The sequence below is a fragment of the Hetaerina americana genome, unplaced genomic scaffold (genome assembly GCF_022747635.1).
Source record: "Hetaerina americana unplaced genomic scaffold, ioHetAmer1.1.p SCAF_2, whole genome shotgun sequence".
NCBI lineage: Eukaryota > Metazoa > Arthropoda > Insecta > Odonata > Calopterygidae > Hetaerina > Hetaerina americana.
In genome coordinates this window covers 74,468,563-74,612,741 of record NW_027286763.1, presented here as the reverse complement: position 1 = coordinate 74,612,741, position 144,179 = coordinate 74,468,563, and the positions used below count along the sequence as shown (strand labels likewise).

Sequence of the window (144,179 nt, the reverse complement as noted above, 5' to 3'; positions counted from 1 at the left end):
CCTTCCGCGGACATCATTCCCCACCCTCTTCGTCTCTCTCCAGACAGCGAGAAGAGAATGGTCTCAACGTGGTCGACAGATGATGTTGGTATCGAAAGGACGACTGTGGGAGAGAACTCAAGAGGACATGGAAGTATGTGGAGGAATTCTGCATCGCGGAGATGTTTAAAAAAATACAACTCTTCAGCTTGGGTTAAGAATGGAAGGATCTGCGTTGTGCATTTTATTTGCGGTTAAAGCAGCAAGGCATGCACTATGCCATCCAGTAGAATTTGCCAAGAGTGCCCCATGTTACGGAGATAAGTAAAATGGCGCCCTAAACACGAATTAGGCTACAAGTACTTCATTCTTACACACCATTGAAAGGAGTTGACGAAAAAAATAATCAATGATAGCGGAAATCATCGCAACGTTCATCCCGGTCCACTAAACATGGCCGAGCAATGGTGCCATGAAATAATATTTTATGGCATTTGAATTAATTACTCCCGTTTCGAAGCATATGCACGTTCAAACTGAACATCGTCTATACTCATCTATGGAGTAGTCTCCTAGAGGCATAAAACATAAGCTCAGTCCTTTATTTTCCCGCCCAAACAGAGAACGGACGTTCACTACTGAAGGAATAGTTTTTAAGTTACTCATTTGATTTTTATCAATGCAAACGTTTCCATCCAGAAGTAAAACTTGACGGCTTAAGTAACAACAATGATTACAGTACAGAGCGAGAGGATAAATTCACCCCAACATGTATGGCTCGAAATGTACCAAAATAGCACAAATCAATAGCACAAGCGTTATACTCGACTTAAAATCTATTGTTCCGTATTGGAACGCGGCCTTCAACAAAAATCGCCGGCGGATCTGACCTCTGATTCGTTGACAGGAAATAGTGTCATTTCGCTAACGAGAAATCATAATTAGTCCAAGACGTAATACCAATCTAACCATCCCCCAACTATTACGCCAGTTCATGCATAAGACATGTGTCGCAAAATGACAGGAAGACGTCCATTTTTCGATGAAAATGCTTCTAAGTATGATCTAGTATTGTTAAGACATTTTAATGTTTGCATATAGTAATGATAATACTTGGAAGAGTTACTTTTGCTCGTTAACCGTAGCCTAGCTGATGAATATTGCCTATTAAAACAGTATGTTATATATTGCTAGGCCATTTTCAAATACAACAAATGTCTTCTACAATATATTGGCAATAATATCTTCTACAATAATATTGGCAAATGAATACTTAACAATTTCAACCACCATCAAAGTAATGAATAATAATCAGTTTCTTTCAATTGTATCAGTAGGAACCTTTGAAATGAAAATCAAATTTTATTTGATTAAATTCATAATCAAATTCCTTAGGAGGAAACAAGTATAACGGAACTACTCCTTGAATCGTTTTTGCTTCTATCGATAAGCTCAGCAAATTAAACAAAAAACATTCCTCCATTCAATTCATTACAAAAATTAAAAGGAATAATTCTTTTAGTCGTCCCTAAAATCCTCGTGCACTGTGCTTTGCCAAAGCCGAGACCTAGTTAAACCCCTTTCTTGCACCAGAAATGCAAGTTCATCTCCCCATTTCAAAAAAATCCGAAGGCCCGTTTTTATTATACAAAAATTATTCACTTTACAGAACAGGGAACTTTATTATTCATAACTTACTACTTCATTTTGTTTTTTTTTTCACAAAAAATAATTTTTTTGCGTTTCCAATTCCATTATGACCACGTTTTTCTAACTTAAATAAACATTCGAATATCCGCTCTTTCCTAAACCAAGAGACAAAACACGAACATTAAAAACTCTTTAAAAGGGGCATAAAACATACGAAAAGGAACATAAAACATACGAAAAATAGGAGAGGATTCATATGAAGCGAACTGTACTGAAGGCGGTCCTTATTCCGATTCCGTACCCATGATGATTTTTTTACGTTCATTTTGATGCAGCTTAGGTCTCCAGAAGAATTTCACCAAAAGTAATACTTAGCTCAATAAATTCATTACACTTAAATACTTACGTTCCGAAAGTTCACGAATATCCTTTGAGCATCTATCGTCAAAAATTTTACGCACCCTCAATTACTCCTCTTTCGGTTGAGAAAATTTTCCCAAGATACGACCTGGCTCAATGAAATTCTCATATCCATATATATATCTGAAGATAAGGAGCTTTATGAGATCATTTAGAGCCTTCTCCGTATATATTACATTGGTTAAATTAGGCAAGATGCACTCAAAAAAGCGCATTTTTCCACTGGAAACGAAAGTGGCCAGTCTTTAGAAACATGCCCGTAAAAAATAATACCATAGAGGTACCATGCCATACATGATTCAACTAATATCCCGAGGAGAAATTCGCGGATACGTTCTGAGCACTTACGGATGTGCTCCGCAACTTGAAAATCTTTTTCTCTGCCTCCAGGTTAGCAAAATATAATTAAGAATTCATTCGGAACACTCCTTGGTTAAGTAATGACGAATAAAGAGATAAACAAAACTTTATGAAATAGCACTCAATTAAACCGTGACAATCAACCAGAGGCCTCATCACTTTGCATTTATACACATAGATTACTAATGAATTTACAAAAGACATTTAACTTACCGAAGGCATCACTGCATAGGAACCTTTAAGGCGATATTACAAACAAGAAAAATCATGAATGTTTGAAGATGTAAGAGCGACTAATGTGTCAACATTAGTGAAGAACATGAGAATTGGCCAGGAATCCACAACACATGCATGTGAGAATTTCAAGTCAACAATTATAATTTTAATATGGAAACTGCCTCTAATTTACTTTTAACAGACGACTTTGAGTTGACTTATAATGGCTTCTCGAATTTAATATCTCCTCAGGGACACACTATCAACGCCAGGTGTCGGAAAAATTTAAAGTTATTTCACGTTTGAGCGCGAGTTACGTGAAGTGAATCATGGTAGAACAGATCGCGGAGGTCTGACTGACCAGGTGGGGTGATGTAGCTCGATTTCTCAATGGCTCAATTGCTAAGCCCCCGTGGACGAGTGCTGGGACTGGGAACATACAATAGAACTAATCTCATTGAGAAAAAGCCATGCGTCAAACGATAGCTATAAACAAAGGAATTACCTATATGATGGAGATAAAAATGTTAACCGGGGAAGATGAGAGCTGAATATACGCGAGGTACGAGTACCATGCCTCTGGCGTGAATCCTATGATGATTAGTGGAAAATTACATAAGCAATTCACGCTGAATTCATATCACCAAAAAATGGAGTCTTATTTAAATTAAGTGACGAGAAAATATCAGATATTCTCCGAAGTCACGAAAATAGCACTGCATATCAAAAGGCAAAAAATGTTCAACTGGACCGGAAACCGAACCACGAACTTTCACCGGATGAAAGTTAACGCGATTCAAAATGGAATGTTAGTAGCTAAACGTTAGGTTCACATTGCATGGCATCCCGCAAATTTTACGCTGGACGCCAAAAGGAAGCGAACGGCGAGGGTTACGACCGGTCGCAGCAGCAGAACTCAAAATACATAATCAAATATCCATCTGGATTGAATGCGAAATGAAATCGCGAAATGAAATCGAAGCGAAGATCGATAGTTCAAGCGATTGGAGTCGTAAGTCCTCTTTTGTTTCCAAGTGATGAATATTTCACCAATTCTACCAAATATTCCCAATTAAAATTATACGCCCCATACTGCACGAGTTTGTTAAAGAAGTTTCGTCAATATTTCACACGAATCGTTAACTTCCCACAACGCATCTTCTTATAAGAGACTGGATGTTTGACTTTAATTGGAAATCTTTAAAGTATGACGTCTAGAGTCAATAGTCAGGAACACAAGCAACATCATTCGGTAAAATTGTACACACAGAAACCGCGCAGAATATTCTGCGATAATGCCACTTTGCAAGGATGATACGCATTTCTCGGCATCAGCATGACACCGCCATACATGTACGTTCTGCATGCATTATGCTCTGTTATTATACTGCAATATAATTTTATATCTTCAGGTGATTGAAAGGACAATAGTTATCTGCTTCAGTGGTACCGCAATATTTCAAACAAATGTTCAGAGTAAAATATTTGTTATAAAAGTATAATGGTCCAAACAGAAAAAATTACGATGGTAAAATTCCATGCAAAAACTCGATGCTCTTATTCGAAATTGAGCTATTTCCACACCTGACACCCGAGACAGCTTGATAAACAATCATCCATTACGCATGAACTTCGATAACCTATGGTCATCAATCATTGCTGTCAATATGTGCTACTATATCCTTTCTATGGTGAGATTTAAGATTCCACTAACTGTAAGATATTAAATGAGGAGCTAACGCACCCATCTTCAAACTCGCTAAGAGGATTCACAGTCTAGCCTCCGGATGATGAACGACGTGTCAATTAATGCTAAGTCAGCCTTTATATACCCTAATGAATAATCAAACATAGGCTTATGAGGATCTCGGTGGACAAAAGGGTCACCAGCAGTGTCCGGAAACAAAAAAAAATCATAACAGAAATCTACCAAAGCCGGAAGAGGTCTGCCCTATCATCAGGCTACGCCACGCACAGGTTCTTCGGTAATTAAAAAAACAGAGGATATAATAATTTTAAATACCCTTCATCGCTAAAGAATATACGAGCTAGAAATCCAGCGGTTTTCCAGCATCGCCGCCAAAAGAAGCGGTAGTGACAAAAGGCATCGCGCATTGCGAGCTTCACGCATGGCGCGTTTCACGAGCGCACCTCCCTCCCACTTCGATTCTCGCAGTTTTTTTTATCATTCATCACTTTTTTCGAGAAACAGGCTTCCCCGTCTGCAGCAGCACCGAAGGTTCGAGGTTTTCTGGCTGCGTCCCCGCGAAAACATCCCACTTATACTCTTTCCCTCCACACTTTTCAACGGGGAGGGGAATTTTTCCTGGTTAATGACAGTCGTAAAAGTTCGACGCGGAAACGCTGTGTTATAAAAGCCATGGCACCGGAGATTTGTCACGGATGGAAGCTATATTCCCGCGGTGTGTTCGGAGGGAGACCTTCCATAAATAGTTCCACGGGTCGCAATCGGCTGTCTCTCTGCAGGGTTTTAAAAAAAAAAAAATGCAGAACGTTCGAGTACATGCCTGTGAAGCGAGCGAACAAGGCGTAGAGGAACTGCACACCGAGTGAAGGCGGCTACCGATAAGATATCGGTATCGGGACTCGAGACAGCTGCATCAGCTAGGTGGTAAAAATCAAAATTAAAGCCGTACACGGGACGCACTCTATCAAAGCGCATCGGCCTTTAGGGTTAGGGAAAAGTTACATGGCAACCATAGAATTCAATCACAAATCATCATCCTTGATATTGATTCCTTATGAAACAGGTTTTCTCTCATTATCCACTACCATCTCATCCGTAATAGATTATCATCCATATTTTATGATTTTTTTTAAACATTTCAAACATACTTAAAATCCAAGTGATTTTATGGATGAAAATACATGTTGGTAAATAAAAATTGAAGGGACGAGGACAATCTTAAATAGACCCAAAATTAATCTTAGCTACTAAGACACGCAGGCATCTAGGACGATAAGGTGCTATTTTACATTAAATAGACCACATCACCATGGATATTAGTATAGAACCCGTCGATGAGGTGGTTACTTCTTGAATGAGACAAAAGAGAGGAAGTCTAGCATTCGCACAGGAAGTTTTCCTGTAACATTCAAAATGTACTATGAAGGCGCAATAAGTGTCAAAAAATTACTAGAAACCATAGGATGAGCATTCCCGAACAAAAAATTGCAAACCGGACAAAACTAATCAGAAATATTCTAGGCCTTCCGAGTTTGCATTCGAAAAATCATAGATGATTCATAAGACATTAATTCGAGAAAATAGCTAACATTCGCAGCAATAAGACTGAAAAGCATACGGATACAGAGACTTTTTCCCAAAAATAAGTCGGTACAAGACAAATAGCACGAATTGGAAATGTAATACTCAAATTTCACCTCCATTATTTAATACCTGGGGGTTACGAAGGATAAAAACATGCTGGAAAATACATAAAAACGGAATACTATTTCCCTATAGCAACTTAATATATTACCCTTGCCATTCTCTGAAGCTCCTGAAGATCTACGAGAAGGTAGGTAGGTATCTTTTTACGCGAACTCAAAATCGTCAGTTAAGTGCCACGACAACATTTTGTACTTTCAACGGAGAAAAGCCATTGTCATAAACTTGAAGAGGAACGAATTGTAGTGGTGAACAGGGTAATTTATTTCCTCGCCAAGAGTCTCGGTTTGAATCCTGGCTGGGGCAAATACCAAATGGAATTCTGGATCCTATGTGCTTGCCGTGAGGAGAGCACTCCAAGTGCACAACTCCTTCCGACATATGGGCCATTAAACTGTATCTACTTGGGCGCCTTTAGTTTAGAGTACGTTAATGCTGACGCCAGGATGGGATGGCGTTCTTCCTCAAAACCCAAAAATTCCCAGCCCCAATAAATAACCCCGAAAAGGCCCAAATTATCTCAACTGCCGATCGTCTCCCCTTGTATACGCTAGAGCTAGGAGAAAAACAAAACCGTGAACTACAATTACCTCCAGAACTATCGCGAAACATTCTCCATGCTACTTAAACTGCAAACACGATAAATCGACTACGCCCTTTGACTGGCGATAGAGAGTTGGAAAGGTCGGGTGGGCATCAACTGTCGCGAAGGTCGCCGTTATAGGTACTATTGGCCGTATCCGAAACGCCTGCCACCTTTCTAATTGCTCTCACGTGGAGCATGGCGCCTAGCGTTCTTCTCCATACCCCAAGCACCGCCGGGGGAGTGGGGAACTCACTCCCACGCATCAAAACGGGAGAGCCGAACACATAGAGGCGTTCGAGGAGGAGCACGCAAATAGCCGCTGGGTCTGGCTCTTATTTTGGCTGTCGTCTTGGAAACCACCGCTAGACAAGTGGGATGAAGGGGCGTGCCCTCACATCAGCTACCTATTCCCACAACAATAAATCTTGAATTCTGGGCTGAAGTCCACCTGATGGACAATTTCAATTGCTGATTTTAATTTCCTGATTGCTTGTACACGTGCTGCGATATTTGTTATCTTCTTAATATAAAATACGTAAATAGTGAGTTTTAGATGCCAACCAAAACAGAAATGTTTCTGAAAAAATAATAAGTGTTTCATTTCCGCAGAAAATGTAGGACAATGGACTTATGGCCTAATACTTGGGGTCCGGAATGTCCTCCATTCTCCAAGTCTAAGAGATTTCATGCTTTAAAATACACTGTCCACATACCGCATTAATCCGACTACAATAAGGGACAACAAGTCCACGGCGTACAATTTCTCGCCAAGGTTTAGCGAAAGCAAGCTACGGTTGACTGGGTTCTTAAAAATATTCACTATGGGGTACAGAATGTTTACTGATCTCATTTCATATTTAACACCTTATCTCCATCCTCACAGCATAAAAATGTGATAGATTATTATTACACTCAGGGAACTAAGTGCGCTTAAATTACGAGAATCGTATTACCATAAGTGTCACTTTCAAAAGGATGAAATAAATGACCAAGAAGAAAGTAAAGAATCAAGGAGAGACGAAACATTTTCATAAGGAACTTAGCTTTGAAATGGTCGGAAATTTTATTTCCAGGAAAGAAGAGATGAGTGTAATCGGATGACTTTCTCAAGCGGGTTCGAAGGATTGGGGAAATAAACTAGATAGAGAGTAAGTCAAACGAAGACCAGCTAGATAAGGTGAGGGAAGATAGGAAGAACTCAAATGGAGTAAATTTAAAGAAGCTATTAAAAGTAGATGGAGAAGATAATATTGGGAGGAAGCAGAATGTTTGAAATCTGCTTCAGAAACGAGAATTTCAGGGAAGGGGAAAGGAGAGAGGGAAACAAAGGCATTTCGAGGTCAAAGAACCAAGAGAGACTACTTTAACAACCGGATATTCGATAGGCAGATGGCTCGGCGAAATAATCTTAATGAAACTTCTCCTTCCACGGCCATATATATTAGTTAGATATCATTAACTGTTTTCCTAAAAAACAAAAATACACCGACTTTAGGTTAGATTCTCAGGAAGAAGTAAAGAGTAGGAAGTCCACAGAAAAAATAAAGTCGGTGTTAAGTCACAAATTTCAGGTAGAGCAGTTATCGATACCCTGTCGCACGAAGTTTTCTTCGGGATTTCGTTTTTCAAAAATCGTCTTTCCCCTGCAGAAAATAACACCTTTCTGTTCATATATTTGACATTAAAAAAGATAGAAAAAATAATATAAAAGTCATTTGATTCAGTCACAAAAAGCAACAATTTGATCAAATATTCGAATATATTTATAGTCTAATGGATCAAAATTCCTATTAACTTAACTCCATTTAATCCAAATGTATCGCTTTTCCGTGAAGTCACAATTGCTATGCAGCTGCATTTAAATCATTGTAGAACCGACTAATATTTGAAAAATTTTACAATTGTAGCCCAGGCGGGGGTAGATAAAGAGGAGAGGTGATAGATTGATGAGATCGTTGCACACCCACCCTCCGTCGGATCGCCCACGTTCGTCTGGGATTTTCCGTAAATTTCAGAGACAGAGAAAGATGAAAAAAATAAACCATTTGAAATAAGCATCCAAGCTCTGTAACTACAAAATGCCTTATCAAAGGAAACTAGAGAATTAAGAGATTTGGAGGCATATGACAGGACGCCCTCTTCAATGTAGTCATTCCCTCTCTCACGCTATACATCTTGCTGCGCCTGCATGATGCACGTCCATTACGTGTCTTGAAATAGGGACCTTGGTAAGCAAATTAAGCAAATGCACCAATAAAATGCCCCGGTCTAAGGCAGATCGAGAAGACCGAAGGAATCTATTGAGCGAGGTCAGAAATGTGAACTTCGTAATCGATCTTCATCACGATCGATTCGAAATAGCCCTCCTCTCGAACAACAACCAATAAAAACTAAACTTTACTGAGGCACCAAGCATTTTTACGGCTCCCCTCCAAGGTCGAGCGAAATGTCACTCTCCTCTCTCTCTCTCTCTCCGTCTCTTTTGACGCCGGGCCCCTCGGCTAAGCTATGCAGACGGCTGAGTGGATTGCCATGTTCGACTACTCTCTTTGGGTCTGGGAACGGTACTGCATGGCCAGATGTGATGGAGGGAATTGAAGGAGTGTCACTCGCCCCATGTTCTATGTATGCCCCCTTCGGACAATTCCCTCACTTGAACAAAAGGTGAAAGAGGGAACCGACGTCACTCGATAACAGCAGAAGAAAGTGAGGGGAAAAAATCAAATCGATAAGCATGACGAAAAATCCAGGAACGTCATTTACATCACTATCCAGATGATAAGGATAGCGTTGACATCTGATGTAAATTATTATTCGAGCCATCGACGTAAAATATTAATTATAAATAAGCAGTGGACGCAAATAACACAAGAGAAAATCAGTTGACATACTCTTGTTTTTGTGAATAAAAATATAGTAAGAAGCAGTACTACTGCACACACACAAGAGCATATCTAAACAAATTGTGATAAAACAAATAATGCCCATTCATTCGTTTTTACCAATAATTATAAACGTATGACCCCCCCCACTGTGGAAAGGGTAAGAGAAATATTAAAAACAAGAAGAAATAATACAGAACGCATGATTCTGCATAAATTTGAAAAAAAATTCCCCAATGTTAAACACTCATAGCACAATCCAAGAGGTATCAAAATATTATATTTTTAACTTATTTTCATGGTCGTACATCTTACAATTCTAATTCCAATGATATACTATGAGTGATGGTCACTAAATTCCGCATTACACTAGAAGTAGGCCTACCACTGATGAGTATAAAATACCCCTATCTTTCGCAATGGCATCTTGAATTTTACGGGCATAAGCATTTAATTTTTTAATTAATTTGCGACATTTATAGGTTTTTGAAGAACTGAACGCATAATTTTGAAAGAAAATATTTTCAAAATTACCACCGACGAGTCAAACAAATTCCATTTCCTCATACTCCATTGCAAAGTCAGCAAATACATCGTTATTATAATCTAGGTAACAGGATCATGCTCATAAAAACACTACTCGTTCAAATAAAAATATAAAAACATCATTATTTTAATATGGTTACAGGATCATGCTCATAAAAACACTACTCGTATCCAATAAAAACGGCATGGAGTATATTTATGCGATCATGCATGAAGAATCGTCAGACAAAAATATTCTTTTGAAAAACAACAAACTCATTCACCGGATCCGTTGGAATTCCACGAAAAAGATGTGTTATCTATGTATCATTTTTAGATCTGCAAAAATCCAGGAAAAGCAAACATCGTAAAATATGCAATACTTTCTCCTACAAAGGATCCCGAGAGCGAGCATACGGCACTGTGTCACTCCCGCGTGACACAGCCTGCTTTGAAGGGCAGCTTGTGCTCGCATGCATGCATACGTACAACCTCTTTGCATTCTTCTCCATGAATAGGTATGCTCTCTCTAGCAGCTATATTTAATCTGCTTTACCTCCCGTGTTTCGGGATATTAAATCACTTCTGCTAGCACCCTTCTCCACAATAAGCACAGGCACACTTTTCATTCGTGGCATCTCCTTGAAAACATTCTCCTTTCTCCACTCTAAACGACGTCACTTTGCCATGGACATCTTGACGTGGATGGCACGGACGGGGTCACTATTTTCTCCCTAGAAGCGGTGTTCGTGGGGCAGGTCGAGGAAACCCCAGGGGAATTGCTATAAATTTTCCTGCCGCGCACGCAGAGACTACTGGTACAAGGTATTTTCTTGACACCGTCGAGTTTTTAATTTTGATTAGTCAGGTGCGAGCCTATGAGGTAGAAGATAGCCTCGCTTCCTCATATGCTTCGTAGTTCGACAAAATGGGCTATTTAGCGGGTCTTTACGTTGCAAAACTTCATGCCGTCATGCTATAATGAAACATTGCTTCTATCATCACGCTGTACTCTTTCACCTCTTAGAAATATTCATATTTTGTAGGCAAATGATATTGTATTCAAATTTCCCATATTGTAGACAAATGATCCTCTACTTCCACCACTTTCGACGATTCTAGATCCACCACTTAATTCTGGTATGTCACAGATTGAAAATTATTTTATAATAATTAAAATTTTAGAACTTCTAGACTATAGCTATATATGTGTCTCCACGGCGCTCTTTCTCGTTCCCTCACATGCTAAAAGTTATGGTACATCTAAATATGACAATAAGCTGCGTGTAGTAAAATTATAGAAAGAAGAGAGTATGAAATTTTATTTTAATCACGAACTTAGTCAACAAGAACTCGTAGGAAGCGGTAAAGGATTACTTGAGATGAAATTTCAAAAATGAAAGTTCATCTTAAGTAATCAGGACCATTTCTACCTTGATTTATGCGTAAAAGTTCAATGCCGTACACAAACTATCGGGCGCGCTTGATAACGTGCGGTTGATACCATGCGAAAACTCAGGCCAGGAAATTTCTTCCTGGCTCCGCTGTAAGTACAAACTAAGTCACTGCGAAAGTGAAACGAAAATGATCAATGACCTCTGCATTTCTGGCCAACCTGATTTCTATGACAAGATCTCCAGGCGATACTATAACTTACGTTCATACATCTTGATATCAATAATTAGAAATGAGAAGATAATACTTCAATAACTTGCAACCATATCTCCGGCTCCAAAAATTCTTCTGTAAAACACTGATTATATTGCACGATTCAGGGCGACGAAAATACATTACTGCAACCACATGGTGAATTCTACGATGAATCGCAAAAATAGTGATGCAATCAAGAAGGGAAAAATCATTTCTGAGTTCGAGGAATATTTCTTCATCACATGGTTTTGATGAATAATTGAAGGTTCTTCATCACATGGTTTGATGAATTGGCAAACTTTGCTTTGTCATTTTTTGGTATTTTTGCAGAACCTATTTTGAATTTTACTTGACGATATAACGCAAAACACAAGTAAGCATTTTTCCAGGCGAAGGAAAACGAGTAAAATGCGATGGACAAACTTACCTAAACCAACCAAAAATAAGTTACTGAGAAGAAATGCGTAACCACTCTGCCAAGTATAATTGAATACTTGATATTTTTTTAATAAAATCTGTGTAAAACTGGGTTTTAAGCATTTCACAGTAAAAGATTTTTCCTATCCACCTCGTCAACAGGCTATGTTTCAAAAAACTCTCAAGAGTGCAAGGTATGCCATCCACCATGGAATATCAAATATTAATAAACCCACCCTCCGAAAAAAATTCTTAGGCGCAATAAGGACCAATTTTAAGGCCATTTCTGTGCGGCCTTTCATTTGCCCTCTCTCCAATTTCCATAAAATAGTCTAGACGATTAAGTGCATTAGGATCCTCCTCTCTGCTTTATGGGAAGCGGAAACCCATAGCAGGGGAAATAAAACCTCTCCCGCGACACAAGTCACTTGAGAAAGGGAAAAATAATCATTCGACTAGTTCATATCCGAGCTTTATGTCTACCTAGGTATACTCCTTACCACCACCAAACCATTCCTTTCATTCACGTCCCCGTGCAACCCTCATCTTCGGCGTGCGCGTGTATCATTCGTTTCCTGCCGTTCAACCAGCAGCCTTTCGCGTGGCCTCGTACACGGACCCCGTGCTCGATTCAATTTCCACGACTTACACGTGAATATCATCAGTCAATAAGATGCGCAAAATCCGCAATTACTCAACACAAACCGACGCCGGCAATTACTCAACACAAACCGACGCCGGAGTAGCAGGGAGTTGCTTTAATTTCGCGTCTAGAGCACTCTCTATTCGTGCTCGTGGCTTTATTCCCGGTGGAATATAGATTCTTCGGTGGTGTTCTGATCCATACAAGACAATGAGGACACCTTGAGTACCATCTGGTGCTTAACTTCGACGTCCACCTCCGATTATTATTTTCTCCAATTTTCTCCTCAACCTTACAGTCATATCTTAATTAATATCCCAAATGAATTATTAGTCAGTCTCATTATGTTTTCTTAGCACGGAGTACTATAAATGTGAAGTCAAAAACATTAATTCAAATAACTAAACATCACCGTTGGAAGGATTATATTGCGAATGTCCTTGCGTAAAATTTTATGAACATCCTTTGGAAAAATATGTATTCTTAAACTTGACCAATCAATCAGAAAAGATATTTTAAGGATATTCACATAATAATAGAAAATGCTCAGGCTAATATGGATAGGCATTAGAATGAATTGATAACAATATCCGAACGATTTTCTGAAAATAATAATATTAAAAATTAATTCATGTCTATAATTTCTATCAATGGTCGCCTCACTTATCTGGGTAAATTTTAGCTGTTTTTGTTAATATTAGTCTAGGTACCAATTTCTTCTTCTTTCCTGTATTTAGCGCACTGCACTAATTTAAGGATTATGATGGATTGGCTTGGTTTACATCGAATATTTGGTGTATATTTTTCGAAATTTCAAATACCGTTCATCATGCTAGTTGATTATTTTTTGTTCACAAGTTTCTCCACAACTTGAGTCCTGGAAGCTAAAAATTTAATTTCGGAATTCAGAATGAATTTACGTGGCGCAGTGGAAAAATGCAAACGACATAAAAATCCACCTTAAATATTTGCAAAGTCTTGAAAGGCCAGCGATTGCTAACCCACTTTTAAAATGAAATTAAATCATAACCTCGTTCATAGCAGCTCTAATCAAATCGCACGTAAAGAAGCACGCAGGTGTCTCAATCCCACGTTGTTTTTGACTTTTGCGGCAGTTTTTCCACGTTACTACTCATTTTTCCTCAAATCGATAGCAAGTTCTGCCGCGCATGCGTCGGGAAAAATTCCCTGAGACTTTTTAATCCCTTGCTCTCTCACCCTTACTTCCCTTCGCGGACTCATTTTTTTCCCCAGGAATCCGGGCGCCGTTGAATGGGTTGGTTGACGGAAGTCCTGAATAGCCTCAGACGGATGACTTGAGGAGCACTCCGCAACAAGAGGGTTTAATTAGAACCTCTGCTAATTACTCGATACAGCCAGCCACCTAAGTCCCATTCTCTCGGCTGGAGGTGGAAACCAGAAAAAATTAATCCGCGGGGTGGTATCATCATTGCCATACGATGCAATTTTTTCGCAACACGTAGTAATTTTACCTCGGAACCGATCCCAGTGTATTTTCGCGGAAGCCGTAAAATGGTGAACACACTCCGAGAGATTGAAAATCAACTGTCCATGAGTGATTTACAGCAAGCAAAAGATCTTTACTAAAATGACACTAGTGCAAAGAAGTGATCAAAATTTAGCCCAAATTACCAATCGAAGGGGGTTGAAATGAAATTTCAGAGAAAAAGCCTCAAAAATTTAATCTTATTAAAAATGATCAGTGCCCACGGATGAATGAAAGGCTCTCTCGGCAACAGGACAAAGCCACCTGCTCAGACAAGTTTTGTAGGTACACTGACATTCCACACCCGAACATTTCAAACAAAGGTAAATATCGACACAGAGCCCGGTGAATTCTGTAAGAATTTAATCCCTCCTTTGACTACCTAAAGGCCAGCTTAATAAAAATATAGCGGAATAAATGCATGAGAGGGTGCCATATCTCACAGCATCATGGCGATGTATGTGATGCAATGAACAATTTAAAGATCCATGTATGTTAACGGTAAAAAAGAGCATACATTTCTTGGCTAACACAAGTTAGCCAGGAAGCTCCTAGTGCATGCCATTTAGTAGTTAGTTACTTATCGCTTTTGCGGCCAGTTTTTCGCTTGTGAAACTGCTGTATTTAAATGGTATCAAATTCAAATGCATCAGTGAGCAACGCTTCGTTAAACTAGTAACGTTACTACAATCTCACCAGTGAAATACCAAAGAAATAATGCGAAAACAAGCGATGACATAGATGTTAAACCACTACAATTATTATCTATCCCAATAACAATCAACACCAATTGCGACGAACTGGACTATAATATTTTTGGATTTCAAATAAAGACCTGGAATAGGCGTCAGCGCACGTTATTTTTTCATCGTGAACACCTTAAAGTCGTTACGCCAATGCAGATTTCATGTCTCATGTCCATTTTATCCTGAAAATATTACACAACCCGCGATTAGGGAGAGAAACCGTCATGATATAAACTCTGGAAGGCTTGATCGGGCATAAAGATAACGCCACGCAACGATGGTCAAATTGGCAGATAGATTGAAAAATATGGCTCGGAGAATGCCGGCAAAAACCGGACCTTTCACACATGCCGAGTTCTCAAAGTAAAGAAAAGTTCCCTTCCATCCCCTTGCTCACTTGTCATTTCGAGTTCCTACCCTTCGATTTCCCCTCCACTACAAATCCACCCCCTCACCCCGTAAAAAAAACGCCTGTGAATCCCTCCATGGTCCAAAACATTCGGGCAGATGTTTGTCAAATCCAGATGGCACCTCTAAACGTGTGGATGTGAGGGGAATATTCGGACCCTTCCTCTCTCACAGGGGAATCTATATAAATCGAAATAAACATGATTCCGGAGCCATTTTTACTCCTGCGATGGGTCAAATACGAATCCCCTCATCAAAGGTGCTCCTGCAAAGAAAAAGAAGTGCGGGCCCCGTTTCCCACTACGGCGGGAGAGCTAGGGTCGGAAAATCATAACCCAAACTAGACTTACTCGTACTAATTAAATGTGTCCCCAAGAACCAGCCAAACCACAACCCGAGGGCATAATACGTATTATTTACGAGAATTCTTAAATCTTTCCTTCAATGAGCGATTACCTAATGTCGGGAGGAAGTTTATTTTTCCTTTGGCGTTACATTTCAGATAATTACAGCAATAAATAGAAGACAAATTACAAGCAACAGTGTTCGGCAAATTACTATATGTTTAATCTAAATTTCTAGAATCGTAGGAAGTCAAACCTCTTTTACATTTCAGATTTGGAAATTTTAGATAGTGGAAAGATCTAAGACAAACATCGACCCTTCTTAAGAAAATTATGGGTGTCTTCTGAGGCCACCAACGGTGAAGCGGAGGGAGTAGGCCTCTCCCTCTTGCATTTTTCCTTTTCTCCTCCAACTTCAATGGTCCTTGATAACAACTATAATTAAATTTATTCCTTTCGGCAAAGCCCCCGAGGTCCTATTCAGACAGTACCCTCTTCCTTTTCCCTGAAATTTGGTTTGGGAAAATATGAAGAAGCAATTTTTACGTGCTCATCTCATAAGATCAACCCACACTCAAAGGTTATCATAATGATACATCACTATTCAAAAAAGGAAAATTATGGATGAAATCCTACACTAATAAAGTATTCTACTTTCAATCTGGAGTAAAATTTTAATTAAAACAGCAGCGATTAAAGAAATTGAGAATGACAGTTTCCGAAATACATTTCTCGTGCAAATCCGTACCATAAATTGTCCCGGACCAAATCCTGTCTACTTGAAAAGACAATTCTGGAGAACAAAACCAAGGGATTTTGGCGAAATCTCCAAGAGACAGTTTTGTACAACCTATTTGGCTGAAAACGCATTTATATACAACTTCCAAAGGAATCTTTACCGGACAGTCGGAACCCATTCTTCTACTCCAACGATCGATGGCGACAACCTCCCATAAAATAGGCTCCCGTTCCCTCTCTCCTCCTCCCCCACGGATCCCCACTTCCTTCCTTCCACTTGTCATCAATAACGTTCCCTCTCATTCCGTCTCCTCCTCGCCTCTTTCCCTCTCTCGAACGACCAACGGCAAAAAGAGAACACTAAGCAAAAGCAATGAAATATAAAGAGTTTCCGCGGACATCGCATAAAAAAGCTATTAACTGCTGTAACCTCGACCATTTCTTCGCCTATCGGTTATCGTTCAATTTATGGACGACTGACTGCATCGTTAAATGGTCGCAGATCGCCCGAGAGCTTGATTATGTACTCGGGGAATATTTCTAAAGTATAATAATCCCGCCTTTTTGGGGATGGGATGGGAAATCGCAGAAGGGACGACAGTGCTAATTAAATTTATCCCAGACACTGATCAGTAAGAATACGATGGGAAACCCGTTCAACGGCAGCACGCCATATTTACATTAGACCAAAAGAAAGCACTAAGCCGAGACAATAATTATTTACAAATAGGAAAAAAAGACAACCAGGAAAATATACGCAATAATAATCAATAACAGAAAACAGCGACACGGTTCCCCATGAATTATACGAGCCTTTGAATTTATTAAGAATAGCTGAATTTAATTCAGCAGCTTGAGGTAAACGTAACATTTTCTATAAGCTGAGAGTTTCCTCAAAACCTCTCCCCGATGGCTCCACCACAAGTCGATATATACCGTAACCTATATCAAATTCTACCTCTTCCTTCTTCACATAGCCTTAACATCTTTAATGGTCGGACTTCTGGATATCGCGGACGTGGAATTTTTATGATCCGAATATTCCACTATGATTACCACGCAGTCTTGCGTGCGGTCACGGTCCACACAACCACAACGCGGTCGGTATCCCTAGAGCAAATACTCAGTCCCACTGAAGTTTTGAAAGAATATCACTAAGGAGCACCACAGAAAAATGTGCGCAACATCCAAGGGCAAAATGAATGCTTACCTAACAAATTTAACAAAGTCATCAACCCGAGCTTCAATTCAATTAGTGAGAGCAGAACTCCGTACTACGTTCCATGCCGCTAATTGTATATAGCTCACTGTTTCAGTAATCACCACACCTATATGATGACGGGGCTCGACCAAGGTAATCTAAATACCAGAGCAACACGCCAAGTATCGTTAGAATTTTGGAGCGCTACCTGTGGAAACGCGAAAATGCCGCACATAGATGGCGCATTGCAAACATTGAAAAATACGATATAAAAGCAAAAATTTAGCAGAGCAACGGATATAGTAACACCGACAGAACTAGCCATCACGCCAAATATCCGCAACATTCGTGGCCTACGAGTCGAATGCCGACTCTTTTTCCTTTGAAACGTCGCCCCTTTTCCTTTGAAACTGATCCACCGCTACCGTCAGGGAATTTCACAATCAAACTGAAATCTTTATTTTTATACGGCACGACGTCTCACATCGTTCCGTCCGGGAAGAGGATCAATCCGAACGCATAACATCCAAAAAACCTGGAGAAATACCCTCCCCGCCAGAGTGACGGCGAGGGAAACGAGAGATGAACTTACGATACCCACGACCACCACCCTCTCCTACCCGGCAGAAAGGCATGGAAGCATTCCGAGGCTGTGGCGGCGGCCGTCCCCTCCTCTCTACCTCCCGTACACTACCACAGCCCAACACTTTCCAGAGGCAGTGGTCTTTTTTCCTCCCATCTCGCGCAGAAATAACAGGTTTCGCTTCACACACACACTCACGGAGAGTCGGGCATCCCCCTCCCCTCCCTTCCCTCTCCAGCCCTTCCAGTCCAACCTCCTTCCATGAGGACCTTACAAGAGAGAGCCTTCCTTCGCCCGGCAACCTCAACCTCGCCCAACTCCTCCCGCCGACCCTCTCCTTCCCCTCCATTCGCCCGCCATACACGGACGGCTCTTGCCCCGTGGGCCAACCGGAGAGGCCTAGCTCCTCGTGAGACCTTTCTCTTCCTAATCGCTTTTCGGGTGCCCCCAGGGCGGCCGTCCAAAGGGGGAAGAAGACGAACTCAAGTCGAAATCCAGGCTCAATCACCATCAAAATCCACTCCCGCGTAAATCTTGGCCCTCATGTGGTTGGCGGATGAGTCCTTAAACGAATATAGTAATTCAACGATTAAAACTATACATCGTCTTCCCCATTGGAATATATGGAAGAATGAGGATTTTCGAGTCCATGGACTTTTATGAAGAACATACATCAAAAACAAGCTGACAAGGAATACTTGCAAATTCAGTCGGCGGAAACAATACGAGAGGAGATGAAATTAAAATGGGTCAGTTGTCAGTAACATCACGACGTGCATGTGAAGTGAATCGCTTGAGGATATTCGGAGCACAAGTCATTTTAGCATTGAAGTTATCCCTATACGAATTATTTTCAGTACTCTAGTATTTTTTAGTGCCTTGTAAGCCACAGCTAGGGGGGGGGGGGGGTGGCGCCCATTACTAGCCTCTAGAGTCAGCAACACAAAGGCCACTGTGTCTTTCTCGTCACATCTTTTGGGAAAACCAGCACTGCCATCTGCTTCTTCGATATCATACAACAAAATATCAGCCACTGATTTCTCTGTTCTATGAAAAATTGTTGGTATTGAAAAATATTCGACTTCGATCTGGAGGGTCACGCTTTATGGATTCGAAACTAGGTCTTTGAGACAAGAAAATAAACGCAGATAGGAGGAATTTGAGATGCATAAATAGAGGACGGATAAAAGGAACTGGATACAGACCTATTCTTTTTAAATACGGAGAAAGAAGTAAGTAAGCTGTCAGGTGAAATACGAAGCGGAACAGTCCGTGGATGTGGTACACACTGAGAGCTAGCAGAATGCCGAAGGCCGTATTGGAAGAAGGATTATCTTGTATGAGGGGAAAATGAATGGAAAGGATACGCTTTATAGACGGCATGAACATAGGCAGAAAACCCGAATGAGGCAAAAGTGAAGGCCAAACAAAGCGAAGTCCACGCGATAGTTATAAATGACCTTCCAAAGTCAATGTTTAATAGGTAGATTCCGATAATGAGAACAATGAATATTTCTACTCCCCCACACTCCCACCCCCATCTCGTACGTTTTTTCGACCGACACTTCTCGCAAAACGCTGCATCCCGCGCTTTCAGAGTCCCGAGGGAGGGAAGATGAAGGGTTTGCCAGGTGGGGGAGCTGTGGCGGGCGGGGAGAAAGGAGACAGGTAGAAAAGGCGGGCAGCACGTGGAAGCGGGAATGCCGCGGGAGGGAGGGCGTGCGAGTGTGACTCACCGAAAGGGAGAGAGGGAGCCGGGTGGAGGGTGAGGCGAAAGGGACGGAGGGAGAGAAATGAGATGGTGACGAGAGAGTAGTGAACTTGGGAGGCGGGGATGTAGGAGGGAAAGACACGCCGGCTGGAGTGAGCAGGATCGCCAATCGGACGGGAGAAGGTTGGAGCGTATCGCAGACGTAATTATTTGCAAACCCTTGCAAAACAAAATGAGCTAATACGTGGGTACAGGTGCAGGTCCTCGCACCCTCCTTTTAGTCCTTCAGAGTTGGCACGTGACTGAGAGCGTATGGGGCCAGAAAGTGAAAAAAATGAAATATTACCCGTTCGGAAATACGCAGTTGGGAACAGGCTAGCAGGGGTTTAATTATCCTCGGAATGGACCGCTTCGGCTCATGACTTGGAGATACCTCCGGTATGAAAGAGAATGTGCGCCAAATGCGTCCATCAGAGCTCTCGATGAACGCGATCGTTGAGTTATTTGCGTCACCCTTGTTTTTTTCGATTATCTCCGTTCCTGATTCCCCGCATTTATCATACACATACAGCACCTGTACGTATTTGTCCGAGGAAAAAAATCTCAACCGCGGGAGAATGGAGCCTTACGAAACGAAAAAATGCTTCAATATTTCTGGAAAATATATACTATATCCTGCAAAATCTGAAATAATCTGAACTCCCTGGCTGGAGGACCGAAAAGTGTACTCTAACTTTCCCTCCATAGTAAATCCACCAGACCAGACCATGATACTCATTAGGTCCCGGGTTGGGTTTAATTGAAAAGCACAGGGTGTATTTCGTGAACACCTAAATTTGCATTTGATTCCATTACACCTACATTCATTTCACCTCCCTGTTCTCAGCAACGGGCAACGCAAGATAAAATGCGAATAGGGGACTCGAGATGACAGCTGCTCCAACTTCAATTAGGATGAAGACGAAAATTGGGTACCATACTAATATTAATTGATTAATCCGTGAATGAAACCCTTGGAACTTTCGGCTACCGTGCATTTCGTTTGCTTCGCAGGCTTCCTGCAATGATGAGCATTAGAAAATATGCAATTAAATTTGCTCCTTCCTTTTCCTTCCTGAACTTATGTATGACCAATACTAGTAGTCTCAAAGCCAACATTCCACTTATCGGGTAAGTCTCCAGGTACTCCGCCTTCACCTAAGCCACTCATTAACTCACATCATTGACGAAATCGATGAGAGTACACATTACGAAAAGAGGGTATACATTTTGAAGATCCTTGGGTACTTCTGCAGGGCACTCTACCTCCTTTCCAATTCATATCGTCCAATAGAAAGAAATTAAAATAAATTCCGCAACAGTGACTCTAATAGAGCCGCATGATGATGAACACATACAGATCCGGGTTCGAATCCCAGTCTAGACTTATGTTGTTTCTAACGTGCAGTTTTTGGAAATGCATATTCCTGTAGCATTCAGTACAGATATGGAATCCACATTACTTATGAATGCACATGTACATGGACGACGGCGCAAAATATCTCGATTTATTCCATTTCAAAAATTGAACTATGAGACGACTAAATGTTGAAATATTTTCAATACCGGAAGTTGCACTTGACGCAATAACATTCATTATCGGTGACATTAACCTGAGGTACGTGAACACACAAATAAATTGCCAAGAGTAGTAGGAAATAATACATGGAATGATCAAGTTCCATCGTCTTCCAAAGCATGTTATGTGTCTTAATACATACATTTGGATCAGCGGGATATAAAGGCTTTTTTTAATTAACACCGTGTCATGTTTTGTGAGTAATTCATCGGCGGGAAGTGTAAACGCCATGTACCAACTAATCACCCAGGATTTGGTCTCGTTTTTATGAATGAATGATTCTCGAGTCCTGCAGCGTGTATCGGTATCATTTACCAAGACATCTGCTTTCGAAAGAAATAATCCCCAGGCACATATGGTCCGAAGTCGCAAATTAAATACACCTGTCTCTAAACACCATCACAATTTGTTTACGTGCCCTCCGAATCCAGCAATAAATCGCAAACCGGACATTTACGCTAACATAAATCGGAATTCACAGCGTATTATTCCTCGCGTACTTGTATGATGAAATACCTTCCGAAATTGAGAATTTTACCAACCTGTTTCCTCGCCAGATGTTTTTTTCATCCCCCTACTCTTAAATTATCTAATATATAGCCATTTTTCGATAATTAAGGGAAAGTTTTGTTATTATTCACAGAAATATTATTCATCAAAATATTTTCACAGCATTAAGATATTACACAACAGTGTTAAGATGTTTCCTTATCATTCGTTACGCAGAAATATGTGTTTACTGTTCACTTCCCAGCCTCTTAATAAAATATACTATAATCTCGCCTGTAATCAGTCTATAAAGTCATTCTAGACCACTTCCATCAACTGTAAACTTAACCTATAAATTGATCCATGTTGAAGACAATTCTCTGCTAAATTTTAAAGAGACGGGCGTTGCAGTTATTTCTATGAAAAATACGATCAAACGGAAACTCAACCTCCGGAGAGGTAATAGGGCAAAATCTATTAACTCGACCTGGTCGGTGCATTTCGTCAGAGGAATGCATGTTGCCTGACCATTCGAGAGAATATGACGTAACCGAAGATGGCGAGTTCGCAAAATATTAGAAAAACCCGACACAAACGTAGCTAACATTCTGGAATACAAATAAAGTTGAAATCGAAGCTTGCAAAAAATATATGACCGGGAATTGATTAATGGTATTTAAGGAATGACACTTCAACCAGACAGATCAACATACATACGGTGTTTCATTTTCCAACCACGTCGCGCTCCTCCAAATATGAATTCGATGTTGTATGGGATACTTGTAAAAAATTACATAATAACTAGACAGTAAGTATGTACGGCCAATATGGAGTACAAGATATTTCTACATGTATTTTCCAACATTTTTCCAGGGCTTCCTAGATCCGCTACTACCTCGGCCTATTTCCCGATTATCAAACGAGGGGTTTACACAAACCGTGCTACCATCCGGGAAGGTACCGCATTCATCACCAATTACTTCACCACCCAGCTGACGCGACCGAATTCCCTTGAGTCCAATCAAATGTTCCGGGCAGCGATCCCGGCACTCTCCAATCGTTTCGACCTTAAAAACGACAGCCGGATGCCGTTCCAGCCGTTCGCCTGCCGGCCTTCATTCAGTACAACTCTTATTACCACCGCAAACCAGTGCGAAGATAGGCATTGTTCCGAATCTTTTTTTCTGTTAATAAAAAAAAGAACAAAATCCCTCACTTAAATGAGAGCTTTCCGCAGGGCAACCCTGGACCTTTATCGAGAGAACGGATCTCGCGGAAAGAACCTAAATAAATGAAGGGAAATCTTTCCGTCACTAAGGACTGTTATTGATGTGAGCTTGGGAAGTAACCTTACACTCTAAACCAAGGCCTTTGATGGAGGCGTATTGGGGCAGAATTGGCGCTGTAAAAAAGATATTGTTCTTAAAGTCGTCCCTGCTCCATATCTATTTCTCTAGGACGAAGAGCGCCGTGCATTCCACCAAGGTCAAGCGAGAATCAGCATAATCAACGTAACCTCCACTCAATAAAAAGCGAAAATTCTACGTAAATTGAAATAATTATGTTTATTTAATATCTTTATAATTCAGAATGAGCCTGTTAGGCATGTTAACGTTGGAACAGTAGTATTTTAGGTTGTAAAGATAAATCACTTGGTAGCTGTACATAATTAGGTAGCGGATTTTCACATTATCCTAACATCATCAGAGGAATTGAATAGTTCAATAAATAGAGAGAGTTTATTTTTAAGAAAAATTAAGCTACTTAAGATGGAAAACAATAATATATGTAATTTACTTTAAACACAGTGGGAATATATTACCCACAACTCGTTATTAAAACGCTAACTTTTTAATACGTTTCCGGGATAGGTTTAAGGCGGTTATTCAAGATCTTCGTAATATACTTTCAATGTTTGAATAAGTCATAGTAGTTTAAATACCTATAATTTCAATAAGGCATTAGCACCGCGTTAAAACACATTTTCAAAATGGCTAAATTCCACAATAATACCATTTGTTTTACTGCCCTACTAAAATATTAAATGTATAATAACCACATAGCAACCAACATTTTGTTAATGAATTTTAAATTGCCAAATGTTTGTTGGTTCCATAGAATTTTCACAAATCCGAAATTATTCCAAAATGGTCCTTTATGTATCATTTTTCATGAGGGTTTACTCAAAGTTACCTTGAACGATAAGTAATACAAGGTATAATCGCGTTGTTCTAAGAATTCTCTAACAGCGTTTCACTGACGTGACAACAGGCTCATAAAACTTACACCTACGTGTTCTTAGACCAACTGTCATTACGTGCGGGCGAGATTCTAAAAGAGGCACACCAGAAATGCGATCACACCGAATACAACATACCCTTAAAATGTCTTTCCTCTGACCCGAATCCTACGTTCAGAAAAAAATGTTGCCAGTTACCTCGAGTTACAGGCTAAAACATATAGAGAAGAGAGTTCAAAACATCTCGCGCAAATCGAGTTCAAAAGGACTATAATTGCGGTGCGCTTCGCGCGGCAGTGGAAGTAAGCCAGAGCGCTTGGGCCGTTTTCTCTCACTCGGTCACAATATTTTCAGGCTTAAAACGACAATATACGAGTATGCCTGAAAATGATTATATTAAGGAACGGAAAAGGATTATTTTAAGAAACTGCTATGCAGGCTATCATATGCCTGCATAGCAGTTTCTTAAAATAATATTTCGACGGTTTTTACATTTGCATTGATATCAACACATCCGAACGATCCGTATAAAATTCACACTGCCTTGACTAACAAAAATCGCTCCAAGACTTTTAGGATAACCATATCTCAAACGCATGAGTCATAGGCCCTAGGAATTCCGAAGAAAAATTAAAAAATGGAAAATTTAGGGAAAATACGGGGTGATGCCCCTTTCTCCTCGCTAGAGAAAATATCTGATTACCTAAGGTCAGATTATTCGGTGGCCTGAAAACGACGAAGAGTTGAGGAGGCTGTGAGTTAATGGCATTGAATAGTATCTTTCTCACCGAAGTTACTACACTGACAACAAAAACGTGACAAGACGTGATAAGGCGTGAAGAGAAATCAATTTTCGTAAACCATCATCAGCCTGAGGTAAACGCCTCCTTTTTCATTAAATCTCACACTTACAGCTAGCGGCATTATGCAAGCCTAAGTAATTGAAAATGCAGATTGATATTAACCTCTGCGAATATTTTGCATGTCAAGGCTAGTTAGTTAATGCCGTTTCACTGAAAGGTCATCCGAAAAACGGTACCAATAGTCTTTGGTTACATCACTACTTTCCCAAACTTATCTTCCACGGCCCCCGACCGCTTATATCGACCCAGGAAAAGGAAAACAGACACATTTCAAGAGCTTTCTTTGGGGAATAAAAAGATCAAAAGCAGTTTCATACTGTCTATTGTCTCAGTTCCTGAAAATCGAAACAGCTGACTCAATTTTGGATTCCATCTCGTGTATTACACATTTAATTACTCCGAAGTAGTACAATAAATGACTACTAAGCTTTTAGGAAATAATCATAGATACCGAAATGGAGTCTTGAATGACACGGTAAAACATTCATCAATGACCTTGCCTCATAAAACGATACTGTTTAAGTGAATCGGAAATATGTACACTGTTTACGTCAGTTAGTGCTGTATATACGAGTATGTATAGTAGAGTGGCATACATAAAAAATATGATTTATCTTTGGGCATTCACCCTCAACATACTAATAAAACAAAAACACACAGTTATCAAACCGAAGATAGGTTATGGGTGAATTTGATAGGTGAGGGTACAAAAAATTAAGAATGAAGTACATTGTGAAAAACTAATTTCACTGTTTTAAACAGCTAGATGTAGGAGAGGACATAATCGTCATATCTTCGTGGTTGAAAAAGTCATTATTGCCACTTTCATCAACAAAGAGACACGGCAAGAAAGTTGCCCCAGGTTAGCATTACCCGGGGCCACGCCACAGGTCGACGCAGACAACTTGGCAATGACAACAACACGACGTCCCCTGGACGCACTCCGCAATGTAAAAACACCAAGTCCCTCCCCCGCCGACGTTTGTAACGGAGTCTCCGACCTCGACAGAGCATGCCCGGCCAGAAGGGCTGTCGGACCGAGCACGCGTCCCTTTTAAGAAGAGAAGAGCGACCGGCTGCTAGCCCAAAGAGCGGGAAAAGCCGGGTGATTTGTTCCGAGGGAGTCTCTCAGAAGGGGGAGGGAGGGATAAGGGAACCGTGACCGTTGCTCGAGGCAACAAAAAGAGGAACAGTCGGATAGGGGGAGGGGCAAAGCCAGAGCGGTCAATTCATTCAGACTATAAGGGTATGAGGAGAAGATAAGTACGAGGATAATATGAGGAGAGTACGAGCAGGGGTGAGATGTGGGAGCGGCTAGATAGGGTTATTGGGGGGCAGGTCAGTGGTGCAGAGAGAGTACATATAATCAATCATAATCGATGGTGGGGGACCGAATGAGAGTGAAACATGCAGCGAATATTACCCGGTCCCCATTCGTGAAAGTTAGACCGTCCAAGCTCTTAGGCCGTAAGGGTTTCTAATGGGCAGGAGAGTGGCAACGATGATCCGTGTGAACCAGAGAAAAGATTTGGCACGAGGAGCAGAAAAAATCAAACTGAAGGAGACTTAAAGTTCAGAGGGTATTCGATAAGACATTATATTTGGGAAGTGACCTGACCGATTACTGAACCGATAATGCACTCCACAGCTGAACAAAGGATCCTAAAATCACACATCGGTTAGCCCAGTAAAACTAAATACTTATTGTAAACGTGCTTGTTCTGCGCACATGATCGATCCGCGAAGTCATAGGACTCGTCAAGAAGATAGGAAGTCTCTCTTATAAATAAAACCATATTTCAGGTGATGCGGATCTAATTAAGTGGTGACCTCTACCCGCTCATACCCAAAAAATTATACATTAAAAGAGCATGATACATATAATCAATCATAGATTTGGCAAAAATCACGCAAAGTGCGAAATGAGAACTTTCACAAATAACAAAATTTAGAGTAATATCAAGTGATTTTAATTGCAGCGTTCCTCTTCGTGGTTTCTCAATGTCTAGTGTTAATGGTGAGACCATAAGATGCAGGTGTTCTGTCCGCAATAACAAAATGAACAAACTAGTACCGCTTGACGTCCCAAGGGAAGCCTAGCTGATGTCCGAAATTGATTACAGTTGGGTTCAAGCATCCCCAAGCATGGTAAGTGTTAACGACTCGCTTTAAGCGAACCGAAAGATTTCAGTCCAAATGAGAAAGTATCTCCAGAATAATGGCTCCTTCGAGCGTTACTTTCTGAAAATTAATCGGGCATCACTTATTATCGTGATTAATAGATGACAGTAATTAAACCATGAAATGAACACTAGCCTAACATGACCTACGAGGGTGGTTCACTAACACAACTTGATGTCCTTCCATTTGTCACGATTACGAATGACTGATGAGACACCAGGCGATCCATTTCTGCGCGTTGGCAAACGTTTTAAATCGAGAGAGAAGCGAAAACTAACTGCGGTCTGCCGTTTTAGCAAGGGAACATCAAAGGATGAAAATCCAATGAATATCCTTGCTAAGCACATAATCGGCTGCTAACATCTCCTCTTTTCCCATATGCTTTCTATCCTCCTAACCTTTCAAACTTGGCTACAAACCGTTAAAAGGACTTGAACAAAGCTGGAAGGCTGGATTATAGGATTTCTCCGTGTTGCCATCTTCTGACGGCGACGTTTCACATACTATCCTGCCGTCTTCCTCTCAACCTGACTTGAGGAGGCAGGCGGCCGAGCACGGGAAACGTTGCCATAAGAAAGGACCAAAGCAGGGTAATTCCAACATACAGGCTAACACACCGGGACGCAGACAGAACCTTAGTAAAAGGTGTCTTTAAATCTCAAAAAAAACATTTAATGTGTTGATTCTGGAAAGCCACTAACAATATCCGAGTATATTTCCTAAAATTCCAAACGATATTTACCATTTTGGCCCATGAACTAAAGAGTACTTTCAACAACTAATTAAAGGAACGATATTTTAATACATTAACGGATTGATAATGATGTGACATGAATTGGTGCGGGCCATTTGAATGGTCTATATTCAAATTACCAAGACTTGGATGATGCAGGAATACCTGTTCACATTAAAAATCCCCAATCTCAGTCAATTAGGAGAGGAAATGGGAGTTTAACTACGTAGCCGCTATTCCCTTCTGCCCTCGAAGAAACTGATTATTGAACGCCAAACTTCTACACGTCCATCAGCCCAATCCCCCCTTCAGCCTCGAAATCCTGCTACAATAACTCACCTGGAAGATAGACTCCAAACGAACACATGAGCCGAACGCTTGCGAACATAAAGGGAAACCAGGTTTCATCAAAGAGAGCACATTCAATCCGCAACATTAAAATAACCCATCTGCAGAGAGATCAAACAACCTGGCGCGGCGAATGTATGACGTCCCCATTCTGTTCTATCCGGGCATATGCACAAGGGGAGTGAAGAGGGCCGGTCGGCGCCTGGAATAAAAGTAGAAAAGCGAGGTGGGAACTGGATGTGGGAGAAATAAGAGGGAGAGTTCGCGGGGGGGGGATTGGTAGGGGAGGGGGAATGAGAAGGGGAACTGGGTCTGCGGCTCGCTTACGTCATCCGCAAGGGAGGCACATGAGAGATAATCTACATCGGCTGGGGATGGAAAGGTGAGGAGAGGGGGAGGAGATGGCGGGGGAGGAACGCCGAGGGACTGGGGAGGGCAAACAGAAGGAGAGGGGAGGCAGGGAGGGAACTCTGGCCTTAGGGAGGGCAGTGGAGAGAACAGCTGGTCTCAAGAGGGGCGGCGGGGCCGGGGGAGAATGAGAGATGATGGAAAGGGCAGAGACCCGCCAGCCCGGGGATGCATTTTGTGTTGAAACGGCTGAGATTGAGAAGAATCCCCTCCTCTCGGGAAACCCAACCAAAACGCTTGCCCATCTTCTATTTCCTATATGATGGAGGGGGCGTGAGGGGCGGCGCTACGGAAAGGAGGGAAGGGAGATGGGAATGGCACACACTCGACGTAGCCAAATACATTCATCTCTCTCGTGATAACCCAGCGACCAAAAGCTTACGCCCCACCTAGTGTGTATATCAGATCAAACGGAAAAGTATACCCGACCTAAAGGGCATAATTGTCACATGGAAAGGCTTCGGGGAGCGCTTGCAGAAACAATTCCCTGTAAATATCACTGCTGTCACTTATCTCTCTCTTTATGTATCGATGGAGCGGAAGCCAACCTCGTGGTCCATTTATTTGTCACATTTTCCTAAACCACCAAGGAGACTCGTGCGATGCTTTACATGCTACCTACACTTTAGACATTCTCGAAATCCACCCGTCTCATTTTTGCCACCCATGAACATGCCAGCTCGGAGCCCTACAGCTGCGAAAACCATTGAAGAAACCCAGTATCTCTTCTAAGTTTCGCACCCGCACTGAAAGATGACACCTTGAAATTATTTTGATTACAGAAGACAAGTGAATGGAAAAATCTACCAGTACCCAAACACTTTCCAGAAAACAATTATTTTCGTTATTTTAACGCTTATTTGGCCAATTGAAAAACTTGAATACCAACATTCACATGAATTTCGACCACAACTGCATGCGTGCATAACAAGTTTCACGAATTTTCACTTCCAAGCATTTCGATACATGATTTTCGGATTTTGATACGGAACGAATAATAACATTCATTCGCTTATTATAGATCCTATTAATAGAGAAAGTAACAGAGGAACGCTTGATTTTTGATAATCGAAACCACAAAATAATTTGTCAACAGTTCTGACCTAGTGACGCTGAAACGGGCATTGAAAAGAAGAACGCAGGAAAGTTAAAGGTGGCAAAGAGCTTGGCCCCGTGACTTTCTATATAGGGTTATGTAGCGAATGAATACGCTGGCCTAACCCCTACTGAGAAAATGCCAAGGAGAATTAACAACCGCAAACACTGAGCCAGTAGATACAATAGGTAAGTGGGGCAAGGAGAATGCTATTGGGGGCTAAGGAAGTCACACCGTCCAAGGCAGAGGGAACAAAAGAATAAACAAAGCATAAGGTGAGTTGAGGCGACTGATTTGCTACAGAATGACAGATCCATTGAACTTTATTCGTCATCGTATGAGCTGCTGGTTGCGACCAATAAACTCGTGCTCTATGCGGCGTCAGTTAAATCTATACAAGTATTTTTAAGGAACTGAGATTCCATGGTCGGCGTACATACGTACATACATCACCTTAACTGATATATTTAAGGTTCTTAGAACGAAAGGAAGAATACGGAAACGTTCATGCAAAACTCCTAATAATACTAATGCAGAGGAATCCGTTTCATCCCTAAGGAAAAAACTGAGGTGGACGGTAAAGCAATCGTAGTAAGTCTTCCACATGTTCTTTCTTCATCATTAATACAGGGCTTCCTACCTGCTTCATCGTTCCGTGATAGGTACAAATTTTTTAATGGCACACCATATATGGTCACATTTATTGATGGGTCATTCCGACAAGTGAATACATCATTTAGCGCCGCATCTGCGCAAGCAATGAAATATTTCGAATGCAAACATCCTGCATTTGAATATATACATGCAGTACGCCACCTGCTATTAAAAATTAGGAGAGGCTACTTTTCAGGCATGCTCTTCTCAAGAGACATTTGGGCCAACTGCCAACTCCAAATAAACAAGAAAAGATAATTCTCCATATAAAATGGAGACGCTCATATTTTCAAAATGTATACCCTCGTAAATATTCTGTAAGCCAACTGCCAGGTGCCTTAGGGATGTCAACTAAAAATATCTATGGCAAAGTAGCCGTGGCAAATGTGTTAAAGTGTCGTGGGTCCATCCTGAAAATCTTATTTCACTCGACTGAATACACAAGAGCACAACAAGGAAATCGACGCACTTTCACGGGCGTACGAAAACTTCATTTCAAAATTGAATGTGTAATAACTCCCTTGTTTTGTTACTGTGGTCGTCGTTCGGTATTGACGTCAGTGGCGAAACTAGGCCGTGGTAGCCAGGGCAATGGCCCGGAGTCTGGGCCCCAGGTGGGGCTCGTGCTCTAGTGGCGATAGCCAATACCAACCTAGGTTCTAGCAGAGAGCAGACCTATTCCTCGAATCAGGGAAATAGATAGCACGTTATCATTTCGACCCTGTTCATTAGAACTATGAATGACAATACAGACGAATGGAACGCCATAAAAGCTGATTCTACATCACAACGCCAATCGCCACGCCCCATCGATTAGAAGCGTCTGAATACATGTCTGAGAATAAAAAGAAACAAATTACATAGAACAAAAATGTAACCCTCTCAGTAACAGCGTCGTTTTTCCAACGAATAGAGCCCCAGTATTTCCACAAGACCTCATTGATCACTCACCCAGTCATGGATCCGCGTTTTTTTTTGCCTTTCAATGTAGAGGATAGAATGGTAGGAAGTTAGTTGGAGAAAGAGTGATGCAACAGGTACCAAAATGCTCATTACGATGAAAATACTTGTCTCGTTGTCAGAGAAATGCAAGAGGGTTACTAGGCGGACGGAGACTTAACATGAGCCATTTATTTATTTAATGACTTCATTGGGGCGAGATTGAGACTTCAAAGTTCCTACTTCCACCTAATCCTTGTACATTACATTGAAAACAATTCCGGAGGGATTGGTGCAAGAAATGACAGGAGTGCTAAGTTATAAGTAGTTCTTGATTTTAGCCCTCTTCGCACAACCGGAGGACATCTGAGCCTCGAGGGCGAAGGTATAAGGATGTACTAAAGTGAGGAGAACGAGAATAAGTACTAGTGGAAGTTAGCAAATGTATAGAAACGTAGAGACGTTGGTATTAAATGTGGTGCCATGAAGGTGCCGGCACAGAAATTATTTGCTCTCCTGTCTCATGATTTTAAATCGTTTCAGTACATCATCCGAACTTTCGATCAAGCAGTGGGCGACGGGCGATTAAGGGCCAATTTATCCCCATGTGCTGGTGTTTTTACATTCAATGCCCAGGACTTGGAGAAAATGGTTATCGCTCATTAGACACATTTTAAATATTTAGTTCAAAATTTACGTAGTTAACTTCTTATGGTGTTGTTAGAGCGTGATATCCTTCAGATACGTAGTCCTGTTCTCTGAAGGCATATGTATGCAGAAAAATTGTTCGATGGGAAACTCATTCCCGTTGTATCCGACCTATATTCAAACACTTTGGAGGATAAATTCAATCTCTCTTAATTATGAGCAGACTAAAAATTTCAGACTTAGAATTAAACTGTTCGCCATTTTCTTGGCACGCATAGACTAATAATCATAGTGCAATAAGGAAGGCTGCAATCTCGCTATAGGGTACATATCTACCCGTAATTAATATATTTGTAATTACGACAACGCATTCGGACACAAGCAGCCAGAGAGCATCTTGACATTTTGAATCACCTATGAGTTTTATCCCCTCTTTTAGTGTTAGTATTAATAAAAAGCCAACTTGCAATTTAACTATACAAAACCTACCATGATTTAAAATATCCTGCAAATGCCAAAGAAAAAATGAAAAAGATCTAGGGGTTAAAAATGAAATATATATAATTATGTGCCTCAAAAAATATATAAATAAAAACAAATATTCAGAAGGAAATACACAAATAAGTTTAAGAAGAGCAATGAAAGGCAAAGAAAATGAATACTCAAAAGTATGCATTGCCAATTCAGTTATTTGCGCGTAAGGTTCTTCTCACACACAGCAAAACAAGATGACCCAATTTTGTAACATACATGCTACTTCAAAGTTACCAATTAGCGGTTGAAGTGAAGTGCACTTAAATATTAACTATTCATCGGCGCATCCGGCTCGTATAGTCAACCCGGTTGTGTGGATGGAAGAATTAATGACGGCAACATCAAAAATTTACAAGTTAATTATTTCCTATACATCAGGCCACCAGAAGTCATCGTGATCGCTGCTCTACTTAACATAATCATATTCCTCTAAAATCCTGAATTCCCGGTCAAGGGGAATGATTTTTACACCTTGAAATTGTTGCATTGAAATGCACATTAGCGGATGACTCCGTTAAAAGCTAATGTTGCGGCATCTCCCGCAGTTTCTTGGAATTAATCATAGTCCTTTGCCCTTTCCATTGCCCCTGCTACCGAACTAGAACACGCATTTATTTTTTTTCATTGCTGACCCTTGGGATTCCCTCGTTTAGAACACTCCTGTCTAAAAAAAAGCCGACAGGGGAGTTTCTGAGCTGCACGTTCCCATCGCCGACACATATACATGCCCAGACTCAAGCGTGGCCAAGCCGTGACGAGATCATAAAACCGAGATGAAAGCGCCGATCAGTCGGTGTCTTTGGAGGACGGTCAAGTTGGTCACGCTCAAAATCTAACTGCGACACTAACGAAAGGACGACAGTACTCAAAACGTAACACGAATGAGGAATTAATGTACACAGAGATAAAAATCAGAAAATAATAACATGATGCCGGAGAAGTGCGTGCGTGAATTCAAAATTCAACGCACGGGCGGTGTCCCGAGTTTGATATCACAAGGGAACGCCAAGGGACAACACGTCAAATTATTCTTAATCTTATCGGGCGTAATGCACATAAATCAATCGATAAGAGATTACAGAGCTTTCAGAGCGGTGAAATAAAAGCCCAAGCACGTCGAGAGCAATAGAATTTTAAAGGCAATCTGGAAAGGTCTCGACCAAAGCTCCGACCAAGTCCAGAAAATGGATAATAGCGTAAACAAGGAGCAAAAATCAAAGATGAGAAAACTTTTGGAACCAGTTTACCATACCAACGAAATCTAAAGTAATAAACTGAGAAATGAGGTAGTGAATGTCTCCGGATGTATGCACAAAAATTTAACCCTAATGGTATGATCTACTGTAGTTGGAGAATGTAGTCCTGCCACATTACGAGTAGAAAACGCCTTAAAGCGAGTAGAAAATTGAGATGGAAATTTAATGATCTTAAATTGCCAATACGTTCCTCTTGGTGACCATAGAAATGAGAAGATATAGGGGGAAAATTAATAAAATAATGGCTATATATAAAACCATTATAAATATAAACATATATATTTGTGGGTCGCGGTAGTTCAGGGGGTTGAGCGTTGGACTACTGACCGGAGGGTCTCGGGTTCGATTCCCGGGCAAGGCACTCTGGGCACCTGCAGCTCCACCCAAGCTTTGTGATTTTTCGGGTGCCAGATCTTCCTGCACCATAACCGGCACAGGGAAAGGAACTGGCCCCCCTACCCTGATGTTGGAATTTCACACGCCGTCGGGCTTAGTACTGGGTGAACTCTACCATCTCCTACCAAACCGACCTTCGGGTTGATTACCGTGTTTATGGTTTATATATATATATATATATATATATATATATATATATATATATATATATATACATATATACCTGATCAGTAGGCCCACCCTCTACCTCTGGACTACCGCGACCCACACACACATCTATGTATATCTATATATCGCATATACTCGGATATATATTCAGAGTTATTTATTTTTTTATTATTTTAAAAACCATAAACACAGCAACCAACCATAAGATCGGTTTGGTAGATGGTACTAAGCCCGACGGCGTGGGCGTGTGAAATTCACACGTAAGGGTAGGGGTGCCAGTTCAGTTCCTTTCCACTGGACTATTGCGACCCACATATATATATATTAATATATATCTGTATATATAATATTATATTAAGAGGGCCCGGGTTCAAATCCCGGCGGTGTTGAATATTTTTCAGTGGTATCTCGATCCCTACTTAAAGTGCTTCGTGGAGGGCACTTGAGTGTGTACGAGTGAGTACGCCGTCCGTCGGATGGGACGTTAAGCTGTGGACCGTTAGGTGCCTTTCGTAAAGAGTACGAGTAGGTTAATGCCGACGCCGGGTTTCTCTCCACCCTTCCTCCTTTCCTGTCCCTGATATTGCAAACGACCTCAGCTGTCGGTCGCCTCCCCTAAATACTACTACTACTAAGTTATATATACATATATATATATATATATATATATACATATATATATATATATACATATATATATATATGTTTCTGTATATATGAGTGTTTATTCGCCGTTTGGCGGGATTTCGTGTTTGAATATATATATATATATATATATATATATATATATATATATATATATATATACATATACATATAGGTGTGTGTATTTCTCTCTAGCACAGTCATTTGCAGTTATTCTCATCTTAGCAGATCCCTGCACGGTGATGCCGCGGGATATCGAGTGTGGTGTACGCTGTACGCCACTGATGGGTGGATTTACACTTGACCACGTCGAGGGAGATTTTACCCACTCAACGGGCAACGAATATTTCCTTGCCGAACGACAATCTGAACTATGTCATGCTGTTTTTTTTCAATGGCCAATATTTCAATGTATTCCTCTCGATCCCTCAACACCTTCCGTACCCACTCCATCAACATCGTCATCCCCGCCTCCTTCCTTCCATACGCATCCGTTTTCGCTGAAAATTTTGACCAGCTGTCCATCAAATAATCGCGAAGGGCTCGCGGTCGGAAAAACAGAAGCGGCCCGACCTATGGTTTCCAGCCATTCCGTGTAGGCATTTTGAACGTCTTTAATCTACATACAGTTAATATCCATAGTTTTCCCAAACTTCCTTCCACAACAAGGATCATTTTGTAGGAAGAACCTGCCTAGCTACCCGACTGTCGAGGAAATAACATTCGCAAAAGCATCTCGTCAATTGGTACTCGAAATATGGATAGAATATGATGGGAAAATAGCAGATATGAATGACCGGTTTTATGTGGTGATCCTTACTAATGTCCTGGTTTCCCACGTCAAGTGTCCGGGTTCGAATACTGGGATTGACGTAATACTGGGAACACTAATTCAGTGATATTTTGGCCTCTGTTGTCTGCTAGGTGGATGCGTTCAGAGGGCGCATGTTGTAAAATCGTGAAAACTTAATGGAAGGGACCAAGATAAACGCCCTTGCTCAGATCCCATAATCTTAGTTCCATCAAAATACTTAGCCCCCAATAGTGCCAATGACCTCAGTAGTAGGAAGCCTTTCTGATGACCACAATCAATACGATTACAACTTATTTATTCCAGCTATTATGATGGTAAGTATTTATAATTCTTGGAATCAAAATACAGCCTATACTTAAAGGAAACAATGAAAGAGCTGAGCATCTATATTTTCAATGATTAAGGAACTGTTGTACATTCATATGTATCTTGCTAAGCAAAACTTACCTCCTTGTTACATAGGCTACCAATCCTCGAATCCGCTAACATTCCCTATCAGTAAGTAGTCACTATCGTTATTGATCTTTTCAGACCTCCCCATTCATCGATTCTAAGCTTGATCGTAGAATGTAAAATTCAATCAATTATCAGAGTTGATGTTAAGTGGCGGAAAGCTATTGATGAATTTGATGGCTGGAGGAACCATGGTCTTAAATTCCCTGTGCGCACATTACACATTTTCTAACAAATTATTGCCAGAAGGGCTCGGGAATCTCATTTTAATGCAATAAAAACAACATCAAACTTACCCTCGAATAGATCCCATGAAAACCAATACAAAATAACGTAAAGATCTAACAAATGACAAGTCACATTAAAACCATCATCATAAGAACGATTTTTCGACGCGCTAAGGCGACCGAGGTAACAAGGCCTGCCAAAAAATTAGCCTGAAGAACACAAACTCTCTTCCTGCCAAAAGTCATAAACATATGCTTTTTCTTGTAATTTTTCTCCAATACTAATTTTCGACCTTGCACCCATATTAAGCGTGGGATTACGGATTTCAAAGACTGGAACCCTTACAGTGAACAATGGAGCAATGGTAACTCTTTTCATAGAATCAGCTCATGTCATCCGAAGGCAAGGAAGGCGTGAGAGTCATTGGTTTGCACATGTTGAAAGAAGTATAACCAAAGAACTAATATTAATAAATGGAAAAAAGTATGAGAAGGTGGTTAATGCCAATCACGATGTATAATATCAGATTTTTCCCTGACACTATGATGGAACGTTTCGTCTTCATGCAACTACTCAATATTATAACAACTAACCACTTTTCTCAACGAAAAAATAGACTTCGTGCAACTGTAAAAGGAAGGGATAGCTTATATGTTTCCCTTGCTCATTAAGCTTTAAATCATCTATAAACGTTAGAACTGATGCAAATGGTGGACACAATTTCTTGTTTCACGGTTAACGTTCATTGACACTTATTTCGGCTCCAAATTTGAAAATATCGTAAAATTATCAATTTCATTGCAAATAGTAGCAGGTAAACAATCAACCAAACAACAATAACAGTAGAATTATCAATGTAATACACCATTAATTTGATAATGGACGAATTCTTCAATGCATAAATGCGAAGGCTTCAGAGGATATAGCTTAATTGGCATATTTTAGCACTGTAAATTACAACCTAATATTTACATACATTAAAACTAACCAATTTTACACCAACTGAAAATATTGAACCTTGAATAATCAACAAAATCAGATTATAAAAATCGGTCTTTGTGATAGGTAGATTAACACTATGCCAAAGCAACGGTTTACCAGGATTCACAATTTTCAACGAAATGGGAATTGTTTTAGAAAAAATTCCCGAAAGGCACAAAAGCTCATCAGAAGTTTCAATAGTACAACTGAGACCACATCCTAAACCTCAACATATTTAAGTGCCGGTTGAGTCCTACTCCCTATTTTAAATGATTATTAGACTTACCTTGTCAAAGATGCTAAACTTTTCCTAGCTCATGAAGACGAAATCCGGTTCCTACTCATTTGGATTACCTCGCCTCATTTCACCAGGGCAGTCAGCTGGCTGCTGCTCACAAATTCACAAATTTCACGTTGACGACAAAGAACACAGCTAAGTGAAAACTCTTACCTAGAGTTATACACTTTATACATGCAAGCGATAAACACAACACAATATTCGCCCAAATTTTCAAAGTTACCGGATTAAACCGGAAAATATATTAGGCCGACCACCAAAACAACAAACGGTTAGCGGTCAGTATAAATTCTCGGCGGATGAGTAAACAAAAAAAAGAATACTTAAAATGCGTCGACTCCCGCTCAAACCACCAGCAGAAAGTGTCCAGATATGTCAATAAACCGAGTGAGAAACTCTCTTGTAATGGATAATTTGATACCACACTAACAGGAGTTGACGATAGTTGTGGTCTGAGCGAGTATGAAATTTTAATATCGTTTGATAAACCAAATAATGAAAACTGAATTGAAATACCACACTCTATGCCCACTTCATACTATCATTGCACTTTTCCTTCCCGATAAAATCGCACCTGTAACATCCACAGGCTATCGGAAGGAATAAACTGATTTTTCTTTATCCAATGTAATCACGAAGTGCAGCATCCATCCTAGATATCCTCAGTTATCATCATTCCTCAGGGGAACATGAGTTTAGTAAACAGGGTCCACGTAAAAATTGTGAAAACGTAAACGATACGTTAACCCTCGAAGCACACAAAAAGAATAACATCCTAAGAAAACTTGAATATATGACTTCTTCTTCTGAGAGAATAACAACACCTCTAGTTGAGCAATAGTCTGTAGCTATGCCTCTCCAAGTTTCACGACACAGTATTTTCCCTTACATGAGATATACTGTAAGGAATTAAAAAAACAACACTCAATCCACGGAAACATGAGCAGTACGCTCCCACATACGACCCAACCAGACGACTCCCTCCGACTGACAAGCTTGCCCGGAGAGGAAAACGAAGCGCGGAGGGAGGCAGCAGACGGAGGCGGTGGGTCCGAGCACTTAGTGCGACGTTGATACCATAGAGGTCAGGGTATGTTGTAGCATTTCGTCCGGCCATCTTGTTCCCATATTGGCGGTAAACATTAAATTGCAATTTTGTGATGATGTTCATACAATGTTGTGTAAATTTTATTATGTACCCAATTTATATGGATTTTTTAAAGATTAGCTCTATGGCTTTAATCTATATCCACTGAAAGAGGTCATTTCCAGCAACAAGAATTATATATATATAATCCATGCTATTGATTATCCGTTTTTACACAGCCACGATTAACATAAAATCGCTAACAATTTACCAAAATTCAATACAAATACTACAAATCCAAACCTAAATTCTTTAATACGCAATCTGTTTAGCTTATATGTCCTAGTTGGTTTGGAATAAGATCATAACAGCTTGACAATCTTTCCCTTTATTAGATTGTTAATAATTAAATACGTTGATTATTAAAGATGTTAATATGATTGACTTTTTAAGATCTATACCAAAGTTTACCTTTTTCTTCGATCACATTTTTAAAAAGAAGTTTAGGTTCACCTATCAATAATTTTCATTCTTGAATTCGCGATTCCGAAACAATGGAGAGGCCCATTAGCCCCTATTGGATATCACGTACAGGAAACTGAAGAGAGACATTCACCACATCAGACCCATATGCCCATTGAAATAGACAGCATTCCTGAAAACAGATTCCGAAGTAGAACTGAAGCATTCCCAGATAAACTAAATAAAGTCATTAAATTTTAGTCACGGACTAAAATGATTGAGGATATGTTTGGAAGAAGAAATGAAATCAACGAAAACTTCAAGCCATATTTTACTGTCTCTTCAGCCACATTCACCCATGACTCTCTGTCTACCCTTTATATCTTCCGTTCTTTTCAGGTCTGGTGAATTGGCTCTCGTGGATTTTATTGACATAACCAAGCGAGAGCAGCACACTTCTTTTACATCAGTCTATTACCGGTCTTTTTAAAACACATACTTTCATGATACTCTTCCGATCGAAACTCCATCATGCTCAATGCATTTATACGAAACTCCAATCTAATCTACCTTTTCATGATCAATGTCAATTCTATATGAGAATGTGGGGAGATACTTAAATACTGCCATTTTTGCTGATCAGGGAAAGTATTAACTTTATCTATAATTCAATTCAATTTATTCATTCACCATAAGCATAGAATTATGCATGGCTTTGTCAATACATGTTTTACACTTCATATCAATAAAAAATACACCACATAATACCCAAAATCCTTCTTCGGCATTCGTAAAAACTAAACTTTCCGAATCTCAATCTACTGCATGAATTTGGTTAATTGATTCAAATTATGATAACAGTTGTGCTGTAGCACAAAATTTAAAAGGGTTCACACAAGGCTAAAAATATGAAGAACATACACATTTTTACCCCTAACCTGTAATGGAAACATGCCGGACTTAAACAAATTTTGATTCTGAGGGGTGCAAAGTTATTCCCTATCATAAACTAATCGCTTTATCATTGATATCATTCACAGTTTCTGACACTCATAAAAAATGATGCTTCAGATCACGCCGCAACTTGTCCTCAAATAATTAGATTTACAGGTATGTCTTCCCTCATCTGATTCCTAAACAGCTTTTCAGGAGTACATTGCCATTTAGACATATAATTGGCATAACCCTTCAAACTGTGCGACTACTTAAAATCTTCTCCTTCGCCTTAAAAAAAACTGCTTCTGCTATCTTCCCGATATATTCCAACGCGATTGTGACGGCACCTGCTGTTTTTCACTGTGATAATATTGCGTAAAGCCTATTTATAGCGCGATCTTCTTTCCATTTTTAAATAGAGGAATATAATTAAATCATTGACAAAAAATTTCACTGTGTGTGTTTCAGTGACTGATATCTACACAAATGATCGATATTCCACTGTTATACGATCTTTCTATAATAATCTTTCGTGCCGCAATCTGACAACAGAAATTGAATTATTGCTGCATAGGTTCCTTTTCCATTGCACGTCCAGCAATGGTATTCTTACTTCTCCAAAATAAGTATGTATACTTGCCAATGGTAAAAAATAGTGTCACCAGGGAACATGAATCATAAATAAACAATACTTTCACTAGGACGAACAGCGGGCATCTTTTAATTCTTTGCAGGGTAAGAATAACAATAGAAAATGGCAGTTGTGAATTAACGTCAGAGCATGAAAATCATGTCCCTTTACTATTTCTAGTATAAATAAAAACATAATGGCAAAATGAGTGATATAAAGGAAGGCGAGTCAGAAAACGCGGCAACCCGTCGTTTATTAAGAGGGACATCAGAAAATGAAGACATGTACGACCGAAATGGCGAATATATTTCAAACAGCGAATATGACACTGATACTGCATCTGACTCTTCGATCCCTTATTCGGAAGTTGATCACATCCCAACAAATCAATCCTATCAGAAGAGTTCAAGCTACTTCAATCTCTGGGAAATTTTAAGAGAAGACATGGCCGACCTGCGGAGGGAAGGTTTGTTAAGAGAAGAAGGTGCCTTATTCAAGATGTCTAAAAAGCTGGAATCAATCCGAAATGAAGTCGTATGGAGGAGTTTAACGACGGAAGGTTTATCGCTTCACGCGAATACGAGTTCTGATAGTGACATTGAAACGAGTGAAAAAATACTTGACGCGCTATCCTTTCTTGACGAAGCAGAGACTGGCGTTGCTGGCTATGAGGCACGTTTCATATATGATCGAGCAAAGTTTCCATGCGCCAGAAGCGATTTAGGCAATATTTCTGGAGAGAGACGACCAAAAGTTAGTACACCTATCCAATTAGTAATTAAGACGAACGACAACACCATGGGTGGATTAAAAGAGGGAGGAGAAGTGAACGAAGAAGTTAACCAACTAGTGTACGGTAGTGCCGACGCCGCTGGTCGAGTAATTCCGCACGCTATTAATATGCCAGAAAGACCAATTCCCGTGGGCACAAAAGGAGAAGAAACACTGGTCGATGCAATGCAATCAATTGAATGCGAGAGCGACGATTACAATGAAACAAACTGTTCAGAAGGACAGGCACATCAGTATATACATAGACAGACCAGCCATGCCTCTGAAACCAGTGATTTGGAAGGCTGTTCTTCAGATCCCTCCACAAGATTAAATAATTATATGGAGAAGGCGAAAGGAAATATAAACGAAAGGGGAGAGAATTGGCTACCAAGGGTGGACGAAATTAGTGCCTATAACTGCCACGAAGAAGAAAAAAATTCAAACTCATGTAATGCACACTTGGAATTGCGAGACACCGACAGGAGTTTTCAAGACGAAAATGGCCCACTCTTGGCAGCGAGAAGGGCATATCTACAGGATACGTGGTATTACGATGAAATGAAAGATGAAGAAGATTTCAAAATATTCAATTTCCAAGAGGAAAAGGAGTCAGTGATAAGATATCCTTTAACAGAGCAGAATAAAATGGAAAGAAGCTACAAAATACGCAAAGAAAAAGCTTGGCAGAAGTGGCTTATGGAGAAGGATAAACAAAAGCGCCTAAAAGCTCTGCTTGATATACAGGTATGACCAAAAATTTCTTAAGCACTCTCTCATGAGAGCATCGAAAAGAATACATTTTTTTAACAATACTGACAACAAACTCCAAAGAATAAGTTGAAATCATTGGCCCTCATAGAAGAGAAAAAAATTCAATAGTAAAGTCATTCTACCCGTTTGCAAAAGTTGTTTGCATAGGTACTTACCGATTTCAAACCAGTTTTTTGAATTATCAAAATTAATCCTCCATTGAAGACAAGATTATGAAAACAAAGGTGAGATTCACTGCCAATCAAATTAAGCATGGACTTCATTTTGCACATTGACTTAATTAATATTTGTCACATACGAGGTCTTGTAGTTTAGGCAAGGATATGAGTGAGTTTGAGGTCATGGGTTTGCACATCTCCTCAATAATGTGGTCTAAGGAAGAAATTTTTTTTATGAATAAGAAGTTGTGGTACAAAGAATTCTAGATTTACAATTAAAAATAAATTCAACACAATAGTCCCACTTCCTATTCTACACCATTAATACTCTGTGGTGAGCTGACATGTACTGGCGATTGTCTTCATTAACATAAAATATTAAAATTGAAATGGTCCCTCTTGAGACTGGATCTCTATCAAGAATTAGGAGAAAATAGGAAATGTAAACAAAGACAAAAATGGAATTACAATCAGAGGAAAAGAATCGCTAAAAAATGAATTAACTACTGTAAGTATCAATAAAAGATACATGGAGCTGGAAGGAGGGATTACCTCCAAACTTAGCAAACCCTGGATCACTATGAGCAGTACTTTGGGATAACTAGTAATTGGTCTAATGTGATCAAGTTTTGAATGCTATTTTTACTGACACAGTTGGAAAGAAATTGAAAAAGGAATAGCTGGTAGGCCTGTAGCCAAGTCTTCAGAACACATTCAAATCTCAATAGCTATTCATTTAAATTCAAATCATTCAAAGTCTGAGAGTTTTTCATTGGATTTCTTTCAATTCCTCCATGTCTTAGACAAACTCAAAAATTTCAGTCATTTTATTCAGCTTAAGTTCACCGGTATAAATGGACGACGGGGGAGGGGGCATTAATCTGCATACTTTTGCTGTAGTGGCTGGGGAAGTGGCTGAAAATCCAAGGGGGTATTGAAGGCTAAATAAACATTATATTAAATTTTGCTATCCATAGTTTCAATACGGATGAAATGCCATTCACCATTTTTCCTTTGTATAACTTTTGTCGTACACCAACAAAGTCTTTCACAAAATGTTTGCCTAAAAATTATCTTTATTTCATACATTGATCATGTTGGTACAATTGATCACCTCATGTGCATCTTAATTCATCATGCATTTTCCAGAGAATGTTGGTTGGTATATAATTATTATTCAACACACACTTCACCACAAGTAAATGAATCTATTGGAAATGAATCCTTTGAGAATGCACATACAAGACCAATGAAGAATACATTAATTCATTATTATTTCATTCTCAGAGTGTGATGGTCACACAGAAGATCATGAAAAATAATACTAAAAAATGCTTAGCTGCTTCAGAGATAGCAAAGAAAGTAGAAAAGGAGAAAATGCTAGCCCATCTACAAAGAGAAAAAGATATTATTGAAAAGCTGGCTCTGGAGGATCTGTGGTGGAAGAAGAAGTGGCTGGAAGAGAGGAAACGAAGGTCATCAGAGGCAACTAGGCCAATATTTGTCACTCAACCTGTTCCAAACGCTAAGTGCAATCTAATTCCTCAAAGTAAATATTACATTTAATATAGCCCAAAAATCTACACGAATTGAATACTTATTTTATGCTACAAAAATAATGGAATGTATCAAAGACCTACATTCAATTTTTGGAGAGAGAAAGTATTTTTAAAGGTAGGATAGTCCCTAATTAGCATTATTTAAGGAAAACTCTTCCAGTAAGATGACAACCTCTGGTCTAGGCCTGTGGATGATGGAATTCCTGGAATCTTCTGTAATAATTGCATGGTACAACTGAGCTAATAACAGGATTCTCTGCACCATCTTTTGTCCTCCTTAGCTTGTAACCAATATACGAGGGTCATCCGGAAAGTGGTACCCGTTCGTGAAATAAAGACACAAAAGTAAATATTAACAAACATAAAAAATTTTATTTGAAAGAGGATACTTTAAACTACTTCTCAACATAATCTCCAAGCAAATTAAGGCATTTGTCATAACGTGTGACAAGTTTCTGTATTCCTGCTGCATAGTCCTTCGCCGCCAGCTCATTGAGATACGCGAGGGACCCATCTTGCACAAATTTTTGCATAATGCAGATGGTGTTTAACAATTTCATGAACAATTGTTCGAGAAACATTGGGAAAATGCTCACAGATGTCATCAATTGTGACGCGCCGATCGTTCCTCACGAATTCGTCAACTGAGCTCACCAGTTGGTCTGTAATGACAGACGGTCTCTCCGAACGCTCATCGTCGTGTGTGTTCCCCCTCCCCATGTTGAAGTTGCGACACCACCGCCGAACAGACGACTCGTCCATTACATTGTCTCCATACACCTCCTTTAATTGGCGATGAATATCACATGGGCGAACGTTTCTTGCATTGAGGAATTTAATCACTGCCCTCACTTCACAACTGGCGGCGTTCTCAATTTTTTTAAACATTGTAAACAATCACAGAAACAACACAGGCAATGCTAGCGTCACGCAACTTGGCTCAGAGAAGGCAGACAAGCCACTGAAGCTATCTGACCTCGTCCAGCGGCTACTCGCGTCGTCAGCACTTCATGCGGCACGAACGGGTACTACTTTCCGGATGACCCTCGTACATTAGTTACCCATTTATCCTGAATAGCACAAACGACTCATCTCTCATACACCCTTCATGAAACTATACATTATTAGCATAACAGCTGTTACAATGAATGCCATAAAATGTTTAGCTGCTTCAAAGCAGATGGGTATGAGGGAAGAAAGGAGGATGTTTGACATTGGCTATTCCAATTTCCTTCAGCTAAGATGTACTTGTTCCCTCTTTTTCTGATTCATAGATCCAATTAGATACACTATTGTAATAACCACAACATCATATGCATAGGGTTTTGAATTTCTAATGATAGAGTTCTTAACTGCAAGTGATTTTAATTGTTTTTAATTTACCATGTAATAGTATTCCTAACCACACAAATGTTTCAGGCAATATGTGTCTGCATGATTTTTGGCAAAATTTACCGTTGTTTAAGTTTCTCTTGTCATTTTGAAAGTCTTGATATGTACTTCCATTTTCATTTATACCACTAAAAAGCCTTTTAAATATGAAGCCCAAATGGAAGTTCAACATTAAATTAATGTGTCAGTACTTATCACTGTGATGGAAACTCTTACTCTCTCCCACATTTATGAAGATACCATTAATGTATTATTTCAAATATTGAAAAATGGTAACACTAGAGATTTATTAGGGAAAATAATTAATAAATATTAGGAAATTGGAGGTTGGAAAAGAGAGATCTGGACCTTCAGTGATGGAATTAAACGGTAAGGAAGTCAGTTTAAATAAAATTGTAATGTTATCGTTAAAAGGTGCAGCTGTGAAGCAAAAGAATACCTATTGCAATATTTTCATCAAATATTTAATTAATTTGATATTTTAAAACTTTTTCTTTAAATATTGAATCAGTGATATTTTACTGCATTGAACTGATTATTGCATCTTCCTCAATGTAACTAATATTTTTGGTGAAAATTACTAAAATGCACCACTAGAAAAGGAATCACAAAAAGAAGCTCCAAATCACAAGATTTATGAGAGCCCATCAAGAGATATGCAAGCAGTGAGTCAACTACCAAATATGTTTCAAACGACTGAGGTGAGTTACACAATCAGTATTTTCATAGATGGAAAATGAATGTGTGATACAGATACTGAAATTACTATGCCTATCCTACTTTTAAAAATTAGGACAAAATATATTATATTTAGATTGAATTTGAACCTCTGATGTGATTTAATACTGTGATCAACTCCCAACTTTATTTTAAACTACACAAATTCACTACAGTGTGATGCAAAACAGGTTATCAAATTTGAATGTACTGGGAGACTTCAATTATATCACAGTATTTCCCCATGACTACTTGCTTGAATACTTGCTTAAACCGTGCCATGGACTATAACCTTGATGTGGTGGAAGAACCTGTGCATTCCAATGACCCCTAGAGCTGTGCTGGCTGGAGCAAAGATAATTGCTTCTTGTAGGGTCACCCATGCCAGATAGTTCAAAAAGGTTAGGAGCTAGATGAAAGGTCCACGTAGCATCTGTTCCTCAGTGAGGCGGCTGCAAAGGCATCTGACCCCAGTGGGGCGGCGATTGAGTGAATGTGTCAAATTAAAAACACTATTGAGGAAGGTAACGGAAACCACCACAATTATTATTCCCAAGAATATATTGATGGACAATATAGAGAATATGAGTCCTGGCAACTACGGGACTCGGCCCAATCAGCCATGTCATGTATCGGGAAGTAAGAAGGGAAGATCTGTGTTGACAGCTAGAGATAAGTCAGGTAAGATCCAAGTTGAGTTAACACGAAAGTTAAGTTGACACGAAAAGGATCCAAGAGAGATGGAAGGAATGTATTGAAGAACTGTTTGGTGAATAACTTAGGCCAACAAGATTAGACATAAAAAAGGAACAGGACATATATGAAGGTAGCTTAGGTCAAGACATACTCGACAATGAGATAGAAAGGGCATTAAGGGTGATGAAACAAAATAAGGCCATGGGGGTAGATAACATTCCTGTGGAACTACTGAAATGTTTAGGAAAATATGGGAGGAAGACTCTATGTGGACTGATTCGTAGTATCTATGAGGAATGAGTCTGACCGGAAGACTTAATGAGATCAGTGTTAGTTACTATTCCAAAAAAGATACAGGCTACATCATGTGAGGACTAATGAACAATAAGTTTGATTTCCCATGCAACTAAAGTGGTTCTCAGGATCATAAACAAAATGATAGAGAGTAGGGCAAATGTTTACTTAGGGGATGATCAGTTTGGGTTTAGGAAGGGGAGAGGTACTGTTGATGCCATTGCAGTAATTAGATCACTAATCAAGAGGAATATAGAATGCAATCAGGAAGTATTTGCCTGTTTCCTAGATTTTGAAAAGGCGTTTGATGCAGTGAATTGGGAAAAACTAATGAGTATGTCGCAGAAGATAGGAATAGATTGGAGGGATAGGAGGCTAATCTGCAGCCTGGACATGTCTCAGACTGCTCAGGTGCGACAGGGGAATGGAGAGTTTGGATGGGCAGTGTTAGGAAGAGGTGAAGGGCAGGGTTGCCCATTATCACCGGTGCTGTTCAACAAGTATGTGGGGGAAATGATTAAAGAGGCATGGGCAGACCTGGAGGTAGGAATGAAAGTCGGTGGGGAATTTGTAAAATCAGTTAGATTTGCTGATGACCAAGCTTTAGTTTATCAGTCAGCCAAGGGGTTGCAAGCATTGCTGAGTGAACTGGAAATTCAGTGCGACAAATATGGGATGAGAATCAGTATTAATAAAACAAAGGTAATGCAATTCTTTAGAAAGAAAAAGGCTAAGCTAAATATTAAAATAGCAGGGAAAAAAACAGAGCAGGTAGAAGAGTTTACATTTCTCGGAAGTGTTTTGGACCAACACGGTCAAAGTAGTAGGGACATAAGGAGAAGAATTGCCCTAGACAAAGAGGCTTTCACAAGGAGGAGGAAATTGAGGCCACAGACGTTGAGCAAGGATATTAAGAAAAGACTCATCAAAACTTTGATAAGGAGCATTGCTATGTATGGCGCAGAAATGTGGTCACTGAAGCAGGAGAATACGTAGACATAGATTGGAGGCCTTTGAAATGTGGGTGTGAAGAAGAATGGAGAAGGTGAAATGGACCGAAAGGGAAACAAATGAGGAAGTACTAGGTAGGGTGGGTGAGGAGAGGGGTTTGTTAGCAGAAATCCTAAGGAGGCCGGAAAAATGGATGGAGGGCATATTGATCAGCAGTGGGATGCTGAAAACTGTGATAGAGGGGAAAATGTTAGGCAAACAAGGAAAGGGCAGGAACAGAATTGGGATGTTGGACAGGATGAAGGGAGGAAGGAAGTATACAGAGATGAAGAAGGACCTAACGCTGAGTAGGTGGCTGGATTGTGTTTTTTTAGGAGTCACAAAATATTTGGTAGTTGTGTCCATCCAAAACCTACCTTAACTGGTAGATTACTTAAATATACTTTCTTATATCACATCTTTACCAGCAGTTGTCAATGAGGAATCTATTTTTTAATTAAAAAGATATGAAAGTATCTTAAGTTTTCTTTGTAAATAAGACGTTAAGAGCCTCAAGGTAGTGGTGAGGAGACAGGCAGCTGGAATTATTTAAATTGTGAACCTCTACCCAAGGAAACTGTAAGGGAGATTGTTTTAATTGAGAGAATTTTATGTCTGGTTGATAAAGGGGTATTACAAATCACTTGCCATAGAAAAGGGTAGCTGGTCTGATAGGGTCAGAATCAATCTATTTCTACAAAAGAATGAGGCCTAATGTCATTTATTGAAACAATTTTTTCAATGGGTCGCCTAAGACTTCTAAGAATGTAATGGCACCAGTGAAAAGACATAAAAATCAAAAATATACAGGTGGTCTAAAAATAAAAGCAGATGGCATCTACCCTAATACTGAAGTCAAAGAATATTATGAGGACTATAGAAGAGATAGAAATAAAAAGCACGGTGAGGAATTATAAATAAACACTAAATATTTCATGTAGATTCCTTGAATTACTTTTCATAAATTTATAAAATGAAACATATTTTATTTAATATTAATCCTTCAATTACAGATATTGGTGAAATATATATTATGAATGAAAAATTATGTGAGAAAGAAATGATCTACGGTAAATTCCAAGTAACACCTGAAATCCTCATTTTTAAGGTAGGCACCTACCTACATGTATGAAGCAGTTTTAAAATACCTTCCTGATTTACATAGTTAATTCACTAAAAAAATCCAACTGCCAAAATTGAAGACTATACACATTCATACATTCACCATGTGAGTTCTTTCCTTGAAACCTAACATTTCAAGATAATTTTTTATATTATTAATACATGATGAAATGCTCATAACCCTGAAAAATAAGGCAGATAAGTGTGAAAAATATACAACAATTATGCTCATGATACATACATGAAATATTGTGACAAATTATCTACAGATATTCTCCTGTTTCTCTTTTGCTCAACCCCCACTCTCTGGCCAACAACAACTGCCTTTACATATTAGTCTCAAATTTCATTAGTGAGTGTTTGCAAACTCCACTCTACTTCTTCCACTTCCACATTTCCATCCATTAAGCTGAGCATTCGCAGCATAAGCAAAGTGGGTGTAATGTTAAACCTATGGTCACTTCACCTGCATCCTTCTTCTCCTACCTCATTCCGCAATCATCCTTGCTTGGGAAAATGTAGGAGATACAGGAAGGCAATCAGGAAGCAGGGATGGGGGATCACATGGGGGACTAGCTTGGAGGGATTCCTAGGGAAAGACTCTAGAGAGAGAGTTGGGAGTCGAGGGATGAACTTGCACACTTATTAATTAAGTTGGCCATCTTATCAGTGAGTTTCTTTTTCCCCAAAATCTCTACTGAATCAAATATAAGACCCAAAGGCAGCCTGGCTTTATTTAACTTGCCTATGCCTGGTCTTAAATGAGCATTTAAAATTAAAGAAAAAAGGGTGACTAATAAGTGAAGCTGTTTTGAGAAGCATTATCAAACATACATGTTGCTTATTAGCTTGGGGTTGAAGACCCTTGACCATCCTCTGAACACTATGGGCCTTACACCAAATGCTTATTACTTTTCTCTTCACCATGGATGCTTTCAGCTGGCAAAAGGTTGGAAAGTGAACAAAAAGCTAAAGGAATTGAGGAAAAATGAATAAGAGGTTGGTAGTAAATTTCTATGAAAACAACATAGAAAATCCAGTAGCATGACTGTCTAAATTTGATAGGAGATTATATGGAGATATAAGTAATTAGGTGGCTACCAAAATAATTTTAATTTAAAAATTCTTTTAATAACCCTTAGGTTCCCACTTTCTGGCCAAATGCTGTAAATGTATGAACTCTCATGAAGAGGATCGAGAGTACAAGTTGGCCTTAAGATACAACATTAATTGTTGATAAAAGTTTCAGTTATGAATATGTATTGCTTAATGGCTGTAGATTAGACTTCAAAGTTCTAACCACAATTTTCCAACCATTTAGTGATAAAATTGAAGATGATTTCCTAGAATTCTTGAGAGCATCCCCTCTAGTTAGTTTTCCAGCAGTAAGATGATAATTTATTATATTAACTTAGTATAATAAAACTATCATAAAATGTTTGTACCCTTAGTACTGAGTGAATTTTTTCAACAGAAAAAACAGCATAGATTTAAATAAATGATGAAAAACTTCAATTTTCCAACTATGAACACAGTACTCAGCTGAAAAAATGCATGGTAATGCATTATTCACTGCAACCACTCCTCAGCAGTTAAAATAATGAAAAATTCTCAATGTAATGGACAAGATTTCACTCAAACCCATACATTATGAGCCAGAATATACACTAGCAGATGAGACTCAGAAAAGAGAGTAGGTATGGGAATAGATTATACTAAAGTTCAAACTAAATTACTTAATAATTTTTGGTAAGAAGTTGCTGGCAAGAATGCTAATGTATCTAAGTCCGAAACTAGGGGCATGGTCATGGATGAGCTTTCTTATGTTATCACTATTGCTCTCCCAAGCAGAATTATCTTTAATAGCACAGCTGATGATCTTACTACCGAGGTGCACTGATTAGTGGTAGTGTCAAGAATGTAACAAACAAAATCTCACTCAAATTACAAGGGTAGTCACTTTTTCAGCTGTTAAAAATTTGATAACAGCGTGCTGTTCAACTAGGGTTGACATAGCACTACAGCACATCTCCATAATTCCCCTAGGGCTAGTATAATGGATAAATGATTAGCTTAAGTATAAAATAAACTTCAAATACAGACCCAAATAGAAAAAAATAACAATAAAAGTTACTTATTCACCCAATTGTTACTGCAAGGCAATTTTTCTTAATTTCCAATTCTAACAGGACTTCATTCCAAAACAAACCTATCATCAAAAGATAACTGTCCACAATTTGGAGACGAAGCCCAGACAGCTATGCATAGTTGGCTTATGGTACTGTCACAATTCTTTGATAAATCAGGGAATACTAGAGGTAAGTATATAAGCAACTTGTAGTGTAATAATTGAGAAATTTCAATAGACAATCAAAAAATAAATATTTATCATTAAGAGCTTGCATTTCACACAAGGCATGCGTGTAGATTTTTTTTGTTGGTGGGTATTTTGATATCAAAAAAATGGGGAAGAATAAGTACGTACAAGTAAGTTTGTAAGTAGTGAGAACTTCGGTCTTTCCTCTTCTCCTCCATGTTTTTTTCACAGTCATGGTCATTTTTAATTAAAGTAATAAAACAAAATATGGATTCATGTTAAGGAACTATACTAGTTGGGTACATGTAAGAAAAAGATTATATCCCAAACAAAACATGGAGTTCAAGAGAAGTATTGAAAGAAAAACATTTTCATACATTATATTTTTATGCTTAATTAAAGTAAATTCATAAAAAAATACATAACATACATACATACATTTAACATAAATGTCAAAGATTATTTTGCTACCTGGCAAGTCTGTCTGTGAGAACTATTATTTGCTCAAAACACTTTGAAATAATATTCCAAATTGTGCTATTTGGCCATGAAAATAATGTGTTTGCTTGGAAAGTATTACTTTTGGTATAGTAACTTTTTCAACACAAATGACTATAATTATATTTTAATAATTAACTTGATGATGGCTTATTTATTTCCCTAGTTTGACAAAATCATTGAAACTACACCTAAAATTGTTCGCATCAACCCTGGGCTAAAATATGACATCTGGTTGGTTTTTAAGCCTCGCTCTGTGGCTGACTCAACGGCAGTGTCCGCACAAGTAGTACTTTGGACTGGTCAGGGTCAGCTATCCACCAGGAAGAAAAATTGGGCAGAGAATAACAGGGCAAAAATTCCAAAAGAGATAAAAGGTAATGAAAATTCATTTCTATAAAGTTTATGGATTATATTTGCATGATCAAGGGTATTTCAGGCAAAACAAAAGTTTATGGTAACATTTTCAAACAGATTTCAACTGGCAAGAATTGTGCATGTAACCTAGAAGCATTTGTTTGCTTCATGGACTTTACAAGATCATGGGTCAGGGTAAATTATGTATGTTTTATTGATGAACTTGTTACAGAAAAGAGGAGTGTGGAAGAATAAGGAAGTTATCTTAAACCTGTTCATGTTTCAAACTGAATGGTTTCAAATAGTGGAAGGAGAGTAGGGATGGGCAGTATAAGGGGTAAGGAAGGGCTGTCCACTATCACCCATGCTTCTAAGTGTGTTCATGGAGGAAATAACTACAGGGGCATCGGATGATCATACCATTATATTTTTTTGTTAATTTATATTTGATGGATGTTTGAATAAAAAATATGATTGGCATATGGAATTTTTGTCAGAGACAGTAAAAATTTCAATTAGCTTTCCTATGTTTTTAGGGTAATTGTTTAGCAAATCTTACTGGCCTTTAGTCCTTGGGTTCATCAAAATCCTACCATAATCAGTAGCTCTATGTAACTAAAAATTTCTTTGGATATGTTGAACTCCATATTAGCCATCAAAGCTCTGAATATGCACTCTGAAAATTTTGAAAGGGATTTCTATTCTTTATATAATTACACTATATTTCTAAAATATATATGGCAATCATCTAATTATGTAAGCAAAATGCACTAATAAAACAATATAGGTATCCTTATTTTACAGATTATGGTTTTGTCTTGGTAACTGTTCTTTGCAAACAGGCACAAGTTGAACCTCATTTGAATTCTAAAAAAGTTATATTGGATGTATATCCCCAGATAGATGGAAGGGTAAGTTAATTATTACTTACAACTTCTCGTTTACATTCCTCAATTCACAATTCATTTTATGATGTGAACAAGTTTGTATATCTTACTGCCAACTCAGTTGAAATCAGACCATATCTTGAAATTCAAGAATAGGGTATATATCATGTTACTTGCAAACCTACTTGATCAAATTGATGAATTTTTTATGATAATCTTAACCAAATTTAATACTTTAAGTTTATATATTAATTACTACTTACCTTGTTGATATTTAATTTGATTGTATGATTTCTCAAAATGAATAGTGTATTAAATATATTATTATGATCACTATGGTTCCTAATTAATTAATTTTTCACTTATAAATATGTCAATGGCATGCTTGAGATAGAATTTCAGTTCAGCCTTTTCAAAGTTAATGAAAATGTTAATTGATCTTATCATTTTTTTCTTAGTTCAGAACATCAAACAAAGAAATTACAGTTGAAAACACAGGAGCACTACATGGTTACTTTGAAATCACCAAAGTACCAAGAGAGGTAAGACACAATGCACAAACTTATAATTTCACTTTTAGCTACTTATTTTATTGTAAATACTTATACTAAAACTTTTCACTCAAAAATAAACTGCAAATCATCAATGAACAGGCTAAAGAAAGCTTCTTAACTATAACACAAAATCAAAAAATCTTTCAGATACTATCCCAGCAAAGTAATTAAAAGCCTATATTTATAATTTATTTTTAATTTACCTCCATTAGTTTATGTGAAACATTATCATGTTGAAATAATGTGTCCATATAAATATAGTAAGGGTAGGCTCAGTATGAGAATTTATAGAAAATTTTAGTTAAAAACCAATGAATCCAAATCGATACCAGTAATTGACATATTAATGAAGACTAAGACCAAAATCTACCCCTATGAAGTTGCACTTATCGCTGGCAAATAAAAAATATCAATGATTAATTAAATATTCATGCATCAACATTGACAGTAATAAGGTTTTCATTATTTTTTATTTCATATTTATACAATGATATAATATCAGATTATGGGAGATTCAAGATCTCAAAAAGGATATCACTCAAACACTGGTACTCTAGGTAGGCATCTGTATAAAAATTTGCCTAGCTCAGAGACTACATCACAGAAATTATTGTATCCAAAAAGAGACCTTACAAAGAGGTGGGTAAGAGCTTTCAGGTATGATGAAATTAAAATCTTTATGGCAGAAATTGTCATCAGTACCCCATTAACAGTGTACTAAATTATTAAATTTATTCATGTACATCATGACTGATGTACACAATACAGCAATCATATTGATTGAGGAAGAAATCAGTAAGATTATGTCACCATGAAAGTTAAATTCAATTTCCTTTTCTTATTCAATGATTCTTTGATGCCAAATCAAAATCATCTCTTGCATGAATATATTTTTTCAATTTCTGGATGTTATATATAAATAGAGTTAGCTAACCACTGTGAAAACGGTTATGTAGTGATTTATAATGAAGGAGGTTCAGTCATACCTATTCATGGCTGGTGTTTTAGAATTATTCTAATTCCAGTTGAATGCCAATTAATATACCTGCAGTGTTGAAATATACAAAAGTCATCATTTTCACCATTCACTCTGGCTGTGCTTTGGAGATCAAGATACCTTTTATTTCTTCCAATGCTGAACCTTGGTATTTCTCCAATCTTCTTGTATGTCCTGGAAATAACAAATAGTTGATTGAAAGCAAAAGTTGAACTCAACACGTAACCTATAAGATTTATAATATTTAGTTATTTATTTAGTTATAAATAAATTTTGTTAAAGCTTTATTTTAGTGAATTTTATTCCAGTGTCATAGGATTATGTTTTGGGGGTTTTCCACTTCTTGTATATTAAAATTTAATGTTTAAAAAAAATCATGGCCTTTCAACATTGTATTTCATCTTCTAAACCAATTATTATTATTATTATTACTTTTTATTTGCCCAGAGATCACAATACAAAAATACCAGGTGGGTGAAGTATGTACATGATATAAGGCACGTCAATGAGGAGCAAAGACACAGGCTCAGTTAAGATACATAAAAGAATAGATGCTCATAGTTACATAAGTGTTTGGTACAAACCCATGAACATCGGCTGTAACATGCACATACAATATCAAATTCAGAAAAATCATTGATCACAAACATGAATCAGACCATTACCATTGCTAGAAACTAAAAGTATGAACTTACTGGTCGGGAATATTGTTGAGATATTCATCAACCGAGTAAAACATATTGCGTTGTAGATATCTTTTTAGTTTATGCCTGAATACGGCAGTTCCCTGTGTATCCTTGATACTTTTGGGTAGTTTGTTAAATAATCTGATGCCCATTTCATTGGGTCCTAATTTCAATGCTTTAGTTCTTATATTCCCATAATGGAAGTCATTCCTGCCTCTGGTGTAATGATGATGATAGGCAGAGTTAAGAGAATAGTTGCCGATGTTATTTTTTATATATAGAATTAAAAACATAATGTAGATGCATGGGAGTGGTAGCAAATTTAATTCATGGAAAATAGGCCTTGATGGAGCATTGTAAGGTTTCCTGGCGATGATTCTAATAGCTTTCTTTTGCATTTTAAAGATGTTTTGAGAAATAGCAGCTGATCCCCATAATATTATACTGTAGGTTATATTTGAGTAAATTTCCCCATAGTACAAATTGAGTAGTACAGTTTTACTTGTAGTTTCATACAGGTGTCTTAATAAGTAGCAAGTTGAACTGAGCTTGTGTTGGAGGGCTTTTACATGAGTATCCCAAGAAATATTTGCACATAGAGAAATACCTAGAAATTTGCATTCTGTCACACGCTCAATTGATAGGTCATTGATTTTTACCAGCAGATCATCTGATATGTTCTTATTGTGTGTAAAGTTTACTATTTTACTTTTATTTACATTTAAGTCTAGAAGGTTGTCTGTACACCACTTGTTTATAGTAAGTGTGACAGACTTAGCTTTTTCCACAAGGCTGGGATATGTTTGTGTTGATATTATTATATTAGTGTCGTCAGCGTACAACACTGGTATTATTCCATCATTATTTGGTAAGCAGTTAGGTAGGTCATTGATGTAAATCAGAAAGAGGAGTGGCCCAAGGGTTGAGCCTTGTGGAACACCTTTGTTAACTTGGTATGCTTCGGATGAATATTTTGACCCATCAACTGATAACACTACTTTTTGAGTGCGATTATGAATAAAGGACTTCAACCAGTTTAAAGGACTTCCTCTAATTCCTATTCTATTGAGTTTAATTAGTAGTCTATTGTGGTTTACATTATCAAAAGCCTTTGACAAGTCAAAAAACATTCCAAGAGTTTTGCGTTTAGCATCTAATGAATTAAGTATGCTGTCGATTGCCTGACATATGGCAGTTGTGGTAGACCTTTCCGATCTAAATCCATGCTGAGAATTAGAAAGTAGGAAGTTTTTTTCGAGATAAGATGCTATTTGCATATACATGGCTTTTTCGAATATTTTAGCAAATGTATTTTGGACGGCTATTGGTCTGTAGTTATTCAAATCATTTACACAGCCATGGTTTTTATAAATGGGCACTACTTTTGATTCTTTTAATTGGGATGGGAAAATCCCTTGTATCAAAGATTCATTAATTAAAAATAAAAGGGGTGCTTTTATGGCTTCAAAACAATGATGAACAACTTTACCAGGAATTTCATCTGGGCCAGTACTGGATTTGTTTCTGAGTGAGGAGACAATAGTTTTTAGATTGGTTTCAGAACAGGGCTTGGCAAACATTGACGATGGTGCATTTGCTAAAAGCACATTGGCTGGAGAAGTAGTTAGGCAAGGAGCTGATACGTAGTATTTGTTAAATTTATTAGCTAGAGATGAATAGCTAATGGCAGTGTTATTTTCAGGGACCAATGTTCTTTCTTACAAAAATCCTCCCTTTTCATCGTATATATACATATGTTATCACTTTTATCAAAGGCTAACATGAGTGGATTTTTTCCCTTAATTCAGATCATCATCCTCATTTCAGAAAAAAACCAATTATTACTTGCATTTTATGTAAGTTAAGAGTAAAAAGATGGAAAGTGGGTCCTCATGAGATAGATATACATGGTTTGTAATAAAGGTATTGGGAAAGGTTTCGAAACTATAGATTTATTTCAAATATTACTACAGTGCCTCAAAATTCTTCCAAGTACATCCTTTGAGCATCAACACACTTTTGCCTGTAGTTTTTCCACGACTCAAAGGCTCCTGGTAGGTGAACTACGGAAGGTCCTTACGGGTACAAATGCAAACTTCTTTGATGGCACTTAAGGTCACATGGTGGTTCCTTTGAGTGAGGATTTCACTTTTGAGAATAGAAAATAGCCTGCTGGTGCCAAGTCAGGACTAAAAGGGGGTTGGACAATCATTGTTGGATTGGGTCTTTGCAGAAGGCCTTCACAAGCAGACAGTCAACTCTGCTCCTAGTCGTCCGCCAAGACCTTTGCGACGAGTCTAACACAGATCTTTCGAATCTCCAAATTTACAGTGACAGTGGAGTGCACTGTCATCTCATAAATACCAACGCGATCTGCAATCATGCGTACACTTAACCAATGGTCTAAATTCAGTACTTCACCCACACATCAAGAAAAAATTATTACCAATACTATTAATACAAACCTTGTATAACAGACACACTGTTCATCTCTTATATTCTGAGGACATTTATTTTTTTAACTGAAACATTTAAAAAATAAAAATGCATTATTCTATTGAAGAAATAGACAAGAAGTCCATTATTTTCAATTCATGAATCATATCAATTATGCCTTAGCTCATATTTTTATTGCATGAACTTAAGTATCTTATATTTTGTATAATACCATTGTATTTGATTTCTTGGGGAAAAAAATATTATTCATCCCTTCCTTTTAACCGTATTGGGGTTATAGCTTTTTTTTGGAGAGCAATTCTATTAAATTAGTCTAAAGGCTTTGTATAGCCTCAATAATCCTTAATAATTGACCACTAAAGGTTAGCAAGGAAGGCTAATAATTTATTGCAAGGAAAAAATTGGGCAATACTGCCATGTAGTGAATGAAGGCATTTATAAGAACAGGTGAAAATTGACTGCTTTTTGATTATCTTGTTATCCCACATAGCACTGCACCTAGCATAGTCTGTCAAGTTGGTGTGAACGAACAGGTTTTGGTCCAATCAAATCTCATCTTGAGAGAATCATTTAGCAATATTTCTCAGAATGCAGTCTGTCAGTGTATAAAAAAGCTAAAAAACATTTACAGGGTGAATAATATTGTAGGAGAAGTGGTGGAAAATGTGTTTGAAGTAGTCACATCTTGTTTTGAATTGAATCCACAATATTGGGGCACGTTTCCTGCCCGTTCTTCAAAAAAAATCCAAATTAAATTAAAAAGAACAGCCCTTAGAAGTGATACAAACTGTTTCTTTGAAGAATACATATTGCATTTTAGTGGAGATTCAGGAACTCCTGAGGTAAGAACATCCATAATACAAGAAAATTATACCAAAAAGCAGGATAGATTTATGTTTTAAAAATAAATTAAATATTATATGGGATCCCATTACATCAAGTAAATAAATATGAATTACAAGGAAAACTGAGCAGGGTCTAGTTTTTGACGACAGGAATCCTGTCACTCTAATATCAGCTCTCTAAATGTTAAACAAAGCAATTCATAATCCTTCATAAACTTATGTGCATGCAATGCAATGTTACTTATCACTTTTTACAATTTTTATCTGTTGGCATTTCAAAGAGTTACTCTTACCTTGGAACAACAACAGGCATAATAGTTTGAAATGTCTATTGATAATAGCAATTCGCTCTTCCTCCATCTGCATATAGCCTTGAATTGAAGGGTGTGAATGCCTATATTAGTCATTACAATGATGACAGCGGGAAATTTTGAAATATATGTTCCTACCTGGATTTTTTAACCAGGAAAATTAATGTCTAGTAGTGTAATTCTAATACCTATCTCAACATTTTAAGATTACAGTTTGGATTGGATTCAGATATCACAATCCAGTTGAAGCACTAACAGTAAACAAAAAGCACCTTGATTTTGGAATTTGCAGAGCTGGAGGAAAATATCAAGATTTTTTGGAAGTTTACAATAAAAGTGGAGTGGCCAAAGGACTTCTATTAAATTTGAGTGATGTACCTTCGAAGGCATATTTTGAAAAATTACATATTCCACTTCATGGACAACATTTTCATGCCTATACCCTTGATGTATACCCAAGGGGACTGACATATGTGCAACCACATTCTAAAGTCTCTTTTGCTGTGAGGCTACATGTAGGGTATGTTTATTTCAAAAACATCTTGTGAATTTCAACTATAATAAGGCATGTTTTATTAAACTAACAATAGTAAGAAGACAATGAAACTGTAACAATTGACATTTTGGTGATATTTTGCCTCCCTTGTGATTCATTGCCAACTAATGAGAAGGTATATAGGCAAAATCATCAAATAAAAGTAGGTATAGTGAATCCTTATTCCTAATGGTAGAACTGTTAAGTTGCCTGAACCCATTGGCAATCAGCTCCTACGAAGTCATTTATGTATCTAACCGAGCATTTCCCAGCAAGAATCATTGATGATTGGCTAGGAATCACATCCCCAAAATGATTTTTTAGGAAAGCCAATGATTAAGTACTGGAGCTGGATTAATTAATGACTAGGATCAAGATATTTATGGAAACACAGTAAAAATGGGATACTAATGATAGTATTGCCCTACATAACACTAAATATCATCATAAGGTTACGGTAAAAAAATAATTATGATTGCCCAGGTGAGGATAAAATTTAAAAAATATTTTAATAGACAAGGTAATAGCTGACAGTTCTCAATGTCTGGAAAAGGACATCATATAAGAGACTATCTGAAGTTTTTCCTTTTTTTTCCTTAATATTTTCATTTGATGAAATTCAATTTTTTGTTTTCAGTCATGCTATATTTGGTAACTTTTTCCTCATGATAAATTTTCAAAACACCCACCTTCAGTTATAATGCATAATGATGCATACAAAGGAAACTAGTTTGTAGTACATATTTGAGGAATATTCTGATCAGAGAAAAACCTAGAGTCCAGACATATATAAACATTTTATTAGCTCACTTTACATCTTCTGGAAATGTTCACTGCATATAATCATGTCGTGTATACCTGCTGATACAGGTGCATACAACAGATCCGATTTTCACATGCATATAATTTCATCTATAAAGAGATAAAATAAACTCTCATATATTGCTTTCAGTTATTATACACAGAGCTAAACACATATGTACTCAAAGAGTTAATTCTACAGATACTTACAATACACATCATTTTATTAACTTATCCTATCTGAGGTGGATACATAGGTAGTCAAATAAAATTTATGATTTTAAATCATTAAAAAATGGCAATATTACAGCAAATTTAAATTAGGTATTCATGTATCCTCTATGTAATGGCAAATTATGAAACCAATCGACAAGGACTTTAAATTATAATGACAAAAGAAGGTTAAGCACTCCCTTATTGCTAGGCACAAAACATTTGATTTTAATGTATATTCAGCTACAAAAGGCTGAAATTATATTTTCATAGTACCATTAATAAATTTAAAAATAACAATGATATGTTATACCATTTTCACATATTAATGAGCAGATCATAACCATTTTATTAATATTACTATAGGAAACCTGAACCAGGATCTGAAAAATCTTGTGATTACGAGGTCCACCAAACTAAAAATAATGTGGAAGACCACCTGAATATCAAACTCGAACTATCAATACTAACTCAGGAAACTAATATGGCAGACAATGAAAGGAATTCAATGAGGAAGCTAATCCAACAAATAAGTGTAGGAGCTGTCTTTTCAGACTTGGCAGAAGATTCTGAGTGTTTGCCACTGAAATTAAACCCAATCATTCTTAATCTTGGAAGATGTGTCACAACTGAGACAGTCAGTGCAAATATCAACATAATCAGCCAATCAAAACTCACAATGAGATATGGCTTTCTTGGTCTCCCAAAGGTATGCATTTTCTAAAACTAATTGCTAGCAAATCATTAAAATTGACAGAAAACATTAAGTAGAATGATAAGTCACTAAATAATAAGAGTTTGGAAGCTATTTAAATTAGAGGTCAAAGAATGTCAAATCAAGTGCAAAGATTTCTTGGGGAAGGTAACATTTTCATCACTTAAAATTGAGCTATTGCGACAAAGAGAGAATCTAGTTATGCATTGTTTTGTTTTTGTCCATCAAATAAATACCCCATATGCACAACTAATTAAACTTTTAAGTGGGTATTCCAAAGATAATTTTGAATAAAGGTAAAATTACAAAAATGTGTAAATACACTTTGAAAATTTTTACACAAGCTTAAAATACCCCTCATTCATTGAAGGTGCTGTGTAACAGAATCAGAAAATTCTGGAGAAGTAAAATGATATTTCTGAGGAAAATAGACATTTAATCAGGCTTAATAAGCTGCCACATGCTCTGCATAGGAGTAATCCTAGATCACAAGAATAGTTACACATTATTACCAACTTCATTATGGTGGTAGAACAAACTTTTCTTCTATTTTCAAACGATAAAATGGTCTCTTTTCGTCAGCAATCTACTGTTTGCTCTGAAAGTATGAATATCTTATGAGTACTGCCCCAATTGCCCATCATTAATCCTTTACTTTGCAGAATTCTACTTTAGTCAAAAATGTGCACAAAGAGGTACCCATATTAAATTCTCTGAAATTTTTTGTTTTCTCTATAGGTTCATTTCCTATCCAGTACAGAGCATAAATCGGTGAAAATGATTTGAATTAATTTTCTCTGCATGAAAAACTTCAGTTTTTACTATCATAATTCCGAAACCAATTTGTATCATTATATTTTTATACCATATGAATCTCTGAAAAGAGCATTTAACTATTTGCTTATATTAATTGTCAGTAGGTTTTGAGCAGATGATCATTTATTCTCAATATTTCGTTATTAATTTAAATTTTGATCATGGTCTATATGAATACAAAGCCAATATTCAATAGTATTAAAAGCATAAGCACATCATCACATTTTAAAAATCTATTTCATAATACAAAATGATCAGTACAGGAACTTAAGAAATCCACTTAACTGAACAAGTTGGCTTCACTTCTAATTTCTTACAATACAAGTCTGGCAAAAATGTAAAATATACTGATAAACTTCCAGAGAAACATATCTTATTAAATTACGCATGGCAATTTTGCTGATTTCATTTTCCAGACCAATCATATTTTTGGGAATTGAACAAGATAACTTAACAAAATTTTATTTTTGAACTGTAACAGATAAGCAAACAATTTAACGTTTAGTATGAATTTTTCAAAAAGATTATCTTTCGAACTTAGCTAGTATAATGTTGACACATGTATTCTTAACTTTGAATAAAATTTATTTTTTTTACAGTATGTCAGTCTGCAACCAGGGTATGGCTATGGACAAATATTGCCAGGAGAGACACTACCATTAAAATTGATGTACAGTCCACTGCCAGAGCATGGATCTCCGTCACCAGGAAAAGAGTTCACATTTCAACTGACATGCCATAATGTGTTTGATGAAGCCAGACCCAATATAGCCATACCTGCAAAAATGACCATCTCAGCAACAGTTGTTCATATACCAAATTTCCATTTATCATGCTCCACTTTAGGTTTCCCTGCTACTCCCTGTGGATCTTTTTCCATTGCTTCTTTCACCATCTCTTCAAATGAAGGTTAATTATGATACAAATGTGAACGGTCGTCACATTACGTAGCTAATTACTTCAGACATAAATGTTTTACAGTAAATGCCTTTCAAACACCAAAGGAATATTTTTAAGATAAGAAATAAGTAACTCAGGAGGGCTATTCAAAAACTTGTGAGAGTAATTCTTAACTGCTCTACATTGTCTTCAATGATTTCCCCATCAGCTAGGCGATTCTGTTTCCACCAGTGTCTCAGCTAGATTCTCAGGTAGTATGTAACTATGAGAACTTTCAGAACACACCTACACAAAATTTCCAACCCAATGAGAGGTATTAGGTAAATGAGGTAACAGACATCTATAATGATGGGGTGAATGAAGGGTATGGCATTTTGAATGCAAAGGCATTTCAAAATTATAGTTCTGCAATAGTTTAATATGTGAAATCAATGGAATTGACAATAGGAGGTCATAGCCTGCCCCATAATTGATAATGAGCGCCTTTATTTCCCATAAATTTGTATTTTATTTCTCTGGTAATTTACCATTTAAGGCATTTTTGGATGGACACAAAATTAACAACCCTAAATATTTTTTACCCTGCCCTAAAGTCAATTTGAACACACACTACAATAAACCAATCTTCAATTCCACATACATTCTAACTCCCTTCATTCTGTCAAACATAACTACCCTTCCTTTTCCTCCCTCTACCTCGCTTTCCCGAGGCTCCATTCTATCACAATTTTAATATGATATAATCAGCTTTTACAAATTAACTAAAAGTCCAAAAATAGTAAATAGGAGATTCATGACAGATTTATTATATCAAGTATTTCAATTTGTAGCCTATATGGGAAGAATGGTTAATGCTTCTATTTGGACACAGAGATAAATCATTCTCCCATCAGATGATCATACAGTATATTGATGGTTAAAATCCAAAGGGAATAACTGATGATTGAAATAAAATACAAAGAGGCAGGCTATCCGTTACAAATTAAGGTAATTGGCTTGATAATGAACTATGGTCATTTTTTCCCAAAAAAACTGCAGACGTTATATAGATGGATGCGATTGGCCCAGTTTGCCTGCTACCATTTCTTATTCGCGAAGGTGGCAGTGAATGGTTACCAAATATGGAAACTTTGAAAGAAGAAAATGAAGCTACTTTAAATGAAAGTACGCCACACAACATATGAATAGTTACCGATTTAATTTTATCTGATAATAGTTCACTCCTATAGGATCATAGGGCAGAGATTTTAGATTTTTCATTCAGTGCGATGTGCTCAAATATGCATATTTCTAATACTACCACAACACACCCTTCTTCAAATCTGCATACTTCTTATCTTCATTCATTCCATTCTATATGCCTATCCTTTTCCTGCCCCTACCTCACTTGCCTTATGTAATCCCTTCCATCAGTCTCCAACATCCCATCACTAATCAAAATGCTCTACATCCACCCTTCCTGCCTCCTTAGTATTTCTGCCAGCAATCATCTGCCCTCCCCCAAGATGCCTAGTACTTCTTTGTTTGTTTTTGTTTCCAACCATTTTACCTTCTCAACCCTTCTCCACATCCACATCTCAAAAGCCTCCCATCTACATCAATCAGCTTGCTTCAATGACTAAGTTTCTATGCCGTACACATTCCACACTCCATATTAAAATTTTTACTAATTTTTTCTTAACATCCTTATTCAGCATTCCTTTTATCAACTCCCTCCTACTAGCAAAACTTTCTTTGTCAAGAGAAATTCTTCTGATGCTTCTACTACTTTGACTAACTTGGTCCTGCTCTAGTTTTGACCCTCCTATTTAAATATTCATTGTAGCCTTTCTCTTCCACAAAAACCTTGTAACCTCTGTTTTGTTCGCATTAATTATCATCCTATAACCTATCAAGCTAATTTTCTAATGCACTTAGCAATTACTGTACCCTCCTGACCAAATTTTGATCATCCACCAACTTAATTGATTTTGAATACCCCTTTGATTTTCATTCCTATCTCCATTTCTTCCCAATGTTCTTGTGCGATAATAATGGACACTCCTGTCCTATCCCTCTTCTTAATACCGTCCATTTTGCTTCTGCCACTTACACCAGAGCAATCTGAGACATGTCCAGGTTGCAGATAAGCCACCTATCCTTTCATTCAACTGCTATATTTTGTAATGCATTAATTAATTCCACCCAACTTACAGATGACTGATTGAGATTTTCTATGATATATAATTCATTTAATTAGCTATGATATAAGCTCTATAAAACATTTAAACTTCAGTTGTAAATCTCATTTGGAAATGATTGTTTCCATTATAAAACACTCTATGCCTCCCTATATCTCTTATATTCATGAAAATAATTGATACCTTTCATGCTGGGGGGAAAATATTCAGGTCAAAACTAGTCTGGTGTGTATTCACTCCCTGCTACACACCCTAGCAGTTGCTTGCAGGGTACTAAAAATACTATTACTAAAAATACTCTATTAAACACCTTCACTAAATTTATGAAGCAAACAAATACCTCCTGACAGTACTCCATGCTCCTCTCTTCTATTAGCACCTTCATCACTGTTATCACATCACACATGCCTCTTCCATTACTGAACCCCAACTAATCATCTCCTGAGTAATTATTTGCCCTCCTCTCCGTCCTGTTATTGATGACCCTGAGCTGTGTGTGATGAAATACAACCCCTCTATAGCTATACTGGTGGGAGTAATGATAATTGCTCCAAGTTGAGACACTCATGCCATATGGGTCAAAGGGTAAGAGCCAGTTGAAAGGCAATCCACGGAGCCTCTGTTCCTTAGCTAGGTGACTGCAAAGGCATTTGACCTCAATGAGGCAGCCATTTGAGTGATGGTATCACTTTAAAAACACTATTGAAGAATGTGACAGGGAACCAACTCAATCATTTATCCCACAAACCAATGATGGACACAAAAATGTATTATCAAGTTTAAATGTGCTCCCATTTGTTACATGGAAAATCCCTTCACTCCCATACAGATGTTAATAAATGCTATTATTAATACCAAACACCCCACGGGGATATTAACAATTGTAACATACCAGCTGAATAGGGGATACGGATATTAAGGGACAATGCCTATTTTCGTTATAAATTTCCTTCCCTACGGCATGATTAAACTTATTTCTTCATACTTCAAATGTATAATTTTGAAGAATATACCATATTAGGAAAGTAGAAGGTTAAATTTATATTGATACACTGTAGTAATTTTTACAAGAGAATCTAGGGAATGAGTATTAATATTTAAAAAAAACATATGAATAGGGTGATGGCAAACTTACTTTATAAAATGAGTAAAGATTAGAGATGTAGTACATATTAGAAGCTTTTAGTAGAATGAAAGAAATAAGCTGGACAGATTAGAAGGCAAATTATGAAATTTAACATTTAATGGGAAACAGAGGATCCAAATAAGCCTTATAGAGGAGCAATGCTCTTCTCCAATTCCGATTTGGCCACTTCATTTCTATTTGAAAAACAACACACAAGCTTCAGTTGAACAAAAAATGCAAGTCAATATTTCCATTGTCTTAGAGTAACAGACATTTGATGGAACATTTTGCGATGATTGAAAGTGATTATTGAAATAGGGGTGATTACGCTAATCTTAGATGTAAGGGAATGTTAATTTTAATGTCCATTAAGTTAAATATCCTTATTGATTCAATTCTATAACAGATAAGAAAGAACTATCTCAGAATTGAATAATTCAAGTAAAGAGAATTCAAATATTTGCCTTTTATACAGTCTTACAAATGACCCAAAATCCATTTATTATATAGATGCTGGACAATTACCTGACTCTGGGTATTGGTATGAATTCATAACTCAATCTGAAGACATTCTTATTTATCCCCGTCACGGGTATCTCAAACCTGAACAGGTAAATTATGAAAAAATATCAATTTTTCATCAATTAAATTTAAATTTAAGGATGCCTATGTAATTGGAATATGCAATTTATAGATGAGGACAGTGAAGGTTTGCTTTCAACCGAAACTTAGAAAATTAAAAATTGTTGAAAAGGCTAAAGAGCTTTGGGAAAGTGATGAACAACTGCTAAGAGAGAAACAGTTGGAAATTGAAAAAAAGAATCAAGAAAAGGCAGAAATGGAAAGTAAAGCAAAGGTGAAAATTAATGCCAAGTTTCAAGCTCTTCATTACATGAAATATTGCCATTGATTGCCAATTGCTTAGATTTTGTTAACAAAGATCTACAACAATAAATATCCATGCATTGGAAAAAACAATACATTTTCATATCGAAACTTGGTGAAGAGAAAATATTTCTCCACTATTCAATTAAAGTATATCTGAGTAAGGAATTGGAAGTTATATACATTTATTCATATTATATTTTATGCATACTAAATTAGTTAAGGTAGATATGTATGTATGCCATTAATGATAATGATGTGTTTTATATGCATAAGATGCCATTTTACAGGGAAACTTCAAATTACCTAATGTTTTTGAAGGGGCCACTGAGATGATATGTAAAATTGAAGTTGAGGAAATATATTTTTAAAAGGCATTTAATGTTTTATCAATGAAATACATCTCACTATTATAGCAACATAAAAACAACGATTTGTGCATTCAATCTGGCACAAGAAATTTAAATAAAAGCATCCGACATCAATATTTGAAGCGTGGCTCCTCGTATAGGAAGGTTTACTAATTTTATATACATGTACTTGTTGCAGAATTTGTGGCTTCTGCTTGATTTTACATATTTTTTTTATTCTACCTTTCCCAAGCAAATTTTAAATGAAATAAAATGTATCTTAGGCTAGTTAACAGGTATTGCGACTTTGTTAATTGATTTAAAAATATAATTACAGCAAAAAAACAAACATAGCGTTTCTGCAATTCAGATTGCTGAAACAGCAGATAATTAGATCAATAATGATTTCAACATTTTGCAAAAGAAACACTTGGTTTTTCCACATAAAATTTTATGTGGAAAAACCAAATGTTTCTTTTGCAATATGTATCGTTTCCACAAAGTGACGCCTGAAGTTATCTCCTATTTCAACATTTGATTAACACACCCATTAATGGCAATTTATTTCAAAAACTAATGTCAATGAACCAATACACATAATACAAACAAGAGAACACAGTTATGAATGAAAGCTGGGAAAAATCATCTTCTTAGAGAGATGAAATTTTACATTGATGTAGGGTTTGGAGAGCTATCCATACTGTAATATAGTACGTAAATTTGAGGATAAAGAAACCTCACCTTATTTTAAGTGAAAATACATTTCACATTGGTGGAAATAGTAAATAATTACCCCTTAATTCATTAATTAGGCATGAGAAAACTCATTTTCATTTCATGCTGATGAATATTTTCACATTGTTAGCCATTAAGGATGGCCAATTTGTCAGACCTTTGGTATCAAATCCAATGCTGAAATAAACTTGTTGTGTGTGAAATGTTCCTTTAATACACTGTTAAGAAGTTATATGGTAGGTATCTCATTAATTTGCAAAAAAAGTGCAAGGAATAAATAGCATCTGAGAAATACCACTGAGGGTTTCCTGATTTTGCTTAGGACCAAGGGTACCAAATCCTTTGACTAGAAAGAATTACCTGTAGATTTTAAGTTAACCTCTAGCATCTAGGTAAGTAAATAGTACACTAACTAATTTATCATTTTCAGGGAAAGAAAAAGAATAAGAAATCAGGAAAGAAAAGCAAGGATTTTGAACATATAAAAAAGGAAGAACATAAGAAAATCAATTCAGCCGACTCTGAAAATGCTGAAGAAATGAAGCTCATGAAAAACTCTCTGGAGCATAAAGGTGTTTATTAAACATCTTCACTCATGATTCAATGTGGACAATTTTTATAACAAGCTTATGTTGAGTATGAAGTAGACTCATTGTTTTGGTAATTAATTGTTTAAGATGTATGGGTGGGACGCGGTAGTCCAGGGGGTAGAGCGGGTCGACTACTAAGGAGGGGCCCGGGTTTGATTCCCAGGCAAGTCTATGGACACCTGCAGCTCCACCCAAGCTATGTGATTTTTTGGGTACCAGATATTCCTGGGAAACCCTAACCGGCACAGGGAAAGGAGCTGGCCCCCCTACCCTGATGTGTGAATTTCACTTGACGTATAGGGCTTGGTACTGGGTGAACTCTACCATCACCTACCAAACCAACCTTCAGGTTGATTACTGCATTTTTTTTTATATACATGAACCCATGGGTCAGATGACTCGTGATTGGTTCGTGATGGAGGAGCCTCCTGGTGGGTCGCCATGACCTTGTGTTGTGTTCCTTCCTTTTCCTACCTTCATCAGCACCGGTTTCCACGCATTGCTGAGGGAATAGCCACCAGAGTCCCTGTGGAAATTACATCTTGCTATTCTTATTTCAATTGTTTCTTTAATTGTTTGATCCCAGTAACTGCTGGTGCAGGCAAGTAACTTCGTCCCTTCGAAATTAATGGGGTGATCCATCCTGATGCTGTGTTCAGCGATGGCTGATTTCTCCAACTGGCCCAGCCATAAGTGTCTTTGGTGTTCCTTTAATCTGGTCTCAATGGTCTGCCCCATCTATCCAATGTAGATATCTCTGCAGGTACACGGGACTTGGTAAATGCCTGGGGTCTTTAGGCCAATTGGGTCCTTGGCTCTGATGAGAAGATTTCTAATTTTTCCCGGTGGTTTATGGATGGCCTCGATTATATGCCTAGCCAATATCCTGGATAGTGTCCCAGAAATCGAGGAGACATATGGCAAGCAGGCCCTGGCTTTTGGTGTCTCATCTTCCTTATCCTCCTGCGTCATGTGTACTTGTGGATTGAAGGACCTTTTAAGGACCAAAGAGATGTCGCATCCACTATACCCATTTTGGATGAATGTTTTCTCGAGGTGGCTTATCTCCTCCGACAAACGTTCTTGTCAGCAATGGCCCTACCTCATTGAAGTAGTGTGTTCAGCACTGCTTGTTGCTGGGCTGGGTGGTGGTGGCTCTTTCCATTCAGGTATAGATCCGTATGCGTCAGCTCATAATATACCCCATGCCCAAGTGCACCATCACTCTTTCTTTGAATCAGGATGTTGAGGAAAGAGAGTTTGCCCCCAATTTCCAATTCCATTGTGAAGTAAACGTTTGGGTGTAGGCATTTCATGTGTCACAGGAATTCGTTCAGTGCCTCCTTCCTATGTGGCCAAATCACAAAGGTGTCGTTAACATACCAGTAAAAATGTCTTGAGTGGAGGGGGGTGATTTGAATACCTTTCCCTTGGTCTTCCATGAAGAATTTTGTTATGGCAGGGAAGAGTGGAGATCCCATTGCCACTCCATCTGCTTGCTTGACGTATTGCCCATTGCACAGGAAGTAGGTGGATATCGGAGCGTGGCAAAATAGCATCACCATGGCAGCATCAAACTTAGCATCCAGGAGGCGTAAAGTATCAGCCAGGATGACCCGCGTGAAAAGGGATACCACATTCAAACTCACCAGGATATCCCTTGCTTCTGGATGGATTTTCCCCAGGATTTTTACAAAGTCTGCAGAGTTTCGGATGTGATGCTCGCAGCAGCCTACAATTGGCACCAGAATGCTGGTGAGGTGCTTTGTCAAGTTATAGGTGGGAGAACTGATGGTGCTTACAATTGGTCTTAGTGGTATGCCGATCTTGTGGATCTTGGGCAAGTCGTATAATCTCAGGGGGACCGTTGGCCAATATGGAACCCCTGACCCAAGAAAACTTCATCAAAAGTAAAAATTTGTCCTCGTTAAATTTGAACTTTGATACGCAATTCTATTTCAAATACTCCATCTTCTGTAGAGACTCACAAAAAATTCCATTGAGAGGTTAGGTTATGAAGAGGATGCAGTGGACTCATCGTCTGAACATTGCCTTGTTACAATATTCTTTGATTAATTTAATTAAGCCTATCGGAATTACTACCTTACATTATATCACTTGAGCTGCATTTGCAACAGGAAGGGGAAAGGATGGAGAATGAAGGAGAAAGGGATGGGAATTAATTCTTGGAAGCCATAAATTTCCTATTGTTTTGAACAGGCTCAAATAAATGTGCAATTGTTTACAGAGAATCTAAAAATAAAAATTTGTTTAGAAGAAATGGGAATAAGAAAACAATTGAGATCCTAGCCAACCATCATGGAATCGATCAGAACTCTCAAGACCTGTGCATATAACTTACCTAGTAGATACTCGAACATTTAGTGTCCACAATTGCTTTGAACTTAATCTTTTAACAGTTTTGAAGCTCATCACATATTATTGTTTCCTGGTTCAAGTAATGTATTTTTTTAAATTTAGTTAAAAAGAGTTGATGCTGTTTGAAAAATTTGTTAATGCTGTTTTATATGCTTTGCATGATTTTTATTTTAGATTCATACCATTTTTATCTTTTCTAACATTCAATTAATACATATTCCTTTTTTAGTTTTCGTGGGTTCTTGGTTAGGCATTCATTTTTGGTCATTTTATATTTTTCTCTATTGTTCTTAAGTTTCAGTTTTATCACATTTAGAGACCATCAAAATTTTCTTTCAGAAAATCCTTCCACCAAGGGAGATACCAAAGATAAGACTCAAAAATTATTATTCCCTGCGGAGAAAAACATTCTGGAATCACTAGAGCCTTACGTTTTACAAACCAAAATAGCTTGCATAGTGGCCAAAGGGTATCCTTCTGATTCTGGGACTGGAATCAGTAACTTTTCAAGAGCTTCCTCATTTGAAAGAATAATTAAAGAAGAATCTAAATGGTATGATTTCGTGAATTCTTCTGATTATTCAATATCTCGAGGATGCACTTGGGCTGTTCCTCCAGAGGGGTAAGTGGACGCAATGATGAAGAAATACGCATGCACAGCTTGCTTGTGCCCAAACCATACTAAATCTGATGGGAAATTAAGGGAAAGGAAGTGTACTAAGAGTTTTACCAGAGTACTTATTATTGGCAGTGATAAAAATCATCCCTCTGAAGTATGCTTGTCTGTTTTCCACTCTTAATTACATGCACTGACTCGTAGGGCATTTCAATTCATTGAATCACTTTGATATGATACAATCAAACTCATTTATCTGTCTCTTGTACAAAGTTTAGTCCATGGCAGAATTGCATTGCTGTAGCAGACCAAAGCTTCTTGGAATGAGTGACAAATTGGTAACAAAGCCACATTTTATTTTGTCTGTCAATTCATTCGATCATGATGATGAAGAAATTTGACAGTAGAATGGACAAAAAGAAATTACATATAGGTATATTTGAGTCCCACTTTTAAAATTGATCTGAGAAAATGTTTCCTTAAAAAAAAAATAGGGTCCCAGTAGGTGCTTAATAATTAAATTTTGTCAGTGATTGAGGATTTATTGCAAATGGCAAAGCAACTTATACAGCAGTGCTTCTTTGGACCATGAGATGGGTCATTCTACCATCAGATGATTAAACAGGATAACTGAAGGTTAAAATCCAAAGACGCTAGTATCTACCAAGGTTATTGCCTTGATAATAAACTATTCTCACTTTTTCCAGAAAAATTGCCGATGTTATCTGGATGGATGTTATTTGCCCAGTTTGCCGGCCATCATTTCTTATTCGTGAATGTGGCAGTGAATGGTTACCAAATATGGAAACTTTGAAAGAAGAAAATGAAGCTAGTTTAAATGAAAGTATGGCAGAATATATGAATATTTACTGATTTTATTTTATTTGCTAATAGTTCACTTCTATAGTATCATAGGGCAGAGTTATCAGATCTTTGATTCAATGTGAAGTGCTTAACTATGTGTATTTCTTTATACTACTAAAACACACCCACCCTTCTTCAAATCTGCATACTTCCTATCTTCATTCATTCCATCCTATATGCCTATCCTTTTCCTGCCCCTACCTCACTTGCCTTATTTAATCCCCTCCATCAGTCTTCAATATCCCATCACTAAGCAAAATCCTCTAAATCCACCCTTCCTGCCTCCTTAGTATTTCTGCCAGCAATCGTCTGCCCCCATTCCATCTTTGTTTTCTTTGGATCTATTTTACCTTTTTCATCCTTTTCCATACAAATATCTCAAAAGACTCCTATCAATTCATATTATCTTACTTCAATGACCATGTTTCCACACCATAAAATGCTGAGCTCCATATCAAAGTTTTCACTCATCTTTTCTTAATATCCTTACTACATAACTCTCTTCCTAACACTGTGCATCTTGACTCTTCAGCCACCACACACAATTGAGCTGTATGAGACATGCACAGGTTGCAGATAGGTTCACCTATCCCTCCAATTCACTTCTGTCCTCTGTAATGCATTCATTAATGCTACGACACCATAATCAAGTCAACAGATACAAAAAATGAGTGCTTCTAAAGTAATAAAATATATTTGATGGGTGATATAAATTATGATCTTTTTTATCTTTGACAAATGGACTAAACTTCTTAGTTATGTAGTTATGCTAACATAAAAATTTAATCCAACACTACCTTAACTACAAAAATGCTTGATTGGTTCAAAGAGAGTTCATAATAAATATGAAGGTATGCTCATTTTGCAGTCATTTAACATATGCTTACCTTCAAGAAAATACCACCTTTATTGATTAATGCACTAATATTTTATTTTTAACCAAAAATGTATTGGAAATTCATCCATCTACCAGCTTTTCTCTTCAGAATCCTTTAAAGTGCAGCCAAAAGAGAAAAATTCTTGTACCAAAATTTAGTGCCAAATTTTATTTTCTTTCCGAAAATACCAATATAATTTTGTGGTGATAATGGAAGTGGAATACTGTCAAATAGAATATGCCGTTGTATAATGGAGATATTAACTGTATAAAGCCTGGATTGAACCAACATAGTCTGGTGGTGATTTTCAAAAGCTCAATTTTTGACTCATTTTGATAAATTAAATAACAGAACACCAAAATCCACTTGAAAATACCATGGTTACAGCAAATGTGCTGGGCTGGATTGAATTTTTAATTTTGAGTAGCTAAAAATCTGCAACTAAGGAGTGCATGCCACAAATAAAAATTACAATTTCTAACATCTCTCAAAACATGATAATTCTTTTAGATATGATTGCTTAGTGGTTTAAAATAACTTGGGAGGAACTAACACAAATATTAATCATAGAAATATGAAAAAGAACTCTCAAGTGGTCAGTAAGTGGTTTAATAGAGGTGGTGATCAGCAAAGAAAAATCCCAAATATTCTTTCCTCAAATTCTTTACACCCAAAATTAACCCATCCAAACCGGCATGAAAAACCCTTAAAAAACTGTTCTAATCCCAACATCATTATAAGAATTGATGACAAGGATTCTATGATAGTGATCCTCAATTCCCAAGACTACACAACATCAAACGAAGATCCCAACCCCAATTTCCAAAAGGTATTTATGCCTCTCTCTTCAACTTTAGGCCTTTCCATCCTTTCACCCTAACTCCACAAGCTATCTGAAATTCATATGGACCACCATTTGTACTACCCCACTGTGTCAGGTTTTAATTCCCCACGGAAAGAAACTACATGTATGTCTTCGCAGAGCATTATCTACAGCCCCTTGTAAATTTCTTACCCTCTTCTGTACAAGACAGCTACATTTACTTCAATAATCTAAATTTCATCTCAATTGACTTCAATTTGAACCTAATCGTGCCCAAGATCAACATAACCTCATTATACACATCAATCACTTGTGATGAAGGTCTGGCCTCCTTATAGGACTACCTCTCCAAAAAACTAATACTGCATCTCCTTTCCAAACAGTTTCTACTTGATATTCTTAACCATCTAGTAAAAAAATGCTTTCCTCTTCAAAAGTTGATTTTTTCTTCAGACCAGAGATACATATTTAATTTTGTGTTTACCCATAGAGGTCCAGCATTTTCCAACCTCTTTATGGTCACCTAGAGCACATTTTCTATCCTTGCCAAATCCTCCAACTACTTCTATGGAAATATGGAACCACAATCTTGATAGCATGACTGAGAATCTATTAATACTCTCATTTCAAGCCTTAACTCATCTTTTTCTATTAAATTCACTTTTTATTATTCTTATTCTACATTACATTCCTCATCATTGATGGTCTTCTTCAAAACCATATTTCCTATACATTGGTACACATGGAACTGGCAACTTACCAGGAATAGCTGAACTACCATTGTAGTTTAGCTATTCCTGGTACGTAGCCATCCTTTCTGCACCAAATGTCCTATCTCCCAATTACTTTCAATCAGAGGGCACTGCATTTTGTGACTGCACCCCCACCTTGATAACATAATTTTCACACTATGTTCTTAAATGCAGATATACAGGACAACTTAAAAAAAAAGAAAATTCTCACTTTCCACAGACTGCTGCACTCCACACCCCAGTTAAACCTTTGAGGCATGGCAAAAAACTGAATTGCCAAATATGAAAAAGTGAGATGCATTTTTAGTCTGTTACTTACTGTATGTACATGCATGATCAAAATTACAGAAAGTACTATTTCAATAGCTTACCATACAGTTACCACCATCACCATTGAATGACTGCTGCGGCAGGTGTTTGATACTCCCACTCTCCTCCAACATAGCATCATTCCATCCCTTTTATTTTCCCTCTACCAGAATTGATGCCCTTCAAGGCAAAAAAGGAAATAAAAAAATTTAATGGAGAATGGGCTCATGAGCAAATAGTATCAATGACAAGATATACTATTCAACAACTACAAGAGAATTAAAAACATGTCAAATTCAAAGCTAGGTTAGCCTACCACATTCCTCACTAAATAATGACACAGGTCAATTTTGAAGTACCCTCTTGAACTGACATCTTTTCTCTTAGTTCTTGCCAAACAATAGGAAGCTGCCCATAATTTGAGGTTTGGATATTATGAAACTGTAGATGGAGGATAACATTAGAATGCATTCAGTACCTACATGCTATTTCTGTTTTCTGAGGAATATTTTTTTTCAGTAATGAGTATCTTCCTTAATGATGAGCTTGACAAAAACATGTGCACATTTACAAATTACCAATGGTAAAAATGTCATATCATTTACCCTTTCCTATAGGTTGTGTTAGCTTAAAATTAGTTAGGAATACTTATAATATTATTGGGAATCACATTTTGGCCATACATGACCAGAGAGAAAGTTTCACCAAAGTGCAAACATGTACAAATGTTATCTATGCAATGATTCCATCTGCTTAAAGTAAATCGGTATTTAATTCTCATAAATGATGTTATAGCCACAGAATACCAAGGAAAGCCAATATGGAGCAACATGAAGAGTGCCCAAAGGCAAGTGGTTGATTTTCAATACGTGGCAATTGGGGGAGGCACAAGGACATTGTCTATTAAACTACAGAACATCTATCCTACCCCAATTCAAATGCATGTACCTTCATTACTAAACCCACTAGGACCATTTACCACTCCACAGTCTCTCTATGTAGAGGATCAGGTAATTGTAATTAAAACCATAAAAATCTTCCTGATGGGATGCATACTTATTGTTATACCCATCTTATTCCGTAGCAATTAAGTTATAAACATATATTCAATTAGAATTTAAAGAATCTTCTTGAAAATTACTATTAATATTAATGTGGTACAACCACCTTCTTCTGATAAGAGTTAAGGCTGAAGCAATGGGAGAGGAGCTACATGGGAGGTGTGGGGACAGGGTTTTGGCAGCAAATGCTTTAGGTTGGTGGTTATTGGGCATTCTGAAAACCACCATCTAAATCCTCCACCACCCCCAAATCCACATGACTCCATTCAATTGGGCCAGATGCAAAACTTATCCCTCTTTTGCCATTCTCTCCCTCCCCTAATAGCATCCATTCTCTCCTACCCCATTCCATCTTGAACCTCCAGTAATGTAATTAACCAACTAAAATATGAATTATGAAACAAAACCTCTAAACTGGATTATTCACCATATCATCTTCACATCAACCATCACTGTATCCCTTACAACCCTTCTTCAGCACCAGCCAGTTATCTAAAAGTGTACATAGCTGACTAGTAAATACATTTTCCCTTCCTATGGTTTTCTTGAATTCCAACTCTAAACACCTTCCATCCTACCCTCCCTTTTCCCTGTATTTTCATTCTAATCCTCAACACACAAGAATATGGTTGTGCCACTGAAATCTTTATATTCATTTCATGAATCCATGCACATACAGCATATTTTATCACAAGAATACGACAGATAAAATACAATGCACAAAATTAAAGTAAACACATTCAAATTTTTGGTGGCTTCATCCAAGTTCATCATTGTAAGAGGTATGACCGACAGAATAAGTATCGAAAGAAAACATTGGAGATAAGTAGTCCTCATGGATTTTGCATATAAATTCCCCTTCCTGGTCTCCTGTATGCCTTATACTTATTTGTTCACACTTATTCACTCCACCCTTCAATCTGTCTTCAATCAATAAAATAACCTGGAAAATACACACTATGCTTCTATATAATCCACTTACAAAATTTAAGCTTGTTGCATCCCCATTTCCTAACAATATTCTATAATACTCTACAATGGGCAATTTGACCTGTTCTAAGTTACTGAAAAAATCTTTGTAAACCATTTCTTCGATTTGCACCTCCTATCACCATAGACTATTTTATTACCACACTTTCAGACTAAAACACTCCTCCCTCATCCCTGCACCTGTTCGAACCTGTTCTTGCGACCCTTTTTGCTACCACAGCCTTGTTTTATTTCACAGCACAATCCTTAGCCCAAAGACCAATCACTCTTTCTAACCAAGTGGCAGGTTACGCTAAAGACATCTAACTAACATTTTATAAACTTTTGTTCAATTCCTTTGATCCCAAGTGAAAAATCTCTTCTTAGCAAAGGTCTTTCCTTTTACTCATCCACAAAATCAATCACAATACTATTCAAACTGTTACCCTTGACTTCTTGGTGTCATCACTAAAGGTCAAAGACTCCCAAGGATTACTAAAATTTCATGCCGAAAAGAGTAAAAATCCATCCACACTAAACCCCTTAAATTTAAAGTCACACCACTCCATGAATCAAACTTTTCCCTCTCAATCATCCAGCGGAGATCTATGTAAACATTCTTCTGTCCAAACCATTCCAGTCCTTCCTTAGGGAATGAATTTGAAAATAAATCTTAAATAATAAATTTCACGAACTGTGATAAATCTTAGTCGGTAATCCAATATAGGCATATCTAATTTCATTAATGTAAATGTCAAACATTTGTTCTTTACCGATACAGAATACAACTTCATCAACAAATAAAGCATTAGGGTCAAGTACAAGAAGTACAAAATTACTCTCAACGTTCATCTCAGTACCTCCAGAGAGTTTTATGAGAATACCAGTAACTTTTTCTCCATACAGTGTAGGTGAGGTAAGAATCCATGAAAGTTCCATGTGCCATGACATAATAGATAAAAGATAAAGAACTAGGTATATGCAAACTCATTCTACATCTCTTTTCTTGGAAGGTGACCGAGTACATGGATATCACAGGATTTTCATCAGAAGGAATACCGACACATGCAACTGTCATCCTTCAAGGAAAGGGGGAGTTACCTAATCATAACTTTCACCCCAACCCACCAGCTATAACTCTAAAGCCAACAAAAAATCAAAAACCTTCTATTCTTACTGTAAGTTTATTTTTTAATGAATGGTATAAAATATTTCCTCAATACAGCTTCAAAATATTTTGGTACATTAGGTTACAATCTTCCTACTACCTTTCTTCCTAACCCAAATGGAAGATGATTTGTAGAAAGGTAGAGTTAGTGCAAATGACCTCAATCATCAAGGTACTTAAAAGTGAAATTACTATTACCAGTAGAGTTACCATATTAAAAATTGGAAAAATGCTATTAAATAGTTGCTTGATGCAGGGTCTATATTAAAATCCATAGAATCTAAAATCAATATCTGAATGACTAATTCAAATGTTGAGAAACTTTAACCTTAAAGTAAACTTCATTTTCTTCTCATCCATCCAAAGACTTATCTGATGATTAGGTGTACACTGTATGTATAAAATGTATACCCCAGAGAAATTTTAGACACCCACCATGGGATGTACTCCAGGCAGTTTCATAGTAACAAATGGAATCTGAGCATATGACTAATTCTATGAGCTCATGCTTAGAACCTTGGAGGCGCTACTTAGATAGTTTTAATAATGATATTGAACTTTGCACTGATGGCTGAAAAATTGAGTATGGTAACGGATGCACCTACACATATTCTAAATTTTCTTTTTTTTCATTATCATTTAGCATTCAAGAATATTATCTTAGTGCATGTTGCAAAATTTGTTCATGAATCTTTTTCAGCATGATTTAGTTCACTAGAATTTAGGCCAGTGCTTTGCCATTAATAATACTGAAGCTTCACACACCCTAAATAATGCGTGATGCAGTTGCAGTGATGAGAATTCTAACATAAAGGAAAATAGTATAAAATGAAGATAGTGTCTATTTAGGTACCTTATTCAAAATACAATAATGAAAATAGGGAGGAAGAATGGGAAGTTGGGATGTTACTTGGGTGAAGCAGCATCCAATAAAGATTAGGTTGTTATCCATACTGTCAATCATCTCTGTTATGTTGAATACTTATGACTAGGATGTGATAATATCATGCAACGGCTTAATGCAGTCGTGCCTTTAGCAATATAAGTACTCCTGGAACTAGGAGCAACTATTCTAAAATAAACAGGATATATATTATGCATGCCATATGCCAATGGTATTTGGGTTCATGGAATAACACGAAATCTAGTAGGATAGAGCCAGATTAGCTGGGTCGGTAACATGCTCGCTTGTTAACTCAAAGATCATTGGTTCAAGTCTCACCTGAAGCATGAGCGTTGTGTCAACTGTGGTAATTCAGCCCCTGGGAGACCTAATGACAAGCCAAGAGCTTATTAGGATCCCAAGGGCCACAGGGACCACCACAGGCATTCAGAGATTAAAAAATTGAAAACAGTACGTAGCTATTTAAAACTAAGTATTTTTCATTAAAATTCCTTTTTTCATAAAAATAGCTAAAAAGCATACAGTATTCCTAATCAATTAATAGCCATCAAATCATGTTTTCATGGTATTTTTCGATCAGTTGGTTATTTACTCATTGGATGTGGAATCTTGATGTCTTTAATTATAGGACTAGAGGGAGTAATTCATATTTTTATCCCCATAAGAACTGTTTTAGAGAGAAAATGCATAATTATGTAGACATTTCAACCTGAAAAATAAAATTTGACTTCTTTGTCAACATGTATAAGAATAATCGGAGCAATAACATTTTTTATGCAATTTCAGATACTAAACCTGAGTAATTCAGTTCTAGAATTTCATATTGGTAACATTACTGAGCTCAATGAACCAGAGAAGAAATCAAAAAAACAAAAAGACAGAGGTAATATTAAACCACAAGAGAGCTCACGAAGAAGTGAAAACAAAGCAAAAGTTGAACCTATCCAACATGAAGGCAATATATCAAAAAAGGAAAAGGGTGCAAAGGATAAAGGCAACAAAAAGAAAAAAGAAACCAAAGAGAGAGATAAACATAGTAACACTAGCAAAATGATGACTGCAGTGGAAACAGTGGAGGTAGATGATGAAGCATTTCACAAACAAGAAAATAGTGTGAAGATTGAATCGTTCCAGGAAAATCTTGAAGATGATACCATTCTTCCCTTCACAACGGAGCCTATTCATGTTGTACAGGTTCTACCAAAAGAAAAGAAAGAGCTGAAATTTTACCTTCACCAAGAAGTGAGAAATTTAGACAAAACATTTTCTTTTCCTCTTAGACTTTTCGGAAGAGGTGATCCAGTCTGTATTGTAAAAGTTAAAGTGAAGGCAAAATAGAATGTGATTGTCAAAGGTTGATAAGAGCTCATATAGGTCTAAATAAAATAATATACAAAAGGTGCACAGTAGAAGTAACTAATGTAATAATGAGAACTTGGTAGAATACAGAACAAATTCATGAAAATAAGCAAAGGAGCAACATATTTGGAATAGATCCTTTTAAATCTGCAAAAAAATAATTTTGTGTGTTTCTCATCTGTATGTGTTGGTATTGCTATACATGATCCTGTTAACTTTTATATGTTGGAACAAATATAGCAAGGGTCCTTTTCAAAATGCATTTTGATCTTGGTTTCTGTAATCATGCAATGCTTTCAATGGCAGTATCTGTAAAAAGCAATGGAAAGTATTGGAACAGTAATGTCTGATGATCACGATAAATTCAAGTATCCTAGAAGATTGAACCTGAGACACATACATTTAGATGGAAAGCATCATGTATACATAAACCATGAAGGTCCCTCACTTAGCAACCATTGGACAGCACCATTTGATCTGGGAAATGAAAAGATACAGCCAATCATTATAATAATCTTTATAGTTCTGTAGGTCATATATGCGACATAGAACATTGTCAGGCAAGACATCAAAGCGTACATGTTGTCATAACTTATCATATAAAAATTCATTTACATTGTAATAACCCTTTGGCTGTAGAAGTTTCCTTAATTCTGTCTTAAAAACGTTAATATTTGAAATAAGTTTTATATTCAAAGGCAGTTTGTTAAAAATAAGCGAAGCTGAGTGATGGGGACCTCTTCTGGCACATAATTGTTGTAAAATATGTATGTTTTCACTCCCACGGGTCAAATAAGCATGAACCGTGGAGTTTGGTAAGAATAAAGTAGGGTTCTTTTTTACAAATAATGCACAGTAAAAAATGTACATACTTGGCAGTGTCATTATATTAAATTTTAGAAATAATGGCTTTCCTGGAAACCTGATGGACACGTTTGCCATAACTTTCAAAGCTCTTTTTTGCATAGAGAATGCCCTAGCAGCAGCACTTGTGTTTCCCCATAAAACCCCATTGCTGTGGGACCATCCACATCTTCACAAATAGATACTTAAGCATGTACCAAAAAAAATCATATAATGGCAGGTGGATACTCAAATATGAAATGCAAGTTGACTTATAACTTTACTGTCTCCATTTTAATTGTCATTGTCACAGGCATATAGGCAACTTAATTAATTTTATGTTGGAGGTAGTTAAGGAGGAAATAGTCCACCACAATAATCTCACTAAGCAATTAGTAAGTAATGATGTTCTTCTTCAAGTTCTTAGGACTAATAAGCTGAAAGAGGATGCAAAATTCAGAGGTCGGGAAATTTTATTTTAATTGAGCAAGTGCTTCTCTTGAGGGAAGTTCTGCAGAAGTAATACCTACTTAATATTATTTCGATAAACGTGACAAGCCATATTTACGGATAACTTGATTGAAATGCTACAATCCACCAGAGGACCATTGAAAAAATTAAGTACAGCTGCCAACTCAGCTTTATACCAATGAAGATCCATTAGAGACATGGATCAAATTATGATATTATTTATAACTTCTCTCCATACTGGTTCTTAGAGAAATAAATGATTAATTTTAGACGTTCATACTGACCATGAAAATGAATGCTGGATCAGATGGTATGCTTAAAGTCATGGGGGCTACTAATACTCACATTCTACCAAAAAAATGGCAATTTTAAAGAAAACCATTAAATTAGTGTGGGATATTCGTGGGATGAGTTTTTGAGGTTTAATACTGTTAACAGTGTTTCATAAGAAATTTTTCCCATCTTGCAACCTATCAATCCCAAAAACTGGTAATGCATTGCAATTACAAGCACATCAACTTCATAATATGGAGTCCATATCAATAAACAGTTTTCCAGGTGGCTACACTCAGGACTATCATATATTATCACTCAATGAGATGCTAATGAATTAAACAGTATAGCTGTAAAGAAAACCAAGATTTTAAAAGACTTAAGGATAATTTCCTTGATGTGATATTTTAAAGTTTAGAGCAGGATCCACCCATACACTGAAGTATTTCATAAATGGAGGTTTGACAAGAGTATAAAGAGTATAAGACTACATGGCACAATCATGGACATATTTTCGTAATGGAATGCCATTACATGGCACTATAATATATTGGAATCTAGATTATTAATTACTATCCACTAAGGTTGTAAAGAAAAATGTCAGGTTTGGCAACATTCTAGAAGTGATTATTTGTAAAAATAATGTACATTTACGTGACTTGTGTGGGAAAAGGGCTGAGAGTAAGGAGATCTGAAGGTAAGAACATTAGACAATCTGGGTAGAGACGAATATTATATTGTGACCATTTCAGGTTTAAGTTGTCTAAGCATCAATTCTTGACAAATTAAAAAAATACAGATGAGCAGGAATGAAACAAAAACCTTAAAACAAAATGATTTTTTGTCTACAACAGAAGCAATACCATGTAGAATAATGGGATAAAGAACTTCTACTCCACGATCACCTGACAATATATGTCATCTTGTAGACCTTTTCCACATCAGCACCACATGAGTCCCTGGAATGAACAACATCTTGTTGTCACTATGCTCATTCCTAATGTTTTTGACACCTATGAGTGTGCGCTCATAGGTGTCAAAAACCATACAAGTCAAACGTCTCAACTGCCATGCAGGAAACATCAGGCAAGGATGACCCAAGCCATCTCAATCAAACCATACCATCTGGGTTGGTAGAGCAGGAGGAAACTCTGATTAAACCATTTAAAAGGACATCCTCCAGGATTTTGGCAGCTGCTGTGAACACAGTTAAATTTATTTTTGCCCTTTTCAGATCCCTATTATCTCTACACATATGGAGTTATGAGAATTGGCGAATTACCACTATCTACTGAGTAAGCCTGACCCACAAAGATGCAAGGAAGATTGTGAATAGATGGAAGTATTAATTATTTTGAATCCGTTAACAGGTCAATGAGTAAAATAAGATTAACGATTATCCATACCATCATATCAATCAATAATGTATACCAGGAAACCCTTACCTACTAGTTCAATATACCTTGTGTCATCCACCTAATGTTGGCTTTTTTTACAACACTTTGGGTCATTTCTAATCACAAAAAATCTGGCCATTCTTTTAAAAAGCGATCGCCGACATCCCTAAAACCAGCAGCCTCCTAACAAACCTATAAAAATTCAGGACTTTGTTTACATTGCTAATTGGTTACAAATTCTTTAGACACATATTACCCATACATAAAATAAATGCCCAAACAAAAGAAAAGGAAAAGATTGCGGTACGTGCGTTTCTTGAAATACAACACAAGTGATATCTAAAGTTGCATAATATTCTCCTTCAAAATCTGAATTGCAGAATACATATCCTATGATTACATTCAGCAATTACTTCCCAAGGATAACGGAGATGATGCTCCTTTCGGGATGGCCAAAATCACATATTTTTCACAAAACCTAGTTTATTGCACATTATACTTAGCAAACTTACTCCTAAAAACATAGCGATAAATAATGAACTATGTCTTTTGGAACTTTTCTAAATCCTTACAGTTGTTAACCATTAAATAAAAACAATACAATTTGAATGAAGCAAAATTTTACAATTCAAGTTCCATACGAAGTTCCTCGTGAAATGCACACGATTGGGAAGAAGGAAAATAAGATTTTAGACCTGCAGTTATACGAAATGTTTTCTACTTATATTTGGGGGTGTTCGCTAAAATTTTTCTTGTATTTAATAATGACAAAGAACACCTTACCCACAATAAAACACCGTAAAGAAGTCTTAATAAGTAGTATTCTAACAATTTATCCTATTGGTAGGATTTTCTGCCACAGTTTCCACAAAACTTGTATGCGGATTAAGCGAACATGCATATTCCGAGAATATACATAATCATAGCACATTCAAACAAGCCTCACGATTGACGAGCTAGATTGCCATTGCGCACATTGCGTGGCGTGGATTGCGCATATTGCCATGACCGTCGTGAATGACAGTGTACCGAACCGGTTGAGTGCTGAGGAGCACGTTTGTGTTGTCGAGACAAATATTTTATTAATTTGTAAATAATATTAAATTTCCAAAGAAAATGAGCGAATTAGTGTGGGGTATCAAGAACGGAGATCTTGACCAAGTTAGAGATATAATTGAGAAAAAGGTATTTTGAATTTCATAAGTATTTCCAGTTGAATATCTCGATTGAGGTTAAATTCACCTAATTTATAATTTAATAGGCAATTGATGTCAACATGGAAGTTGACGGACGTCCACCCATCCACTATGCGGCTGATTATGGTCAGACCGATGTTATGCAGTACTTAATAACAAAAGGAGCGAATGTGAATGTATGTTGACTTGAAAATTTGGTAATTGATTCTTATTACGCTCACAAATAGTAGATACATTTTCATCGTTTGTTGCAGGCACAAGATAAACACGGAATAAGTGCCTTACTTGCTGCCATATGGGAAGGTCACACAGATTGTGTGAAAATACTACTCGACAAGGTAAATTATATTGTCCTATTTACATCGAATTTCAAGTTTTAACCTGTCTTATTAGCGACGTAAAAAGTCGTTCAGTGTGAAGGCACATCATGGATAAGTTTCACAAGCTACGCACAGTAAAAATAAAACGTTTAATTTGGATATTTCTTGATAATGATAATTGTCAGGTTATCCATAAGGTGGGTAAATGATCCCTCTTTCAGCTCAGTACTTTACCAGGTTAAATCATTTGAAGAAATTACTGCAAATTTCAACTCTAAATTAATGTTCCCAACATAAACTCATCTAGACTTCTGTAGTCATATTATTAACGCATTCAACTTTTATCTACCAATTATGTAAATGATGCGGTCAACTCGAAGATTTTGTATTTTTCCGTTGGGCATGTTATCACTTTAGTGAATAACTATATTACCTGGCTAACTCCTAGAGACGTTTAGAAAAATAGATATTTATAGTACATTACAATTATTTATTTAAAAGTTGTAAAACAACGAGAATGATTTTATTTTAATGTATTCTTGACGTCCCCATCCCATGAATAATACACTAGATTTGTAATTTTTGTAATTTGGTATGAGATACTTCTATTGTCAACCATTGGAACTATGATGCCTTAGCATACTCAGCATGCTGTAACAAGCGATTTTATTCAATGCAGAAGCTTACACCATCCAATCAAATATAGAAAATACCTGCTATTTATGGGATAATATCATGAAAAATTGTTACTGCAACTGTGGATGATCAACATGGGTTTATGTGTTTTGTAAATTTTGAAGAGAGAGTGAGAAACCAATTGTTCGGATTGGAAAGAATTTATGCAGGCCACTTAAGCTTATAAATAGTCAACTTGTGTATTTATCCCAAAAAATTGTACAATTAAATTTAATAGTAAAATTGCTGAAGCTCTAATAAACTCGACATTTTTCATTCAGTGCACCAGCTATTCCTTCTCCGTGTGCTTTCAGGGATGAGTTAAAGATATTGAAGTTGCTACCAGCCCCCTGAGTTTGTTATTGTGTAATTTAAAGTTTCAATTGGGAATGATTAGTCATAAATTTTATTGAGAGGAAGACAAACACTGAAGTCTCAAACAGAGCAAGCAGAGAGGAAAAGCTGCTGGTAGATATCAGAAAAGGCAGAGAAAGTGGATGGACAAAAATTGAAAGTTCGTAGGAATGTTGAAGACCACAACAGAAGGCGAATGCTGATAGGTGAATTAGAGGAAGGAAAGAAATCGCTTTTTTGGCCGCATGAAGGTAGGTAGAAATTGAGGGAGAGATAATGTAATGTAGGGTAAACAAGCAAAAATTATCATTATTCATGGAAGATTGGGACTGTCAAGAAACCTACCATATTAGATAGGTTACAGTGAATGAACAGGGCTCCTCAGAATGAGTGATGAAATAGTTACCCCTCTTTAATATGGCTAATTAACTATCGTTACTATTTATTGAATGATGGAAGGCAGGTCGTTGGGGTGGCTGTTGTGCTGGCTTCTCACCTTAAGGGTCTGGGTTTTTCGGAGGTATCTCAATCCGTACCGAGGTACCATGTGGAGAGCAAATCAAGTGGAGTATGCCATCCGCTGGATAGGATGGTAAATTGTGCACCCCTTAGTGCCATTTATTAAGAGTAAGCTTATGCTGATGATTTTCTCTCCATCCTTCTCCCATTCCCTGAAAACCTTACCTCTACTGAATGGTGGAAATGACCTCAGCTGTCAATAGCTTCCCAAAATAAACACCTAAGCAATTGGATTATAATATAGGGTTGCCGTACTGGTATTTCTTCGTAACCAATCAGTGTGCTAGAAAGATATAGTCAAATGGAGGTACAATGATTGTTATAAAAATTCTCCTCATTTTGGCACTCTGGAATAATTGATATCTTGAACCGGGGAAGAGGGAGAATGGCTTTTTGGGTTGCATTAAGGGGAGCTAGAAACTATTAAGGGCAAAAGAATACCAGTATGGGCAAAAGTTATGATTTCTGTCAATATGATTAATACTGGCTCGCTTAATAATAATTTTTGAGATTTTATCCAATGCCTCATCCATTTTGTCTGCCTGTTATAAAAATAATTAAAGGGGGCATCATGGTTTACAAAAAAAATAGTTCAGGAAATGCTGTAATTATGTTGGTGGAGCACGTATTGGTTTATTGTTTTAAATTTTGTCTTTTTTTGTTGGAAGAAGCTCTTGCGCACAGCTTGAGAATAATGGCATCTACATGCTTTATTAGTGCTAAATTATGCATACATACGTTGATCTTTTAGTCCTAAAATGATCTAGCTCTAGCTGGGCATTTTTTTTCTTTTCTCCTCAACCCAGAGGTTGGTAGGCATGTAATTTTTACCATTCAAGTGCTAGTCTGTTTGTTTCCTCTTGTTCTCGTACTGCCTTAATCTCCTTTATAAAACTTGCCCACATCTTTCCCTCGCATTACATCCCTCTGTCACCCCCTCAAGTAAGGTGCTGAACCATCTTTAATTCCTAAGGAATGATCAATCATTCCACTCCTTCCCACAATTAATTTCAGCTGAATCCTTTAATCTCCTCTTATTAATGATTCTACATTGGCCATTCTCTCCAACCTGGATATCTTCAAATGTCTCCACCTGCGCCACATCTCAAAAGCCTTGTTGTTTTTATTTCCCTATATTCTTAAGGCTCATACATTTAAGAAATAAGTGCTTCCATTCAAAACAAAACATTTTGCATAATTGATTGAAATTGATTATTTGGAAAATGCCTCCTTGGCTTGGGGCTATTATACCTTTGTCAGCTGTGCTTCTTCTATCTGATGCTATAGAGCTCACCAGGTATTTGATAGTAATAACTTGAGTTAATTTTTCCCCTCCCAGCTGCACCTTGGCATTCTCTTTCTAATGTCTTGAACACATCATGATTTCTAATTTATTCATATTAATTTTAAAGTTTCATACTTCTTCATTATTGTTCTGAATAGGGTAACGTCATCTATAAAATATTTTTTTATCCTTTGCCCTTAACTATCATTCCATTCCTGTTGGTTTTGAAGAACTGTGTCATTGTGTACTTGAGTGTGTATTGTATCTTCAAATGCTTACTACTTTGTGAGCCATTTTCTTTTTCATTATAAAAACATCCACTGACATCCTCATTCCATGAATACAAAATTCTGTACTACCGTATTCCAAAAATCTTGAACTCTTGGGCCACCTGATTTTGCTTATTCTTAATATGTCCTCTGCTGTCCTGTCCATTTCTAGTTTCAAATTCTGTAATTTTCTATGTGTTTTGATAAATTGTACATTCCGCATTGAATTTCATTTTCCTTTGCAGCCTCAAATAGCCTCCTTCGAGTGATCAGATTGTGGGACTATTACTCTGGTTTATTCAACAAAAGGCTTATCATACTTCACATCGGAATAGACAAGGAAGATTCCAGTAAATAAAATGGCTTCCCTTTGCCTTTGCCATTATATACTGTTGTCCTGTTGGATCCTCCACTTTTAGGACTGGTTCGCCACTTCAAGGACAAGAGGGTGCCCTATCCTTTTGCTCCTTCATCCCCAACCCTCATCCCTGTTAACACTTGATAAAAGGTCATCTTATCCTAGGATATGTTCAGTCTTTGATTTTTTTGGCGGCTTTTATGTAAAAACACGTTTAAATGATGCCCCCTCTCTACTGTGGGGAAGTGATGTAGGTTTTTTTCTTCATTAAGTCCAGGACTCAATAGCTTTTCCTGGTTTCTCCAGTACTTTGAGAGGATCAGGATGGTGTAGAGGCTAATGCGCTGGCTTCTCAACCTGAGGGCCTGGGGTTGAATTCCAGCATTAGCAGATATTTTTCAGTAGTATCCCGATATCTACTTGTGGAGCTTTGTGGAGGGCACTTTGAGTGAGTACGCCATCCGTGGAATGGGATGTTAAGCTGCATACCCCTTAGTGCCTTTTGTTAAGAGTTGGCTAATGTCGATGCCCGGTTTCTCTCTACCATTCCTTAATGGTGCAAATGATGTCAGCTTTCGGTCGTCTCGCCTGAAACTACTACTCCAGTACCTTGAGAGAGGCACTCTTTCCTATCCAGTGCTAATTCTATTACATAGTTCATGTTCCTTATATATTTGATAATTAGTCTGCATATTTTTCCCTGCTCCACCATGTGGGACTTTCCCCCAATACTTACTGAAGTAAGTCATTGTGTCTTGAAATATCACGTCCATTTGGTCCCTTTTTTTATTTAATTCTCCTGGTGACTTCTCTGTCTCTCTAAGTCCTTATTTCTCAAGCCTTATGATCTTCAGCTTCTGCATCCTGCATCAGGTTTGCAAAGGCTCTTATTCTTCTCTGACTCTTGGAACAGTCAATTTCTCCTGTTCTTATAATACCAAACTCCATTATAGCAGTATGTGAAAATAAAAATGTTTTCACATAGTGTCTGCTTTCTGCAACACTCCTATTTGACCACGCAAAGTGCCTCTTCACATGAATATCTTAGTTGAAGCTCCACTCTGCTTATTTTCTATTGAACTAAGTCCTTTCATTTCATGTAATAATGCTTCCCTGATAGAAATCATTTCAGACATGATATAAAAACTTCAATTGGGGCCAAATTGACTGGAATTGCCTGATTGATTTCCCTAGATGTCAACATACTACTCTTCTTGATGTAGTGTCATTAACGCTTGTGGACCTATTAGCACTTAAGACCCTTTAGGTCGATGTATGTATTCAATGGGATGTGTGTTGTTCAGTGGGTAGAGCATTGGATCAGTGAGGAAGTCGCAAAACCGATGGCATGCATGCCGAAAGTGGCACATGAAGCGATTATTTTGTCCCGTAGTGCTGGGAGGATACTACAGACAATTCCACAGTATGTTAAGATTATAAAGTTGAAATAGCAACTAAAATTGATGTCTAAGTTTAAGAGACAAAGAAGAGTGTGTGTCAGTGGCTGCCATCGGGTCAATCCCTTTTACTATGAGAGGTCAAACATTTTCTGCGTTGTATACTTTATTTTCTTTCACATCAAGGCACACTATACATTGTTCTCATGTGACAAGAGTAAGACTAATTGATTAATTGTTGAAGAGTAAGACTAAGAGATTGTCTGCATCAGTTGGAATATGTTCATCACTTCAGTACCACCACCGGAGTGCTCTTTGTTTCTTCCATATAAGTTTGTTTCATCTACTTAGTTTCCTTTGGGAATAATTTATCAATTTTTACCTGAACTCGAAAATCAACAATGTTAATTCCAAGCATGACTTAATTCCTCCAACAAAAGGCTTGTATCCGATGAAGAAGCTCTAATGAATGATTGATTGATATTTTCTATGCTATTTAATTCATATTTGTTATAAGCTCTATTAAAACAATTAAGCTTCAAAACAAGTAATTATGAATCCCATTTTAAAATTGTTTTTGTCATAAAAACATCCTATACCTCTTATAGACATAAAAATAAACAATAAATCTATCTCACTCGATGGGCTGGCACACATGAAGAAATTTAAGCACTCAATAGCCAAAGCATTCACTATTCCTAGATTAATGCCTGGAAGGTTCAGGTTCGATTCTCAGGGATGCCTGAGGCTCTGGTCAATCTAGGTTTCCTTCTGTGTGGTTTTTTGGGTACCGTATCTCCTGAAAAACCATAGGTGGTAGATTTATTTATTTGGAAATAGAACCATGGTGAGAAACTGCCCTGATACCCTAGTGTGAATTGCACATGCTGTTAGGTACTAGATGAGCTCCACCCTTACCTATCAAACCAGCCTTTGGGTTGATAACTGCGGTTATGGCTATTGCTATCAGGTCAGAATATTTTATCTGTAATTCAGCTGCAACTGATCTGAAACTTCAGTGGATTTTGATGTTTTAATAAGATTGGTAATGATGATCTTATTGATAGATGAAGAGTGTGTACCCTGAAAGTATCAAGATGAATGTTTTTCAAATAGTTTTAAATACATGGGCTAAACTACTGTCGAAAAATAAAATATCATGATGTATACAAGACATTTAGAATGCCAATTAATGGATGGGGTAAAATCAGATTTTCAGATTTAACAAAGCTACTAAGAAACAAACAATATGTCAGGCCTCCTTCGTAACCATTGGGGTCTTATAATTTGTAACATTGTAGCTTTTCTTTTCATGTCACCTCTAAATGGTAGAGTAAGTAGCTAATGAAAGGTGATATTAAAATCGTGGTATTTTTGAACCCCTACCAATTATCCTTGCAAAATTTATAGTTTTTGTTGAAACGTCAAGTAATCCGTATGCCCCTCAGATCCTGATAAGCCTTTATCTATGGCATTGACTTGTTTGGTTTCTAAGGGGCCAAACTACTGAAGTTTGCATGATAGTACCAATTGCACAATATTGTCTTGAGCCTGTGACTTCTGAATTAGCAGGTTGATGCTTGACTCACCAGATCTACCTGGCCAGCCATTTTTTTGACATTTTGTTATAATTTGTGGTTATTTTTTCACATTTGTGAAAATAACATTTTTATTTGCCCAGTAAACAATAAAATAAACATTGTCTAGAGCAAAAAATCCTTTCATTCTTTGAGAAACAAAGGCTGCCATGCTAAGATCGTGCTGATATTTCCACGAATTAACATAGAAACCAGGAGGTGGCAATACTACTTGAATATTGTCTCAGCTTTGGCTTTGTTTACGGAGTCTCTACAATTGTATAAATGTCATTGCTAAGGTATTCCCTGCTGTGTGGCTCTTAATGTTTCATTGGATGGATGGAGTACTAAACTTGAGATGTTCACCACATGTTATCCAAGTAGACATCAAATTCCAGTCGAAGAAAGTGTTCAAAACTTGGGTTCAGACCTAGGCCCTAGACCTGGGATGCAATACACTGCACCCTGCACATTTTGTATGAGTATAGTACGTATCTTACTTTCAGACGACATACACTTAATGCTGAGATATTTCAAACTAATCTCTAACAATTTTTAGAGGTCATCAAGTTCCAGTAGAGTTACAGACCATTGAAAATCCTAGAATAGTTGTAGACCAATTTCATTTTTTCTCGTATATTTGTGATCCGGTTCAGTTCTGTTTCAAACTATATACAGCTCAGAGCCTTTCAGAACATTTAAAGACATCATGTTTATTATGCCAGTTATGATGTTGTAAATACCAAAATGAAGAACAAATAATATTAGCTGTATTGTTAAGATAAGGTCATAAAAAATTTCTGATATTCATACTTTAGTATACTTCTGGTTCACTAAAATGCCTTATTTTCTTTAGGGTGCATCAAAAGATGGGACTACTCCTGATGGTACCAGTTACTTAGAAGCTGCAGAGAAAGATGAGATAAAGCTCTTACTGAAGTGAAACTTTTAGTTTGCTAATGGATCTTCAATTGTTCTTCTGACCTCTGTACTCTGTTCTCTGTAGGTCGGGAGTGACATCATACCAGATTAATTATCTTGGAGAGTAGTCAGCTTTTCTGAAGCTCTCTCTCTCTTGTTTTCTCTCTTCCTTGGCTAATATAGAAAACATGTGAATGATGCATTGCAAAGCTTGAATGCACTCTCTTTCAAAGTGCTTCAAAATTAATTTTCTTAACAATTTAGCCTTTAAACAGGCTCCCTGTTTGAAACACGTTGTTTAATAAATAAAGTCATACTTTGATTCCATTTTCTTGGCCCTTGTGTGCCTAATAGAAGTATGGAAAATTCCATCAGTACTGAGTTGTAATAGTCTATTATAAAAATATTTCTTGGAAATGCATCTTTGATGGTGCTGTGCTGCCAGGTTATTTAGTTTTACAGAATAATAGTATTATTCGTGTAATTTCTGTTAACCATGGCGTTCACACAACATGAAAGTTTTAGAAGTGTTATTATGATTCTGAATTAGGATCAGGAAATTCATGTAATATTTTCATGAAGTTAATACAAGTTGTTTGTATTAACCTTAAAATAAAGTTGTGCTAAATATTCTCAGAGGTTCAAATCATATGAACTCAAAATATTGTCACATACAGGCAGTCATTGAAGTAAATATTGACATGAGAAGCAATGTGGTCTTCCAGAAAGCAAAAAGTAATGTCAATTGATTTATGGCATTTAAAATGAATGGAGGTAGCAGTGGCAGATTACAAATGAATTTGTCATTAATGGTAATTTTCATAACTATATTTCTTTGATATTTCCATGTTTCTAGCCCCCTTTCTTGTAATTATTATGAATAATCTCTAATATGCCAGCATAACGTCAATCTTTTTGTGTTTGCAAAGTTTTGTGTGTGGTCCTTTTACTTTAAATTTATTAAATCATCCATAATGTCCTTCTTATTTGATTTTACACTGTTAATTATATACGAACTATATCATACTGAAATGGCTTTTTAATCTTAATGCAGCATCCTAGATTGTTCCCAATTTCAATTTAGGCACTGTCCCATGTCACATTCCATGGCTTTAGAACTTTTTTGATCAAACCGTGGTATTTCCTTCTTTTTTTAAATTTCGTTAGATGGGCTACATAGTTTTGCGCTTTCTTTCTTTCCCTTTGTACCTGCTCTTAGGAATGATCCATACCATCTTCTTATCATCTCTGCTAAATAATTTTGTTTTTACTCAAGTTCGTGAACTTAAAGTTGTTGCTGGGGCACCAGTCGCAGGCATAATGGAAAAGGAACTGGTGTATGTTAATTAAACTATTTTGCTGGCTGCAGGGTTGACACCAAATGAATAATTACCTTCTTTCTCCCAGGGGCACTTCTTGGTGAAAACATTTAGATAGTTTAAAAAGACTAGCATACAACTTTCAATGCTGGAGAAATTGCTTTAACACTTGCTGCATCGCATAATGACAAGAATCAGCATGTAAAAGGGAGTGGGTGAATTCAGCATCATGTAAGAGCGTTACATATGATGAGTCATGGGCAAAAAAACTTTTTGAACCACTTGTGTTTACTTGTAAATATATCGAAATGCCAATTTATTCACTAAATAATTGCACCACGATCATTATCCTATACTGAAGTGTCATAACTGTTTACAACTTTCCAGATCAATTGACAAATTGGTAATTGACTATTGTGTGCAATGACATCAAACGGATATCACAATTGAAATTTAGTATTAAAGAGGACAAAGTATCAGTTGATGTAATCTGTTCTATTTATTTTATAATAGCATTTTGCCGACAAAATTAACTGGCTGACAATTTCGCGGGAGCATAATGCATTTACTCGAGAGTCATTTGTTTAGAATCATGCTTGAAAGACGGTTTGATAATATGGTTCTTTGCGTGCTCTGTAATTGGAAAAGAGTTGAAACAAGTTGAGTTGAAAATTGACCAAATCACTCCCAACCTAAAGAAAACAGAGTATAGACAATATTTGCGAAAAAACTCCAAGAATATAGGAGAAACTTAATGTGGAAATAGGGTAGCTTCCTCAGGTATGATTCAATGGACACCTGAAGTAATAACTGAAGTTAAGCTCATGAAATCTTTCATGTAATACATCTAACCTTATGGGCATTGGGTATTTTCCCCCATAGAAATTGGGTGAAATATCCAACAGTGCGTTGATAACAATATTGTCTCTTTTATTAGTCCCTCAATGAGAGTTGTCAACTAAACCAACTTTTGATTTTAATTTGGATATAGGTACTCTAATGCATAGGGTGGTGTAAAATTCTAGTACCATGGAAAGCATCTGAATGGTAGCCTCAGTTAACTAAATGGGCATTTTTTTTTTATCAAGTTGGTTTTGGACTGGAAAATAATCTTAATTAAAGATTTGGGGCAAAAGTTGATAAATGTAATATTTATTAATACTCGCATGTGATGTATATGGGTTTAGGTGAAATTCATTGGTATACAGAGATAGCTTTACAAATGAATAAATATATTTATAAATACCTATGTGATGTCATCCAAGTTATGATTTCCTTTGGCTGTGATTTCCAGAGCTATAAACTGGTATGGATTTATTGAATTTAAGTTTTAAATTGAATTTAAAATAATTTTCAATGTCCATATGACATAGGTAATAAATGTGAGAGCAGGCCATGTTATGTCTGTCATGTTCACTAAATGCAGATATCTCTGATATCAGCAGATGTTTGCTTGTAACATTTAGCTATACTATTTTTTTGCTGAAGGATATCTATGTCAAATGCTGCACTAGGGACCCACAGTTATTTGCTGCATGCATTTTTAATGCAGCTTCATGTATCAGATGGGTTCAGTATCTTGAGATCCTTGTAATAAAACAAGATAAGTTTCTAATTAACAATGAGTACCCACTGGGTAATATGTCCTTTCTATATCTGTCAAAGGTTATCTTTTGATCTGAATGTATCTTTTTTTGTGAGATGCCTCGATGATGGAACATCCCTAGTGTGCTTACTGTGTAGTATTATTTTTCCATGAATGTTTGTGTATTTTCCCAAATGGTATCTCATTTGGATTTGTATCATATACATATTTAGAATTCCCATCTCTCTCATTGTTGTTCTTTTAGTTTTTAAAGGATAATGAACCACCTGCTTGCTTATTTTATTGTTGATTAACAAAAGCAATTTTTAATAATTTGTGCTGTGTTGTCTGTTACTTAGTCTTGTCACTTGTAAGTAGTTTTCTTTATGTAAATCTCGTTTGCATGGTTTATTTCATAAATTCATGTAACTCTTTGAAAGTATTGTTGCATTTCAATCTGTTTCGAGTTTCTGTACAGAAACTAGATGTCAAGTGCCTTTCATATATTTTGTATGTTGAATAAGTTGTCCACATGAAATTTGATGGCTACTAGTAATTATGATTTTTAGGAAGCCAACCAACCCTTGTGGGTGTATCATGTGGATTTCATTTGCAGAAAATACTATTTGGAAAAAAATGAAAACTTATGAAACTAGCCTTTTTTTAACTTTTTCCCACCTACCTTAAAATGTTGTGGACACAATGTAAATTGGGTGAGGTGTTTATAAATACCATATCTCCTAGGCCCACTGAAAATGTAGATTGGCCTCTGGATTGTTACGTAAGGTGTAAATGCAAGCTCACATACAGATGTTGATTGGACATTTGGATGAAAGGTTTATTTCTGTTCCATCAAGGAAGTGATTTCCCTCCAAACGAGTAGTTTTCAGGTAGAATGTGATAGGAGGAAAGTGGATTATAATTCTATGATGGTTGTAAACATAATGAGGAATAAATTTATGCTTTTTAAATGTTTTGTTTTATTGTATGCCTACAATGAGTATTCTCTGTAAATATGATCCTCAACGGAAAGCATTTGTGTCTCATTTTATGATAAAAGAAATCAATCTTGAATAAGGTAATTTATTTAGGGAAAAAGGTACCCTTGAAACATTTAACGTTGTGTCAGGTCTGCATCTACATCCGTCTACATGCTACTGTGCAGGTGGACACAGTGCTGGAGTAGTTCGTGTTTAAATATCAGCCTTCAATAATTTGTTTCTGCATCATGCAATGTTTTGCAAGTTTTCTACTGTTGTCATTTGCAGAGGTGGCGTGATAGCCTAGAGGCTATTGGCCTAATGGTCCTGAGTTAATCTCAAGTGATGACTTGAGACCACTCAAAATCCAGTGAAAATACAAGAAGTGGATTTGAGAGTAGATTATATGGATAGCCTTATCATTTACATGAAAGTTATGAGATATTCAATGGTTACAGTGATCATTCAGCTGTGATGTCAAACAGCTTGTCGTTTCAAGTAGGCAAATTCCAATCACACCCAAAAAAGGCATATATTAAATGGGTAAATGTAGGATCAACAGTTAATTATTGTGGCAAAGTTACAAAGATAAAAGGAGTCAACATGTTTGTTCCAACTAAGAAGCCAAAAATGGATCACCCTGAATTTTACTACAAAGAGATTAAGATATTAAAAAAGAAATTAAGAGCATTATAAAAAACAAAATTTTGACAATTTATTAGAAACTGAAAAAAATTGACTAGTGAAAAGAAAAGCCCAAGGTGAGGTCATACATACCATGTCTAACTGAAATAACTTGTACAATTGTGTTAGGAAAAAACAGGAAGAAAAGAGGCCCAATCATAAAATGTAAAGAATTGAATTTATCATAGAAAATGCAGAATAAGCAAAGGAATTTGCTTGTTATTTTTCTGGGGGGTTTGTTAAACCTGATCCAAATTGTAAAAGGGATATTTAAGTTGAATTCAAGAGAATAGACTTATTGAGGGGCAATCTTCCTCACTTAGCACATCCTTCAACAATATCTATAAAAGACTCAACACATTGAAAATAAATGGAATGGATGGCATATGGGGGGCAATGTTAAATATAGGGGATATAAAAACTGTACTTGATCTGATTCAGCTATTTAAAGTTGTAATTAATAACAAAGACATCCCAGATGACTGGCAGCAATCAGTAATTCCAATTTTATAGGTGTTTTCAATGCCCATGAGATGGGATAATTTTTTAATGTTCTGCTGGCAGAAACTCCATGCTTCAGAGGGGAACAATGGCATGGAGTGATGCTGAGTAAAGGAAGACACTGAAACCACAAGATATTTCAACCTATTGTCTTATTAATCACAAATGCAGATGGAGTTGAGGAACTTCAGCCACTGATGGTTAGTAAATCAAAGAGTTCTATGTCAAATATGTAAAAATATTGCCCACCATGCTGCAAATTCCAAAACATGAATGGCCGCAGAAATATTTGAGGACGAGTTTCATACTATGAATGCTGAAGTAGGGCCTCAGAACAGGAAATTCTGCTGTTAGAGCATCGGCCCGGCAAGTAGAAAGATCTGTCATTCAAGTCCCAGTCAAAGGAAATTCTTTGCGCTTGTGACTTGCTCGATTCCACCTTCTCCACCTCTCCCGTTTGTCTTTTATGAGTGTGTATTCCTTTAATCTATTACCATGTGAATATTTGTTCGCCGTATGACGGGTTTTTGTGTTTGAATGTGAGTGTGTGTGTATATATATATACACATATATATATATGATACATATGAATATTATTCATCAAATAAATTCGTCTTTATATCAATAGGACTCCTTATCTTGTGTGTGCTGTTTCTATATGACCTGTTATTTACATATAAAACACATGTCCTGTAGCCAATAAAATGGTTATTAGGCAATACTCTTTTATAATTATGCTTTGATGTATATTTGAGAAATGCTGTAACAGTCAATGTTATGTAAAATACAATATTATAGCAGTAATTGTGTGGCCATATCATATTTACATTATGAAAGGAAACTACCTTATGGACAAAACAACAAAATTAATCTCTTGAGAATCCAAAAAATATTATCCTGAATAATCCTAAGCCCAAATAACTAGGGCTGCATTCTGCAGCCTATATCTGCATTCGTTTCGGCTTCAGGAAGAACGGAGGTATGAGGAAGCCCATATTGTTTACGAATAATGGTAGAAATATTATGCAAACACTTAGCATGGATTACCTAGCAGATGATAGTCTATAATAGAATACTTAATAGATATAATCTTGACAAGCAACTAACTTACCCGATGGATCTAATTGTGATATACTTTTAAGTGAAGTTCCACCTTGGAAACAAATAAAGCAAAGGATAACCTGTTAAATCTAGAGTCAAACAAAATTCATTGCCAGTGATTCTGTTTAATTTGACATTCCATTATGCTAGTTGCTTACGCACCTTAAATAGTACAAAAAATCAAGAATGAAATTAGTACATAATAGGATGCTTGCTGCAAACAGTTTTTTCTTGCATACAGAGGAGTCTTTGAAATGAGGATAAATGAATTTATGGGGGAATGGACAGGCATGGAGAGTTAGAATAATAGAAAATAAAGTAATTCCAGAGGGAGAGGTTTGTATTTAGGCAAAAAGGATTAGGTGCAGTGCAAAACAGACTGAGTTAATCCCTAATCGAATAAATTGGACGATATATAGTTTTATGAGTCATCTTACTGATCGTCTGGCTAATCAGCATACAGGCTCGTATTGAAAATTTCCATTGTGTTGAAGGAGCAACGAAGAACAAAAATAAATACGGTTGGGCCATAACAAAATTAATGGCTCTTCGGAAATACAGCCTTTACTATGTCGCATTCCATCAGACACACAAGCCAGCTAGAGATTACCATTCAACATTCGCGGGTTCTATTATTTGTTTAGTTCTACTGGTCTCAGCATCATGTTTGTCATGATATATCTGTTGAAGTAATCACTTCGCGATATAATATGGGCGATTGAAGAATTTTTTGCACAACCTTATTCCGTCATCCGTGGAGCTGAAGTACTATCATTATAATACTGTTTGCATCTTAAACCATCAAAGTACAATTAAAAAACAAAGCTTGACCTAACTTGTTGCAGACAGTTATTACATTGTTTCCGTTTATTTTCGATGAAGCTTCAATACTCGCCAGTGATGCAAAAATTTATCATTGAGAATTGCTCCGCTCTACATACTAGGAGTCACGGATGAAAAGTAGATAACATGTTGCTTTTACACCACTGACAAATTGAGAAGTCCTTACTCATAGGTCCACCACCCTCTGCCTTACTTTTTAGCGTCCGCGTTGTTTACATGACGTTTGCCGTGAGAGTCTCAAAGCGCAAGCAGTGTTAGTGATCGAAGTGATCAGACCTCGAAAAACGATCAAGAGGCAAAACCGCCAAAGGTATTCGACAGAAGGCCGAAGGAGGCCTGAGTCGGCCCGAGGAAAAATTGAGGATATTGAGCTTGAGAAACTCTCTGGCACAGTCCAGTTCATAGTTTTCACGGTCATACTCAGGCAACTCCGATAAAAATTTGGGTATACGCGTGAAGGATAATTGCATTCAAAAATGGAAAGTTCTAGTATAGATATGAAAGCTGCCAAGAAGGGTGAATTTCTTTGTTGCAATTCTTACTGTAACTCTAAATCATCAAGCTTTACCATTGCTCCTAAAGTAGTTACCACATATTTTCAACTTCATGCCGGAAAACGAAAACAATACGTTTGCGACCATTGTTTGCAAGAATATGTGGAACACACGAAGGTAATTAATTTGTAGTAATCGCTAATGACTCTCTCTACCCATTAATTTATAACATTGAAATAATTTCGAATTGAATGGAATTGAGTGGGTATTGCTGCGATGCTAGCAAATATTGGGGCAACAAACAGGCTAACAATAGGCGCTCTAGACATTAATTATGAGAACCTTACATGGAAGGTAGGTGTGTATTTTTTAAAATATCATAATGTATAGCTGTCCAATTGAAAGTGTTTAATTAAAATTTCAGAATATGGCCATATGGATTTTAGAGAAGAAGCCGCTTTTTAAATTTCCTCTTCCAGAACAAAAGGAAACTGTTGTTATCGACTCAGACGACGAAGAATCAGACGATGAAAGTGAGTTTTTTTCATTGTCATTTCTAGTTTATCTGCAAAACAAAAGTACCTTTAATCAAGAAGGTAGATGGTATTTTTTGTTTAAGTTTGTGAAGAGGGCTTTTGAACAAATTAAAACTTACATTATGTGGTTTAATCCTACTATAGACTAAGAAAATGTCAGTCGAAGGCAGAAACATTAATTTACATCTGTTATAGTGGGTAAAAGCAACATTTTACGTTTCAGGGATCAAAAGATGTTATTCGAAATGCAGCCGGGTAATAAATAAGTTTGTACGTGGAAACGAAAAGTATTACTGGTCCCTTTAAAATGGTGAATTCCATGAAGTGCTCAACTTAAATGCACGCTCAAACCTATCGTTCTGTACTTTTCACGTACTGCTGTCTTCTAATTTTTGGAATGGAACTAATACTGATTTGACGAAATATTCTGGCCAAATTCTTCCATGTGAATGCTCTGGATTTGGACATAAAAGCTCTAATTCCCTATTTGTCGTAAGCCTTTTAATAGTTCCATGGTAATTTTATCAATACCCGCAGATTTATTTGGTTTCCATTCCTTTATGCCATTTATATCTCAGTTATCCCCATTAATGCTATATTATCTTTCAATATCTAAGCTTGATGGCCAAATATAGTTTGCATATAGATACTTGAATTTCCGTGTTGCAATTCTTATATATTCCTTCCATGTCTCTTGAATTTTTCCTCGGTCATTTAATATTTTTCTTGGCATCTGTAATGTAGTGTGCACAGATTTTCTCTTCTTGTTTTCTGATAATACGATAACCTTCCTTTAGATTGCACCGATTTTACCCTTTTTTGCAAACTTGACGTTCCATTTCCTTACACTGTCTTCGAACATGCTGATTTTATTTTATTATTATCCAAGTTCAGTTTATTATTATTAATTATGGAGGATGGGATTGAGTGTAGAAGGATAATGCTTGGATCTGGGAATCATGTATTTTATTTAGTAAAACTACATGTCCGGAATTGTCGGGAAAGGCATTGCCACATTTTTAGATATGTAGGAACTGAATCTCAGACTCAGTATGGCTAACCCAACAAAGATAAACAGATGCACATGGAGCCCAAGAGTTAATATTTACAATACCCTCACTTAATGATTTGGCTCCATTCCTAAACCTTTCACACATATATGCTGCTTTGACACTCTGACTCCTTTAGTCTGTACATCAGTAGGCATGAAATCTGTAGGAAGGTACATAAGCTTTTTCTGATTACATTCAACAAGGTCCCTTATGAAATGGTGGTGAGTGTCTGTGTGTTTTGATTGACCAAGAAATACAGGGTTACACTTAACTTCTGAGCACTCCAATTGTCATTGCACAGAACTATAGGTTTTTCCATATTAAACAATTCTGCCTGAGATATAATTGACCTCCTTGGCAGCCTCTGCCAATGCCATGTACTCTCTACCTCTGTACTTGACATAGCCATAGTTCTCTGCTTCTTGGACTCCCAAGATACAGCAGCACCCGCTAACTTGAACACAAATCCAGGATATGACCTCTCTTTCATGTCATTACCTCCGTCAGCATCAACCATGCCCTCTTTCCAAATACAAGACAGTGATCAACAATACCATTTTAAGTATCTTACCCTTTTGGCAATTTCCAAGTGGTGTTCATTATAATCAGAATAAAACTGACTCAGTACTCAAACAGCATGTGAAATCTCAGGCCTACTATTCGCAACTAAGTACATGAATGAGCACACTGGATACTGGTATGGCAAATGAGAAAAATCATTAACCTTATCATTGTTCAGATCATTGGCATACAATTTACAACTCACATCCTAGGGAGTACTCACAGGTTTAAACTCACTCATTCCAAATTTGGACTACAATTGCTCAATATAGAGTTTTTGGTCAACATAAGTCCTCCCTTGTTTTTATGTTGTGAAACTCTTAGTCCTAGGCAATGGTTGGCTTCACCCAAATCTCTACACTTAAACTTTACCATAAGTTTTGCCTTAAGCCTGTCTTTCTCCATTTTGTTATTAGAGAAGATTACAATATCATCTTCATACACTGAGATCACAATTAAGCTGCCTTCACTAACTTTCATGTACACACAAGGTTCATGATGTGACTTATCATATCCAATCTCAATCAGAGCATGATGCAATTTCTTGATCCATACTGTGGATGCCTGTTTGAGTCCATAAATTGCTCTCTTAAGCAAATTTTATTTATCCTATCCTGTTTCACAACGCCCTCGGGTTGCTCCATATAGATTTTTTCTCCTAGATATTATTCAGGAAGAAAGTCTTTACATGGTCAAAGTCAAGATTTAATTCAGCTGCCAAAACTAACAATGATCTGTATGTTAAATGCCTTACAACAAGGGAAAAGGTTTCATCACCACAATCAATCCCTCAATTCCCTACTCTTGGCTGAAACCTTTGGCAACAAGTGGAGCCTTATAATGAGACACTGTACCATTAGCCCCATGCTTAATTTTGAAGACCCACTTGCTCTAGACAACTTTTCTATCACCGGGATGTTCAACCAATACCCAAGCTTCGTTTTCTGGTGAAGAATAATATTCCTCCTCAATGGCTTGTTTCCAGTTTTCCCTATCATCATGCGAAAGTGCATCATTCACGTTATTTGGTTCCGTTATGTTATCATGGGTTGCAGTAGTCCAGGGGGTAGAGTGTTGGACTGCTGACCGAAGGGGCCTGGGTTCGATTCCTGGGCAAGTCTCTGGGCACCTGCGGCTCCACCCAAGCTATGTGATTTTTTGGGTGCCAGGAAGTAGCCATAGCTCTTTCTTTGCCTTATCATCAATGAAGGTCAAGAGATAACGAGCACTATTCCATGAAGCTTGACTCATGGGCCCGTACAAATCGGAATGGACCAACCATAATTTTTCTTGTGCTCGCCTAGCCTTATTTTACTAAAAGGTTGCATCATTTGCTTTCCTTTCACAAAAGAAATAAAAGATTTTTCATCTCCCCCAACAAAATAAATACCTGTAGTTATACCGTTTTGCAACACTCTCATGTAACATCTACTCAATTGCCCTATCTTCCTGTCCCATAATTCCTGGCTATCTTTCATGAATGCCTTGTGGGCTATCTCTGGTATAACATCAAGCCTGTAAATACCTCCGACCTCTGTTACAGTTACTTTAACATCACCCTGTATTTTAAGTCAGTTTGATAAATCTGATGACCTGACACATTGAAAACAACAACCATGCCATTTTTTGCCATAGCAGTTAAAGATAACCAATTGGTAAATTGGGGGGCTTGAACAACATTTTTAATCAGTTTGTCGCCAACCTTATCATTAACTCTAATATTAACATCACCAACACCATTAGTATGCACCTTTTCATGCATTCATTATAATTCTATAGCCAACCCATGCAATTGGTCATGTGATTAGTTACATCAGAGTCTACATACCAACTACCAGCAGTCATATTAGCTGACAATGTGGTGAACAACGACCAACTTTTTTCCTATGAGTAGGTTTTAAACTGTTTCCTTAGATAGTCGTTAGCTTTGTGACTAATTTCTCCCCACTCAAAACACTTAAAACTACCTTTGTATGTTCTCTTCTTGAACTTATTATAACTTGCTGTGCCAGGTGCTTTTTTGCCTTTAGTGCTAGACAAGAATGCTGCATCTCCAGAGCATCGTTTGTCCACAACTGACTGTTTGACTTTCTCCTGCAGCAGTTTCCCTTGGATGAGGTCACTGGTTATCTCTGCTCTGGAACTCTCCAATGCCATTACCATGTGGTCGTAATCTGATGGTAGACCACTCAGCATGATTAACCCAACAAATGCATCATCAATCGGAGCACTAATATCAGCCAATAGTAACATTATCTCCGTTACGTAAGAGTCCAAGCTCCTTTAGTGATCCAATCTCACCCCGAACAGTTGCCTCATCAATCCAGGTCATCTTGCTTGCCCCTTGTCCTCATAAGCTTCTTTAAGGTTTTCCCGGTCTTCTTTAGATGTTTTTGATGACCATACATGAATCAACCAATGTGGCATGATCATGAGGCAAATTTTGGCTCTAGCCCTCTAGTCTTTCTTGCTCTTGGGAACACTCATTAACTGCACACAATCTCACAAATCTTCGTGTACCATGGGAAGTCATCAGTAACTTCCAATTGTTATAGTTGCTGGTACCCTGCAGTTTTTCAATTACCAGCAAGGGGTCTGAACTCGCTATACTCAAAGACATGATGCTAGTTTTGCTTAACAGAGTTTATTGAGTTATTTAATCACCTGGGTCCCCAACCTATCAATAATGTAGGGTGGGATCGAGTACAGAAGACTAATGTTTGGAACTGAGAATCACACATTTAATGTGGTAAAACCACATATCCGGAAGCACCGGGAAAAGCATTGCTGCATTTTTAGATATGCAGGAACAACTGAATCTTAGACTCCGTATGGCTAACCCGGCAAAGATTAGCAGATGCACAGGGAGCCCAAGAATTAATATTTACAACAATTATTTATAGCTGTACTTTCACTTGTCTAATTGTTTATATTCCTGTTCCCTTCTCTGGTGAGCTTTCTTCCTAATCATCTGTTTTGTGACGTGGTTTTCTTGTCCTTTCTTATTTACTGTACGTATAGTTTTGTTTTTGGCTTTCAATTTCCCTTTTTTATATGTTCTCATTTGTTTTGTATTGTTCCTACCTCTCTTTCCTCACTCGTAGTTTTCTCTATAACGCACTGATACTCCTTTCTGATCATCCTGGTCAATGCTTCTATTTTCCATTTAATCATCCATCTTCCCTGTTTTATCCATGTGAGTCTGACAATACTTTTCATTAGTACTATACTATGATCTGAATCTACATCCACTCCTACACTATTGTGCAAACTAGTCATGCTGTTCCTAAATCTGTGTCTAGCCATATATCGTAGTTTAACTGATATCTCTGTGAATCTCCGGCTTTTTTCCATGTATTCCTATGCCTATTGTGGAGTTTAAACTAAGTGTTCATTATGATTAAACCATCTCTCCTCTGGATTTGTGTTGCTTTCTCCCAGTGGTCATTTCTTGTTACTAAGTCATATTCCCCTATCACTCCACCATCTCTCTCCTCACCTAGTCACATTCCAATCCCGCATCACTATCAGATGTTTTCTTCTAGGAAAATCCACATTTATATGCTCTCATCGATCATATACCCTGTCGACATCTTCCTCCCTATGGTTGCTTATTGCGTTGTAGGTCTGAAAAATGTTCAAGTTCAATGGTTCAACTTTTACAACATTATAAGCATAGTGAAAATCGGTGACAAAACAAACTCCCAAAAATAAGGTTAGTTATATTTTGCTTGCATAAGAGTAAGACCTTTGAAACTTATAAAAATATATCCTCAAAATTTATTTAATAACTTCATGATCAGAACCCTCAGGAACCAAAAAGTGTGAGAGGGGATATATCTTTAAACAATTATTATTTCTAACTTCTATAATGCTTCTCATTTTTAATAACCCTATAATGACATTTGTTTGTAATTATTTAACAAAAACAACCACGCCTATGGAGCCTAAATTTGCTCCATATGCATCCAACCTCTGGAGTCACCAGAGCAAAAAAATCATTACAAGAACCTTATCTCGCTAATGACTATTCCTTCAGTGAATTCTTACTAATGTGTAAGAATGATAAGTTTAATTGGTTAAGTTTTTAATGAGTTTTCCAGCAGTCAGGAATATGAGTTACTCTCCTGCTCCCAAAATCAGTAGATTCACTCAAAAGAATTAGAACTAAACACTCATTGAATTAATCCAAGAAAGGAATGAATCATCACTCTTGTCATTTTTATTGTTTTCAAGATAAAAGTTGCTGGAATTCCCTACTTTATGGCATAGGATTAAAGATTGACCTTTCTTATTCTTATCATCAATTATTTTATCTTGAAGAAGGAATTCCAAAAGTTTGTTATTAACAATTTCCTCATTCCTATAGGAGCACTTGCTATGTTACTGCTCATTTCCATATTATTCGCCCATATATGTGGGTAATATCAACATTGAAAAACCTCTGGCCACTATAATTGTTAATTTAAGTAATACTGATGTAATTTATATTGCTTTATTTTTTAATTGTCATAATTTTTATGCATTCACTAACTACAGAAAGGTAATGAGCATAAATTGGTGAGCCATCTGTCAGGAAAAATATACTACTTTGTCCAATAAATATGCGAACTGAGGCCATAAAAACTTTATTTTGCAAAATTTAGTCTACATCGCTTTTGTCCTTTTCAAAGTTGCTATGCATTTATTCCATCTTCTTTTCCACTGTTTAAATCACCCTTGGAAGTCCTCGGCAGTCGGGCATTTTAGTTTTCTCGTCATTTCTTGCTTTATTGTGTCCATGTCTTCCTGGTGATGTCCCGTAATCACATTTTTGCATTTTGGGAATACGAAAAAAGTCACTGAGGGCGAGATCTGGCAAAAAAGGAGGATGAACAATGATGGTGATTGAATTTTTTGCCAGAAACTGGTGAACAATCAATGCTGATTGTGCGTGCATTGTCATGGTGAAGGATCTATCCTTCATGTTCGGTTAAAATAGTGTGCACTGTTAATTTTCCCAAATTCAGTTCATCAGCTATCACTTGGACTGTTTTTTGACGATCAGTAAGGAAGGGCAAGGGACCTCGCACGATTAATACCATCATCAACGCAGGTGGTTGAGGGTCATCCCGGCCTTGTATCATGCGTGGCATCTCGGTGGCCATCTTGAAAATGCTCAATCCACTTGAAAACGAATGTTTATTTCAAAGCATTATCACCGTAAGCAGCTGTCAACATTTCAGTAATTTCTTGATAACTTTTACCGCATGTCATCAAAAAACTTGATGTTGATTCGTTGCTCCGTGATTTGTCAATTTCCATTTTTGACAAGCAGTAAAAATAAGGACAACAGAAATTTACATAACTGGCACCATACACACAGCTTGAAGATCTGCCAAGCACAGGTGGCTCATTGGGTCTCAGGTAACTAGTGCCGTTAGTGGGCAGGGCTATAGTCTGCGTCATGTCCACCATATTGCACCAGTTTGCATATTTATTGCACATTCCATGTAGGTCAGTGGAGGTGAACTAAGTGAGCATTAAGAATTACAAAACTGCAGTATAATTTTATCAGCTGTGAATTACAAACATGAAATTGCACTAGCTTTTTAGAGACACATTTATTAAATACATATGGTAAACAAAATATTTCATAGTTTCGGTGTACCTTGAACTGCTAAAGTACGATCCATCATAAAAATAGAACAGTCAAACATGTTTAATAAACGGCAGAAATAGTGTAACTGTGGTATTTGGCCGGAATGATGGCAGTTAAACCAGATGTTTGCTGGACACCGAAGAATTGGATTTTTTATGAGTGGAATAAATAATAATGCCAAATCTTCTGCTATTATGATGGCAATGAAACTTAATGTTCTGCCAAGGTTTGGAGGGGTGGTCTACAAATTTTATATAGATCAGTATAGTTTATTAATGGGTCCTATGGCCTAATTAAAAGGTGCATAAAATATTAGTAATGGTGAAGAATAAATGTTGGCAAACATGGACATACTATATGGCAAAAAGTTTTAATAGTAAAAATGGAATTAATATATCCAATGCTTGCACTAATAAATGTATGGTTTTGATTTACCATTTATGCTAGTATTTTCTTTTTAATACCACAAGGAGTAGATTTTTGAGAAATGCTGTTCATATCATTATTTGGATAGATTTTTCCAGTTAACTAATTTCACTTTCATTCTGAGTTTTCTCTCCTGAGTTATCAAAATAGTTACTGCAAGTATGGGAACAGAACAGTTGGGGTGATTTTCCTGAGAACCCTAGAAATTAAGAAAAAATTTTTAAAATACCCAGAAATTTTAATGCTCTTGGGAGTGCAATCCTGAAAAAAATTAAAATATGATGGTGGTTTAATGTGTATGAAAATAGTCTTAAATCACATGTATCGAGATTCATATGTTTACAATTTAATTGCATGGTAATGGTATTCATGCATAGTCACAGAATAGATAGAGGCATATGGAATCAGAAGGGCAGTCTGCGAAATTGTTGCGGTAAATTTACAATGTTCATGTGTGAAATCTGCTATATTGTTGGAGAGTAGGTAAAGGAGTTTAGTGGAAATATCGTGACATGATTAAAGAGGAAATGTGAATCTAAAGGAATTAGTTTCCTTTATTTGTCTAGGGTGAGATTAGGTTTAACATGCTAAAGAAAGTATTTAAACTGTGTTAAATGCTCCACTACAAAAGACATTTGATTTTCTTACTTTGCTTACTATATTTATTGTAAGGTCTTAGAAATGGGTTATTACAGCATTTAGGTAAGATATGTTAAATAAATCTGCCAATTATATATGAGATAACTGCAGAAATTGTGGCAACCATGTTTAGTAGATTGTTCCGTAACTATTAAAAAAACCTGTTCCACAACCATGCAGCATAGTTGCAAATCCACCTCCACTGGTTTCTAGCAAAAGCAAGAAATCTTTTCCTCAGTCTCACACATTTACACAGATTTAGGTTTTCCAGTCAGATGAAGCTCTGCTTACCTATTTCCCTAGTCCAGTGACATAGTTATTGTTGCAATTAAAATTCCAACTTTCAACTAAGGTCACTCAGTTGAGTTAGTCTTGGAACTATGAACCAGGTTTCAATTCCTCATTACTGTATATACATATTACTGAATGGTGGAATCCATAACATATTTGGATAAATATTGCAACCTCAGTGCCGATGAAATGTTGATTATCACTAATATTTAATATTTCTATTTAATCTCTTCAGTTGGTTGAGTTTAGTGTGATTGCCATAATAAGAAATTTCTGCCAGAAAAGTGTTTCCTCTGAGGGTTCAGGGCTTGGGAACAATCATTATCATACATTTTTGTTAGCACATTGTGCTAAATCTCTTGATTATTTTATTTAAACTGCAGTAATGCAGTTAAGATGTATTGGGGGAAAAGTGTTATGCTTCACAACCTATTTGGGAGATAAATTTGTGAAGCTAAGTTATCAGCAAAATATTACTGAAGACCACCCATATTTGCTCAAGTCATGAGGAAACATTGAAATGTCAATTCAATTTAAATAGAAAACTCTTTTGTGAAAAGTGTCTGCATACTCTCCAGGAACATGGTAGATGGAATTCCACATTTAGGTGGATAGGTGGATTAGGAGCTAAAAGAAATTACATGATAGTGTCAGTAAGTGGCTATTCTGATTCTGTAGGAGTCTATTTTGTGGCTTGGTGTTGGTATTTGCCAGCTGAACAAAGCCATGTGGCATTAGGGGTTTCATTTAATTATCCTACACCTTTACCTTGCATGTGAAATATGGAATTTTCAAGTTGCTTGGATTCAGATTTTGGCAGTCAATTATCTCAATGGATTTTATGCATCACAGTTAACAGTATTTAAATGATTTAGAGTACTAATGTGCCATTTTTCAACTGGGTTAAATTGCTCTAAGTGAAGTTTTCATATGAAAAAATTTTTATTTTGGTCTGGAAAAAATGGAAAGGTCAGTGAAACATTTTTGTTCAGAACTTGTATCTTGCAATCTTACAATAATGCCCATTTGTAGATAAATTTAATTTTTATTAACAATTATGCAATTATCACATGAAATGTAAGCTAAAACTATAATTTTTTGCAGATATTTACTCAGTAGACAATCCTGTGGAAATTGAAGATGACTTACATGAAGTTTTTACAGATGTAATTGAAAAAATTGACCTCAAGAATCAGTACTCATCAAATTGTACAATTTTGATGGATGACATGACTCATTTGAATGGTATGCTGTGTAATAATACTTTTCCTGTTAAATTGTGTTAAACTGAATTAATATGTACATTGAAAAAATTGTTTCTTTCAGGAAATGTTAAATCAGCATTCAGTGACTTGGTTAACATGCAACAAAATCTTGACAGTATAAGGAATAAATTCTATTCTTTCTTTGAACCTGAAAGAAAAGTAAGATCTTGTCTTGATTACCTTGTTAACAATTTATTTATTTTTACGGTTATTTATTTATTATTTTTCCGGTTAAATTGAAGATTAGAAAAAGCATGAGCCACTATAACAATTTCTTATAGCTCTAATCTGTTTGAATTCATGTCTGTAATGAGCACTATATTTTCGAGCTTTCATGAATTTATTGATATATTCTATAATTTATCATGCATGTTTGATGGTTACACTCTATTGTCTGGCCCATGGAATTGAAGTCAGAAATCTCTCATTATTGTGCCCACTTTTGCATATTATGCATGTACCACTAGTTAAATTTTCAAGTATGGTACGTGGGTCCTTCATTAAGTTCCTAGAAAATCTGGGAGTTGGCACTTGTAGTATCAGGCAAAGTTTGCTTTTAGTAAGCCTCATCTTTCAGTAGACTGCTGCTTAAGTTCCAGCTCTATGACGTCTGCCGGAAAAGGATCCGGCATTAAATTATCCCACGCACCGTGATGATCATGGCAGTGTCACTGTGTATGATGGAAAAAGACAGCTTATTGTGCAAATTAAGGAATGGTTCAACTGATTCAAAAGTGGCCACATATCTTTCGAGAGTGACCAGCTATTTGGGAGACAACAAACCGCTCCAATTGCAGCTGTTGTTGTGAGGGTGGAAAATCTGGTAATGGAAGATCATCATTTGACTGTACAAGAGTATGGTGAAGAGGTTGGGATAAGGAAAGATTCCACCCATGCAATTTTATGTGAAGATTTGAATATACACAGAGTGGCTGCAAAATTTGTGTCCAAACTGCTGTCAGAGGGACAGGAAGAACTCCGTCTTGAGGTTGCACCGAAACTGCTGAACACTACCAACACTAATCCTGAGTTCCTGAGCACCATGATAACTGGAAATGAGTCATGGGTGTATGTATACTGTATACAACACAAAAACAAAAGCACAGTCTCTGCAATGGAAGTATCCGGAGCCTCCGTTGCTGAAAAAAAGCAGAACAGATGTGAAGCAAAACCAAGGAGCGTGTTCATTTATATCCATGGAATAGTGTATTGGGAATATGCTCTGAAAGGACAAGCAGTGACCAAAGATTACTATGTGGAATGCTCAACAACTCTTTAGAAAATCCAAGATATGGTCCTCATGATATCGAAAAAGGTTTGATTTTAGTAAGCTTCATATCTTGCTTGACTACTGCTAAATTTTAGCTATATACATTTTGTGGTTTCATTTTCACTGTCAATTAAAGGAACAAACTTATGTTTGTTTAGAAAAAAGAAAAAAATGAGTTCAGTGTGGTGATTAAACACTTTTATTGAAAAAGCCTTGATACTGAAATAGATCAAAGCCAAGTTCAATGAAGTTCAATGCACATTTGCTCTTTTGTTTGCAACTGTTTACAATTGAGTAAATGAGTTTAAACATGGACGTACATCCACAAATGATAAACGTTGTTCAGGATGACCATGTGAGTGACTTCCTCTTAAGTGATTGACAAAATCCATGATATGGTTATAAGTGATCAACGAGTCAGAATTCATGAAGTAGCTGAGGCCACAGGCATATCGCAAGATACAGTGTTAGCAATTTTGCACAAAAAATTGGGTATGAAAAAAATCCTGGTAAGATGGGTGCCTTATTTGCTATTAAGGAAGAAGAAATGCAGTCGTGTGGTCACTTTGGAGACTTCTTTGGTACTTTTCTGTTGCAATCCTGATGTCGATTCACAACTGTAGACAAGACATGGATACATTGCTACACTCCAGAGACAAAGGAACCGTTGAAACAGTGGGTTTCTAAAGTTGATGCAGCTCCAAAGAAGGTAAAGGCAATGAAATCGGCCAATAAGGTGATGGCAATGATTTTTTGGCATGAAGGATCATCTACATCGATTACTTGCAAAAAGGAAAAATGATAAATGATGCTTCATTATTGCACCGGTTGAGCAAAGATATCTGGCGAAAAACATCCTTATTTGGCAAAGAAAAATATTCTTTTCCATCGGTGCACACTTGTGCAGTTTCGATGGCAAAAATTAAGTGATTAAAGTTTGAATTATTGCATCCACTGTATTCAACAGATTTGACCACCATTGACTTTCATTTGTAATATTTCAAAACTTGAAAAAATGGCTCAGCAGAAAATGATTCAAGTTAAATGAGGAGGTCATCACCAATACAGATGCCTATTTCGAGAACCTTCTGGAATCCTATGGTTTGAACAACTTAAAAAAGTTGGAGAAACACTGGGAAAAGTGTATTAAGCTAAAAGGAGATTGTTGAAAATTTAGAAAGCATACCCAAAATAATTATTCTATTATTTCTTAAGGCCTTATTGAACAACCCACATAGTACTACATCTAAAGACATTTAATTGAATATTTGAGCTGTGCTGTGTGACATATGTGTATGCATTCAATACATAATTTACCAGTTAAGGTAGGTTTCGATGGATACAACTACCAAATTTGAAATGCAATGAACTGGTAACCACTCACCGTTTAATGAGTGCCTGAGAATATTATTGTACCTGTGAAGGGCTGGAGTGGGGGAGGAGTACTAGGGAGAGAAAGAGTTGAGGGAATTGATAAAGAGTAAGGGAAAGCTTTCAAATGAAAAATTTATTTCTGATTTAACAAAAGGCATGAAAATATTATTTTTAATACCCCATCAAAATTTGGCCTTATTGGTTTCAATTAGCTGCCTTATTTGTTATCCCTGTTTTAGTACTAGCATGTAAGTGGAATCAGTGGAAGGGTAAATATGAAATCTGATAAAATGTTAGATTGTGCATTTAGTTTTGATGTTCCTCTTTCCTTGAAATTGTAGGAACTGCCACCAATAGAAATCATAGATGATGATGAAATTACAGGTGGTCAAATTCTGGGAAGAACTACCCCTCGCAAGCTTAGTACAGGCTCAGGTGTGTTGCATTAAAGGATTATATAGGATGACAACTAAAATTAATGTTTATTTTATATAAGTGCTTATTAATATTCAATATAATTCATATTTTATTACTGGCTCATTTATATCTAACAACAGAAACCTTCCTATGCCTTCTTATTTCAGGTGTAGCAATGAAAAAAGTCACCCAAGTCCATAGAAATACTTTTGATGCATTGACTAACTCACCAATGGTAAGTTTTGTGTTTTGCTTCTTATTTCATTTTTCTATTTGTGAATGTTTTGCGCTATGAGGGTAGGTTGTAAACTAATGCACACATGCTTGTAGAGAATGAAAGAAATGACCCTCAGAAGCACGCCTGGTGGCATGTAAAAGGAAAATTCCTTCTCGATATGCATGCCCATGTCGGAGGTCATTGCATTCATCCAGGGTATTTGGAGAAGTGGAAGAATGAATATGTGTTCTAGTGCTATGTCAATGCAAGTTAAACGGTGTTGTTATCCAATTTTTAACTGCTGAAAAAGTGACTCCTACTGAGATTCATTATTGCTTGAAGGCTGTTAATGGGAGTGATGCCATTGATAGGCCTATTTTAAATCGATGGATAAGAGAATTTTGTTGTTGCAAGTCTGAAAAAGCTATAGTGCAGTGGAAATCTGATCATTGTCACAACTGATAAACATTGCAAGCTTGTCAAAAATTTGATCTAAAATGACTGGCAAATCACTCCAAAATGTATCACAAGCTATATTGGAATATCCTAGGAATGTGCCAGCTTCATTATTGAACAATAGGGATACCATAAAATCTGTTAATGATTGGTACCATGCCGTCTTACGGATGAGAACAAAAAGCATTGATTGGAATGCTGCGAGCTACTTTTACAGCTCAACCGTGACAAAGGAGACAATTTTCTCTTGAATATTGTGATGAGGAACAAGTCATGGATCTAGCATTATACCCGAAAGAGAAAACACAGAGCACTGAATATTGACACCCATCTTCTTCTTAGGCAAAAAAGTTCAAAACACAACATCTGCATAAAAACTTCTTTTGGCTGTGTTTTGGTATGCTCACTGAGTTTTTGTGGCAACAGTAAATTCTTTTCAGCACACACAGACTCTAAAGCTTCTCCAACGTCAAGTTTACTATGTTAGAGGCAGCCTTAAGCCAATAATCTTGCCACAGGACAGCACTTGTTGTTTACACACCTCACAATTATTTAAATTCTTGATTGGGTAACCATGTGTCATTTACATTGTTTCTATCAATTTTAATGTATTATGAAATATTTTTATCAATGTTTGCACACCTGACTAGTCGGATGGGTGGCATGAAATTGTGATAACCCTAAGACCATGGGGTTTGAGTCCCTTTCTTGGGTTTGTGTTGTGTAACCTCTGGTGGTTTGACTCCTGAGAAATCTAATGACTAGCAAAAGGATTAGACGTCTTTAATAATAGTGGTAATGCCTTTATGTTTAGAGGTATTGGGATCTCTGGAATGTATGGGTACCAAGGTGCTAATGGAGAAATGATGTGATTGAATGTATATGTGCTTTTCAGGGTAATTTGCCTTCTGAAGTTGAAGTGGAGGCATTAGGTTCCGTACCTGCATCAACCCCTGTAAAGCTTCCTCCTCCAGGCCTTTTAGAAAGGCCCAGACCGAAAGTGGGAGACGTTGTCCATGTGATGAAAAATAATCACTTTGGAGTTTGGTCTAAGGCTAGAGTACATGAAGTCCTTGAACGAGAAACTGAGGTGATGATATATTGTTAAAAAGGCATTTTACAGTTATTTTCACTAGAGTATTTATTCATATAATTCTTAAAGAGTTTTGATGTGGTGCAGTTTTATTGGAATAACAAATTAAATACAATCGGAACTACTAATGACTGATTTTTTTTCAATTTCAGAGTTTTTATCGGATTAAGTTTGAGCTCTCGTATCGCAAAGGACAACAAATCAAGGTTGTCAGTGGTCGTCAAATGGCTTACAGTTACCAATGTCCAACAAGAATACCTGTTGGAACCAGAGTCATAGCTATCTTCCGAGAAGATGAAAATTCCGTTTCTAATAAAGTGGGATTATCTAAAGAAAGCTATTACTGCGGTGTTATTGCAGAAAATCCAAGATCAACAAATAACTACAGGTACTTATTTGCTTATATGTTGGCGAGTGATGTTTTTGTGAGGACACTACATGATGTATGTTGTTTTTCTTTTCAGGTACTTAATCTTTTTTGATGATGGGTATGCCCAATATGTTCGTCATGAGAAAATATTAGTTGTGTGTGAATCATCAGCTAATGTGTGGGAAGATATCCATCCTGACTCTAGGGGTTTTGTTAAGAAATATTTAGAGGCTTATCCAGAGAGACCAATGGTTAGATTGAATCCTGGTCATGTGCTGAGAACAGAGTGGAATGGTAAGTATTTGTTTTATTTTATTTTACTGATACTTCATTTTGAAAATTTTTCATATTTTGAATATGAAGAATTAGAAAGCAGCAACGATGAATTTTACATCGAAACTGATGAATTTTTTGGCGAACATAATAGTTTTGAAAGTGAGTTATCTGAGAATGTGTTTGGAGATGATGAACCAGTCACTGGTCCAAGTGGAACAATGGAAAGGAAAATGTCCCTTGCTTCACCCAAAGATCGGGGTGAATGTGCTGACAGTAACAGTGATGTTTCATTCATACCGACAAATTGAAGACACAATTGTTTATTCAAGTGATAGTGATGGACATATAGGTGATAGCAATGTGCATTTGGGTATAAGGCCCAGTGAAAGTAGTGTTTATAGTGGAAAACCGGAAAAGTGGAATGCTGTATCTGTGAATGACCGCGAACCTAGCAGAATCCCCTTCTCCCCTTGTCAGTTATGTGTTGGACCTCAAGTTCCTTCTGGTTGTGCCATACCAATAGAGTTTATTGAGTTGTTTATTACAGACACATTGATACAAAATATAACGGAAGAGACTAACGAGTATGCTAGGCATAACATTAGCCAGCAAGAACTATCGCGGCGATCCACTTGGAATAATTGGAAAGATGTGACAATTGAGGAAATGAAAGCTTTTCTTGGCGTAATACTAAATAATAGTCTACTGAATCACCCTAACTTACAGAGTTATTGGTCCATGGATTTGTTGTCTCATATACCAATTTTTGAGCTGTTTTCAAAAGAGAAAGGTTCTTGAAAATATTTTGGATGTTACACTTGAAAAACGATCAAAAGTCAAGTAAAGATTTGAGAACAAGAACCGAGAAGGTAAACTGCTTCGTATCATACCATGAAATGAATTTTAGGCAGAGATTCTGCCCTGGAGGGGAGATTTCTGTTGACGAGGCTGTTGTTGGTTTCAAGGGAAAGATGCATTTCATCGCATGTAATCCTAAAAAGCCAACAAAATGGGGTATTTGTCTGTACGTCCTCTCAGATTCCAAATTTGGTTACGTACATTCATTTTTCCCATATTATGGAGGAATAACAACTGAAACATTGGTGAGACCTGATCTACCTTTTACTAGCAGAATAGTTTTAGAACTGCATTAAAGATTGAAGAACTCAGTATCTGGTTCTCAAGGCTATCATTTCTTCACTGACAGTATTACATTAGTGTCACCCTTGCAAGGGAATTGCCAATGGAAAAAACACCCTTGACAGGGACAATAATGCCCAATAGGAAAGATAATCCACCTGTGATCAAACATCCAAAGCTAAAGAAAGGAGAGATAGTGGGTTACAGGGATGAAAATGTAATGCTCCTTGCATGGAAAGACAAGAGGATAGTCACAATGCTCAGTACGTGGGACACTACAGAGAGTCTGTGGAAAGGAGAGTTCGTGGTGGTGGGAATGAAATAGTTTTCAAACCCAAGGTTGTGACAAACTATACAAAGTTTATGGGGGGAGTTGATATAGCTGATCATTACACAAGCACGTACTGTTTCATGAGGAAGACTCAAAAATGGTGGTGTAAATTGTTTTTCTGGGGGCTTGAGGTCAGTGTTGTAAATTCATATATATTGTACAAAGAATGCCAACAAAGAAAAAATGAAAAACCAATCTCGTATGTGAAATTTATTAGGTAACTAATACACGATTTCGTTGGAGAATTCCGAGATGTTACACAGACTTCTAGGGTTAGATTACCATCCACAAACTTAGAGCAACATTTAGATGGAAAACTCCATATGATCACACCTCACCCTAACAAAAAACATAAAGATTGTGCGGTTTGCTCTGACCGAAAAATCAAAGGAGGAAGAAGAGAGACGATATATATCTGTGAGACGTGTGAATGTAAACCAGGTCTTCATTTTGGTGAATACTTCCAAAAATATCATACCATGAAAAATTATGGAGTTTAATTATGGTTTATCAATAAATTTATCAATAATTATGTCAAAAAATCCAAATAAATAAGTTAGTATGAAAAGAAACTCCAGTTTTTCATTCTAGTGCCACTCATAGTAAATTTGGGCTGTTTAAAAAATTGAATCCCGAGTAAACTAAGGCAATCAAGAAAAAAAGCACCCAAGTGCAAAGGGTTAAAATGGCATTAGACTCAATTCCATTTCTATTGTATTCCAATGACTTCAAAATTTTTTTAACAGCTCTATCAATTGATGATCACCTAACTCTGCAAAACTGCCTTTATAGGCTTAAAAACTGGTGTGAGCATAACTATCTGACTTTCAATTTAAAAAAAAACGCTATTCCGTAACATTCAGCCGGAAAAGGAGTCCACAGCATTATGAATATAGACTTAAGCAATTAATCTATGGCCCAGTTAACAAATATAAAAGACCTCAGAGTTATATTTGACTGGCAGTTAACTTTCCATCAACACTATAACTATGTTCAAGCTCTAAAGCATGTGAATCACTTGGATTTATCTTCCAATACAGTAAAAACTTTTAACATATGGAACCATTTAAATTTCTGTTCATCTCATTAGTTAGGTCACTCTGTATCTGGTCACCGTATTATAGAGTCCATATTCATACAGTCGAATGTGTTCAAAGAAAATTCGTGGGCAAAATTTCATTCAAATTCAATCTTCACAAAGATGTTTATAGTTATGGTGAAATGTTACCTCGACTAAATCTCCCCTCCTTGCATAAAGTAGAAAAATTAGTAACATAAATTTTCTTTATAAATTACTGCATAACAAGATTGATTCCTTAGAACTCCTTTGGGCAATATCTTTCAGTGTACCTTCACATAACACAAGGTATGAAGCACTCTTTGAAATTAAATATCATGCACAAAATTACACTTATTACTACTAGGTATTTTTGTTGTGCTAATAGGATATTTTTCTATTTCTCCAATAATCCCTGCTATCCCTCCATCTCACCTTGTGCAGCTCTAACATGTCTATATTTCATCTCTCCACCTCATGCTTGAGGTTTTGCGAACCTCCATATCGCCAACATCATCATACTATTCTGAGCCTAATTTCTAACATATATGTTCCTCTTCTGTGTCTTTTTTCTGGTTACTCTCTTTTTGACTGTGCAGGGATTTTGTGTGATGATTACCACCCAGAAGCCTTTCTTCCTGCTGGAAATGACACGTACCCCTGCAAGTGTGATAAGTAATTGAGGTGGTTTCCTCGTTGTCTGCCTCAATGGTGTTTGTTGAATAGATAGAGAGAGGTCTTTATGTGGGCGAAAATGAGACCTAATGGTCCCTTTTGCCTAAAATGAGACCTAAATGCCTGCGGCCTTCTGGCTTTAACCAGGATATTCTAGCCAATGAATCTGAAATATGATTGTATTTTCTAAGATCACATATGAACTGCGCACAGGAATTATGGGTTCTCTGGAGTTTGGTTTTCAGTTCACCTGAAAGGTCTATTTGTTTGGTGACTCTAAAACTTATATGAGCTTCTTACAAAGGAACATTCACTGTATCGACCACCTTAATCTGGCCCCTACCCTTTAACCTATCTGGCATGGGTTACCCTTTAAGGAGCCTTTGTCATTGTTCCTGCCAGCATCGCCCTAGGGGTCATCAGTATGCACAATCCCTTCCACCTTGTCAACATTGTTGTCCATGGATGGAGGGGTGATAATAAATAATTTCCAAAGTTTGGCATGAATGTTTTAGTGTAATATATCATAATAGGTACTATCGATGTGGTGTCATTCATTAATCAGTTGAAAATTAAAGTTTCAGTAAGTTTTGCGTAGTGTTAATTATTTCTTCACTCAAGCGTATCTCACTTTTGAGAACACTTGTTTATCTGCGAGAAGTGATAAGCACTAAAATAAGTGTTACTGATTTTCTGTCACAGGCAAGTGGTGGGTTGCACGAGTATTACAGGTTGATGGATCTCTAGTTCACCTACATTTTGATGCAGATGGACGAACAGAATGGATTTACAGGGGTTCAACTCGACTAGGTCCCCTCTATACTGAATTTGCCAATGCTACTGCTCGTTCTCAAAATGTTGGCAATTTTAATAGGTCACGTGGTTTTGGAATAGCATCACTGAAAAAAGTAAGTGACATTTTGCTCATGTTTTATAATTTTAACGATTTTATGTGTGAAAACTTTTGCTAGTAGGTATCATGAAAGCATGAAGTTATGAGATCATTAGTGTAAACGGGGATCGAGATGGTGCGGGGGCTAACGTACTGGCTTCCCACCCTGAGGGCGCGGGTTCAAATCCCGGCGGTGTTGAATATTTTTCAGAGGTATCTCGATCCCTACTTGAGGTGCTTTGTGGAGGGCACTTTGAGTGAGTACGCCGTCCGTCGGATGGGACGTTAAGCCGCGGACCCCTTGGCGCCTTTCGTAAAGAGTAGGCTAATGCCGACGCCGGGTTTCTCTCCACCCTTCATCCTTTCCTGTCCTTCCCCTATGGCGCAAATGACCTTAGCTGTCGGTCGCCTCCCCTCAAAACTACTACTACTACTATTAGTGTAAACAGTTTCTACCATAATCAATAATAGTAATAACCAGAGTTATAAATAATAATGAACACCATTTTGACGTATAATGATAATGTTTTTATGGTTTATTTTTTTGTTTTGTAGATGAATTTGCCATATGTGGAATATACAAGAGGAAACGAAATGGAACAAGACCCCGTTGTTTCTAGTGGTAATTCAGTGAACTTTTATTATAAAGAAAGCTATAGATAATTTATTTTATTGAAAAATATTCTTTTTTTAGTGGTGATAGTAATTTACTATGCAGTTTAATCAATTCTGCCATTCAATGGTGCCATAATATTTAGAATTTGTGTTAAATTATCTGGTAATTTGATTGTGACATTTTAGCAAATTTGTGAATACCATTGTTTTTGGGTTAAATTATGGATATTAGTCATTCTCTGTAATAATGCTCTTCCTCTAGTTATGTTTGTGTAACTTGTGCATTCTTTGTATGGCTAGCATCCGGTGCTGTTGAAAATCAAAAAGGAGATAAACCCAGCGATTCTCCCAGAGATGAAACTGCTGTGACATCTCCTCCTGTGGTTAGGGCTGTAGCAAGGAAAAGCACTACCAATCAAAGGAGATTTGAAGAAAGGGTATTTGACGGTGGAGCAGCTTATAATGATGAAAAGTTTATCAATGTAAGATATTCTTTTCTATGATGGCCAGATTCATGTTATAAATCTTAGATTCGATATGATTTTAAATCTTATTTTGATGTATTTCCAATAGATCATATGGTTTCCATTTTTATGTAAATGCATAAAGGTGCATTAATTTCATAGGAAGCTTTTAAATGCTAGCTGGGCATGAAGCTTTGCTCATGTCTTCCTTATGATTGTCCATACATGCAGCCATTCCTCTTGGTTGAAACTGGAAAGCTTCCTCTGCATCACGAAATGGCTGCCGAACTCCATGACCCGCAGTATCTGCTCTGTTTAATTTAGCATTATACTCTTAATACTTGCAGTATGAAAAGGATCTGCAAATCGAATTTAAAACGTATGTCCAGCATGATTGTGGCCCTAAATGCTTGGAAGATTATCCATACCCACAAGAATGCACCAAGGGCAGGAATCCTCTGGCCAAACCCCTTCTTTGTGGCTGGATAAGGTAAGAACACCATCATTTATCAGTGAACCAAAGTGAAAATTAATTATTATTGTGAGTTAAATTTTATAATTTCTAATAGAATATTAGGTTTGTTAAGTAAAACTTTGGAGAAAATTTTAAATAATTAGTGATGGGTATTTCCTACAATTTCAAATGGTATGAATTAAAATATTTTTTAAATTTTACTCGGGGGGCTAGTTTTGAACCTGAAAGTCAATATAGAAATTTGCATTGGGAGTGAACAAATATTTTTAGTATCAACAAAAATAAAATGTACAAGAAGGTGAATGATAACTTAAGGGGCAGATAGCTTTGGCTTAGAAAGGGGAGAAGCATAAATGATGCCAGAGCAGTAATGAGGTAATTGTTTGTTTGAGGTATACATTTATAGAATAGATTCATTTTATAATGGAAAACTATAGCACTGTAATTCCACAGTATTTTATTAAGACATAACCCTATATTCTACGTTCAATGTCATCATCAAGTAATAACTCTTACAAATGATCATCTTTATAAATGTTAAAATCAGGTCGAGGGGAAGGGTTGTTAGAGGGGCATGGGAGGGGAGGCATTCTGTGGAGGTGAGGGGTTGCATAGTGAAGGGGAGGGCAGAAACTTTAAGGAGCTCTCTGATAAGGAGCATTCCTTTTAAATGGTGAAGGAACATAGAGGAGGGGTTAGAACTACATTGAAAATAATTAATCAAGAAATAGGAGGCTAAGATAGAACAGGTAGAACAGCTCACCTACCTAGGAAGTGTTCAGATGAAATGGGGAAATGGAGTAAAGATATTAAGAGAAGAATTGTGTTAGGTAAATAATCACTTTGAGGATGTTGTTGATTAGCCCCTGAAATAAAGATTTAAAGAATAGCGAAAACTTTATAATAAAGTTATAGAAACTTTATAATCCACCAAATCATGTCTGAAACTACTCAATTAGGGAAAAATTTGTTATTGAATATAGTTTTATGTGGCTTGGAATCCTGGTCATGACTATGAAAATAAAACCACGTGACGGATATAGCTGAAACTTTGATAGTTGGATGGTGAATGATAGATGAATATAGGTAGATAGATAGTCATCTTTATTCAGGGGTGAGATGGAGACTATGGAGTCTCTTCTACCACCTAGATTCGGGTTACTAAAAGCAAACCTTTTCTGACCCTACAAAAGCCATTTCTTGAATTTCCTAGTGTTATTGAATGACCCGTGTAGTTTGGAGAAGACTGAGAACTATAAAAATCTTCTGTTTACATTGTTATATTTTTTCAAATTGAATTCATGACTATGATTATCTTTTTACAGGCACATTGTTCGTCATCGTGGAGGATCCAAACGTGTTGTGCTCTATGTTGCTCCATGTGGCAGAAGATTGCGTAATTTGGTGGAACTTCATTCATACCTGAGAATCACCAAATCAACAATGCCCATTGACCTTTTTGACTTTGACTTCTGGGTCCACTGCCTTGCTGAGTATAGAGTTGTTAAACACCTGTCTTTCATCAAGGTTTGATATTTTTTTTCTTTCTGTCCTTATCCAAAGAAACAACATTATTTGTAGATTAAAATTGATTTATTGATATTGTCTTTTTTGAATTTCTTATTCTGCGTGCGATATATGTATGTATGTGTTTTTTTAATTGTGCATGTTTGAGGATTGTTTCTGTATGTGTGTGCATGTATGTATATACAAGGTATATACGTTGCAGCAAGCTCGCACCGTTTAGGCTCCGTGGTGAGGGGTCTGACCTTCAACACACGCCAAGCGCTAATTGCCTGCAAGTGTTCGTTTAAGCTAGATTGTGTTTTTAGTGGACCCATGTCGAGTGACTCGGTGTAAGCACAAAATGAGGCAAAGGATTGAACAGGCTATGCCATCAAATCTTGTGTTGGGGAAATTGGGTACAGAATATTTGGGCATGATTCACCAAGTGTTCAGGGATGAAAGCTTGTCACAAACTGAAGTTTTTAAGTGGCACATGCTTTTCAAAGATGGCCGAGAGAGTGTGGAGGATATCCCCTGTGGCCTTCGATGTCTAGAACGGACGAGAAAGCGCAACATGCGCATGAAGTGCTGAATTCAGACCATCGGTTAAGTGTGCACTTGATTGCAGATTGTATTGGCATTGATAAGATGACAGTGCACATCACTGGAAATTTGGCAATGCGAAAGATCTGCACTGGATTTATCCTGAAGGTCTTGACAGATGACTAAAAGCAGAGTCGAGTGTCTGCTTGATAAGACCTTCTGCAATGGCATCTCAATGATTCCCCACCCCCTTACAGTCCTGAGTTGGTACCAGAAGACTATATCCTATTCCCAAGAGAGAAATCCTCCCTCAAGGGACTCCTCAATGGGACCCTAAATGCCATCAAAGAAGCTTGCATGCATGCTCTTAAGGACCTTCCGGAATCTGCCTTCCAGGCAGCCTTCAAGTTGTGGAAAAGCCACTGGCCAAAGTGTGTCGATGCTCGAGGGATGTACTTTGAAGAATTTTGAGACATTTTTGCAATATCTGAGATAAATCTATTTTTCTGATGATTTTCCAGATACTTTGTATACAAACCTTGTTTATGAAACACACATGATTTGAAATATTTATGATGGCTGGACACATTAGAGTAGCTGTTACAAATTTAATGATTTTGACTTTGTTTGAGTTTTCTTCAATATTTTTTGTATCCAAAACTAGAATTGAGGTTACAAAATGAACTTAATCTTCCACATACACCTGAGCAGTCCGAGACATGTTTGATAAGTTGCCTATCCCTCTAATATGCTTCTATTTCCTGCATTCAATGATTATACTCAATTTACTCTCTTGGACACCTTTTCAAGGTCTACAAAACGTACAAATACTTTCTGATTGTGCTCTGGAAATGTTATAAATGCAAAATACCTTTTTTTTCAGGATATCTCATATGGGAAGGAGAAAGTTCCAATTCCAGCAGTCAACTGGTTTGATTATAGTTTTCCAGATTTTGTAGAATACAGTACTGTCCGAATTCCTACTGCTGGTGTGCACCTGAATTTGGATACAGATTTCCTGGTGTGTTGTGATTGTGATGATGATTGCCAGGTGAGAAGTAAACATTTGAAAAAGTATTCTTCAGTAGATTATTCATCCAAAGAAATAAGAACTTGGTTCTAAGGAGATGCCATCAAATATTACCATCTAAATTTTTCGAGAAAATGTGGTAGTCATGGATGACCCAACTTCAGGTGTTCTGTACTTACTGATGGGCGACCAAGGGTCACCATAAAGATTCAGTTGAGCACCATTTATCCTGGTTAATCCAGAGGAAGACAACATCTTAAAATGAAAATAAATGGATAATCAAATACATGTAAATGAGATATGGCTTATATGGTTTTATTTTTACTGAAATATTAGATGAAAAGTCTCTCTTGTGTATTTTAGCATGTTGTTTTGTCCCTTTCATCATTTCCTTGATTTAACTATTAATTCCATTTAGCCTTGCAAAAATTGCGCATTGTTAAAAATACTGTTGATTATATCCTTGTATTTGCATTTCTCACATCTCCTTGACCATAATTATGCATAAAAGTTTATAAGGGTTTATATGCAATTAATATATTTAAAATGCATGCCAATTAGTTCTGGAAGTAATTGTTTTAAAGTATTTATTATGAGCTCTTGTGTGTATTATTAAAACCTGATAACTAATAATTGAAAAACAACCCCAAAATCTGAATTTTATTCTAAAGGATGTCCCAGAGTCCATAATGGAACTAGTCTCTTGATACTATTTACAACATTCAATTCCCCTCCAAAAATGAAACGAGGAGAAGTCAGTAGCTGGAAATATCCTATAGCTGGGATGGACAATGGGACGTGATCCACTGTGAGATGGTTTTTCAGCAGTGTCAGTTATCATGGCCCCTAATCCACTCTACCACCACTATCACCTTTTGTGGATCAAGCTAATCATGGCCATTGACCATCCCTCTCCTAAATATTCTGGGCAAACAGCTGCTCCCTTTATCTTAGTGTACTAGATTGTGCTTATGCAATGAACATTAAATGGTTTATTAATAATCTGTACTGCCAAATTTGGCACAGACTCTCCTTTAGTTCAGTTTCTCTGAAGGAAATGTAAATAAAGTTGGCCCAAAATTTGTTGAATCAGTCTACACAGTCCGTGGATTACACTAATATGTACAATATGTGGTAATGCTTAAGATAACTTGTCATACTTAAAGATCTTAGTCATCCTGTTGGGGATGTAGTGATTATTTTTCAAACATACATGTACACACTTGAAAGTATTGAAATAATGCATAAATTCTATGTAAATATATTTTCATTTTGAATATGACTCATCTTAGTTCAATCGTAAGGTTTAAAGTTGGCTATGGTTAAAGAGTCATAGTTGATTAAATTTCATCAGCTGCCCGTATTAAGAGGAGGAAATGGAGTGGATGGGAGAGTAAGGAATATGTCTTACTCTGAACACTGGATACTTCATTTGTTAGATAGGTTAATCACAGATTATAAGTGCTTTGCTGCTTTATTTATAATGAAATGATTACATTAATAATTCAGGGATTGAAACTGGAATCATGCAGTAAGTAATAATTTACTTAATAATTTTATTGTAGGTGGAAAAAAGCTATCTTGCTTAAATGATTTGTTAGTGTTATCCATGCACTAGCACAGAGCTCATTTTTCACCAACTCGGGTAAATTTATAACCTATGTAACTTTTATGCAATTTCATCTTATCTTTTTGATTCAATTTTTGTGTAATTATTCTTATGAGGATGCCTTTGTCACTACATATTGGTTAAACATAGAAAAGGAATGAAAATACACTTAACAATTTATTAAATAGTGGTCCCAACTGCCAATAGAAGATTTCTCCTAAGGTGTATTTTTTTAAGATAATTGAAGATAAATCCATCTTTTAAAACTTAAAGATTAATCTATTAATTTGTTCTAGGATTGTAGTTTAGCAGTTTGCTATAATATTTGTTACATATGTCAAATATTTCTTTTTCAAGGATAAAGAAAAATGTGCTTGCTGGCAGTTGACTATTCAAGGTACCAGTTATGGGGCGAGTAGAATGACAGATCCAACTGTGGGCTATCTTTATAAACGTCTTCCAGAGGCTGTTACCACTGGAATTTATGAATGCAATTCTAGGTAATTATTCATGTTTACAATTTCGTTTTATGATTTTTACCTGGGTGTATCATGGCATGTGAAAAAATAAATGCCATTGTGTGACAATTGTCACATAATTGCTTTTAAGATTTTTTGTTATAGAGCCTGCACATGCATTATCATTTTTTTTAAAGGTGTAAATGCAAAGAAACCTGCCTGAACAGAGTTGCACAATTACCACTGCAGCAGAGGCTCCAGGTTTTTCGCACCAGTAATCGTGGCTGGGGTGTGCAGTGTTTGAGTGACATTCCACAGGGTGCATTTATTTGTGTGTATGTTGGTCAGTTGCTGACTGAGCAAGGTGCTAATGAGGTAGGTTATTTGTTGTCTCAGGCATAACTTTATGGAATTCACTCAACATATTTTAATGAAAGAGGTAACTTTGTAATTACATACGGACTTGATTAAAACATGACCTAGGTTTCAATGTTGTCCATCATGTAGTTTCTACAGAAGGCATCCTTGTATATATACCTTCAGGGTGAGGGAGGGGGTTGGGTGGAGTGAGAGGGAAAGGGAGAGTGAGGGGGGGTAAAAGGGTCAAAATATTGGATTCAGATGGGAGGGAAATGAAAGGGAAATGCAGCATCTGGTTTCAATCGTTGACTATTAATGGGGGTTTGTTTGGGACATGGATGCCTCCTGTGGGGAGCACTGGACAAAAGAGAGGCGTAAGTCTAGGAGGGAGGAGTAGGAGGGATGCAAAATTTTGTCTCTAAGTTCATCCTTGCTACGGACACGTTTTTAAATTTCTAATCGTTCCAATGCATCTAGTCTATACCCTATGTTTTCGACATTGAGTATTTCAGATTCAAAGTCACTTTTGTGGTCATGCTCAATGAGGTGCTTGGTAAAGGATATTATGTTCCTGTTCTTATTCTTTACATTAGCTATATGTTCCTCTATCCTTTCTTTAAATTTTTGTCTGGTTTGCCCAATATATTTAGCAGAACACTCCAAACACTTAAATTCATACACTCCACTTTTCTTGTCTTGGGGAATTTTGTTTTTAGCATGTGAGATCAGGCTCTTTAGGCATGAATTATTGTATAAGGCATATCTAATTTTTTTCTTTTAGTAATTTTTTGATTAATTTTTGAGAATTATTTTGTAAATAAAGAATTCGTTGATATTTTTCAGTAGTATATTCTATATGTTTAGGGTTGTATAAATTGTGTGCGGCTATTATTTGGCAAGTTTCCTACAGTCGAGTTTATTTATTAATTGAGGTTGCACATTACTGCCTGCAGTTCAAAGCTGCACTATTTATTTATCCAATTCATTTATTATGGTGATGAATGAGAGGTACTAATTATTATCTGTAAAAACATACATACTGTATTTCATAGCCCTTAAGATGCACTATGATTTTTCTGGTTAGAATTTATGAGAAGTTCTTGGCTCAAACTGAAAAGTATTTTATTGTTAATACTTTATGGGAAGAAAAGAGAATTGTTGCATTAAAAATTTATCAACTTTATAGATATTTATTTGTCATAGAATCTCACAAATTCATCATCCCTGCTGCTAAAATCATTTATGCATTAGTTTCCACTGTGGAATTCTATAATCTGTCTTTCGTGAATCAAGTGGCATTTTTTGTGCTAATATAGTTCTGATATGCATGCAGAGACTATTGTCTTTGTGAATCCTTCACACAATAACCCTGTCCCAGAGAAATTGGCAATAGTCATACCTATTGCTAATTTTCTCGCTTCAGTTAAAATCATTTTTGTTGAACTGTAATCCTGTTCTTCCGGTTTTATAGTTCTTAACATATTCCTTGAGCTTTGCCGATTTAGGAGCATATGAATGGAAATGTTTTGGTGATTAGAACATTTTTACTTTTTACTGGGTCTTATAATGTGTGCAAATTACAAATGGAAGCTTTTAGTACTTGGCTCTGAATAAGCAGTTTTTTAAATATATTCAGTTATTATGGCATTACATTTCAGTGTATTCTTTTTCTTAATTTAAAAGGATGGAAAGACGTATGGAGATGAGTATCTGGCCGAGCTTGACTATATTGAAGTAGTTGAAAGGATAAAGGAAGGCTATGAAAGTGATGTGATAGACGATATGAAGTGTGATCCAATGGATACCAGCGAACCACCATCCAAAGGTGAAGTCAAAGCTTCTCTTCCTCCTCCTGAAATTCCACCAGATGTCCAGATGAAAGAACTAGATTACATAGAAGAGAGTAAATCAGAAGGTATGTCACTTAATTTTTTAAAATTCTTGTGATCATATCATTTTAGTTACACCAAGTCCCTCATTCAGCTTCTTTCATAGTACGAGATCTGTTCAAAAAGTTCCCAAACTTTATTTATTAAAAAAATACTTCATAAACAAATCATTGGTCAGGGTTCCCTTCAAACTAGTCTTCTCCCCAACCTATACACTTATCCCAATGATGTTTCCCCTTTTGGAAACAATTCTGGAATGCTTCTTCTAATATGCTCATAAGCTTCTTTGTTGAAATTTTCTCCATCTTTGTAATGGTGGCAAATCTTTTTCCTTTCAGCAGGGCTTTTAGTTAAGGCAACAGGAAAAGTGACATGGGGCTAAGTATGGTGAGTAGGGTGGGTGGGGAAGTACAGCAGTCTTGTTTTTGGCTAAAAACTCGCGAGTTCTGAGAGATGAATGAGCCGGCTCATTGTCTTGGTGAAAAAACCATTCGCCACTTCATGAAAGTTCGAGCCATTTTCACCTGATTCTCTCTGTTAGGCATTTCTTAACCCTCAGGTAGTACTCCATGTTGACTGTCTGGCCTTTAGGTAGGTATTCGTGAAGCAGAACCCTCTTTTCTAAGAAAACAGTCAACAAATATCTTGACATTCAAGCGAACTTGTCCAGCTTTTTTGGTATGGGAAGATGTTTCACCTATCCATTCTGAAGATTGCACTTTTGTTTTGATGCCATATCCATAAACCAATGACTCATCACCTGTTATGATCATGGACGAGAAGGTTTTATCCTCTTCAGCTCAATCAAACAGTTCTGACAGACTTGAACTTGATGTTGTTTCTGGTCTGCTGTCATCAGGCAAGGCACAAATTTGGCGGCGACTGAATGCATCCTCAATTTTTCAGTCAGGATTTCATAGGAAGGACCAATTGAGATGCCACCCTCTTTTGCAAGTTCCCTGGCATTCAAATTTCGATTTGCATGAACGAGGTCATTCACTTAATGTGTGGGGTCATCAGTCAATGTTGATGGTCTTCTGGAATGCCTCTCATCTTCCACCATTTGCCGCCCCTTTTTGATTGAGGTAAACAACTCATAACAGGTGGTACGTTTCATAGCATCCTCACCATAAGCCTTAGTAATCAGTTCAAAAGTTCCCGTGAAGGATTTGCAGAGTTTCAAGCAGAATTTCATGGTACAACACTGCTACTTCAAAGAGCTCATTTCCATGGATTCGATTTTTCGCCGCACTTTCACCGCAAAAGTTAAGGAACTTTTTGAATGGACTGCATATGCTAACTGTATTAGATTGGTAATGAGTTGTTACTATCTGATTAAATGTGTTCTACTACTGATATCTCTTCAGGATGGTTCCACATACTTAGTATGTGTGAATTCTGTGCTACCACTAAGGAGAGTGTATGTGCATGGTATATGCCCAGAATATGCTCACCCACTACTTATGAGAAAAACACAATGATTCTTAGTTGGAAAATTCCAGTTTTCATTATATATGATCTTTACTATAGCAGGGACCCTTAGACAAGTGTACCATTTACCAAATTTGTGTCTATTGTCTGTCTTTTAATCTGTTGAATGAATGCTTTAATATTTTCTCTATGTAAACTGAAATAGATTGCAAGTTAAATTCTGCCCTCTTTGTAGTCAGAATTTAAATACTGGTTTGAAGGGCCAATAATTCATAGTTTAACAATGTTTTTATTAGGCTAGTATCTATATCTTACTATTTTATACAAGAAATCAAGAAATACATTGAGACTGAGATTGACGATATTTTAAAAGAACTGCTAGAGCAGAAAATGGGTCTTGCACAGTTAAATATAGCACTTGTTAATGATGACTGTCCTTAGAAAAAGCCTCTTCATGATATTTTGTTTTAGCAAAACTATTTATTATTTTTTTATTACAAGAATCACTCAATTTTAAAAGGAAATAAATAAATAAAGGGTTTTATTCACTAGAAATTTGAGCCTCATGATGAAATGCATAGATGTTTGTTATCTATAGGATCAAGACTTTTTCATTGCCGTTAAATTGACTCACATGGGATTGATTCATAATTGATTGAAAGAAAAACAGTCTTTGCACTCAGATATTATTGATCTTTAACCAAGGTTTTGATATAATGATGGTAAACATAAAAAATTGGATATTGAATAATTGAGTTGGTGCAAGAATGTGTCAGCATTTTGATTCCAAATGTATCTTGATGAGTTCCAAATATTCTTTTATGTTTCTAGTTTTATTGTATGGAACTACAGTTAGAAAGATATTATATTTCTTCAGTAGTCTGTCATACTTGATTGAAGCACTGATTCAGGCTCCAGATTTCATTAGTCTGTCTGTATTTTCAATGGTTGTGCATCTCACTCTGAGAATTTTAATAAATTTTATTCACAAAAATGGAATGGAGCCCACGCCACATAAATGCATTTGGAAAAACTGAAAGTTAGTGTGTTTATCACTTTTGTGAGCCTAATGCAGCTGAATTTTGCAAAATATATAGGGTTTTTCTTAAAAGATAATAAGAATGAAAAATATGTCTTCTCACTCTTCTACAAAGATGATAAATGAATACGTAGTTTCTGGCTTGATTCTGCTGTTAGATAGTCTCACTCACATTTTTAATTTATGTCTGGTGAATGCATATTGGCCAAATGTTTGTGAGATCTCAAGATTCTGCTTTACAATCACTTCACATTTCATGTACACATTGCTTTGGTGTAGCCAGCATATTCAGTTTTTGGCCGTGCAAGCATATATTTTTCTCTAACTTGGCGACTAATCATTCTTTATTGTACTGCACACCTCAGATTGGGATAGAAAAAACTGTGCATTCTGCTGAAAAATGCTTTCATAATTCAACCTCAAGTGCTAACCATCAGCATAATGCAAGTGTTACCGAGCCTACCCAGTGATATTTCAAAAACATGAAAGTTATCAAACATTGTCCATGCAATAATTTGCATAATGATGTTACTTAGGGTTTCTTATATCGCTCCAAATTAATTTTCTGATATCCATTTGGCCTAGGGACTATTAAATTTGAGTGTACGAACTTTCAATGTGCAAACCAGCTCTTGATCTCTATTAAGTGCCTAGATAAGGTACTACACGTGCTACAATCTTGGTTAATGAATAAGAAAATGAACCAGAATACAACAATGAACTCACAAGTATCTTTTGATCATCATTTTCTAGGGTTGCCTCTATTGATTTCAGGTTAACATGTTTTGCAAGATGTACTTTTTTTGGAATACCCTTGTTAACCCTGTTCCAGTTCATTGCAAAGATATTGTACTTCCTCCCTTCATTTCTCTTTGATGTTTTCTTAATTATCTGACTTCAGAATTCTAAGTTCCATCCCCTACTCAGACAGCAGCAGTCCTCTTCTCTAGCTTCTTTTACCCGTACTGTCAACTTGGTTGTGCAGGGATTTCATTTGATGGTGATCTTGGAGACTGCTCCACTTCCCCTTCTGGGCATGATACCTAGTCCAGTGGGCAGAGTCCCACAGTTACAAGGATTCATTATCCATTTGTTACTGCCTAAGTTTGTATCATGGAAAAGAATTACAGTGGTGTCCCATTGCCTTATTCAATACGCTTTTTACATGACACCAATAATCACTGGCTGCCTCCCTGGGATCAGATATATATTCAGCTACCTTACTAAAAAACTGGCACCATGCTGAATACTTTTATATTGCACTTACCCTTTTACAAATTGGTAATTATGCCAAAAATGTTTCCCAATGCCCATCCACATACAGTTCTTTGGGATAACAAAATGTGCATGCCCTTCCACCATATCCATGAGAACCTTGTTAGGCAGACCTTTAATACCATTACATAATTAATATTTCTATGGAGTTGTTGAATATCTATTCGTCTGTTATTGAGATTTAATTAAAAGATAAATTGCTTCATGCTACATCGTGTAGATGTTATTTCTTATTTTAGGAGTCATCTTTTTTCCTTTTTAAAGGTTCTGTTATTAAAAATATTGACAATGCCACTTTTGGCTTGAAAACAATTCTCAATAAATATAATCCCTTTGTTGGGTAACGCTAATTTGAGTGTTATGATCTTTCAGGGGATTCGGATGATGATGATGAGGATGATGATGTGAATGAAGATATGGAGGAAATGATGAAGTGTGCCAAAGGACATAAAAATAGTTACAGTATTGATGAAGACTTTAAAGTTTCTACTCGCCTCGAAATGACACCAGATGAATTATCCATCAGGTAGGTTTTATAGAAATAAGGGGCATGAGCAATAAGGTATTCAGAAGTTCCATAAATACTCAAAAATTGTTCATCCTTTTTATCCTCATTGAAATTTATCTAAGTGTGTGAAAATATGCTGGATTCCTATCTTAAAGAGGTACATACATAGGAATCTCCAAGTAGAAAGAGTTCATATTCCCTACTAAAATTGTTTGTTATCTTTCTTATCAATGGCAATTTTATAATCACTTATCAGCAGATTCCTTTGGGTTTTAGGGTAAGATGGACCCAACTGAGGGTATTTTTCATAATATGTGGGTTGTTCGATGATTCCTTAGAAAATTCAAGAGATGGTTCTTGTAGTATCAGAAAAGGTTTGCTTTTATTAAGTCTCATCTTTATAGACTGCTGTCATAGTTTTAGCTATATCCATTGTGTGGTTTTGTTGTCATAGTCGATTGAAGCGAAAGACTTTTGTTTATTTAGGACAATGGACCAAAATGTTGTGTGTGGTGATTTAAAAGTTCTATTTAAAAGGCTTAAATCTGAAAAGATCAAAGTCAAGTTGGACGAAGTACCCGGTCATTTGTGTTTGCGACTGGTAACAATTGAGTAAATGAGTTTAAACGTGGCCATACATCTTATTATTCTAACTATTATAACAGAAATATTGATGAGGTACATGTTTTCAATGCAGAATAATATAAGACTGGCCATGTTACAGTCATCCGCATGTTGCATGGATGTAAGAACTTTTAAAGTGTTGTGTCTTTTTTCATGTAGTGTAATTTCAAATTCTAAGGTCCTCTAATTTTTCAGAAAAACACTTCACAACAGAAAGTTGACTCCTATTACTTCTTGACATGTTCTCTCAGTAGATGCATATATTTCTCACAACATTGATGTCATGATTACATGGCTTCTTGAGTGTTTTTGTAGTAGTCCTTTTTGCCTGCTGTAAAAACCAACTGGTTTGTGGATTAATGAGACTTTTTGGGTTTATTGTCACATGATGTGTCGCCTTTCTTGAACTGTCATTCCCACACACATTTTTCATATCCATGACATTACTGCATGTCTAATTCATTTAATGGTTACTTTTGGTGGATATTTAATCTTGCAATTGAAAAACGTGATCACACTTCTTGTATATAAATGATCCTGTTTTGAGTATTGAATTTGCTTCTCGCTCTAGCAGCAGCTAGGCAAACCCTATGCAATTTACAGTTCAGCCATCTGTGTCTTGTATTCATGAGTGCCCATGTATTTTAAACTCTACCTCATCTTTTATCTACTTCCAGTCCTGATAAAGAAATTGGGTGACCTTAGAATTTGAATACCTCTCCTACATGGCAGACGATTTTATTTTCTTAGGGCATTATTCCATTTGTTTAAGTAAATTTATTTACATATATGGATTCATAACAATGATTTAATTTCATTTTCTAAAGTTAAGTTTCCTTGAATGAATTGGCCATCTCATGTCACCCATTTGAAAATGTGATAAACATATCCATTAAGTCCACTGAAGACTAATAATTTATTAGGGGACCTTAACTCTGTAGTCACTGAAATGCACTTCTTTAAATATTGCCATTATGTTGTAGATCTCGGCTGAGAAAGAGAACGAAAAAGATGGATGAAAGCGACTCCTCAAGAGATGATGAATGTAAGTAATCCTCTCTTTTCCTCATTAGTATTACATAATTGGTTTTGAAGTGTTACAAATTTACTGTTGCCATATATGTTATTCATCTTTGTGCTTGAAATGGAAAACAGAGCATGCCAGTAGATTGGTAAAAAAAAATATAATGGTTGCCTTTTTCACTGTACCTATAGACTAGACAAAAGTACCTTGCTCACATTTGCGGCCTTAATTATGTTCTGTAATTGCAGCATGGTGTGGATTATGTTTTCCGAAATTTAACTGCATCATCAGATTTGTTATATCTATGCTCAATTATACATGTCTGTGCAATTGTTCCACTGGTTACATTTTTTCTGGAATGTCTTCGCTCTGCATGCAAAATTGTTAATTGAGGGGCCATGGTACATCTAAATTTGTCCCTTTCTAAGAGTTCAAACAGTTACAGCGATAGTTGAAAAAGAACACAACCAAGGAAATGAAATCTACCTTTTCAGTCTCTCTTGAGAGATCAGGAGGGTAAGAAGCCACTGAACCCCTGAAATTGAAACTTTTAGCTGAGAGGTGGAGACAAAGTACTAACCCTGCTATTCTGATGACAGGACCAAGGAATCACGAAGGATCACAGCCAAAGAAAACAAGGGTATCTCTTCAATCAGCCAGGTGTACCAATAAAAACTGGAGAAAAAATTAGCTAGTGTCTGTTATTCAAAAGCATCTTACTTACAAAAACTATTATTTGCATGGATACTAAAAATTTGACAATAGTTATCCAATGAAGACGTCACTACCAGCCATGCTTGTGTTTGTATAAGTGCTTTCTTAAAAAAAAAATGTCGCCCCCTGTAACTGAAAAAGAAATTCCTGTTGTTTCATAATGAAAATCATGTTTAAGTAAATGAAATGGTACACTTTTCAGTAACTGGTACAATATGCCCTGTGACATTAGCTGGACAGGAAAAATTAACAAAAGGTAGCCAAATGTGAGGACTACAGACATATAAGTTTGATTTCAGGTGCAACTAAAGTGGTTCTCAGGAAATAAGATTAGAGAGCAGGGCAAATGATTATTTGGGGAATTTTCAGTCTAGGTACAGGAAGGGGAGAGGCTGGCATGAAGTCATTGAGCTAATGAGATCACTAATACAGAGGAACATACAATGAAATCAGGATGTATTTGTCTTTCGTAGCTTTTGGAAAGGTGTTGTATAGCGTAAATTGTGAAAAATTATTTTATGTAAGGCAGAAAGTAGGAATAGACTGGAGGAATAGGAGACTTATCTGCCACCTGAACTTGCCTCAGACTGTTCACGTGCAAGTGGGAGGTGGAGAGTCTGAATGGGCAGTGTTAGGAAGGGGAGTAAGGCAAGGTTGTCCATTCTAGTTCTATGTGGAGGGAATTCTTTTCCATCAGGACAATGCACCTGCTCACACTTAAGTGGTTGCCATGGTTAAAATTCACAAATTGGCATTAAACTTGGTTGACCACTCACAGCGTTCACCACATCCCCAGTGACTTTTTCCAGTTTTCTTGCCTTAAAATTTTGCTTTCAGGACAGAGATTTTCATCATTGAGAAGGTAATCGCATATATAAATTTATATGTTGTTGAGAAAGACGTCATCTACTATTTGGAAGGGTTAAAAAAGTTATAGCATTACTTTAGAAAGTGTATTGACTGAAACGGAGACTATGTTAAAAAATAAAATAAATTTTAAGGAAAAATATCTTGTTTATTTGTAAGGTGAGAAACTATTCAAACCACTCTCTTATGTATAAATTTACCTTCTCTGTTCCCTACACTAGGCTAAAAATTTCCCTCTCCCGATTCCCAAGACCAATACATCAACAGCCATCATTTCCTTCTGTGCTGTAGTTAGTTAAGAAGACATACAAACTGAAAAAATACAGACTTCATTGGAGCATCATTTGAAGTTTCCTTAAAAATAGTACTGCACTTGATAGCCAAAATATGTGATGGGAGAGTGTTTGTCTTTTGAAAAATGCAATCAAAAGGTGTAAGGGTTTGTTAGAGTTTTCCTTGTCTCTGATATCCTCTCATTTACATTCTTGAACACTTTGGTTTTTCTTTTGCCCTCCCTCTTTGAAAGTATGCTACTAATGCTAGTGGTGTAATGTTCTGTAAAATTTTGCTAGTGTTGTACTTAAATTGTTCTGACACATGCTGAACATTTTGTACTTGGTGAGCATCTTAATGAAAGCCAGAGCAGCCATGTGCAACCAATTTTATCAGTGATAATAAAAGTTTGTTAATTCTCCAAAGAATTGTGTACTTTGCATTTCATTGCACATGCACACGTTCCTAGACGTTTTCATTTAGGTTCTACTGGAGAAAACTGGATCAGCTAGAATGGTGTGAGCCTGTGCAACATGAGAAGGAAAGTGAATTACTGAATGATTTAACTTTTTTAATCATTCCCATCTTAGCGCTGACCTTCCATACCGTGCCAAAATTTGGTGGACTACCTCCTGAGAATGACTACAATCTTTCCCACCCTTTCTCTTCTCCCCTCCCATCCTGTACTTGCCCTTTCGGAAATCTCCCACACATCTCCCCCACCCTTAATTTACCCATTATGTACGTGGAATTTTGTTTTGTACCAGAAGATGATGCATATGCCCTGAAATGCATAGCACACAATAAATTCTGTGGAATATTACAATTAATTTTAATTATAATTATGACATTTCCACAAACTAGAGTTGGCCTCAATTACTTACATAAATTTTATTCATTGTTTTTGGCTTCGGCATTAGCTATCAATACCCGAAGAAGAAGTCATAGAACCAAAAAGCAGAGTGTGTCACCCAACTTGAGCGGTGATGAAGACGACTCAGATGGAGGTAAATTTTGTCATTTTTCTTTAAATGAAATTATATTTTTTCTTTATTGATAATATTTCTTCTATATTTCTTTTATAAATTTTCTTCCTGTAATTGTCAACATTATTAAAAAAACAGTGTGCAAAATTCCAATGATAGTTGAATGTTCCTGCCATTGAAAATCTTGTAGCTATATTCAAATTGAAAATTGCTACAGAAATCAGTAAGCATCGTGACAAACATTGGGATGTTCTACTTTAATCAATACCACCAAAAACATTTTATTCCCTGAACTTTTGGGGTGGACTTTCATTCATGTGATTTTGCTCTACTGGGATTCAGGATTTATTGATAATGTTGTTGTTAGTTTGTTAGATTTCATATTCAGCGCCCAAAACTGCCAAATATGTTAATAGTAAATCTTCATTTTGCTGTAACCTTTACATTACAAGTTATGCACTCTTTTAATCTAATTCAGTGTTTGGTTTTTGATCCACGGGCAGTTTTTCTCAATGAAAACATTTTCTTTACAAGTCCTGTATCCTCTCTTCAGTCTCACCCTCTCTCCCCCTTACTCGAAATTATTGAAATCTATGATGTTAACAATAGCAATATTTAGAACATATTATGGCTTTGACAGGAAAAACAACTGGTTTGGGTTGCTGTATAAAAGCCCACAACTGTGGGCTTGTACACAGCAATTATGAATGAGAGGATAGGTTTAGCTCCATTTACCTTTTATACTGTGAGAGTAAAATCTGTATTATGCGGATGTTAATATGAGTGAGTGAGTGAGTTTATATGAATGTCCTCATCTGGCTAGGCGCAATGTTTCATATTATATTGTCCTTACTTTTCTCCCAAATAGCAAGAAGGCAGCCTTCAAAATTTTCTGCTGCTGAGCCTGAGCCATGTGAAACAGAACCATCCACCAAATCTAAGTACCGTTCTGTGAGGGAATTTTTTGGACCTGGTGAATATTGTTACATAATGGATGCCAAAAGTATTGGAAATGTTGGAAGGTATCTGAATGTAAGTATGAGGTGGAATTCAGTTATTCCAATGCCCTATAGCTTTTTATAGCATTGTAGGATTGTCCTAAATCCAAATGTGCCTCTTGGGACCAGCCTGCCTTCTGAAGAGTGTTATGCTTATGAATCCAGCATGAAAAATCACATTCACACTCTATGGTAAACTTAACAGTAGAGAAGAAAGAAGTGGCCATTAAAATACATGCAGATACCATACATCTCTCTTAATATGGTCATTGTTTTTATTATATGTTCTTCCATAAAATGAATCAAATTTTGTTTGATATACCATACAGTATAATAGCATCAAATGTTTTCATCTCACCACACTGCACAAGAGGCCTTGTACAAACCAGTCAAGTGACTGCAACAATAGGGTAAACATGGCTGCCCTGCTTTCAACATGCACCACAAAGAAATAGTGATCTTTCATTCGTGTATTCAGTAGTAAGGGGGGTTGAAAAACATCTAAATTCATTGATGAGTGAAAGTGCAGAATGGCAATTCACCTATTTCACTTAAGCTATGATGTCTTAACTCGAAGTTCTTAAGCAGTTTTATTTCTGTATCAGGCTCCCCTCGACCAGGTCAGGCACGCCATGTTGTGATGGCAGAGGCTTTTAGATCAGTAAGATCTATGGTTTTTCAAGTGGTATCTGTGAACTTTCACCAGAAAGAGTACATATGAAAGCTGTCTGAGTGAGAACCTTAAGTATTCAAGCAATTACGAGATAAAAAATATTTTAAGTTTTAAGATTTACATTTGACTCACCCTTATGCATTTTTTAGGATCTTGAATCATCTCAATCTCTTTTCTATCGTGGAATGCACCAATATAGAATGTGAATTTGATTTTCAGAAATAAAAATTATATTTAGCCTGCTCTTCTGGACTTAACACTCCATTGAAGGCTTGTGGATTTTCTAAATGGTGAACAAGCAGCAGTTTAATTTGCAAATAGCTACTTGCATCAGCACCAAATAGCAGTGTGCAATTACTTTTTGTCAATCCATATGAGAAGCAAACTATCAACATCATTGAGAATATGTAACCATTGGGAAGAATTTATTGTCACTCTCTTTGAAGCATCTCTCTCCTTAATCTTGTCCTTTTTCTTGAGGATAGTGCAAGTCATTGATGAGAACAGATTGTATATGCATGCTAGGTCAGCCACGCTCATCATTTCAATGATTTTGCTTTTCATTTGACGATTATTTTTATTCTCTTTTGGCTGTCTTCTTGTGACTTTTCTTCAGGGACATTTTTGCTAGTGTTATTGAACTTTGCACAAAAAAGTCACAAATAATACGTCTGAACGCAAGTTTGGAAAAATATGTGATCACTACCAATGCTGAGATGCTAGTGGAACGAGTGCTAAACACAGACTGAAGGCATGTGATGATCTGGGACTTCCTCTCGCCCCATCACTTAAAATGCAAGATGCCACTTGTTCACTGTCATTTTTGAAAAATATTTTTTGCTTTGTGTGCTAATTACTCATTATGCAAGGTGCTCTTTAAGTGAGGTTCCATTGTATTCCTTGTAAAAACTCCACAGGTATTGAACACACAAAAATACAGAGGAAAACTAAAGAAAGAATAGGGTTATATCTTAAGATGGTGTCCCTATAAACTTGAAGACTTAAAGTTATTTAAACTAATTACGTATCTTCCTTGCAACTTCAGTTATGATATTGTGGGAATAATCAAAGCCCCTGGTCAGCAAGTCAGACAATTTTGCTTTCATTAGAGAGGGAATTGAACTGTGGGATTTGGGTTTTATCCTCCACCCACTCAGCTTGCAACAATGTCACAAAGAGAAAGGATCACTATTGTAGGAAAACATATCTCCCCTTTGCGGAGTTACTTCTCTCCTTTTTCATGGTTGCTTTACTGTCATATGCTGAGAGGTTTATGGTCTGTTAGTGTAGCCCTGGTGGTGAATAGTAGCACCTCTATAAAGTTTCATGTTAAATTTCATTCATTATAAAAACTAACCCTAAATAATCAAAATTTTGAGATCATAAGTGACCTTCACATATTTCCTAACTTTGTTATTGTTGTAATTACTAGAGTAAATAACCTTTTAAGTAAACTTTATTTGTTTATGTTTAATTTTTTTCATTCGCAGCACTCCTGCTCACCCAACGTTTTTGTTCAGAATGTTTTCGTAGACTCTCATGATCTACGTTTCCCATGGGTTGCATTTTTTGCCCTTACGTATATTACTGCTGGCACAGAGTTAACATGGGATTATAACTATGATGTTGGTAGTGTTCCTGGAAAAGTGATGTACTGCAGCTGTAATTCAACCGAATGCAGAGGAAGATTATTGTAAATGACCAATTTTATATTTTTTTCAACACCAGTAAATATATATAGTGAGGCTTATCTCCTGACTTTTTTGTCTCTTTTTGATATTGTTTGCGTCAGTTCTTTTTCATTATTGTGTAGCCTGTCATAATTTTTGTTAAAAAGTATATTCTTTCATCAAGTCATTTTTGCTAAGTTTATATAAATGGAAATCTGAAATAAAGAAATATGGATTTTAATAATGTCTGTGGCATAATAAACACTCTGATGTTATGAATGCATATTATTTAGTATACCTACAATAATTTACAATGCCAAGGCATACATATATTCAGAGAATCTCATCATTTCAAGTAATGAGAGGACTCTGTTGTATTGCCTTTCTGTCAAGAGTGGTAAACCAATGTAATTTTCATAGCCCCAGCATTGAAGAGAGTTGTCTACCAGAACTGGTGAGAATAATTTTGCTAGGGCAATAGGCACTCGACAGCCCAATTGTTAGATTTATGGCAAAGAGACATGATAAAGTGAAGGTTCACAAACGGTTAATACGTTGGCTTAAAAATTGTGAAACCTGGAAGCTTAAAGAGCTATCAGTAATCTCTGGTATGGAGCAACTACTTTCCTTGTAACTGTCTTGCTTCCATTATTTTTTTTCATCATCATCTAGCAGGAGTCCGTATGCATCCTCCTCATTATTAAATAATTTTTAAAGGAATCATCGTCCTCCAAAGGAAGTTCTTTTCTGAGAAACCTCAATCTCACCCCCTCATTTCTATCAAATTGCGAACCTATTGATTTATCCTACTAGATCATTTTTTCTTCTTTCTCACGTCCACTACCCTAGCAAATACCACTGCTGTTGAGAGAGAAGCTAGAATTTTTTCAAACTTTTTAGCTCTCATATCCATAGTAATTTTATCCTTTTGGGTGCACATCACCATAGCACCACAAAGTGTATAGAAGTTTTTCATCCAATCTACACATGCTTTATGGCACAACTAAATGTGGAGGATATTTTTCTTGCATTTAACTTAGAGAGACATGGAAATTAGCATTTACACCAGATTGTGAGTCACTATAGCCCTCCGCATAATATATCAATGCCTGAGGTTCCGGGTACATGCTGATTTGCCCTAATACCCAATTAAAATCAGATAATGATGCGGCTTCACACTGTAGCTTTAAAGATAAAAATGTGTGCATAATAATAATGGTAATATACATTTTATTTGTCCAAAGATCATATTACATAACAAGTGGTTGGTGTAAGTACATGATGCAAGGTATGTCACAATAAAGTACATAGCATGCAGACAATTGAGATACAAATATGGTTCCTGCAATTAATTTTAGTGTAGTAAACGCACAAATATTCATTAATCACAGGGCATTAATGTACTATAAGTAAGAGACTCGATAGTTAAGAATATTATTGGGAACCGAATAGGACACATTGCCGTGCATCTCTTTTATTTATGTTTGAAAGCATTAGTTGCCTTAGCATCTTTTATACTTATGGGTAATTTGTTATATCATCTGATGCACATGAAAGCCATAGTAGGTGTACTTTCTTATTGAAATATTCTTTGAGACCAAGTCAAATATGAAGTACAAGATACAAAGGAGTTACTTATCTTCTACAGAATCAGTAGCACAAGGAAGATTACTAGGTCCCATACTGTTCTTAATTTGTATAAATGATTTAACAACCAATGTAAAGAGATGAAATAATTCTTTATGCAGATGACACAAATGTAATGCTAAGTAGCAACAACAACCCATTGCTGGGGTATAATGTTAACAATTCCCTCGCACTCTAAGGAGACTTGTTTACAAAAAATGAGCTTTCAATAAATTTTGAAAAAACAGTCTATTTACAATTGAAAAAAAGAAACCCCTGAAATGGATCTTTACATCAAAGATAATCTTCTGAAGAAAGTTAGCATTACCAACATCAGGTTAAATAATTAATGAAAGCTCAAACTGAGATGAACATATTAGGCATATATGCAGTAAACATTCCAGAATTTCCAATGCCATGAGAAACCTAGCGAAGGTTATAGGTCAGAGTTTTAAAAACAGCCTGCTTTGGTAATTTTCAATCTTATGTGTGTTATGAAATTATCTTTTGGGACTCTACTACAGGTATTAACAAAGTATTCATAATGCAGAAAAGAGTTGTTAAATATATGGCTAAAATTCCTAAAAGAGAATCATAAAGACCTTATTTCATAAGCCTTGAAATCTTTCGTGTGACATATTTGTACATACATCATGCATGTATGTATGTTCAAGAAATTTATCTACTTTTAAAAATGAGAGTATCCATTGTTATTCCACAAGATAAAGAAAGAAGGTGCATGTAAAACAGCATTCCACTTCTTTGTTACTGAAAGGATCCCTTAATGC

At 36.8% G+C, this 144,179-nt stretch overlaps 2 protein-coding genes and 1 long non-coding RNA gene across 3 annotated transcripts; 2 read left to right on the top strand and 1 right to left on the bottom strand.

The window, feature by feature from the left end:
- Window positions 1-55,213: 55,213 nt before the first annotated feature.
- Window positions 55,214-85,316, bottom strand: LOC139688420 (uncharacterized). Its single transcript, XR_011700745.1, has 3 exons — window positions 85,161-85,316; window positions 75,995-76,112; window positions 55,214-55,340 (listed from the first exon to the last, which is right to left on the bottom strand). It is a non-coding gene; the product is annotated as an uncharacterized lncRNA (long non-coding RNA).
- Window positions 85,317-85,395: 79 nt separating this feature from the next.
- Window positions 85,396-97,123, top strand: LOC139687984 (myotrophin). Its single transcript, XM_071585373.1, has 4 exons — window positions 85,396-85,562; window positions 85,639-85,749; window positions 85,828-85,911; window positions 93,184-97,123. The coding sequence occupies exons 1-4, from the start codon at window positions 85,494-85,496 to the stop codon at window positions 93,268-93,270; spliced, it is 351 nt and encodes a 116-aa protein (XP_071441474.1). The 5' UTR covers window positions 85,396-85,493; the 3' UTR covers window positions 93,271-97,123.
- A 3,409-nt stretch (window positions 97,124-100,532) lies between these two features.
- egg (SET domain bifurcated histone lysine methyltransferase eggless) lies at window positions 100,533-142,011 on the top strand. The gene is made up of 23 exons (XM_071584636.1): window positions 100,533-100,932; window positions 101,180-101,288; window positions 111,006-111,146; window positions 111,228-111,325; window positions 114,152-114,245; window positions 114,395-114,462; window positions 115,796-115,990; window positions 116,146-116,381; window positions 116,458-116,657; window positions 120,545-120,750; window positions 121,290-121,356; window positions 121,650-121,831; window positions 122,161-122,303; window positions 123,614-123,815; window positions 125,221-125,388; window positions 127,334-127,476; window positions 127,632-127,809; window positions 129,478-129,709; window positions 133,801-133,954; window positions 135,544-135,605; window positions 138,359-138,445; window positions 139,293-139,456; window positions 141,586-142,011. Exons 1-23 carry the CDS (start codon window positions 100,738-100,740, stop codon window positions 141,790-141,792), a joined length of 3,531 nt encoding a protein of 1,176 aa, XP_071440737.1. The 5' UTR covers window positions 100,533-100,737; the 3' UTR covers window positions 141,793-142,011.
- Window positions 142,012-144,179: the final 2,168 nt, after the last annotated feature.

Excerpts from the sequence above, each read along its gene's own strand:
- egg (XM_071584636.1), top strand. The coding sequence starts at position 100,738 with ATGGAAAGTTCTAGTATAGATATGAAAGCTGCCAAGAAGGGTGAATTT. Across the intron at positions 114,463-115,795 it reads CATTGACTAACTCACCAATG|GGTAATTTGCCTTCTGAAGT; the intron begins GTAAGTTTTGTG and ends TGTGCTTTTCAG. Across the intron at positions 133,955-135,543 it reads CCAGATGAATTATCCATCAG|ATCTCGGCTGAGAAAGAGAA; the intron begins GTAGGTTTTATA and ends ATTATGTTGTAG.
- LOC139687984 (XM_071585373.1), top strand. The coding sequence starts at position 85,494 with ATGAGCGAATTAGTGTGGGGTATCAAGAACGGAGATCTTGACCAAGTT. Across the intron at positions 85,750-85,827 it reads CAAAAGGAGCGAATGTGAAT|GCACAAGATAAACACGGAAT; the intron begins GTATGTTGACTT and ends CGTTTGTTGCAG. Across the intron at positions 85,912-93,183 it reads TGAAAATACTACTCGACAAG|GGTGCATCAAAAGATGGGAC; the intron begins GTAAATTATATT and ends TATTTTCTTTAG.